Source organism: Ovis canadensis, chromosome 21, assembly GCF_042477335.2.
Source record: "Ovis canadensis isolate MfBH-ARS-UI-01 breed Bighorn chromosome 21, ARS-UI_OviCan_v2, whole genome shotgun sequence".
NCBI lineage: Eukaryota > Metazoa > Chordata > Mammalia > Artiodactyla > Bovidae > Ovis > Ovis canadensis.
In genome coordinates, this window is record NC_091265.1 from 42,288,502 (window position 1) to 42,393,479 (window position 104,978).

Here is a 104,978-nt window from a genome sequence, read left to right on the forward strand (position 1 = left end):
ATTAACTTTACAGTTTATCTTACATTTACATATTTAACATTCTGAAGTCAACTTATGTATATGTATTAGGTAAGGGTCTAATTTTCCAGGCAAGAATACTGGAGTGGGTTGCCATTCCCTTCTCCTGGGGATCTTCCCAACCCAGGGATCAAACCTGGGTTTCCTGCATTGCAGGCAGATTCTTTACTGTCTGAGCCATCAGGGAAGCCCTATTAGGTAAGGGCCCAGCTTTATTTTTCTCTTTCCAAAACTATCAAGCCATCCTATCTTCAATGATTTGTGGCGTCTTCTTGAACATTTATTATACATGTGACCCTAGCTCTCACTCTGTTCTGTCCCATTGGTCCATGTGTCTTTAGTTGAGCAAATACTATTTTTATTACCGTATTTTGCTGTTTATCTTAACGCCTGGTATGGTAAGTTCCTCTTCTTAATACCTTCCTTTTTAGAGGCTGACTTTTTAATGCATCGACTTTTATTTCTGTACGTGAATTTTGGAGTAATCATCTTCTGTTCCAGAAAAATCCAAATGAAATTTTCAGTATTACATGTGTGGATTAATCTGGGGTCGAATTAACATCCTTAATGTTAAGTTATCCCATCAGTGAGCTGGAAACTTCTCTCCATGTTTGAATCATCTTTTAAGGTGTTAGCGGTTTGGCACCTTCTTCATTGCAGTTCTGTGAATTACTGGTGAAAGTAATTGCTAGGAGTTTTATAGTTTTGCTGTTACTATGAATAGTTTATTGTTTTGGTCATGTTTTCTATTTGGGTAGTTCTACTATGGAAAAACCTGTTGGTTTTTGGATCAAGTGTGGGCCATCTTATTAAATTTACCTATTAATTGGAGTAATTTGTTGATTTTGAGGTTCAGGTGTTGATGATTCTAGTGATGGAAATGATGACAGTTTTTAATCTCTGCCTTTCCAATCCTTATATCTCTTCTTTCTTTTTATTTTCTATGCCTTGGCCAGGGCTTCCAGAACTGTGTTAGACAATAGTGGTGATAGTGGGCATTCTTTGCTCATTCCTAATTCTTCAAATGATGGGCTAAAAGTTTTTCCATTATAGAATCTGTTAATTTTATGAAATTAATTTAACTCTATTTCATCTTAATTTTATAAAATTAAGATTTCCTTTAAAATGTAATTTTCTAAAGGATTTTTCACTCTCTTTTTAAAAATCTTTCTTATTGTTGATTTATTATGTTATGTTAGTTTCTGTATACAGCAAAGTATATCAATTAGATATATATCCACTATTTTTTACATTCTTTCCCCATATAGGTCATTGCAGCAGTATTACCTCTGCTATACGGTAGGTCCTTATTTATCTATTTTATATATAGTATTATGTGCTTGTCAATCTCAGTCTCCTAATTTATTCCTCCTCACCCCCTGCTTTATCCCCTGGATACTACAAGGTTTTTTCTCTACATCTGTGATTCTATCTTAAAGGATTTTTAAAAAGAAACATAACTTCAGCTTTATCAAACCCTCCTTTTTTGATCAATCAAGATAATATTTTTCTCCTTTAGCTAATAATGTGATGAATTACATTAATCGTAGTCATAATGTTGATCAATTCTTGCATTCCAAGAGGAAACCTCACTCGCTTATGAGGGATGTTTAATGCTCATATTTGGTTTGGTAACACTATGCTCTGTTTGAATTGTTTGCACCTTTAGAGGTGAAATGGGACTGTTGTTTTCTTGTATTGCCCATGTCTTACTTTGGAATCAATTACTCTGCTTCTTTAAAATGAGCTGTACATCTCTATCTTGATTAGTTCTCTACACCAACCTGTGTAACATACTATTAACTGTCCCCTGAGATTTCAGCAGACTCTCCTGGAAAACCACTGGCCTTAGTAGGGGATACTGGGAAGAAGAGAGCTGTGATAGCCACTTTTGCTTATTTAATACTTAACTAAATTCCTAAAGACATCTATGTCTCTTTGCAACAACAACAACAACAAAAAGGTGCTTACTTACAAAGTTTGAGGCTGTTCCTTCATCTAAATTAGCAAATGATGTGCCACCGTGAGCTGATTAAATGGAGATCTGAGGCTCCATGTTAAGTTTAACTTTGAACCAGGAAAGAGGAATTCAGATTAATCTCACTCACTTGGGTCTGTGTGGAGAGTCTACCTCTGTGAACTGGGTCTAACCAGCTCAGAATAGCGCTGCTGAAGACCTTTTATGCTGAGAGACGCTAGTCATTGCAGAGGGTTTCATGTTGTGCTGTGTTGCAGCTGTTGTTGGCGTCGACTGTTGTGGCTTCTACCAGAAGTCACTGGGTGTACACGCATGACTGTGGGTGTTGTCTCACCTGTGAGTTGCCAGCAGTTTGCTGAGAGGAGAAAAGCGGTGGATCTGGTCTCTTAGATGGTTGTTTCCAGGTTTGGAGTGACTGGTGTCAGATTTGTGTGCGATTCTAGGAAGTCGGTCTTTCCTTATGACACCAGCAGTCAGTGGAGGCTGTTTTCCTACACTCTTGGACCAGGGGCAGAGTGAGGAGCCCCCTTGAGCAGAGATGACCCCCTCCTAGCAGGTCACCTCAGAATCAGGGGGCTGCTGCCGTCTACCAGATAAACAGAGATCCTCAGGAAGCTCAGAGCAGCTGTGCAGTATGTTTCCTTTTCTGATGTGTCAATTCCAACCCTCATGTGTCTTTTCTTTTTTTGAGAAAAAAAGATGCAGCCACATATTCAACAATGTACAGGGCATTAATAATTTCTTCAGTGCTATTTTCTTTTAATCTTCCTCATGTACTGTAGGATGAAGAGGAGGGAAGCCAGCCTTTCTGGTGCTAAAGCTGTGATTCTTTTCCTTTGGTAAACTGTGATCTTCACAGGTGTCTCTCTCTCTCTCTCTGGATGCTATCTAGGAGAATTCCAGGGTTTGGCTTTAGAGAAGCCACACGTCCTCCCAACTGCCAGTGTGAGGAGAGACTATCCTCTCTTCTCCTGCAGCTGCAACAAATACAGGTGTTTTTTCTATATCATAAACTTTGGGACCTAGGCCACAAGTGTTATTCATGATCAGGGTATCCTGTGGGGTTTTGTTTTTTGTTGCAAAGCTTTGGTGTCCTTCTCTTCTCTTAATTATAACAGAAAATGAAGGTCTCTTAAACCCCTCAGTAGTCTTATCACATATGGCTATTAGGGGAGGGGTACCTTCTAATTTATTATATAAACCAGGTCTCTTTCAAAAATAAAACAATTTGCTAATTGTCACTCACTATTAACTATTAATCAGAGACAACAGACACTAACAGAGACCATCTTGCAAACCAGGACACAGCTTCACATGGAGACTCCTGGGAAATCCCTTTAAGGCCTGAAGATCCTGAAATTGCCATGACAGGATGGTTTTCTTTTGCAGGACAAACAAGTAAAAAGAGCTGACCACTACTGTCTTCTATTGTTCCAAGCACGGCCCTGCAAAACTGGGTGTTCCTTCCAGTAAGACAGAGCGCCGTAAGCAACAAGGAAGAGAACTTGCAATGCTTGACTTGCTGTCTAGAATTGTTTGCTTTGTCTCTAATGATTCTATCAAACAAAAAATGACTGGAATGATGCAAGAAAGTGGGAAGTGGAATTCCAGTATCGAATGGCTCCAAACAGTCAAAAAGTTGCAAAAGAATGTGATCACTGGCCCCTGATTTCTGCCCCAAGGAAGGCAGAAGAAGAGATGTGGACATCACAGCCCTCCTCTGAGGAGCTGCCCCAGGGCATGTTCAGGGCCGATGACTAGATGGTGACAACATCCCCTCTCCCCACCATGTCTACTCCTGGGACCAAGTCAGCTAAGCCAGCTCAGGGACCTGGACTACCCCAACCTCAGGGAACCCCAACTTTCCCAAGGAGTTGAGAATGTTGAGAATATTTAAATATTGCTTAGCTTTGCCTTGGATAAAAAGCAAACAGAGCAATCCTTTAGACAGTTATCCGCCCTACGTGTTCATCTCATTACACCTACAGGAAATAAAATATGTCCCAGACCCAGAAAGAGGCATCATCCTATTTCTGAGAGGTTCTACTCTAAGGCAGGGCTTCTCAGGTGGCTCCGTGGTACAGAATCCGCCTGCAGTGCAGGAGACGTGGGTTCTATCCCTGGGTCAGGAAGATCCCCTGGAGAAGGAAATGTCCACACACTCCAGTACTGTTCCCTGGAGAGTCCCACAGAGGAGCCTGAGAGCCTACAGCCCATGGAGTCACTGAAGAGTCGGACACGAACTTGGTGACTAAACAACAACAAATCCAAGACTGCGGTTCCCAGACCACAGCATCATCCTCAGCCGGCGTGCTTCCTCCCGGGACAGTGCTCTTCTTTCTAACGTCCTGCTCACATTTCTCCGAGTCTTGTAACAAACTGGAAATGCTTCGCCCTCCTTCTTCTCGGGATTACTACTTGAGCACAAGTCCCACATCCTTCCAGACTCTAATTTGCCATCTCCCCTTGTCTCAGTTCACAAGTCTCCATGATTTGCTTGCATCTGTCTTGGAGATGGAGTCCCTGTGTCTCCAATGCACGGCTCACGTTCCTTCTCTCCTGTGAATACTCCAGGCAAGAATCCTGAGGTGGTGCTCCTGGGCTGGGCCTTACTTGCCCTCCTGCTGTCCTCAGGCTTCCAGCCCAGGGACCCACTGTCAGGAAGAGCAGTTCCATGTCCTCTGGGTCCCCACCATCTCTGACATATTACGCATGCATCTTCCCTCCTCCTCTGGGAAATCCAGTGACCTTTGAAATTTCCCTTTAGGATGAAGAGGCAGAGATGGGGCATGGAGTTCATCAGAGACGCCATCCCCGAGAGAGCACCTGCATGAAATTTCCTCCCAAGATTATCTTCCTGAACTCACAGAATAAAGCCCAGTCCTGCTTTTCTGATTGATACACCTTTTCTTTGACATCATCCACGCCAGCATTCTTGTGATAAATCAGCTTTCTCTGTATCCTTCCTGAACCTTTTATCCTGATAATTTAACAGACATATGGACTTTTCCTGTTCATTTTTATGGTGTCATTTCTACACCATATCATAGCAAATTTCCTCACTGTAGTTCAACCTTCCTGGAATTGCAATGACCTCTCAATATGACCTACTGTTATGACCATCAACAGCATCTGACCATGAATACACTTGAAGCTGGAAGACTGCCTTTTCCAGGGCTGAATCCACCCTGTGTGGGCACTAGAAGTTTGATTTCCCTGAGTTTCTATCTCCTTCCTTTCCTGCTGCTGTAGCCTGAGGTCCCAGCTTCATCCTGAGCTGTTCCTTGTAATGGACCTGTTCTGCTGTTCCATTTGCCCTGTATGCTCACATTCTTTACTCAACTCTCTTTATTTAATGTTAATCTTTGAAATTTCCAGGTGACTCAGATGGTAAAGAATCTACTTGCAGTACAACATACACAGGTTGGTTCGATCCCTGGGACAGGAAGCTCCTCTGGAGAAGGCAATGGCTTCCCATTCCAATATTCTTGCCTGGAGAGTCCCATGGAGAGAGGAGCCTGGTGGGTTACAGTCCATGGGGTCCCAAAGAGTGGGATACAACTGACTACCTAAGCACACACACCCTTCACAGCAAATGTCAATACACTACTGTGGGGGGATTAAAACACGTTTGCCACTGGAGTGAGACTTGAAATGGAAAGAAAAGGTCCAACACGCTACATTCTGAAAGTTGCCAGATTGCACAATCTAGGAAAATTAGATGTGAGTGAAGAATAACACTGCTGTTTTGAATGCTGGGTTCTGGTCAGGAGGGATTTCCCAAACTTTCTTTCCTTCTCTCTCTCTCTTTTTTTTTTTTTGCTTCCACCTCATTTCTCATTTGCTCCACTGGCCAAGTGTCAGTATATAAAGCACCGGCCCCATCTCCCAGGCAGGCAGCACAGGCAGCTCAGCTTCACCAGGAGCCTCAGCAGCAGGTCACAGCCAAAGGTGAGGAGCTAGAACTCTCCAACACTTCTCCTCTTCAGAGACTTTCTCTTCAGCAGCATTCTTGTGCTGCAGCCCAGCTCTCTGCTTCCTTCTTGAATCTACTGTCCTGACCATTAGTATCCAGCAGATTGAGCACTTCAGGGAGTAGGGCTCTCCTTGTCTGCGTCTCCTGTGCAGGCAGTGATGGGGTGGGCACGTGGGCCACAGACACCTGTGCCTCGTTCACCTCGTCTCGTATCACAGAGAGGCGGCACAAACAGACTCCTCTTGCCTTTGGGAAACTTGCAGTGCAGCTGGGTTTCTGGCTGATAGAGGATGACTGGACTGGAAAGTGGTTTATGCTAAAATCACGTTGCAATCCTTCATGCAGGAAATAACTAGGATTCCCAAGATTTAATGGAAATGAGAGCTGGATCCTCCGTGTTACAACCTATCCTCTATCTATCTATCGAAATAAAATTCAGAGGGGTTTATGTTTGGAATGTAAGAGTGTATCCACATTACAACTCAGCCCCAAGCCCTGTCATTCTTGGTTGAGTCCACTCATCTCTCTGTTGCAGGATGAACCTTTCCACGGGCATCATTTTCTGCTTCCTGATCCTGGGCGTCAGCAGCCAGGGACTGGGGACATTCCTCAGGGAAGCTGGTCAAGGTAAGGACGAAAGGATGGGCCAGGGGAGGCTGTGTCTGCTTCCTCAGGATTCACCTGAAAAGAGGACACATCCCCACAGGGCAAAGGCTACAGGTGGGCAGAAAAGGAGTTTAGTTTTCATGGTAGCACTTCCCAGAGCTTTTCTGGCCAGCTTTGCACTCTTTCTGGGCATCCCCAAGCCCGAGGTCATATAAAGTTTGAGTCTGTACCTTCAGCTGGAGTGAGGAAGATATCTGGAGGGCAGGGTACATGTTCCCAAAATGCCAGTAAGGCTCTGCTGCCCCCTCGTGGGCAACTAGAGATGGTTCATTTCCAAGTCTGGAGCAAAGAAGTGGATGCAACCACTGATACTTTCAACTAAAATACCTGATTTTTTAGTAGCTGCTCAGGACTGTCTAAGAGCTATATGTGCAGGAATCGACTCGTTTTCTCCCTCAGGGTTTAATCATTGAGTCCTGCAGTGTAGGGACCATTACCCTTTATCAGAGAACCTGCTGCCCCAAGACATTAAGATAGGTTCCAACGTCCTCCAGCAGAGCAGGATTGAACCCAGTATCCTGAGACCTTGCTGTTAACTTCGGCCCTTCTACTGCCTCCCAGACAAGAGTACACGTGGAGGGTGAGGGGTCTGTGAACACGCGTCCTGCTCTTTATCTGAGCAGATGGCAGAGAGTGGGGGTTGCTGCCTTTGGAAGGAAACCCTACAGAGTTCCCCTCCCCAGAATAAATGGCAGCATGAGTTTCCACGATGACAGTTCTGCTGAGGCGGAGACCTGGTGAGAATCCTACAGCAAGAGACATAGACCTCAATAGCCAGAGCAAAATGGCCATAATTTATTTCCCAAAACTATTTGTTATTATTTTTCTGTGATAATTACTGAATAATTGTTTTAAGAGTTTGTTCTTAATTCCATCTAAATTCACACAGACCCAGATAAAAGTATCTTCCATCTCTTAGTTCAGTGTTGTTCAAGGATGACTTGCATGAGAATCACCCATGGTCTGGGGGGCTTTGTGGAATGCAGGTGCCTGGATCCACACATGGTCCCTTCCCTGAACCACAGTCCCTGGGGCTCTCTGCAAATCTGTCCATTATTGAGCACCCCACTTGATTTTGTGCACAGGAAATACTAAGAACACTACCTGGTTTTACACCCAAGGGACAAATATGTTGTGCATTTGGAAGCTCTTATTAAGCAACTCTAGACTCCAGGGAACTATTTAAATCTGCAACTCAGGGTGAATAGCTATAGTAAGAATATCATAGCCCTCAGCAAAACTACAAACTTCCCTGGTGGCTCAGACGGTAAAGCGTCTGCCTACAATCCGGGAGACCCAGGTTCGATCCCTGGGTTGGGAAGATCCCCTGGAGAAGGAAATGGCAACCCACTCCAGTACTTTTACCTGGAAAATCCCATGAATGGAGGAGCCTGGTGGGCTACAGTCCATGGGGTCACAAAGAATTGGACACGACTGAGCGACTTCATTTTCTTTCAACAAAACTATTTTCATGAACACCTGAAATAGCTAATACCTAAAATAAAGATAAGTTATCTCACAGAGATATTACATAAACTATGATTATAATCCATATTATATTTTCCCCTTTTCCCTAATAAGCTAATCTTTTAAACCTTTGCCATTTTATTCTATCTAGGTTGGATTTTCTGCCCATCCTCCCTGATCTTCATCCTACTTTAGTTCCTTCATTTATTTATTTATTTTTGCCCTACTCTTCCGAGGACCAGAGAGGTGATAGTATAGTGAGCACCTACAATGTTCTATAAACTCAACCTGTATTTCCTCAGTTCTTCTGCATAACCACCCTGAGGGAGGCATTACTCCTCCATTTTACTGGAGGGACACTGAACTTTAGAGCTGGTGGTTCAGTGGCCCTTTTTCTGCATCTGATTACCCTGTTTCTTCAAAGCCCTCTTAGGGAGCTCACCTTTATCACCTGCTGATTTAATTCTGACAGTTGCCCATGTGCAAATATGCCCTGAGTATTCAGATGTACTCAGGCCTGAGTTGGTCTCCAGGACTGGATTTCTCCCCTTCACCAGGCTGGGAGTATCCTATATCCACAGCCTTTCTCAGTATCGTCCTTCTCAAGCTCTGGTCAGAGCCTTTCCTGCTTCTTTCCAGGTGGAGGTTCATTGTATAAGCAAATATCCTTTAAAGAAAGAGCATTGACCTCTTCTTCACACACATCACACACCTCCAGAAACAAAGTTCCATCAGACTTAGAATGAAATTAAACAGAATAAACCTTGCGCCAAGTGTGATACTCACAACTTCAGATCAGGGAAGGAAGTGAGAAGTAAAGAAGTATTCATTTCAAGCCAATATAATAATCTCCAAGGGCTTAGTCGAAGGCTGAAACCTAGAATCAGTGGGAGGAAATGATTTATTTCTCTCTTTCACCAAAACATGATCACATTCATCTCATCATTTTCTTTTCCTCCCAGGGGCTAAAGACATGTGGAGAGCCTACAGAGACATGAAAGAAGCCAACTACAAGGGTGCAGACAAATACTTCCACGCCCGTGGAAACTATGACGCTGCCCAAAGGGGACCAGGGGGTGTCTGGGCTGCTAAAGTGATCAGGTACCAGGGCCCCTGGGGATGCAGGGATGGGTGAGCAGAGCTTGGCTGTCTAGGACAACCTGGAGGGGCCAAGCCCTGGAGAAGTTTCTTATAGGCTGTGGGCCCTCCTACGATTAAGCACCCTCCTGCTCTGTGCCCAGTGTGAGGTCTGAGTGGCTGAAGAGCAGAGCAACTTGGTGGGACAGGCGACTCTCCACCCTCCCCCTATGGGTGCTATTCACCCAGCACAGGGCTGAGGTGGGCAGAGCCCAGGGAGCCTCAGGGTTGTAGCCCCTCTTTCCTTGGCTCCTCTCAGAGGCTTGATCTCTTGGAAAGAGGAAAGTTGGGGAGGGTGGGGCTGTGGCTCATAGTCCTGGATTAATCCCCTCCCTGCCCTCCTTTCCAGTAACGCCAGAGAGACTATTCAGGGAATCACAGACCCTCTGCTCAAGGGTATGACCAGGGAAGAGGTACGGAAGGATTCGAAGGCCGACCAGTTTGCCAACGAATGGGGCCGGAGCGGCAAAGACCCCAACCACTTCAGACCTGCTGGCCTGCCTGACAAGTACTGAGCTGCCTCTCTCTCTGCTCAGGAGACGGGGCTGTGAGTCCCCAGGGGCAGGGACACTGGCCTAGAGAGTTCTGTGTCCTCAGAAGGCAGCAGATCTAATAAATGCTTACGAGATGGAATCCTGAGACTGTGTGTCATTCTTGGTATAAGGACAGCCTGTTAGTTCCAGGACTGATGGCAGGACCCCGACGTGAAGGCTGAGCCTGTGCCTGTGTGTTTGGTTCTGGACACAATCTCAGCATTATTCAGGACAGACCCCTCTCTAGCCTCCCCTAATCAGACCCGCTCCCTCTCCAGGCCCCTCTGGGGACCCTGGGGCCCTTTCCAGGCCCTTCGCTGTCAGGCCTTCTCACTCCCTGCAGTCGTGTCCTGTCCCCTCGCTGTCGCGGGGTCTAGTCCCCTAGCCTGTCCTCGGAGCTCTCTGTGCGGGGCGTGGACATGGCCCAGGAGGACTGGAGGGTGGAATCCTGCTCCAGAGACTGCCACCTTGATCCCTGTTCATTTCTCAGCAGCACCTACAAGTCCAGCCACGAGCCACTCTCTGTCGGTGCCTCCGGAACCGCCTCCAGTGCTGCTCCCTTCCCTCTGTTTCCTTGCCTTCTACACGTTCCCAGCAACAAACGTGTCAAGAAGTGGAGGAATAGTGACAACATCAAAATTCAGAGCCAGGCAGCTTTGTTTGCGTTGAATATGATTCATGTCCTTGAGAGGAAGTCATTTTCCCCTCCTGGTCCTTTCTCAACCCAGGGAAGCCAGCAGCAGTTACCTCTTACTGAGGAAAACATTGTCTCTAATGGAAGGGAGTTGGGTCTGTTAGAGCACAGGAATTATGAGTGACTCTGTGAATCATAACAATGCTAAATATGTAAACACATACATACACATAAATAATGCACATGAGTTATAGAGATTATGATGAAATAAAATTGGTAAATGCATCAGAATCACAAGCAGAATTTCATAATGGAGAATAAAAGGGTGTATTATGAATACAGTCACAATGGATGTCAGTAATCTTTGTGTTCCATATTCCATCTGTCGTTGCGTTGTTCAGTCACTCAGTCTTGTCGACTCTTAGGGACCCCATAGGCTGCAGCACGCCAAGTTTCCCTGTCCTTCACGATCACCTGGAGTTTGCTCAAACTCGTGTCCATTGAGTCTGTGATGCCATTCAACCATCTCATCCTCTGTGGCCCCCTTGTCCTCCTGCCCTCAGTCTTTCCCAGTGTCAGGGTCTTTTCCAGTGAGTCAGCTGTTCGCAGCAGGGGGCTAATGTATGGAGCTTCAGCATCAGTCTTTCCAATGAATATTCAGGGTTGATTTCCTTTAGGATTGAATGGTTTGATCTCCTTTGATCAAAGTACTGATTAAAGGAGTTTGATCTGCTGTCCTAAGGACATTCCATTTTCCGTCTGTAAGTGTTCCATATTCCATCGGTTAATAATCCTATTCTGACCTTTTCTGTTCCATATGATTTCTTTTTCTCTCAGGACTGCACCTCTTTCAGGGTTGAACAGTGTGTTTCTAGCACTTAGCCTTGAAGACTATAGGCCCTACTAATCTCTGGAGAAAGAAGTTTCCTCAAGATAAGAAATAGAAATATCCCATCTCTCCTGCAGCTGCAAGAATAGCAGATAGAACAAAAACTGTATCTACAAAAGTTATTTCTAAGTAGGGAGGTTTCTTTTTTTATAACAACACCAACAAAAGAGATAGCAGAGATTGTCACTATGTCCTGTGAGAGCAACCCTGCAATAAAATATTTAATTTTTTAAGACGTTAATCTGTGTACTTGAAGCAAAATTATTTTTTGATGAAAGTTATTAGACTGGAAAAGGCTTCCTAAGTAACTCAGTGGTAAAGAACCTGCCTGCCAATGCAGGAGACATGGGTTTGATCCCTGGGTCAGGAAGATCCCCTTGAGAAGGAAATGGTAACCCGCTCTAGGATTCTTACCTGGGAAATCTGGTGGTCAGAGGAGCCTGGCGAGCTACATACAGTCCATGGGATTGTGAAAGAGTCAGGCATGACTGAGTGACTAAATGGCAACAACAGCAAGGACTGAGACTGGAAAAACAGAGAGCGGGGTCGTGCCAAGGCAAGGGCACAGAAGTGGGCCGGGCGGCGCTCCTGGACAGTAGAGTGATGCTTCACTGGGAAACTCAGAGAGGCTACACCAGCACTGTCCCTCCTTTATACACACGGCATGATGCAGGCGTCATTTTTTTCTGGTTGAATGCATACAACGTAACTGCTTATTTGCATTTTTCTGGTTGCTAATGATTTGTGCATCTCTTTGTACGCTTGTTACTTAGTGTGTGTTGTCTGTAAACTTTTTTTTTTTTATCCTTCCACCCATTTTTCTATTGCGGTTATTGTCTTTTCCTCAATGACTCATATACTCCTTGTATATTTGAGATATTAATTCCTTACCATATTTTAGACATTGTCTTTTCCTGTTCTCTATCTGAAAATAAATTCCTAATTTTCACAAAATTCACCATTTTCTGCTTTATGTTTTGTGCTTTTGAAGTTTTATTTAAGAATTTTCCCCCATATCTGGATCACAAATATATACGTGGATACTCTTTTCTACGAACTTTATAGTTTTACCCTCATATTTACATATTTAACACTTCTATAATAGAGTTGATATTCATATGTAAATTAGGTAAAGATCCAGTTTTTCTCTTTCCAAAGCTAATAAGCAAACCATCCTGTCTTCAGTGGTTTGTGATGTCTCCTTAATCCCACACTAGCATCCTGCACATGTGGCCCTAACTCCGTGCTCTCTGTTAAGTTCCATTGGTCAGAATGGGACTATCCTTTCCCTTTGCAGCATTAGATTAAAGTCTGACAGCACATTGTATCAGTGTTCACAGTCCCAGCAAATCCTCACCAGGCTGTTCCACTTGGGCTGGTGCAAACTGACTCCAGCCTTCTGCTGGATTTTGTGCCGAGAGACCTTGGTTCTCCTGTCACTCAGATTTGTATCATCTCCTTTGCCTCGAGAGAAGGCAATGGCACCCCACTCCAGTACTCTTGCCTGGAGAATCCCATGGATGGAGGAGCCTGGTGGGCTTCCGTCTATGGGGTCGCATAGAGTCGGACATGACTGAGTGACTTCCCTTTCCCTTTGCCTCATACCGTGTTAATCAGCACTAGTACTGAAGGCTGGAGAAGGCAATGGCACCTCACTCCAGTACTCTTGCCTGGAAAATCCCATGGATGGAGGAGCCTGGTGGGCTGCAGTCCATGGGGTCGCTGAGAGTTGGATACGACTGAGCAGCTTCCCTTTCACTTTTCACTTTCATGCATTGGAGAAGGCAATGGCAACCCTCTTCAGTGTTCCTGCCTGGAGAATCCCAGGGACGGCGGAGCCTGGTGGGCTGCCGTCTATGGGGTCGCACAGAGTCGGACACGACTGAAGCGGCTTAGCAGCAGCAGTACTGAAGGTATTATACATTTCCTCCCTTGTAAAATCTTACCGACATTAATATAAATTGAGTGAATCTATCGTGGTTCTTTTACAAGTTTGAGGAGTTGGTAGAACATCGTGGTTACCTAACATCTTACAGTGATAAATAGTAAATATTCCATCTATTGCCACCTTTTTCATGCCATTTACAAAGTTTATTTATTTTTGACTGTGCGGAGTCTCCAAGGCTGCTCTCAGGCTTTCTCTAGTTGCAGAAGGTGGGGGCTCCTCTTCTTTGCCACGCTTGGGCTTCTCATTGCAGTGGCTTCTCTTGCTGCAGGGCACAGGCTTTAGGCTCTCAGACTTCAGTAGTTGTGGTGCAAGGGCTTAGTTGCCCCAAGGCATGTGGAGTCTTTCTGGACAAGGGATCAACCTGGGTTGCCTGCTTTGGCAGGCGGACTTTCAACCACTGTACCTCCAGGGTAGTACATGTTAAATTAACCAAGACCTAGACAGTCTTCTCTTGATGGATGTCTAATTTCAGCCTTTCATTTGTGAGGCTAACTTCTTCCCAACGGTGATACTTTTGCAGGCTGTATTATTGGAAATATTATTGGAAATAATGCAGTCCTAGATTACTGTAAAAAATTTGAACTATGTATCAACACAATAACTGTCACATATTTTCTGCAATGCAAGAAAGGGGAAATGGCCACTAAAGAATATTCCATTTAGGTTTTTTCAGAACACCTTCCTCAAGTTCTGTTTTCTCATTCATAATTTCAAGAATAAAAACATGCAATTCCTTGAACATTTAATCACATTAATAATTTAAAAATAACTGGGCTCTTAAGATGCAGAAATCTTCAAGGATTTGTAATCTGTCATTATGAAGGGGTCTCAATAATAATTTTTTTTTTCAGAATTTTTTCTCTTGAATTGTAAATAAAAGGTATTAAATGTAACTCCTGTTCCAGGGAATACCTGAATTTGATTGTCCTTCTAATATATATTTTATGTTGTGTGAAAATTATGTTTATTATTTTTTCCATACTATAAATTAACACAAGATTCCAAAATTTTAAAAGCTCCAAAAATTTAAAAGCTCTAAAAATAAGAAAATTACTGTATTAGACAATGTTCTTCAGAGTAGCAGAACCAATGGGGTGTGCACGTGTGTGTGTATGTATATATTTATTATATGATGATTTGTTTTATATATAGAGAGATTTGTTATACACACACACATATATTTGTTATGAAGAATCTGCTCATATGATTATGGAGGTTAAGTTTCAATTCTGCCATTTGCAAGCTGGAGACCCAGGAAAGATGGTGCTATAATTCTAGACCAAGTCTGAAGACCTGAGGGTCTGAGAGCCAATAGCATAAATCCCATTCCAAGGGTACGAGAAGACTGATGGAGAAGACTGTGTTACTCTTGACAAACCCCACATAAATTATTTGGCACATTTTGCTATAGTCCTTGAGAAACCTTGTGATCTTATGGGACAGATGATCATGTTTTTTACAACTGAGTTAGGAGGAAGGAATATGTGAGAATTAGCTGGTAAGTGGAAGGATCAATGGATTAATTACATAACACAGTGGTTCTCTGGTCGAATGCTCTTCATCCATAGTTGGAGGGATAAAATTTATCTAGCAAGTGAATACTGTTTAAAATCTCTACAGGTCAGGTTATTTTGGTATATTTTTCCCTTCCATCTCTGATACTGAAAAACAATAGTTTGAAACATCTATTTATAAGCGAGTATAAGAAGAGTAAAGAATTTTCTAGCTATCCCCAAATTTGTGACAAGTAGTTCCCATTTTCCAAGTAACTTAACTAATTAGAATCAATGTATCATCACACTGATTAAACAGATTTCATAACTGCAATTATAACAATGTTGGTAATGATCATAATCAACATAAAAGTGCAACAGTATATTTACAGTATTTTTAAGAGTTTATGAAGTCTTTGTACTTTCAGTTTCAAGGCTGGTCCAACTCGGGCCAGCCCCACTGAATTAGGTTTAAATTACCTTATTTGTTGAAGACTTTCTTTGCTATGTTAATGAGCTCAGTATGGGACTTTTGAGTAACATGGGAATTCATTAAAAAGTTAAAACAGCGAGAAGTGCCAACTATATTTATTGTCACTTAACAATGATTTTTTTTTGTTGCAAAATCATTACATTTTAATAACTGTTCAGGTTAAATAATGGCAATGGATTTACTAGTGAATTAGGATATAAGCAGAGTTACAAGAATTGGTCTCCAAACCTTTATTCAGCTATCTTTTACCTGCATTTACCTTTGGTTTTTCTGATTTAACACTTCAGTTAAAATAGCATTATATAGAATTAATTTTCATTTTGCATATAAATTAATTTTTTCAAAAGCATAAATATAGGCCATTGGAAATGATGAATCAATTAGAGGGTGATCAAAAATTTAAAGTTTCTCTCAAATATTAATAAATATGAATTTATAAAATTTTACCTAACCATGATTAAAGTAGAAACAACATAACCATTACAATAAGAATTTTCCAGATATTTTGCTGCTTTTCACTAATCTTTCATATCCTGGGGCTTGTAAATTCTTCTGGTTTCAAGTGATGAAAGACAGAGAGTTTAGAAGTCAGTATTGGCTTTAAAAAAGCATCCTATTCTTTTCTTTTACGTCCTTGCATTATTAGCACTAGCAATTTAACATTGGTGGAGAGGGTGGCCATTCCCTTCTCCAGGGAATCTTCCTGATCAAGGGACTGAATCGGTGTCTACTGCATTGCAGGCAGATTCTTTACCATATGAGCCACCAGGGAAGCCCTGGTAAGTAGAATATTGGCACTTAGAGGTAATCCTTGTTCAATCTCCAGAATCTATGAATACACTTTTCCCTTGGTATTCAAAGGGGGTCGGGTCCAGGACCCTCGTATAAAATAGCAAAGTTGTTTTTATTGTCTTCTGACTCTTTTGTGACCCCCATTGACTGTAGCCCACCAGGCTCTCTGTTCATGGGGTTTCTCAGTCAAGAATACTGGAGTGGGTTGCCATTTTCCTCTCCAGGGGATCTTCCCCACCCAGGAATCGAATCTGTGTCTCTTTTGTCTCCTGCATTGGCAGGCAGATTCTCTACTGCTGAGCCTACAGGGAAGCCACCATATAGAAAATGGCTTAGTATTTGCCTAAAAAAACCTGTGTACATCCTCCTGAAGCTTTCCATCATCTCTAGATTACCTATAAAATCTAATAATGTAAATGGTATTCGAATAGTTGCCAGGACGTGGTAAGTTTAAATTTCGCTCTTTGGTAATTTCTGGAATTTAATTTTCTTTAGAATACTTTTGATTGATGGTGGGTTGAATCAGTAGATGTGGAACCCATGGATGTGGAGGGTCACCTGTATGCTACTTTAGTTGCAAAAGGGACTTTACAGAAGTAACTCAGCATGTGGAGTTTGTGTTGGTGACATTATTGTGGATCATTTGCCTGGCTCAGTCCAGTCAAATGAGTCCTTAAAAAGGAAGAACCTTTTCCAGCTGAGTCAGAGAGGAGATGGAAGAGGAAGGAGCAGAGACCTGACCCATCAGAGAGAGGCTTGCCCCCCTGTTGTTAGCTTTGAAGCTGGAGGAAGAGGGGACCATGAGTCAAGGACTGCAGTACCTTCTAGAAACTGGGACTGGTCCTTGGCTGATAGCTGGCAGCAGCAGCATCCTAGGACCTTGGTCCCAAACTTCAAGACCAACCCAAACTAAGAAGGAAACGGATTTTCCTCTAGGGTCCCTAGATAGGAATGCAGTCTGCAGATGTTAGTTTGGTGAGACCTGTATTGGACTTCTGAACTGTAGAACTCTGAGATAGTCAATTTGTACTTTTTTAGCTGCTAATTTTGTTATGGCATCAATAGGACACAAATGTAGTATCTTTCAAAACCCCATCTTAATTAATGTCTGAGTATGAATACAGAGCAGAAAATTATGTGAATGCTTCATTCCTGATGATTCTGTTCTACTTTTGCAGGACTGAACCCAGACTCTTGGCAGTGAAAGTACAGAGTCCTAACCACTGGACCACCAGGAAATGTCCCCTTCTATCTTCTTGTGATCTGTAAACATTTGTCCACAGCTCTACCTTTTGACAGACAATATTCTTTCTTTTTGGATATTGTTCTTTTATCATATTCTGAATCCATTTTGAAGACAGTAATTTCTCTTCCTGCTCTCCCATGACAGATTCTCTGCCAATTCTTAAGGTCTTCATCTTTGTCTGTGTAGCTGGAATATTCACGACCACACTGGTAATGACTTAATTTTGATCTCTGAGATGCCTCTTGTCTTCTCCCTCTTCCTAAACTCTCTCTTTAAAATTTTTTTTCTTTTTTTGGGCTTCAGGGGGTCTTTATTAAGTGATGCTTTAGTCTCAAGTCTCTGCCAGGGACTGGAAGTGGGAGTGACCCCAATCTTTTTAAACTTATTTTTTATCTTTTTGGCCATCCCATGCAGGATGCAGGATCTTAGTTCCCTGACCAGGGATTGAACCCTTGTCCCCTGCTTTGGGAGCACTGAGTTTTAACCACTGGACTGCTCAGAAAGTCCCTTAGGCTCTCTTTTTAGATGCTTGTCCCCACTGTACCTGTATATATACATATAATTATATATATATTTTAAAAACTAGTGATGTAGTTTGGGAAAGACACTTAATCTCAGTGAACCTCAGTTTTCTCCTCTGTAAAATGGAGATAAAAACATCAGCTTCTTAGGAATTCCCTGGCAGTCCAGTAGTTAGGACTCCATGCTTTCACTGTCAAGAGTTCAATCCCTGGTTGTGGAACCAAGAGCCCTCAAGCTGAGGTGGTGTGTGGCCGAAAAAAAAAATCTGCTTCGCAAGGTTGTTAAGAGGGTTAAATGTACATACTTAATTACATGTATGAACATGAGTTTATGTTACTCCTTCCTCTTCCCTGTTTTTGTGTTATATTATTTACAGTATTTGGCTGTTAGGGATGATTCCTATCATCCTGTAAATTCTTAAAACACTCAGAAGATTCACTTTTAGTTACATGTAGTTGCATGACTTAGATTATCTCTGTTAATCCTACTTCAACTAAAAAAAAAAAAAAAAGAGGAAAAGCACAAAGGATATTCCCCATTCCACAAATGAGAAACTAAGATGAGAGAGGTTACTTGTTACCTGATAAAAAAGTGATAGAGTCAGGCTTAAAATTCAGGTTTTCTGACTCCAGTTCAGTATTTTTCTTTAATTCATTCAGTTCTGCGTATGAGATGGTCCAATTAAGGTTCCTGTTATTTTCTTGATGTCTGACTTGTCTGCTCTGGACCTTGACTATAATACTTGGCATCAGATTAGGCACAAAACTTTTTCATTTCTTCTTACATATTTTGATTTTATGGTCTTCAAGCATGCCTTACTCCATATTGTGTCCAAGAGTTGGAAAAACCATTCTTAGCAAGCAACCTTTCAAGGTTTCCTGTGCAATAAGGACACAATTTTGTTGATTGCATCTCTCAAAACTTCCTTTACCTTTTCATTCCTTAGACTATAAATGAAGGGGTTCAGGAGAGGGGTCCCCATTATGGTGAGGACAGCAGTCACTTTATCAAATTCCAGGGAATGACTCTGGCTGGGTCTCACATACATGTTGCTCCCGTAGGCAATGGAAACGACAGTGATGTGAGAAGCGCAGGTGGAAAAGGCTTTCTGACGCCCTTGGGCCGAGGGGATGCGCAGGATGGTCGAGATGATGTAGGAGTAGGACACAGTGGTGATCACCAGCGAGGTGAGGAGGATGAGAGAAGACAAGAGAAAGCTTATCATCTCAAGGAAATGAGTGTCTATGCAGGCCACCTGCAGCAGAGGGGCGATGTCACAGAAGAAGTGATGAATCTCCTTATGGCAGAAGGGCAGCCTGGACAGCAGAATGACCGGGCAGAGCACCGACAGGAAGGCCCCCACCCAGCAGCCCAGAACCAGCAGGAGACACAGCCTGCTGTTCATGATGATGGTGTAGCGCAGGGGGTTACAGATGGCCACATAGCGGTCAAAGGACATCACCACGAGCAGGATGAACTCCACGGTCCCCAGGAAGAAGAAGAAGTATGTTTGGCTGATGCAGCCTGCAAGAGATATGGTCTTCCTGTCCTTGAGGAGAAAGGATAACAGTTTTGGGGTAACTGAGCTAGTGAATAAAATGTCCAAAAACGACAAATTACTGAGGAAGAAGTACATTGGGGTTTGGAGGCGACTATCAGCCCATATTAGGGAAATGATGACACCATTTCCGGTTAGAGTGAGCATGTACGTAAACAGCAGGACCACGAAGAGGAAGATCTGGAGCTTCTGGAGAGCAGGGAAGGCAGTCAGGATGAACTCGGTCACCGTGGTCTGATTCTGCACATCCATTGAGTGCAGAGCAAGGCGGGCAGCATGTCTCTAAAAACAAACAAACAAAAAAACTGAAAATAAAGATGAAAGTCAGAATAAATAGGCTTTAAACTTCCAGTAGCATCGAGAAGATATAGTAGAAAGAGCTCTGAATGGAGAGTCAAGAGTGAATGTTTCCATCCTGTCTCTGACCCTAATAAATGGAGGATGTTGGATAAATGACACCCGTTCTCCAGTCTTCCCATATTTAAAATTTTTGGTTGATGGAAACTATCGTCATAGTTCCATAAAGCTTGGTGACTTTTTAAATTTTTTTTTTAATAGAATGCCTCTTTTCTACTTCCCTCTTCCTGACTTCTGTTTTCCAAGCTAAGTTCTGAGCATAAGAGGAGATTAATTTGGAAATCAATTTGGAAAACAGAGAAAATGGAAAGCTAATAAAGCTGAGTTAGTTTCCTTGAGGTTTCTTTTTCATGTTTTCAAGTATTGCTTAAATCAAAGAGCAGAGAAATGAAAATTGTACAGTCAAATGAGAGGGAACGTGTATTTGTTTCTATTGATACTTACATTTGTTATTGGTATTATGTGTTGAGTTAATATAATATCAGGTTGGACATATATTATTTTAATTTAGTAGTAATTGAATTCTCCATAAAGTCCCGTGGTATTTATTTATTTAATTTTTGGGGGGCCTTGCTTCGAGCGTTGCAATATCTTAGTTCCCCAACCAGGGACTGAACCTTGGCAGTGAGAGTGCCGGGTCCTAACCACTGGACTGCTGGGGAATTCCCCATGGTTTTTATTTTTAAAAAGTTTGCTATAATCATATATGTTTTAAAATTTCTACACTGTTATGGAACTAATAATATATGTATCATATGTATGTATGTATAATATATAAGGCAATAATATATGTATCATAATTTGTGAAACCAATTTTATATATTTTGAAAAACATCTTTGGGCAAATGGTCCATGTTCTTCTCTTTTGCTCTTTGCAATGTTATGTCTATGGCTACAAAATAGACTACCCTCCCATTCTCCAAATGACTCTTAACAGGTTTCGGCAAATAAGACTTCTATACCATATACTCTTTTCAGCCACTGGATGATCACATTACTAATAGTAGTTCAAAAATGGGCAGAGAGAGCCTTCCCTGATGGTCTAGTGGTCTGGGAACTAAGATCCCACATGGCTTCACATTGCAGCCAGAAAATAAAAAATAAGTAAAAAGGATGCAAATAGTGTCTGAAGCATTCAGCTTAATCTCTGGGCACTGCTCAAGTGTGCTGGATACATTCAGCTTAATCTCTGGACACTGCTCAAGTGTGCTGGGTACATTCAGCTTAATCTCTGGACACTGCTCAAGTGTGCTGGGTACATTCAGCTTAATCTCTGGACACTGCTCAAGTGTGCTGGATACATTCAGCTTAATCTCTGGACACTGCTCAAGTGTGCTGGGTACATTCAGCTTAATCTCTGGACACTGCTCAAGTGTGCTGGATACATTCAGCTAAATCTCTGGACACTGCTCAAGTGTGCTGGATACATTCAGCTTAATCTCTGGATGCTGCTCAAGTGTACTGAATATCTACTGCATGCCTATAGAATGCAGTTGACCCACTGTCCTTTGTTGTAATATTTTGTGAGTAATCTTTTAGTTTCAAGTTAAAAGAAGAAAATTATGAACCCTGAGCTGGGTTCTTTCTAAGCTTAGAGCCCACCTGGTTCCTCTTTAAAGAAAAGCATTTTCCTCAGGCTCTAGTTGGGATATGTAACTCCTAGCTGCTGTCTTTGCTTTAAAGACACGCTCTTTTGAGCAAATTTCCATCTGAAAATTTGGCTTTTTGACTTTTTCTGCTCCTTCATTTGCTTCTTCATTTCTGTTCAATACTTATTTATTGTACAAATCAAACAATCTGTATTCTTTTAATAGTAAGAGTTCAGTACTCACCTTCCCTGTTTTAAATTAAGAAATATTGGTTTTGTAGAATTATTTGACATTTCTAAGTAAATTCCTTTACAAAATGCATAATAGCTTCCATCCATTTAAGAGTAAAAAAAATAAATAAAATTACTACACATTTAAAAAAAAGAAATAAAGTGCACAATAAATGTAAAAAAAAGAATAAATTTTGAACATAATTGGATCTGAACAACTTGACTTGCTGGTGAATTTGTAGGAGAGCTCTTTTTACGTTCTTTTTAATCCTTGTCCCTACATCTATAAATGAGTATTGATCACCTACATATTTCTTTCCAGTCTAAACATATCTTTTACTTCCAGTGAAAGTAGCAGTAATTGAATTTAGACTCAAGCGACTATTTCTTTGGGCAAAAACAGCACTCATATTTTATTAAATAAATAGATCAGAATTGATGCACTCCCCCCAGGCAAAAAGTTGCAGCTGCTCAGCAAATGTAAACTCAGGAGCCTGCATTTTCATGTATCAAATACAGATTGTATTATAACTGTACCGTCCTGGTGAGTATCATCTTTTCTTTTGCCGTTAATGTGGCATCCATCTAGTTCTATTAATAAGTAACTGATTGCTAAAATGTTAAAGCTAGGCATGAGAAAGGAACCCAAACACCAAGGTGCCTAATAGATCTGGTCTTTCAGGGTTTAGAGATAGGGTCTCAGGAAGGAGAAACTCTAGGATGAAAGAGAATAGTTTACAATTGCAAGAGGCATTATTCCGTTTCTCTCATAATCTTCCAAATTGTTTTAAGGCAATTTGTTTCATTTTCATGTTATCAAAGTTCTCTGAAGAGTCTTACCTACTGAAATAAGGTCTTGATACCAGTAGGAACTCTTTCCACCATAAATATTCTAATATTCACTCCTCCCCTACTGCTCCTGCACCCAGATAATAGACCTCTCAGCTGTTTACTACTGCAAGAAAGTCATAATCGTATCGGTGAAAAAATATTAATGTTATTGAGGTGTGTGTGTGTGTGTGTGTGTGTGTGTGTTAGTCACTCAGTTGAGTCTGACTCTTTGTGACTCCATGGACTGTAGCCCGCCAGGCTTTTCTGTCCACGGGATTCTCCAGGCAAGATTACTGGAGTGGATTGCCGTTCCCTTCTCCAGAGGATCTTCCTGACCCAGGGATCAAACCCTTCATTGCAGGTAGATTCTTTACCATTTGAGCTATAGGGAAGTCGTTTGTATTGAGATTTAGTCTAATAATAACATAGAGCACACTTTATAGAGAAGTAGAAACATTTTAACCTTCCCTTTCTTTAGCCCTCCACACCTTCATCACTGAACTGGAGACTGACAGGTATCTTAACAGAACTCTGTAGATATTCATGAATCTACATCTCATCTATTCTATTTATTCTTCTATTTATCTAGTAAACCGTCCCACCTCCTCTATAATATCCTCTATTCTTCTTCTAGCCTATATAGTGTTTGATGGCCCTGATAGGAACCTAATTTCCCTCTGATATTGTAAAATTTGAATAATTTGATATCTTCAAAGCATTATGCCATATTTTTTTTCATTATGCCATTTTTTAACAGTAAAAACATGGGCTGTTTGAACTCAGAGTTGCTCTTTGCCATGGTCACACGATCATATACCATTGGGAAAAAATGGCATTGGGAACTTTCTATGTTGCTTTATTTAGGTAAAATACACTTCTTTGAGAAAAATTAAAAATGCTCTCCTCTGTAGAGTCTCTCAAATTCGTGATAGTGAAAAAAAAAAACAAAACCCAAGTTTGTGTTAGCCTTTTCTATTACAAATGGTCTGTATTAGATCTCAGGATCCCATCATGTCCAGGAGGAAAGGTTCTGGACCATGAGAACCTGTGTATCACAATTTAATTATAACCTTGACAAACATAGGCTTTCTTTTTCTGGTCATTTTCCTCACTACCATTTTTTTCTGTGGATCCTGAAAATTTGCGTAAAATTGCACATTTCAAGAATTTGGCCGTAGGAAAAAGATGGTGCGTATAGCAGGTCTTGGAATCAGAGAACCTGAGTTGTATTTCTTGTTTGGCCATTTAGAAGTTCAGGATCTTTAATAAGACTCTAAAGCAGCCTGGGTCTTGTCTTCCTCATCTCTAAAATGAGGATGGCTGTCATGTCAGATTGATAGTCCTAACCTTGATGTTCAATATGTCTTTAAGAACATAGGGCTGAGGAAGGATGAAGAGAGAAGGACTAAGATGTGGAGATGGGTAGATCTGAGATGCTATCAGGAAAATGTGAAAAAGGCCAACTGTAATTGAGGTACATCAAACACATGAATTTACATAGTTATAGTAAAGGTATTACATTTGACTTTGCCCTCACTAATTTTTTTGTCAGGGCAGTAACTGGACTTTAACTTACAAAATACACATGCAAACCCATGTATGAAGACTCAGACTGTGTAAAATATAAATACGGATACATGCAAACTAAAATGTACTTACATTATTCTGATTGTAGAACAGCTGAGATTTTCTTCATTCAAATATGTAAGAACCTCAAAATTGTGGTATTTTCTTCTCAAGCCTTCCATCCATTATTCTTTACATTCTTTTATTGCTTCAACTTTGAATTCCATATAGATTTCTCTCAGTCTTACTTTGAGACTCTTCCCCATATAATATACATCTCTTTCTTCAAAATCCCACCCAATGGTTATTCAGTTTTTGCTGAAGTACTTCATCTACCTCCATTGAATGAAAATCTGTCCTTCTATAACCTCTGATGGTTTTTCTTAGTTTTTTCTTATTCCCAGGAAAAAAGTCTAAGTTTTGACTAATACTAAATTCCAAGTGTTATTTTATCATTTAATCATCTATTTTACACATTCGGTGAATCTTAATCCAGAATATTTTCCTGAGTTTCAAGCAGTATGTTGTCTGGATCACATTTTTGCCAACAAAGCAGAATGGTGAGTTTAGTCATAAAGTCAGACCCAGTGCATTGAGAGTAGGTTCCCTGACTTCCAGTTTCTATCTCTGGCAAAAAGACTGAAAGGCTTTCTGACTGAAATCTCCCTAAATCTTAGATTTCTTTTTTCTCACTTGTAGGGGTGTAATTTCCTGTCTACTCAGTTAATTTTATATCTTCTGTGGCTCCATCCAGAAACTTGGAACTCTTCAAAACTACAGACTCTAAGGTTAGAAGGGAACTAAAGGGCATATGAGATAGTCTGGTGCTAAAATATTCTGTACTGTCTCTGGTGTCTAGTGATGTGAAACTATTTTTAAAAGCACATCATTTCACTTGTCAAAAAGCTCATATTTGCATTTGAAATGTCTAAAAACTTCCTTCGTTTTGTTTAGTCACTCCTGTTCATTCATCAGGCATATTATGACTCGATTTTAGACATATCTACTTTATTTTCTTTCCCCTGGAAATAATATTAGTTTCTGGATATTGAAGTGATTCCAGTATTAAAGATTTTACAGTCATATTTAGAGATTTGGTCTAGAATGGCTCTTGGGATTCTGGGATTAAAAAAAGGTAATTATTATTATTGTAATCCTGGGATGTTAGAACTGAAGTTACTAATCACAGTTAGAAAGTTAAGGTCTCCTGAGTGACTCTCTTGGGTGTTTATTTAAAGTAAAACTTAGAGATATGCTTAAAGCCTTAATGAACTAAAAACTTGGAACACTTACATAAGAAACGTTCACAATGTATTGAAAACATATTAAGATGCTTTTCAAACTGAGATTTTTTATATGCTATATGTCTATATACATATTTTTAGAAAGTATTTTATTGAGATGTGATCTATACACAACAGGCACATTTAAGGATATAATTTGTGGATTTTTGACAAGTTTATAGTCACATAGCCACTGCCACCATTACAGGAATGGTTTAAAATATCTGTTTTACCTCAAATATTTCATGTGGCCTTTTGCAGGTCAATGCGGTCATGTCCCTACCTCAGCACCTGACAACCACGGATGTGTTTGCTGTACGTGTAATTTTGATTCTTCCAGCTCTTTGAACATAAATCCAACCTGCAGAATATAGTTTTCATTTAATCTGGGGCTTCGGGATTAATCTGAGCGTTTCAGGCGTCAGTAGCTTCTTCATCACACAGTTTTCTTATTTGTTCACCAGAACATGGGCACCTGAGTTATTTTCAATTTTTGTTTATCATGAATTTAGCTTCTGTGAGCATTTGAGTTCTTGCTTCTATATGAATATTTGTTTTCCTTTCTTTTGGACTCACTCCTAGGAGTTTAATTACCGAGTCACATGGTAAGTATGTTTAACACTGTAAGAAACTGTCAAGGTGTTTTCCAGAGTCGTTCTGTTATTTTTCTTTGTATCAGCCACCGTGTGAGTCCCATAGTTCCACACCATTGCAAATACTTGGTCTTTTCAGTTAGTTCTTTTTTAAGTGCATAGACTGTGGGATCACCTATTTATCTTCATTTTTCATCTTTGTTGAGGTATATTTGGCAGTAAATTGTACATGTTTACAGTGTACAATGTGATGATTTAGCATACACATTTTCTGTGAAATGAATATCACAGTCTGATTATTGAACAGATCCTTCCCCTCACATAGTTATGACTGTTTTGTGTGTGAGATCTTACAGTCTACCATCTTTCCATGTATCAAGCACACAATACAGTATTATTAACTACTGTCACTATGATCTATGAATGCCCGGAGGTTCTTCATCTTATAATGGAAAGTTTATGCCTTTTGACCAGCATCTTCTTATCTCCCCATCTCCCAGGCACTAGTAACCACTATTCTTCTCTCTTGTTTTTATGAACTTGATTTATTTTTATTTCATGTAGGAAGTGAGATTATACAGTTTTTCTCTTTCTTTTTCTGGCTAATTTCACTTAGCAGAATATCTTCTAGTTTCATCCCTCTTTCTGGCTAATTTCATTTAGCATAAGGTCCTCTAGTTTCATCCCTGCATGGCAAAAGTCAGGATTTTCTTCTTTGAAATTTTGAATAAATAATAAATAATATTATCTATCTACATATCATTGATTTCATCTTCTTTATCCATTCATCCATAAGTGGACTCTTATGTTGTTTACATATCTTGGCCAGTGAATATGAAATTACAGCTATCTCTTTGAAATACTGATTTTGTCCTCTGAATATATACTCAGGAATTGAATTACTGGATCTTATGATTATTCTATTAAAAAATTTGAGGACCCTCCATTTTATTTTCTATAGTTCAGTTCAGTTCAGTTCATTTCAGTCACTCAGTCATGTCTGACTGTTTGCGATCCCATGACTCACAGCACGCCAGGCCTCCGTGTCCATCCCCAACTCCCGGAGTTCACTCAAACTCATGTCCATCAAGTTGGTGATGCCTTCCAGCCATCTCATCCTCTGTCGTCCCCTTCTCCTCCTGCCCCCAATCCCTCCCAGCATCAGGGTCTTTTCCAATGAGTCAACTCTTTGCATGAGGAGGCCAAAGTACTGGAGTTTCAGCTTCAGCATCAGTCCTTCCAATGAACACCCAGGACTGATCTCCTTTAGAATGGACTGGTTAGATCTCCTTGCAGTCCAAGGGACTCTCAAGAGTCTTCTCCAACACCACAGTTCAAAAGCACCAATTTTTCGGCGCTCAGCTTTCTTCACAGTCCAACTCTCACAACCATTCATGACCACTGGAGAAAACCATAGCCTTGACTAGACGGACCTCTGTTGGCAAAGTAATGTCTCTGTTTTTGAATATGCTATCTAGGTTGGTCATAATTTTTCTTCCAAGGAATAAGTGTCTTTTAATTTCATGGCTGTAATCACCATCTGCAGCAATTTTGGAGCCCCCAAAAATAAAGTCTCACACTGTTTCCACTGTTTCCCCATCTATTTCCCATGAAGTGTTAGGACCAGATGCCATGATCTTAGTTTTCTGAATGTTGAGCTTTAAGCCAACTCTTTCAGTCTCCTCTTTCACTTTCATCAAGAGGCTTTTTTCTTTCTCTTCACTTTCTGCCGTAAGGGTGGTGTCATCTGCATATATGAGGTTATTGATATTTTTCCCGGCAATCTTGATTCCAGCTGGTGCTTCTTCCAGCCCAGCATTTCTCATGATGTACTCTAAACATAAGTTAAATAAGCAGGGTGACAATATACAGCCTTGACGTACTCCAATTTACATTCCCACCAACAATAAACAAGGGTTCCCTTTTTTCCTCATGCTTGTCAGTATTTGTTATCTGTTGTCTTTTTTGATAATAGCCATCCGAAGAGGTGTTAGGTGTTATTTCATTGTGGCTTTGACTTGCTTTCCCTGTTGGTTAGTGATGTCAAGCACCTTCTCACGTACTTGTTGATTATTTGTATGCCTTCCTTGGCTATTTAAGTAAAGCAAGAAGTGTCACTTTTCATCCAGTTCTACAAGGATTAAGTCACTAGCCACCTTCTACTATAATATATGCTGGATTGTATGTAACCAAAATCATGTACATACTGGACTCTACCCCTACCTCTTTGGAGCAGTTTCAATTCTTTGCCATTATCACTTTAAAGTATTGCACTTACCTTTTTTTTTTTTCCCTTCCATCACCTCTCTTTATGAATTTCTAATTACATGTCTGCCAGTTATCTATTTATATTTCTCAGCTATTTTCTTGGGCTCCAGAATCACTGCAGATGGTGACTGCAGCCATGAAATTAAAAGACACTTGCTCCTTGGAAGAAAAGCTATGACCAACCTAGACAGCATATTAAAAAGCAGAGACATTACTTTGCCAACAGAGGTCTGTCTAGTCAAAGCTATGGTTTTTCCAGTGGTCATGTATGGATGTGAGAGTTGGACTATAAAGGAAGCTGAGTGCCAAAGAATTGATGCTTTTGAACTGTGATGTTGGAGAAAACTCTTGAGAGTCCCTTGGACTGCAAAGAGATCCAACCAGTCACTCCTAAAGGAAATCAATCCTGAATATTCATTGGAACTCCAATACTTTGGCCATCTGATGCAAAGAACTGACTTAATGGAGAAGACCTTGATGTTGGAAAGATTGAAGATGGAAGGAGAAGGGGATGACAGAGGATAAGGTGGTTGGATGGCATCACCAACTCGATGGACATGAGTTTGAGTAAGCTCTGGGAGTTGGTGATGGACAGGGAAGCCTGGCGTGCTGTAGTCCATGGGGTCACAAAGAGTTGGACATGACTGAGTGGCTGAACTGAACTGGGCTTCATCTCTACCTGTTATCATCTGATCTGTGATAGTGGATCAGGATCGTAAAGAATTTTTCCTTTATGGCAATTTGATGTGGAAACATCTGGTGAATCTAGATGAAACTGACAATCTTGAACCCCTAGGTCACTCTCAGCCTTCCTTATAAGAGTGAATAGCTTTCACTGTGACGTTTGAGGAAACCTCATGCACTCCATGTTCACAGTTCATAGTAGCATTATTTACAGTTGCCAAGATATGGAATCACCCTAAGTGTCCATCAACAGGTGGGAGATGTGATATGCACACGTGCACACACACACACACACACACACACACACACACACTGGAATACTACTCAGCCTTAAAAAAGAAAGAAAATTTTACCATTTGCAACACCATGGAAGAACCTGGAGGACATTATGCTAAGTGAGATAAGTCAGACAGAGACAAACATTGTATGATTTCACTTATGTGTGAAATCTAAAAAATATAACAAAGTGAATTTAAGAAAAAAGCAATATACTCATAGATACAGAAATCAATCTAGTGGTTATCAGTGGGGAGAGGGATTGGGAGAGAAGGAATATTGGGGTAGAGAATTCAGAAGTACAAATTATTATCTGCAAAATGAATAAGCTATGAGAATGTATTGTACAACACAAGAAATATAGCCAATATTTTATAAAAATATAAGTTAACTATAAGCTGTAAAAATTGTGAATCACTATGTTGTATATGTGGGACTCATATTGTACATCAAGTGTACTTCAATAAAATTTTAAAAAGTCAAAGAATACTTTATTTAGTTATGAATTTGAAAATGGAACCTGAGAGAGGTGTTCAGAGAAAAACTAAATTAAGTATATTGTATATATAATCAGTAGATTTAATGTATTAAACACACACACAAAAAATCAAAGCCCACCAGAAAATATACATTGAGTTCCTTCCAGAGTGAAAGTGAAAAGTGAAAGCCGCTCAGTTGTGTCTGACTCTCTGAGATCCCATGGACTGTAGCCTGTCAGGCTCCTCTGTCCATGGGGATTCTCCAGACAAGAATACTGAAGTGGGTAGCCATTCCTTTCCCCAGGGGATCTTCCCAATCCAGGGATTGAATCCAGGTCGCCCGCATTGCAGGCAGGTTCTTTACTGTCTTCCAGAGTACCAGGCACTTACAGGCCATTTCTGTTCTCAACTTGGGAACTCATGTTGACCGTGCACAGCTTGCAGTGGGTCTGTTCCCAGGTTCCAGCTGCTTCTACCTCCAAGGACTCACTCCAAACCACCAGGATTCATGGTGGTGGGATAAAAGGATTCAGCCATGTGACCCAAAGGGCTTCCCTGGGGCTCAAACAGTAAAGCATCTGCCTGCAATGCAGGAGTCCTGGATTCAATCCCTGGGTTGGGAGAATCCCCTGGGGAAGGAAATGGCAACCCACACCAGTACTCTTGCCTGGAAAATTCCATGGACAGAGGAGCCTGGTAGGCTACAGTCTATGGGGTTGCAAAGAGTCAGACACGACTGAGTGACTTCACTTTCTATGTGATAAAACAGCCTGAATTGTGCTCTGAAGGCCAAGTTTTGGGGATCTGTTCTATTTCATCAACTCAGGTCAGACCAAAGCATGGAGCAGTTAATGCCACAGCTTCAGTTAACTTTTTTTTTTTTTGCCATATTGCATGGCATGTAGGATCTTAATGCCTAGAGCAGGGATAGAATTCATATGTCCTGCAGTAGCCGAAGAATTGATGCTTTTGAACTGTGGTGTTGGAGAAGACTCTTGAGAGTCCCTTGGACTGCAAGGAGATCCAACCAGTCCATTTTGAAGGAGATCAGCCCTGGGATTTCTTTGGAAGGAATGATGCTGAAGCTGAAACTCCAGTACTTTGGCCACCTCATGCAAAGAGTTGACTCACTGGAAAAGACTCTGATGCTGGGAGGGATTGGGCAGGAGGAGAAGGGGATGACAGAGGAAGAGATGGCTGGAAGGCATCACTGACTCGATGGACGTGAGTCTGAATGAACTCCGGGAGTTGGCGATGGACAGGGAAGCCTGGTGTGCTGCAATTCATGGGGTCGCAAAGAGTCAGACACAACTGAGCAACTGAACTGAACTGAGAAGCATAGAGTGTTAACCATTGGACCACCAGGGAAGTCCTGCAGGCAGTCTTGTTAAATTACTCTAATTTAGGAAGACAACACTAAACAGATATTACAGTCCTTTGCAGCAACTGGCCTTCCCCCCTGCCAAAGAAAAGTTAGAAATTGCCTTGTAAGTTAACCCACCACCACCCCAGCGTCCAAGGCACAGATGAACTTGGGCCAGGTGATCATAGGTGGTGCCTGACAAGAGTGGTGACAGTGTCCAAGAAGGGTGTCCAGAAGCGGGGTCCTGGGAAAGCAGCCTGGTAGGTCTGTTACTGAGTCCAAGCTCACTCTGTCAGCTGGTGGCACAACAGGCCAGTAAGTCAGGAGATGAGGTGTTGAGGAAAGGAATGCGACTTTGTTTGGAAAGCCAGCTGACCAAGAAGATAGTTGACTAGTGTCTCAAATTAGCCACCTTACTGGGGTCTGGATGCCAGTTTCTTTTATCGAACACAGAGCAGGAGGAGGTGAGGAAGTAAAGTAAAAGAACTATTAATCTTGCAAATATCTCCTGGAATGGTCGGCTTTGAGGCTAGGGTAGGGGGTGAGTGGTTAATTTCTTCTCTCTTGCAGCCACCTGCAGGTGGACAGGGTCCTGAACAAAGGTACTTTGGTTTAACCTTCAGGCAGAGAGATAGGGTTTCTCCGGGCAGGCCATTACGTATGGACAGTATCCTTTTGATAAACAAAACCAACGGGGAGCAAATGTTATAGTAAAACAACAACAAAAAATCCTACCTGCAGTCAGATTTTCTTCTTGGCTATAACAGGTCTTGTGAGGTCCAATGATTCTGAGAGCCCTTTCCAGAGGTGGTGGATTAGCTCAAGTGGCTGCAGTCTGTGATGGAGTGCAGGGGACCTGAATGAGAATCCCAGGAAGGTGACTTAAATCACCTACATACGACAGTCCTTCTGGGTCTTCGTTTACATTTGACCAATTATCTTGTTTCTTTCGTCACACCTGACTGATCAGTGAACCCTCCTCAATATATGTGAACAACTTTTCTCTAAGATGGATCCCACTGCAGAGGCCTGTGGGTTCCTGTCCACACTTATTATGGGGTGGGGCCCCTTCCCTTTTTAATGCACCAGAAGGCTTCCTGCGCATGTGCAGACAGGGAAGTCTTCCTTAACCTCTGGGGGCAGACATCTTATCTCTTTACCTTAACTGAGCTCAGCTTTTGCCACTAGCTTGTCCTTGGACTGTCTGGGTGAGAACAAAGTTTGAATTTTACTCCACTTGACAAACACCAAGTGTCTGGCCCAGAGGCCCGTCTGTCTCCTACCTCATTCCCATTGTTGGAGCTGAGATTCTATCTTCTTCACGTCCTCTTTGACAACACAAAGTTTGCCTTCCAGTCAGTTTATCTTAAGGGTACAAATGAAGACCTGGGAGCCCACTGGTGGTGGGGCCTCCAGGCACCGTGGACAGGACACCTGAACCCAGGTGCTTCAGTTTGCAGCTTTCTGCAGAAAAGTGGCTTCCAAGCATGGATGTCTCTTGCCTGTGCCCTTGTTGTGGATGAGGTCGCCAGCCTGGTGCAGGAAGGACGGAATTGCTCTTGGGAAGGCTGAGCATTTGTAACTGAAGCTCTTCTGCCCAGTAAACATGGCTCTGAAGTTCTCTATCTCTGGGAGGATGGCTGCCTTCAGCTTCAGCATCATGCGGCCTGGTGACTGCTCATCCAGGTACAGGAGCAGGTCTCTGAGGAAGAGGATGGGTGGCCGGCAGGGAGGAGCCCGGTTTCTCCAGGGAGGCAGGCGGAGTAGGTGGGACTCCCTGCGCAGCGCATCTTCTGGGGCACGGGTCTGCAGGGCAGGTCTGTAGAAGTCAGAGTCACACGTGCCCAGAGGGCCTGCTGCTTAGCTAAACTTTGGACACACCCCAAATAAGTGCCTTGGTATAGTTCACTGACTCCTTTGAGAAATTTTGTGATTTGATTGGGATGTATGTTCACAGTTCTTCTTACTGAGAAATCTGTCACAGCTGAGTCTGGAGGAAAGAATGCGTAAGAATTAGCTGATAAATGGATAGATGAGTTCCTTACATAACACAGTGGTTCTCTGGTTAAGATGGCCTTTATCCATAGTTGCCTGTGTTTGCACACTCGGTCCTGTCGGACACTTTGAGACCCCATGGACTAGCCTTCCAGGCTCCTCTGACGTTTGGTCCGTGGAATTCTCCAGGCAAGAATACTGGAGTGGGTTGTCAATTCCTTCTCCAGGGGATCTTCCCGATCCAGGGATGGAACTAGCCTCTCTTGCATCTCCTGTGTTGGCAGGCGGGTTCTTTACCACTAATGCCACCTGGGAAGCCCCTCTCCATAGTTAAAGGCATATACATTTTCTAGCAGGTGGATACTGTCTAAAATGTCTACAAGTTAGTTTGGTATATTTTCTGCCTCCATTTCCCATATTGAAAAACAATAGTTTGAAGCATTTAGCTACAGGTGAGTATAGAAAGAGGGAAGAATTTTCTAGTTGTCTTAAAATTTGGGACAAGCAGTTTCATTTTCCAAGTTAATCTAATTAGAATCACTGTAGAAATAAATATCATTATCTGGTATTGTAAGTATTGATCTTAAGAATAATATCAAACAACATAAAAAACAGTTTATTTATATGATTTCTCAGAGCTTATGAAGTCTTCTTGTGCTTTGAGTTTCAAGACTGGTCCAACCGGAGACTCACTCTATTTGGGTACCTACATCATATTTAAATGACCTCATTTGGTCAGGATTTTCTTTTTTTGTTTAAATGATACCAGAATGGGTTTTTGGAATTAATGGAATGAATGAAAAGTTAAAATAGCACAGTCAACTATAGTTATCTTTACTTGACAACAATTTAAATAAAAGCAAACACTTCATTAAAATAGGAACTTCCCAATAATTTTGCTGCTTTTCAGTCTTTCTTCATCCTCTGGGGCTTGTAAATTCTTCTGGTTGCAAGTGATGAAAGACAGTTTAAGGTTCAGTATTTGCTTTAAAAAAAAAACAACATACTGTGTCCTCTGTTTTCTCTTACATCCTGCATCATTACTACTAGCAACTTAACACTGGTAAGCAGAATAATGGCACCTAAAGTTATCCTTGTCCTGTGAATATAATATACCCATGAACTGTGAATACACTCAGCCCTTTGGTATCCGAAAGGGATTAGGTCCAGGATCCCCATACTAAAATTTCTTGATGTTCTAGACCCTCATATAAAATGGCATAGTAAGGGCTTCCCTGATAGCTCAGTTGGTAAACAATCTGCCTGCAATGCAGGAGGCCCTGGTTTGATTCCTGGGTTGGGAATATCTGCTGGAGAAGGGATAGGCTACCCACTCTAGTATTCTTGGGCTTCCCTTGTGGCTCAGCTGGTAAAGAAATCCCCCTGCAAAGCAGAAGACCTGGGTTTGATACCTGGGTTGGAAAGATCCCCTAAAGAAGGAAACAGCTACCCACTCCAGTATCCTGGCCTGGAAAATTCACAGAGTGGGACATGGCTGAGCAGCTTTCAGTTTTGTTTTTTGTTTTAAAATTTGCTTCTAAACCTGTGCACAATACTCTTGAAACTTTGCATCATTTCTAAATTACCTATAAAACCTAATAATGTAAATGTTATGCAAATAGTTGTCAGTGTGAGGCAAATTTAAATTTTGCTTTCTGGGAATTTCTGGAATTTAATTTTTCCAATGCTTTTGATTGACAGTTGATTGAATCAGTTCCTATGGAACTCAAGGATATGGAGGGTCAGCTCTATACTACTTTAGTTGCAAAAGGAACTCTACAGAAGTAACTCAGAATGTAGACCTTGAGTTGGTGATGTTATTGTGGATTATTTGTGTGGGCTCAGTCCAATCAAATGAATCCTTAAAAAGGAAGAACTTTTTCCAGCTGAGTTAGAGAGGAGATGGGAGATGGAAGAAGAAGGAGCAGAGATCTGACACACCAGAGAGAGCCTTGCCACTGTGAAGGCGGAGGAAGGTGGGGGAATGAGCCAAGGACGGCAGCACTTTCTAGAAACTGGGACTGGTCCTTGGCTGATAGCCAGCAACATAATAGGGCCTTGCTCCTAAACTTCAAGAAAATGAATTCTGTCAACAACCAAAATGAGAAGAAAATGGATTTTCCCCTAAAGCCCCTAGAAAGGAATACAGCCTGTGGATATTAGCTGCGTGAGATCTGTGTTAGACTCTTGACCTGCAGAATATAAGATAATGAATCTGTATTGTTTTAAGCTACTAATTTTGTTATGGTAGCTTAGGACATTAAGATAGTATTGTTCAAAATTCCATCTTAATTAGTGTTTGATTATGAGTATGGATCAGAAAATTATCTGAATGCTTCATTCCTGGTGATCCTTTTTACCTTCTCTTGATTTTTACACATTTGTCCACTGCTCCACATTTTGATGGACAATGTTCTTTTATAATATTCTGAATCCGTTCTGAAGACAGCATTTTCTCTACCTGCTCTCCCATGACGGATTTCCTGCTAATTCTTAAGGTCGTTAACTTTGTCTATGAAGCTAGATGACCCAGGACCACACTGGTAGTGACCTATTTTGTCTTCTGATGCCTCTCGCTTTCTCCCTGTTCCTAAGCTCTCTTTTGGATGCTTGTACCCATTGCACCTGCTCAGTGACTGTGTGGACAGAGGACAGTTTACCTCTTGCCAACCCCTTCCTCTTACAAATAAGTGAATAAGGCGAGGACATCATGAACCTCAATTAGACCAATCTGATCCTCTTTTCAGAACTTTCGATTTAGAACTCAGATAATTTAAAGTAAATGTTGATATAAATAATGTATGGGGCTTCCCAGGTGGCTCAGTGGTAAAGAATCTGCCTGCCAATGGAGGAGATGCAGGTTTGATCCCTGGGTGGGGAAAATCCCCTTGAGAAGGAAATGGCAACCCACTCCAGTATTCTGGCCTGGAAAATCCCTTGGACAGAGGAGCCTGTGGGCTAAAGCCTATGAGGTTGCACAGAGTCTGACACGACTTAGTGAGTAAAAAACAACAGCAACAACAAATAAATAATGTGTATCTCAAATGTTTGAATGTACCCTATATATATATATGTATAATATATATATATAGTTATATATTTGTTGAATATATTTATGATCGAAATATATATATATTTGTGAATGATTGAAGCAGCCATTACTTTCTATGTGCAGCGAGAAATGGAAGTAAATAGTCTGCAGAGAAGGAAACACGAATCAGGTATGTACTAGTTTGTTGTGATGCCATAACAAATTACCACAGACTTGGTGGCTTAAAACAGCACTAATGTGTTCTGTTACAGTTCTGGAGGACAGAAATCCAAAGTCAGTTTCACTGGACCCAAACCTGGTTGTCAGTTATGCCATACCAGAGGCTTTAGGGGAGAAAGAACTCATTTCCTGGCTTTTTTCCAGCTTTTGAAGGTGCATTCTTTGACTTATGGCTCCTTCCTCCATCTTCAAAGCCATCAGCACAGCATCTTCAAATCTCTGCTTCCATGATCACATGACCTTCTTTTGTGTGGTAAAATCTCCTCTCTGCTCTCTCATATAATGATGCTTGTGATTCCAGTTAGTACCCATCTGGGCAATCTGGCATTCTCTCCCTATTTCAAGTTCTTATTCACTTTTACAAAGTGCAAAATCCCTTTTACTTATGTGCTCTGTGTGTTACATTTGCAGGTATCAGGTATTAAGGGTTCTTTGGGGTTCATCATTCATTCAGCCTACCACAAGATATTTGGAAAAAAATCCGATAATACAGAGATCAATTAAGCCCCCCCTCCCTGCCCTCAAGCTGGAGAGATATTTAAACGGAAGAGAGTATCTGCCTTGTGTTTTTTTAAAGGATTTCTAGATCCTGATTCTAGCTGCTTTGCAGACCTTGCTATTTTTTACCTCCTAGGGTTTTATTAGGTATTCTTATTATAATAAATACCCATTTTACTTAAGCTCACTTGGTCACTTTTCCCCATTTGTTTTCCCCCAACCAGATGAATTCTAGGATGTTAATTCTTCTGTAGATGATGACCACATTGGACAGTTGCCACAGACGATCAGTCTAGAGTGTCAGTTACTGCCCCTGAATAATTGGTTTTCCTTTCAGTCTGTTGCTTCTCAAAATCTGTTCTCACTCATCCTGATACTTCTTGGTCTGCAGGTTTTCTAGATAATAAGGACTGGCAGGGAATGCTCTTATTTCAGAAAAAGTGGATAACCTCCATGTTAACTTGTTTTCTGTCTTAACTGTCTTCCCATTTAATATTTCATGATGTAAGGAAGTGCTGAAGTAGGCTGGCATTCACAAATATCTGCACACACATAGTCAAAACCTGTGATGTAGTTTGGGGCAAGATGCTCAGTGAACTTCAGTTTTCTCATCCATAAAATGGAGATAAGAATATCTGATTTTCAAGGTTAAGAGGATTAAATTATATATATATACACACACACACACACACACACTTAAGTACACTGTACAACACTGAGATATGTTATTCTTCTTTCTTGTTTTGTTGTTTTTCACAATTATCTGCAGTATTTGGCTGAGAGGGATGAAGCCAGTAGTCTTGCAAATGATGAAATGCCCAGTTATAAGAGTTCACTTTTAATTACATGTGGTTTCATGTCTTAGACTATTTCAGTTAAGCTTATTTTAACAAAAAGGAAAAGCACACGCTGTATTCCCCACTTTACAGAAGGAAATGAAGCTCAGAGAAGCTGTGTCACCTGCTTAAAAAAACATGTTAGGATCAGGCTTAAAATTCAGGTTTTCTGACCCTGGCTAGTATTTTTCTTTAATCAATGATATTCTGTGTGTGAGACAGTCCAGTAATAGAGCTCAGAGCATGTTTATTTTTCTCTGTGGCTGAATTACCTCCTTTAGACCTTGACTTTGCATCCCATGTGGCTGGACGTTTTTCATTTCTTCTTACACATCTTTGATTTTACGGTCTTCAAGAATACTTTACTCCACATTGTGTCCAAGATTTTAAAGTGTCATTTTGCTTTTTTTTTAAAAAAATATTTATTTATTTATTAGGCATTAGGCATGTAGGATCTTTAGTTACAGCATGTGGGATCTAGTTTTCTGACCACATTGGGAGCCTGCATTGGGAGCACAGAGTCTTAGCCACTGGACCACCAGGCGAGTCCTGAAAGTGTCATTTTTAGGAAACAAACTTTCAAGGTTTCCTGTGCAATGAGGATATAATTTTGTTGACTGCATCTCTGAAAACATCTTTTACAGTTTCATTCCTTAGACTATAAATGAAGGGGTTCAGAAGAGGGGTCACCATTATAGTGAAGACAGCAGTCACTTTATCAAATTCCAGGGAATGACTCTGGCTGGGTCTCACATACATGAAGATGTTGCTCCCGGAGGCAATAGAAACGACAGTGATGTGAGAAGCGCAGGTGGAAAAGGCTTTCTGACGCCCTTGGGCTGAGGGGATGCGCAGGATGGTCGAGATGATGTAGGTGTAGGACACGGTGGTGATCACCAGCGAGGTGAGGAGGATGAGAGAAGACAAGAGGAAGCTTATCATCTCAAGGAAATGAGTGTCTATGCAGGCCACCTGCAGCAGAGGGGCGATGTCACAGAAGAAGTGATGAATCTCCTTATGGCAGAAGGGCAGCCTGGAGAGCAGAATGACCGGGCAGAGCACCGACAGGAAGGCCCCCACCCAGCAGCCCAGAACCAGCAGGAGACACAGCCTGCTGTTCATGATGATGGTGTAGCGCAAGGGGTTACAGATGGCCACATAGCGGTTAAAGGACATCACCACGAGCAGGATGAACTCCACGGTCCCCAGGAAGAAGAAGAAGTATGTTTGGCTGATGCAGCCTGCAAGAGATATGGTCTTCCTGTCCTTGAGGAGAAAGGATAACAGTTTTGGGGTAACTGAGCTAGTGTATGAAATGTCCAGCAGTGACAAATTACTGAGGAAGAAGTACATTGGGGTTTGGAGGCGATAATCAGCCCATATTAGGGAAATGATGACACCATTTCCAGTTAGAGTGAGCAAGTAAGTAAACAAGAGGGCCACAAAGAGGAAGATCTGAAGCTTCTGGAGAGCAGGGAAGGCAGTCAGGATGAACTCGGTCACCGTGGTCTGATTCTGCACATCCATTGAGTGCGGTGCAAGGTGGGCAGCATGTCTCTGAAAAAATAATAAAATATAAAGATGAAATTCAACTTAAACTTTCAACTGTCAATATCATTGCTGAGATGCAGTAGAAGAAGATCTAAACGAAGAGTTGAGGGTGATTTGTTTTCCTTCTCTTTGTAACCCCATTAAAGGGAGGACCTTGGATCAATGGCTTGAGTTCCCTAAACTCAGTATTCTCATAGTAAAAATTTTTGAATAGAATTTTCTTTGTGATTCCATAAACATTTAGTCTTCATGACTTTATTCTTGTTTTATACAAATCTTCCATTTTTCATTTTCATTTTTCCTAATGCTATTTTCCCAGCTAAATTCTGTGCCTCCTTAACTGAGAATCCAATGAATCACCTTGAAAAATGGAAAAAAGAAGTGTTAATAAAACTGAGTTGCTTTTTTCAAAGTTATTTCAATGTTTCAGGCATTGTTTAAATCAAAGAGCAGAGACAGTGAAAACGAGACAGTCAAATGAAAGGGGACTTGTTTCTGTCTCTCCTTTTTTTCAGTATCAATATTTTGTTGGCTATCAAGTTGTACACAAGTTACTTTGCTGTGATAGTAGTTGATCTCTCCATCAGGCTGCATAGGTTTTCTTCATTTTTATTTTCTATAATGATATAAATTTTTATGTTTACGCTGTTATACAACAAGTAGGTCAATGGTCTGTGTTTCATAATTTGTAAGTGATTTCATATATTTTGAAAAATTGTTTTTGGGAAAATGGTCAATGTGGTTCTTTTTTGTTCCCTGCAATGTTATATCCATGACAACATCCAGAAGAATAACAAAATTTCCCCTTCCATTTCCCAACTGATTCATATTTTTAAATTAAAATTTATTTATTCTTTCTTTGGCTGTGCGGGGTCCTCGTTGCTGTGTGGGTTTTTTCCCTACTTGCAGCGAGTGGGGGCTGCTCTCTAGTGTGGTGTGTGGTGACTTCTCTTGTTGTGGAGCACAGGCCCTAGGGTGTGTGGGCTTCAGCAATTGTGCTGCTGGGGCTCATTGCTCTGCAGCGAGCTCTGTGTTGATCTGCAGTTCAATCCCAGGGATTGAACCCACGTGTCCTGCATTGGCAGGTGGATTCTTTACCACTGAGCCACCAGGGAAGCCCCCTTGCCTCCAATTGATTCTTTTTTTTTTTTTTTTTTACAAGGTTTCTTAATATAACTTTTTTTTTGAGATTTAAAATTTTTTCTTCTGTTTTATGTTATAGGTTCTGTCACTCATCTCTTATATTCTTTTCAGCCATTTGAAGATCATGTTTGTTATTAATAGTAGTTCAAGTACGAATACAGATGGTATTTGAATCACTCACTTTTATCTCTGGAGACTGCTCAACTTTGTTGAATATCTACTGTACAGAATGCAGTTACCTACTGTCATTTGTTGTATTATTTTGTGAGTATTCCTTAAGTATCAAGTTAAAACAAGATACTCATGAACCCTGGGCTGGATTCTTTCTGGGTTTGGAACCCACCTGGTTCCTCTTTAAAGGAGGTCACTTTCCTCGGACTCTATCTGGGGTAAGTAACTTTTAGTAACTGCCTTTTGACTTAAAGACAGGTTTGTTTGTTTGTTTGTTTTTTTGTTCACAAATTTCCATTTGAAAAGTTGGCTGTGACTTTGTGGTCCTGTAGGAAACTATTCTATTCAACTCTCCTTTATCCCTCACTTCTATGCATCCTTCTTATTTTAATAGCAAGTGTTTTGTCTTCACCGTCTCTGTTCTAGCCAGGAAACATTGGTTTCTTAGAATTTTTAACTTTTCTAGGTTGGTGAATAAACTCCTTTACAAATGCATACTTGTTTCTGTTAATCTCAGATTAATTTTTGAACATAATAGGATTTGAACAACTTGACTTGCTGTTGAACTAATAGGAGAGCTCATTTACTTTCTCTTAATCCTGGGCTCCAATTTCCACATCTATAAAAAAGAATATTGATCATCTACATTTTCCTTCCAGTCTAAATAACAACTTTTGTTTTCCATAAAGGCAGTCACAGTCTCTATTTAAGCCCCCGTTCTTTGGGTACAAGCCCCATTCATTTATTTATTAAATAAATAAAACAGCGTGGTGGAGCTCCCTGCTTAAGCACGAGAGCGCAGCTGTTTGAGATTAAACTCAGGAGTCTGCATTTTCATGTACCAAATACAGATTTTACCATAACCTATACCTTTCTGACGGAGAAGGCAATGGCACCCCACTCCAGTACTCTTGCCTGGAAAATCCCATGGATGGAGGAGCCTGAAGGCTGCAGTCCATGGGGTTGATAAGGGTCGGACACGACTGAGCAACTTCACTTTCATGTCTCACTTTCATGCATTGGAGAAGGAAATGGCAGCCCACTCCAGTGTTCTTGCCTGGAGAATCCCGGGGACGGCGGAGCCTGGTGGGCTGCCATCTATGGGGTCGCACAGAGTCGGACACGACTGAGGTGACTTAGCAGCAGTGGCATACCTTCCTGATGTGTATCACCTTTTCTCTAGTTGTAAGTGTAGGATCCTTGTAGTTCTAGAAAACTGATTGCTGCCACATTAATGCTGGATATGGGGAAGGGACCCAAAATCAGTGAGTCTGATAGATCTAATCTTTCAGGGTTTAGAGGCAGGGAGCAACGTGAGAAGGTAATAGCCTAGGATAAAAGAGAGCAGTTTACAATTGCAAAGTCCATTATTCCATTTCTTCGAATAACCTTCCAAATTGTTATAAGGCAGTTTGTTTCACCTTCTTTTAGGTTATCAGAAGTCTTCAAAGGGTCTCACCCATTGACACAGGGTCTTGGTACCAGAAGGAACTCTTTCTACCGCAAAATATTCTAATATTCACTCCTCCCCTACTGCTCCTGCATCCAGATGATAAGTTTCCGAACTATTTACTAAAGTGAGAAATAGTTTCTGTGTGAACCAGTGTCCCATCACTTCATGGGAAATAGATGGGGAAACAGTGGAAACAGTGTCAGACTTTATTTTTTTGGCCTCCAAAATCACTGCAGATGGTTATTGCAGCCATGAAATTAAAAGACACTTATCCCTTGGAAGGAAAGTTATGACCAACCTAGATGGCATATTGAAAAGCAGAGACATTACTTTGCCAACAAAGGTCCGTCTAGTCAAGGCTATGGTTTTTCCAGTGGTCATGTATGGATGTGAGAGTTGGATTGTGAAGAAGCTGAGCGCTGAAGAATTGATGCTTTTGAACTGTGGTGTTGGAGAAGACTCTTGAGAGTCCCTTGGACTGCAAGGAGATCCAACCAGTCCATCCTAAAGGAGATCAGTCCTGGGTGTTCATTGGAGGGACTGATGCTGAAGCTGAAACTCCAGTACTTTGGCCACCTCATGTGAAGAATTGACTCATTGGAAAAGACCCTGATGCTGGGAGGGATGGAGGGCAGGAGGAGAAGGGGACAACAGAGGATGAGATGGCTGGATGGCATCACTGAATCAATGGACGTGAGTTTGAGTGAACTCCGGGAGTTGGTGATGGACAGGGAGGCCTGGTGTGCTGTGATTCATGGGGTCACAAAGAGTCGGACACGACTGAGCGACTGAACTGAACTGAACTGAACTGAACTGAACTGAATCAGTGTTAATGTTATTGAGGTTTAGTACACTAGTAGAATTGAGCACACTTTGTAGAGAAGTAGACATGCTTTGATAGTACCTTTCATTTCTAGGTCACCATCTTCATCACCAACAACACTGGGTATTGATAAGCATCATAGCAGAATACTGTGGGTTCTCCTGAAGTTGCCTGTCATCTGTTCTACTGTTTCTTCCATTTGGCTATTTCACCACTGCCATAATGTTTTCCAATTGCCTGTATAGTTTTTGATGACCCTGATATGGGCTTGAATTCCCTTTTATTGTAAAATGTGAATAACTTGGTATCTTTAAAGCATTATGCCATTCTTCAACAATAAAAATATGAGATGTTCAAATAGAGAGTTGATATTTGCCATGATTGCCATAGGATTACATAACTATGGAAAAACAGAGCTTTATATTCTGTTGTATTTTGGTCAAATAAACTTCCATGAGAAAAACTAAAGATATAGCATTGCTCTCATTTTTGGAATCTCTCAAGTTCATGATAGTGAAGAAAACCCTGGTTTGTGTTAGCTCTGTCTTGATGATCTCTCTGCCCTTAGGATCCCATCATGTCCAGGAGGAAAGATTCTGGACCATGACAACCTGTGTATAACAATTTAGTTACAACCTTGCCAAATGAAGATTTTCTTTTGGGGACCATTTTTGTCATTACCATTTCTGTGGATTGTTGCAAAACTGCATAGAATTGCACATTTCAAGAATCCAATTCAGTCAGAAACTTGTGGAATGACGGAAAGAGCCTAGTAGGTATCAAAATTGGAAAACCTGTGTTATATTTTTTATTTGGCCACGGAGAGCTTAGAGATCTTTCATAAGACTCTTTCATAAGCAACCCGAGTCTTATTTTCCTCCTCTCTAGAATGAGTTATAGTCCTAATGGCAGATTGATAGTCCTAACACAGGATATATCGCAGCGATTTATACATACATTGTGTTCAACAGATATTTAAGAAGACAGTGTTGGGGAAGGATGAACAGAAAAGGACTAAGATGTGGGGGGGGGGGGGTGGATGGGGAGATCTGTGCCGCTCAGGAAAACATGAAAAAGTTTATTTGTAGCTGAGGGATATTAAACTCATGAGTTTACATAATCATGGGAAAGCTATCACCTTTGACTTCTGTCATAAGTAATTTTTTTGGCAAAGTAGTAATTGGAATTTAACTCATAAAACATATATATATAAACAAATTTACTAAGACCTAGATGCTTAAAATACAAATATGGATAAATATATAATAAAATATACTTACATCTTCTTGAATGTAGAACTTGTGGCATTTTCTTCATTCAATTATCAAAAATTTTGTCTTTCTTCTTATGCCTTCCATCCATTATTCTTTAAATTTTTTTATTGCTTTGATTTTGAATTCCATATAAATCTCTCTGTCTTACTTGGAAATGTTTCCCCATATAATACACATCCCTTTTCTCAAAAACACACCAAATGGTTATTCAGTTTTTGCTAAACTACATCATCTGCTTCATTTGAATGAAAACGTGTTTTTTTATAAGCTCTGATTACTTTCTTCAGTTTTTTTTTTATTCTTACAGAAAAGTCTAAGTTTTGACTTGTACTAAGTCCAAGCATTATCTTATCACTAAATCTCTTTTTAATTCACATATTCGGTATCACATTTTTGCCAAAATGGCGAAATGATGACTTTGATAATGACTCAGAAAGTTAGACCCAATGAATTAAGAGCAGGTCTTCTGACTTCTGGTTTATACTTATGACAAAAAGATTGAAAGACTTTCTTCCCAAATCTCCCAAATTTCAGATCTTATTTTTCAATATAGAAAGGTAATAACCTGACAATTTGGTTAATTTTTGTATCTTCTGTGGATCTATTCAGAAACTTGGACTTATTCAAAACCACAGACTGTCAGGTTAGAAGAGAACTAAAGGGCATATGAGATAGTCTGGGGCTAAAACATCCGGCCCTGCCTCTGTCGTCTAGTGATGTGAAGCTCTCTATTTCCGGAGGCATCTCATTCTGCTTTACTGGTTTTGGTTGTTAGAAAAAACTTATATTTGCATTCACTGAACTATCTTTCTAAATTTTCATCACTTTGTTTAGTCACTCCTGTTCATTCAGCTGGCATATTGAGACTTGATTTTAGACATATCCACCTTATTTGCTTTCTTTAGGAAATGATGTCTTGTGATTTGAAGTGATTACAACTAGAAGAACTGTGATATTTAAAGATTTTTTAAAAATTTACCATTAGAAGTTTGGCTTAGAATGGCTCTTGGGATTCTGGCATTAAAAAGTTAATTATTATTATTGCAATCTTGGGATATTATAACTGAAGTTACTAATCACAGAAAGTTAAAGTCTCTTGAGAGACTCTCTTGGGTGCTTATTTTATTGATCTAAAGAAAAACTTAGACATCTGATTTAAAGTTTCAGTGAACTAGATACTTGGAAAACTTAAAAAAAATATTTATAATGTGTTTAATAAGTTTTAAGATGCTTGTCAAAATGAGATTACTTATATAGATGAAGGTATATGTACATATTTAAACAATTTGTTGAGATAAGATTTATAGACAGTAAACATGTTTAAGTATATAATTTGTTGAACTTTGACAAATGTACACAGTTATATAGCCACTATTACCAGTACAACATTGGTTTAACATTACCTTAAACATTTTTCGTGACCTTTTGCAAGTAAATGCTTTACCTCCATACCTCAGGACATGACAACCACTGATGTTTTCTGTCAGCATAATTTGAATTTTCTAGAATATTATATAAATGCAATCTTATATTATTTATGAACCATATATCTTGATAAGATGTTAATACCCCAACACATGAGGAACTTATATATTGCAACAGCAAATATATATATTTGCTAAATAAATATTATTTATATATATGTATTATTTGCTAAATAAATAATATATTATTTATATATATTATTTGCTAAATGAATAACTATATATATATTTGCTATAAGTTCCTCATGAGTTCTGGATGTTAACATCTTATTAAGATACATGGTTCATAAGTATTTCTCCTGTTGCAGAGATTGCCTTTCATTTTATTGATTGTTGGTCCTCCCATGAGCTTTTCCGGTTGTTGTCTTAGCAATTGTTAACTGTCATTGTGTTGGTGGGAGTGTTATTTAGCATGCTAATGAATTATAATGACCATATGATGAGGCTCAAGATCAAAATTTCCACCAGCTTGGGCCTAGTTAGTTCTAACTATTGTTTTTCTCTTTGTAGCTTTCTCCTGAAATTTAGATAAGAATAGTTGGTTTCCACTTGAGGGAAGGATCAGGTGTATAATTCTGGAATGATAGCCATGGTAATGACTTGTGTTGGGCTTCTGACTTCAGAACTATAAGAAAATAAATTTGTATTCTTTTGAACTGCTAATTTTGTTATGGAAGTATTTGGACACTAAGTAACTTTCAAAATTCTTCTTAATGAATGTCTGATTATGAATACAGAGCAGAAAATTATATGGATGCTTCATTCCTGGTGATATTATTTTACTTTCTTTTGATCTTTAAACATTTGTCTACTGCTTTATTTTTTGATGGCCTTTTTATTTTATAATATATTATAGTATTTGAATCCATTCTGAAGATAGCACTTTCTCTGCTTGCTCTCCCATGAGGGTTTCCTGCCAGTTCTTAAGGTCTTCATCTTTGTCTATGAAGCTAGATGACCCAAACTGGTAGTGACCTATTTTGATCTTTGAGATGCTTCTTGTTTTCTCCCTGTTCCCAAGCTCCCTTTTTAGATGCTTGTCCCCATTGTACCTGCTTAGTGGCTGTGTGGACAGAAGGCAATTTACCTCTTGCCATACCCTTCCTCTTACAAAAAGAGAATTGAGGAAGACATCATCTCACTTCAATGAGACCAATCAGACCATTCACTTCAATGAACCTTTCAAGGAATTTGGATTTAGAATACAGGTAATTTAAAATACATATCCTAAAATAAAATAGAGAAATCCTTGGCTGTCCAGTTGTTAAGATTTGGCACTTTCATTGTTGTAGGCCCAGGTTCAATCCCCGATCCAGAAACTAAGATCCTGCAGATTGTGCAGCACAGTCAAAAACATCCATGTAAATTGTATATATATCTCAATATATTTAAATGTATTCAGTATACATGCATATATATTGAATATACCTATGATGGATTTTTTTTTTTTTTTTTGGCCCTGCCATACAGCATGTGGGATCTTAGTTCCCTGACCAGGGATCAAACCCGTGCCCACTGCAGTGGAAGTATGGAGTCCTCACCACTGGACTACAAGGGAGTTCTCTGAAATATATATTTGCAAATGACTGAAGCAGCTATTATCTTCCATATGCACAGAGAAATGGAAATAAATAGTCTGCAGAGAGAGAAACATGAAACTGGTATGTACTGGTTTGCTGTGATGCTTCAGCCAGTTACTACATGGTGGCTTCAAAAACGCTAATGTGTTCTGTTACAGCTCTGGAGACAGAAACCCGAAGTCAGTTTCACTGGGCCTAAACCTGGGTGTTGGCTGGGCCATGCCAAGGACTCTATGGGAGAAAGAATCCTTTGTTCTGCTTTTTCAGCTTTGAGATGTACATTCCTTGGCCTGTGGCTCCTTCCTCCATCTTCAAAGCTAGTAGCACAGCAACTTCAAATCTCTGCTTCTATGATCACATTACCTCTTTTTGTGTGATAAAATCTCCCCTCTCCCCTCTCATATAATGACACTTGTGATGACAGTTAGTACCCACCTGTGTAATTCAAGATCGTTGCCCTATCTCAAGATCTTTAATTTGAATCCATCCTGCAGAATCCCTTTGCCATATAAATTTTATATGTTACTTAGATTCACAGGATCAGCGATTAGGTCTGGATATCTTTCAGGGCCATCATTCAGCCTGCTACAAGATATTTGGAAAAAAACAGTAACATAGAGACCAAATGACTCCTGAGAAAGCTAGAGAGAGATCAGAGATTCTGAGGGAAGTGGGTGTCTGCCTTGGATTTTTAAGGAGCTCTAGCTACTAATATTTGTCCTTAGCAGGTCTTGCGGTTTCTCACCTTCTGAGGTTTTATGTGGTATTCTTGATTATTATTATGATAAATACCAATGTTACTTAAGCTAGCTTGATTACTTTTCTGCTTTTATTTTCCCCAACCAAATGCATCCTAGGACATTTATTCTTCTGTAGATGATGATCACTTTGGCCAGTTGCCACAGACGATCAGTCTGGACTCATTGTCAGTTACTGCCTCTGAATAACTGGTTTTCCTTTCGACACATTGCCTCTCATAGTCTGTTCTCACTCATCTGATATGCCTTGGTCTGTAGGTTTTCTGGATAATTAGAACTGGTGGGCAATGCTCTTATCTCAGAAAACATGGATAACTTTTCATGTTAACTCTGTTTCCCTAAGTTTCTGCTCATTCCACACTTCATGATACAGTGACGTGCTTGAGTAGGCGCTAGAGTTCACATGTATCTGCATATATATATATTCAAAACTAGTGATGCAAGATGCTTAATCTCAATGAATCTGAGTTTTCTCATCTGTAAAATGGGAAAAATATCACATTCTCAAGGTTAAGAGGACTAAATGATATATATATATATGTACATATTAGAATATACTATACAAACACTGGGATATTATTATTATCTACAGTATCTGGCTGTCAGGAATGGAGCTAATCATCTTGAATAGTTTGCAAAGACCCATAAAAAGTACTTATTTTTAATTACATGTGGTTTCATTTCTTAGACCATCATGGTTGAGCCTACATTAACAGAAAGAAAAAGAAGAACCACAGACTATATTCCCCACTTTACAGATAATATGTTAGGTTCAGATAGGCTAAGTGTCACCCGATAAAAAAGTGATAGAGAGGGCTTAAAATCTCTGACTTCAGTGTTTTTCATTAATCCATGAAATTCTGTGTGTGGGAAGGTCCAGTAATAGCGTTCAGAGCATGTTATTTTCTCTGTCTCCTCTGGACTCTGGCCATAATACTTTGCAGCTGGTGTGGCACATAGTTCTTCCATCTCTTTGCACACACCTTTGATTTTATGGTCTTCAAGCATGCTTTACTCTACATTGTGTCTAAGACGTGAAAATGCCATTCTTAGCAAACAAACTTTCAAGGATTCCTGTGGGATTATGTTTCAAGCTTTCCTGGGCAATAAGGATATAATTTTGTTGACTGCATCTCTCAAAACTTCCTTTACCTTTTCATTCCTTAGACTATAAATGAAGGGGTTCAGAAGAGGGATCATAATTGTGGTGAGGACAGCAGTCACTTTGTCAAATTCCAGGGAATGACTCTGGCTGGGTCTCACATACATGAAGATGTTGCTCCCGTAGGCAATAGAAACGACAGTGATGTGAGAAGCGCAGGTGGAAAAGGCTTTCTGATGCCCTTGGGCCGAGGGGATGCGCAGGATGGTAGAAATGATGTAGGTGTAGGACACGGTGGTGATCACCAGCGAGGTGAGGAGGCTGAGAGAAGACAAGAGGAAGCTTATCATCTCAAGGAAATGGGTGTCTATGCAGGCCACCTGCAGCAGAGGGGCGATGTCACAGAAGAAGTGATTAATCTCCTTATGGCAGAAGGGCAGCCTGGACACCACAATAGTTGGGCAGAGCACTGACAGGAAGGCCCCCACCCAGCAGCCCAGAACCAGCAGGAGACACAGCCTGCTGTTCATGATGATGGTGTAGCGCAAGGGGTTACAGATGGCCACATAGCGGTCAAAGGACATCACCACCAGCAGGATGAACTCCACGGTCCCCAGGAAGAAGAAGAAGTATGTTTGGCTGATGCAGCCTGCAAAAGATATGATTTTCCTGTTTTCTAGGAGACAGGCTAACAGTTTTGGGGTAACCGATGTAGTATATAAAATGTCCAAAAAGGCTAAGTTACTGAGGAAGAAGTATATTGGGGTTTGGAGGCGACTATCAGCCCATATTAGGGAAATGATGACACCATTTCCAGTTAAAGTGAGCAAGTAAGTAAACAAGAGGATCATGAAGAGGAAAATCTGAAGTTTCTGGAGAGCAGGAAAGGCAGTCAGGATAAATTCAGTCACTGCGGTCTGATTCTGCACATCCATTGAGTGCGGTGCAAGGTGGGCAGCATGCTCTGAGAAAATAATAAAATATAAAGATCAAATTCAACTTAAACTTTCAACTGCCAATATCATTGATAAGACTTCCCTGGTGGCCCAGTGGTGTAAGAGCCACAGAAGACGTGGTTTGATCCCTGGGTCGGGAAGATCCTCTGGAGAAGGGCGTGGCAACACACTGGTATTCTTGCCTGGAGAATCCCGTGAACAGAGGAGCCTGGCGGGCTACAGTCCATGGGGTCACAAAGAGTCAGACACAACTGAAGTGACTTAGCACGCATGAAATACCATTCATAAAATGCAGCAGAAAAACATCTGAATAGAATTGAGTGATTTATTTTCATTCTGCCTCTTACCCTTGTAAGTGTAGCATCTTAGATAAATTACATGACTTCTTCTAAGCTCAGTATTCTTGCATTTAAATTTTTTCTTTGTATTAAGTTGTCTTCATGGTTCCATAAAACTCTAGTCTTAATGATTTTGTTGTTTTTTATACAACAGTCCTTCCCTTTTCTATTTCACTCCTCCTAAACTTCTATTTTCTTAGCTAAGTTCTGTGCCTTTAAAGAGAAATCTACCTCACTGAGATTTCGGTCACTTTGGAAAATGGAGAGAATGTTAATAAAAGTTGAGTTATTTTTCTCAAAGTTATTTCAAATTTTCAGGTGTTATCTAAATCAAAGAGCAGAAAAATCAAAACTAACCAGGACAGTCAAATGAAAGGAAATCGGCAACGTCTGTTTTCACTTTTGTTATTGATATTGAGTATCCGATGGTACCCAAGTTTTTTTTGATATAATAGTAACTGAGTTCTCCATCAAGGTGTATAATTTTTCTTTGTTTATTTCTATAATGATAGAAAGTTTTATGTCTACACTCTTATAGAACAAGGAGGTCAGTTATACATATTCCATTATTTGCAAAACATTTTATATATTTTGAAGCACGTTTTCTTGAACATGATCAATGTGTGTCTTTTTATCTTTGCAATTCTACATCTATGGCAGCATCCAGTAGAGTAACTTCCACCTCCCATTTCCCAACTAATTCTTGTAGGTTCTCTCAGAAAGGACTCTGATACCATATATTCTTCTCAGCCATTTGAAGATCAGGTTATTAATAGTAGTGGAAAAAGTGGATGCAGATAGATGGTGTTTGAAGCCCTCAACTTAATCTTTGGATACTGTTCAGCTTTGCTGAGCATTTGTAGCATGTCTATAAAATACAGTTGACTCACTCCTTTGGTGTATAATTTAGTGGCTAATCCTTTAGTTTTAAGTTAAAGCATAGCAAATATAAACCAGTCCTGGGTACTTTATAGTGGCTCAGTGGTAAAAGAATCCGCCTGCCAATGAAGGAAACACGAGAGACATGGATTTGATCTCTGGGTCGGGAAGATCCTCTGGAGGAGGAAATGGCCACCCACTCCAGTATTCTTGCCTGGGAAATCTATGGACAGATGAGCCTGATGGGCTACAGTCCAGGAGGCTGCAATAAGTCAGACCCGACTGAAGTTACCGACCATGCACTCACGCATAGATGACTGTGCAATAGATATACTTACATCATATTGATTGTAGAACAGTTGGTATTTTCTTCACTCAGATACATTAAGAACCATGAACTTTGGCTATTCCTACTGCTTTCTGTCCATTTTCTTTAAATTCTCTTACTGCTTCTATTTGAATTCCATGTAACTCTTAGTTTTAGTCTGAGACTCTTTCCTGTATGATAACACATCCCCTTTTAAGAAACTATATCAAATGGTTTTTCAGTTTTTGCTGAAGTACTTCATCTTCTTCACTTGAATGAAAAATAGAAACGAACCAAGAAAACATAACCTGTCCTTTTATAAACTCTGATTACTTTTCCCAATTCTTTTTCTTATTCCTGCAGAAAAAAATCTGTCTCAACTTACACTAAGATTAATTCCAAGTGTTATATTATCATTTAATCTTATATTTTATACATTCAGTAATCTTAATCTTAGAATTTTTCCCTAGGTTTTAAGTAGTATGTATTTTGGATCACATTTTCCAAAAAAAAAAAAAAAAAGTCAGAATGGTGAGTTTGGTGATGACTCAAGAAATCAAACCCAATGAATTAAGAGCAGGTCCTCCAACTTCTAGTTTAGATCTCTGGCAAGAAGACTGAAAGACTTTCTGACTGAAATCTTTCCAAGTTTCAGGTCCTTTTGTTTCACTTATAGACATGTAAGTTTATGTTTGTTCTGATAATTTCTATGTCTTCTGTGCATCCATTCAGAAACTTGGAGCTATTCAGAATCATAGACTATCAGATTAGATGAGAACTAAAGGGCATATGAGATAGTCTGGTGCTAAAATAATCTGTAATGTCTCTGTTGTCTAATTAAGTGAAACTTACTGTTTCTTAAAGGATCTCATTCTACTTTACTGGTCCTGATTGTTAGAAAATTTCATAATTGTATTGACTTAACTATCTCTCTGAACTTTCATCTTTTATTTTTGTCCCTCCTGTTCATTCTTTACCTGTATTGTAACTTGACTTCAGATATATCTACTTAATTTACTTTCTCCTTGTGCATATTAATGTTGTTATGACTGGATGAATGTGATATTTAATGATTCTTTAATTCACTTTTGAAAGTTTGCTTTAGAATGGCTCTAGGGATTCTAGCATAAAAAAGTTTAATTATAAGTAGTGCAGTCCCAGGATGTTAGAAGTGAAGTAACTAGTCACAGAAAGTTAAGGTCCCCTGGGAGACTCTCCTGGGTGTTTATTTTATTTAAAGAAAAACTTATAGCTCTGCTTAAAGCCTCTGGAAACTAAAAATTTGGATAAATTAAATTAAAAAAAGTTCATCACATATTAAACTGTTTTTCAAACTGAAACTATTTACATACTATTTACATATTTACTGTTTACATATATTTATTTACATAAATATATGTCTATGTACATATTTTAAAAAACCTGTAGATTGACTATACTTCAATAAAAAACAATATCCATTGGGGAAAATATTTTATTGAGCTATTATTTATAGACAATGGATAAACTTAAACATATAACTTTTTGAGTTTTGACAAATGTATGCATTCATGTAGCCACCACCACCAGTGGATCAATGGTGTGAGGTATTTGCCATTACCTTAAACGTTTATGTCTTTTTGAAGTAAACTGCTGTCTTCTCCCCTTCTTATCCCGTGACAACTATGGATTTGCTTTTTGTCAGTGTAAAGTTTGACTTTCTAGGCTAATATATAAATTCTATATTACAACATATAGCTTTGATTTGTTCCACTTAATCTGATACTTTGAAATTAATTTGAGTGTTTCAGGCACGAGTAGTTTCTTCCTTTGTTGTATTTGAAGATTTATCTACTCTACAGATTGTGTAGCTATATGAGCTTATATATTCACCATGTGATAGACACCTGAATTGTCTTCAATTATTTGTTATTGTGAATTAAGCTTCTCTGAACATTTGAGTTTATGCTTTTGGTGAATATTTGTTTTCATTTCTCTTGGACATGTTCCTAGGAGTAGAATTACGCTATTGTTTGGTAAGCATATGTTTAACTATACCAGAAGCTGACAAAGTGTTTTCCAGAGTTGATGTACTGTTTTCCTTTCTACTAGCCATGTGTGTGAGTACCATAGTTCCACATCCTTGCTAATACTTGGTGTTGTAAAACTTTATTTTTAGCCATTAGATCATATATAGTGGAATCATCCAATTAATTTTTGCTTTAGCTTTATTGAAGAATACTTGACAAAATTGTATGTAAAGTGTGCTATGTGATGGTATGACATATGTGTATTTGTGAAAAGACCATCAAAGAGGTTAAGTATTAACACATCCTTCACCTTGAGTGTGTGTGTTATTGCTTCACTCATGTCTGACTCCGTGTGACCCCAAGGACCATAGCCCACCAGGCTCCTCTGCCCATGGGATTCTCCAGGCAAGAATACTGGAGTGGGTTGCCATGCCCTCCTTCAGGGGATCTTCTTACCCAGGGATCGAATCCATGTCTCTTAAGTCTCCTGAGTTGGCAGGCGGGTTCTTTACCACTAGTGCCACCTGGGAAGATACCTCCTTCGCCTTACATAGTTACAGTTATTACTGTTATTATTTTTCTGGCGAGAGTGCTTAACATCTCCCTTAGTAAATTTCAAGCATGCAATACAGTGTTATTAACTATAGTCACCATGCTGTGCATTAGATAACTGGAGCTTATTTGTCTTGTAACTGAAGGTTTCTAGCCTTTGACCAGTGTCTCTCCATCTACCTGTTTCCCTCAGGTACTGTTCACCACCATTCTACTGTTCGTTTACATGAGCTAGATTTTTAAAATTCTGTATAAAACTGAGATCATGCAGTTTAAAAATTTTTCTCTTTCTGGCAAATTTCACTTAGTACTTAGCATGTCCTCTAGTTTCATCTATGTTGTAGCAAATGTCAGGATTTTCTTTTTAAAGGGTGAATAAATAATATACCATTGCATACACATATGTTTAATCTTCTTTCTCTGTTCACTCATCATTGGACTCTTAGCTGTTTCCATATCTTTACTATTTTTTTAAATAGTTTTTTATTTTTTAAATTTTAAAATCTTTAATTCTTACATGAGTTCCCAAACATGAACTCCCCTCCCACCTCCCTCCCCATAACATCTCTCTGGGTCATCCCCATGCACCAGCCCCAAGCATGCTGTATCCTGCGTCAGACATAGACTGGCGATTCAATTCTTACATGATAGTATACATGTTAGAGTGCCATTCTCCCAAATCATCCCACCCTCTCCCTCTGAGTCCAAAAGTCCGTTATACACATCTGTGTCTTTTTCCTGTCTTGCTTACAGCGTCATCATTGCCATCTTCCTAAATTCCATATATATGTGTTAGTATACTGTATTGGTGTTTTTCTTTCTGGCTTACTTCACTCTGTATAATCGGCTCCAGTTTCATCCATCTCAGCAGAACTGATTCAAATGAATTCTTTTTAACGGCTGAGTAATACTCCATTGTGTATATGTACCACAGCTTTCTTATCCATTCATCTGCGGATGGACATCTAGGTTGTTTCCATGTCCTGGCTATTATAAACAGTGCTGCGATGAACATTGGGGTACATGTGTCTCTTTCCATTCTGGTTTCCTCGGTGTGTATGCCCAGCAGTGGGATTGCTGGGTCATACGGTAGTTCTATTTGCAATTTTTTAAGGAATCTCCACACTGTTCTCCATAGTGGCTGTACTAGTTTGCATTCCCACCAACAGTGTAGGAGGGTTCCCTTTTCTCCACACCCTCTCCAGCATTTATTGCTTGCAGATTTTTGGATCGCAGCCATTCTGACTGGTGTGAAGTGGTACCTCATTGTGGTTTTGATTTGCATTTCTCTAATAATGAGTGATGTTGAGCATCTTTTCATGTGTTTGTTAGCCATCTGTATGTCTTCTTTGGAGAAGTGTCTATTTAGTAAAAGTTGCAGGATATAAAATCAACACACAGAAATCCCTTGCATTCCTATACACGAATAATGAGAAAATAGAAAAAGAAATTAAGGAAACAATTCCATTCACCATTGCAAGGAAAAGAATAAAATACTTAGGAATATATCTACCTAAAGAAACTAAAGACCTATATATAGAAAACTATAAAACACTGATGAAAGAAATCAAAGAGGACACTAATAGATGGAGAAATATACCATGTTCATGGATCGGAAGAATCAATATAGTGAAAATGAGTGTACTAACCAAAGCAATTTACAAATTCAATGCAATCCCTATCAAGCTACCAGCCACATTTTTCACAGAACTACAACAAGTAATTTCAAGATTTGTATGGAAATACAAAAAACCTCGAATAGCCAAAGCAATCTTGAGAAAGAAGAATGGAACTGGAGGAATCAACTTGCCTGACTTCAGGCTCTACTACAAAGCCACAGTCATCAAGACAGTATGGTACTGGCACAAAGACAGACATATAGGTCAATGGAACAAAATAGAAAGCACAGAGATAAATCCACACACATATGGACACCTTATCTTTGACAAAGGAGGCAAGAATATACAATGGAGTAAAGACAATCTCTTTAACAAGTGGTGCTGGGAAAACTGGTCAACCACTTGTAAAAGAATGAAACTAGATCACTTTCTAACACCGCACACAAAAATAAACTCAAAATGGATTAAAGATCTAAATGTAAGATCAGAAATTATAAAACTCCTAGAGGAGAACGTAGGCAAAACACTCTCAGACATAAATCACAGCAGGATCCTCTATGATCCACCTCCCAGAATTCTGGAAATAAAACCAAAAATAAACAAATGGGATCTAATTAAAATTAAAAGCTTCTGCACAACAAAGGAAACTATAAGCAAGGTGAAAAGACAGCCTTCTGAATGGGAGAAAATAATAGCAAATGAAGCAACTGACAAACAACTAATCTCAAAAATATACAAGCAACTTATGCAGCTCAATTCCAGAAAAATAAACGACCCAATCAAAAAATGGGCCAAAGAACTAAATAGACATATCTTTACTATTATGAATATTGATACCATGGATATGGGAGTCCAGATATCTCTTCGAGATGCTGATTTATTTCCATAGTGTATATACCCAGGAGTGGAATTGCTGATCTTATGATTGTTCTATTTTTAATTTTTTTCAGGAAACTTCACATTGTTTTCTATAGTACGTGTATCCGTTTACATTCCCACCACCAATGCACAAATCTTCCCTTTTTTCCACATCCTTGTCAAGGCACTGTATGCTCTGATTCTCAAATGATAATAGTGACTTCAGCAGGGCACACTTAGGCAGACTAAATCTTTATAAAGTCCTGTGACATCACATAGAGATAATTTGGACCATGAAATCACCGGAGGCTATCTTCAGGTATATTCTTTCATTTATTTTTATTTTTGGCTGTGCCGGGTCTTTGCTGCTGTGCTTGGGTTTTCTCAGTTGCAGCAAGCAGGGGCTACTTTCCAGTTGCTGTGTGCCAGACGTCTGGTTGCAGTGGCTTCTCTTGTTGCAGAGCACGTGCTCTAGGGTGCACGGGCTCAGTAGATGTGGCGCATGGGCTTAGTTACTCCATCTTCCCAGACAAGGGATTGAACTCATGTCTCCTGCATTGGCAGGTGGATTCTTAACCACTGAACCACCAAGGAAGTCCCTTTAGATTCTCTCTTGGTGTGCTGCTTTGCACATTGAACTCCAGTATATCAGACTGTGCTTCATAAATAATCACAAAAAATACCATACTTTCAAAAGTTTACAGAATTGCCGCTTGAGGTAGAACTCTGCATATCATGATAATCATTCTTTGTTGATGGCTTTTATATTAATTTCAATTCTACTTTGTAGCTACAATTTATTAATATTAGATATGAGGTCTAGAGTACTGGATTAATTACTGTATTCGTTAGTAGCTCAGCTGGTAAAGAATCTACCTGCAATGCAGGAGGCTCTGGTTTGATTCCTGGGTCAGGAAGATCCCCTGGAGAAGGGAACAGCTATCCACTCCAGTATTCTGGCCTGGAGAATTCCATGGACTGTATAATCCATGGGGTCCCAAAGGATTGGACACAACTGAGCAAGCTTCATTTTTAGTTACTATGGTCGTTTCAGAACTTCATTGCTAACTTCAGTTGGAGATAGTCTGAAAATAGTGAATGTTGCAATGAGTTTGGTTTGTCTTAATACATTTCCCTCAGGATTCATTTTCATACTTAAGGGGGAAAAAAGGAATTCCTTAGAGTGTTTAACTAAAATAATAAGACAGAAAATAATTGGGATTTTAAGAGAAAGTTTTAGGTATTTTTGTTCCTTCTTCTAAAATGGACATCAATTTTAAGAATATGACCTGAGTTTAACAGATTGAATAAAATAATTTCCTATTTATATACCAAATACCAAATATGGGATTCACTTCTTAGGTTCCAGTGCATTAGTATAGGGATAACTTGAGTCTCTTCAGAAAAATTCCCATTCCAATATTTAAAAATTAAAACATATGCATTCCAGGCATAGAAAATGCAGAACAGTAGAGTGTTAAAAAATGTCACCAAAAGCATCACTCAAATTAATCAGCATTGATTGTTTGGAATATTTTCTTTCAGTCTTTAAGAAATTTTCATGTGTGAGATAACTATGAATGAATAAAAGAGTTTTGAAACTTCCTATTCTATTTAGTTTCATATTTACTCATAAGCTTTCTCTAGTGAAAGTGTAAGCAGCTTCCTCTTTCCATTTGAACATAGCCCCTCCTCCAGGCTTCCACTGTATAAACTAAATGGGGTGTAAGTCTTCTTAAAGTAAGGAAGACCATCCTGGACATTTTTAAATGCATGAGTGAAACTAGATACTGCTACATGAATCCAATTATTACCAGGATGTCAAAACCGTAAATAGGAAAAAAAACCTGTCACCATAAATAAAGAGCCTCTTGATGAGGGTGAAAGAGGAGAGTGAAAAAGCTGGCTTAAAACTCAACATTCAAAAAGCAAAGATCATGACATCTGGTCCTATCACTTTATGACAAATAGACGGGGAAGAAGTGGAAGCAGTGGCAGTATTTTATTTTCTTGGGCTCCAAAATCATTGTGGATGGTGTCTCCAACCACCAAACGAAAAGATGTTAGCTCCTTGGAAGAAAAGGTATGACAGACCTAGACAGTGTATTACAAAGCAGAGACAGTGTTTTGCTGACAAAATCCATGTAGTCAAAGCTATTGTTTTTTTCAGTAGTCATATATGGATGTGAGAGTCGGACCATAAAGAAGGCTGAGAGCCAAAAAATTGATGCTTTTGAACTGTGGTGCTTGGGAAGACTCTTGAGAGTCCCTTGGTCTGCAAGGAGATTAAACTAGTCAATCCTAAAGGAAATCTACCCTGCATATTCATTGGAAGGACTGATGCTGAAGCTGAAGCTCCAATATTTTGGCAACCTGATGTGAAGAGCTGACTCATTGGAAAAGACCCTGATGCTGGGAAAGATTGAGGGCAGGAGGAGAAGGGGATGACAGAGGATGAGATGGTTGGATGTTGTCACTGACTCAATGGACATGAGTTTGAGCAAACTCTGGGAGATAGTGAAGGACAGGGAAGCCTGGTGTGCTGCAGTCCATGGGGACGTAAAGAGTTGGACATGACATAGCGACTGAACAACAACAACAACAACAACTAAATAATTTCAACTCAGACTTTTAGTGTACAGGATAGAAGCTCGTGTTTCGAGAAGTGATCTCTAAGAGATTTGGGCTAATTGTCTAATAGCTCTCTTAGAACAATGATGAAATGTTGAAAATATAGAGGGAAACATAGAAAGAAAGGATATTTAAAAATGATTGCTTTTATAACTGGCAAGGCCTTAGATAACTTTATGTTTCCAATTATCACAAAATTGCATGAGAAAATCTAGTAAATAGGAGCTGTTTAGTAAATTCGTAATGAATTCCACCAGATCTCTTTGGGTGTAGAGTACAAGCAAAATATAATAGGATTTAAAAAGTGGGCAGCTCCAAAGCAGAAATAAAAATCTAAATAGGATTTGAGGAAGAAGTAATAAAAATAAAAATAGGGCTTTTCTGATGATAGAGTATTCAGTATTCAGTATATTGCACAAATTTATCTGCAGTCCCTATTAGATCTATTATCTTTTCATACCAGACAGGTTAAAAGTGTTCTGGTAACTGGTGCTCTCACAGACCTTTGACATCAAACTCATAAGCAGATAATGACTCTGCTCACTTCTGTTTACATGCTCTGCATGAACAGTACCTAAATGGATTCTTTAAGCTAGGGATTTAATAACATAGGTATTATTGATAACAGAGAATAAAACTGATTTTATGTGTAAACAAAACCCAGTTTTATATTCCTTTTATTGAGGTATACAAAAACATAATTAATACAATCTGCATATTATGATGCCTTAAAAGGCCTACAGCCAATAGTCTGTGATGGCCTATACGGAGAAAGAATCTAAAAAAGAGTGGATATGTATATATGTGACTTCCCTTATGGCTCAGTGGTAAAGAATCCCCCTGCCAATGCAGGAGAGGAGGGTTTGATTCCTGGGTCTGGTAGATTCCCTGGAGGACGGCATGGCAACCCACTCTAGTATTCTTGCCTGGAAAATCCCATGGACAAGGGATCCTGGCAGGCTACAGTCTGTGGAGCTGTAGAGAGTTGGATACGACTGAGCGACTAAACAATAGCAATATGTATACATATAACGAAGTCATTTTGCTGTACACCTGAAACTAACACGTTGTAAATCAGCTCTACTCCAATAAAAACGAAAAAAAGACTGCCAGGCACCATCGATAGTTGAAAAATTTGGGTTTATTATTCACTGTATGAGAAAGAACACACACTTCGGAGAATGTGGAATGTCTCAGTGAAACCAGGAACCTAAGGAAGTGGGGGCTTGTTTTGGATTGGGTGTTATCAGAAAGATGTGGCAATTCTAGGATTGGGTAGCTCAGTAAATCTTTTCTGCAATGAAGGTAGACAGAGTGAGATGTAATTGGTATGTAATTGGTATGTAAAAGATGTAATTGGTAAAGAGGTAGCAGTCGTTTCATTTGGCAACAAAGGAGGATGTTTAGCATTTTGTATTGCACAGTGACCTTGTGCGAAATACATGTTTTGTCAACTTTTGTCCAACAAATGAAAAGCATGATGATACGTAAGCATTGTATAAGTTTGCAGTAACACTGAGACCTATTTGTGAACGTCAGATGAGTTCTGGGTCAAGGATTGATTTTTTTTCTTAAATGTTATTATTCATATAATCCTCCTTACAGTGGCAGTGTGAGGTTCCCTTCTCTAGGACAAATCTGACTTCAATTCATAAGATTACATTTATTTGTTCAGCCCCTTGGGCTTCTTATCTTCTAAGATATTCAGCAATAGGGTCAGAACTTCTAGCATCTCAGGGCTGATGAAAGCTTCCTTTTCTATATCAACAATCTCTCCATGTGTAAGCAATTTTACTTTTAGGGAAATCATCTCATTTTGTAGCCACAAGTGCCCGGTAAGATAAACAGAGCAGAAGTTCTTGCCTCCATTTTACAGATGAGCAACTGGCAGCTTAAAGAAGTAACTTACTGAAGTCCATTGAAATTAGTGCCTGAACAAATGTTAGACATCAGCTCTTAGAACTCAGAGTCTGGAATGTTTCTGCCTTTCTACATTAATTTATGCAAAATACTCCAAGGACTAAGGAGCCAAAGAGTCCTTATTTATTCCCGATTTTCCATAGCAAGATCATAACGCTTGACTCTTGGTGATGTGCGATGCTTTCTTATCCTGCCTATAGATTGAGACTTCGGTCATGATTCGGTGTCATTGTTCACGCAGAGCAAAGTGACATATAGAGGAAGCATGTCTTAGATGTCCTGAGACTGCTGGGTGTCATGTTCCTTTGGAATGTGGTTGAACTATCCTGCTAATTGACTCTCTCAAGACTTCCTTTACCTTTTCATTCCTCAAGCTGTAAATGAAGGGGTTCAGAAGAGGAGTCACTATGGTAATGAGGACAGTGGCTATCTTGTCAAACTCCAGGGAGTGGTTCTGATTAGGTCTCACATACACAAAGATGTTGCTCCCGTAGGCAATGGAGACGACAGTGATGTGAGAAGCACAGGAGGAGAAAGCTTTCTGACGTCCTTGGGCGGAGGGGATGTGCAGGATGGTAGAAATGATGTAGGTATAGGACACAGTGGTGAGCACCAGCGAGGTGAGGAGGATGAGAGAAGACAAGAGGAAGCTTACCTTTTCATTGAAATGAGTGTCTGTGCAGGCCACCTGCAGCAAAGGGGCGATGTCACAGAAGAAATGACTAATTTCTGCAGTGCAGTATGGCAGCCTGGACACCACAATAGTTGGGCAGAGCATCGACAGGAAGGCCCCCACCCAGCAGCCCAGAATCAGCAGGAGACACAGCCTGCTGTTCATGACGATGGTGTAGCGCAGGGGGTTACAGATGGCCACATAGCGGTCAAAGGACATCACCACCAGCAGGATGAACTCCACGATCCCCAGGAAGAAGTAGAAATATGTTTGGCTGATGCAGCCTGCAAGAGATATGGTTTTCTCCTCCTCTAAGAGGCAAGCTAGCAACTTTGGGGTAATAGTAGTTGTGAATAAAATGTCCAAAAATGACAGATTGCTGAGGAAGAAGTACATTGGTGTTTGTAGACGATTATCAGTCCATATTAAGGAAATGATGACAATGTTTCCTGTTATGGTGAGCGTATAAACTAGCAGGAGAATGACAAAAAGCAATGTCTGAAGCCCCTGGATAGCAGGGAAAGAGACAAGCATAAATTCAGTGATGGTGGTCTGGTTTCTTGTGGCCATTTCTGTGTGGAAGGAGAAGAAACACAGGAGGTTAGAACAGTTTAAGATGTCTTTCAAATGTTTTATGATTTTGCTAGATGTAAAAGAGAATGTTCAAGAGGGAGGGGGTTCTAGTCCTGTCTGTGACTCTATCATGTGGCTCTGGGGAAATCCCTTGGCCTCAGTTTTCCTCTATGTAATTGATGGGCTAGGGAAAAAGCCCCCCAAAACAGCAACTCTGTGAATCTTTAACTCTTTGATTTTTATTTGATATATTTTCTCCTTATTTCCTTCCTTAAACCCAAATTTATTCAAACTAGCTGAAATATATAATTAACTGAAAATCACTCAACTTATTTTGATCATACAATTCCAGAATAAAAAAATAGGGACTTCCCTGGTGGTCCAGTGGCTGAGACTCCCTTGCTCCCACTGGAAGGGGTCCAGGTTCATCTCTGTTCAGAGAACTAGATCCCACATGTCACAACTAAAACCTGGCACAATATATTGTTGCTGTTTAGTTGCTAAGTCATGTCCAACTCTTTTGTGACCCCCATGAACTGTAGCCTGGCAGGCTCCTCTGTTCATGTTCATGGAATTTCCCAGACAAGAATACTGGAGTGGATTGCCATTTCCTTCTCCAGGAGATCTTCCTGACCCGGGGTGGAACCCACGTCTCCTACATTGACAGACGTTTTTGTTTTTGTTTTTTTTACTGACTGAGCCACCAGGGAAGCCCTTCCATGAGTAATAAAAATGGGAAAATATTGATATGAAGCGGAGATGTGAAAACTCAGATTTGTACTGCATCTGCCTGACTTCTGTCTATAATAAAATTTTTGATAGTGTAAAGACCCTAAAGCTGTTTAACCTTGCGAGTCAGGTTTCTTCCAGCATATGCTTCTACCACATAATAAAATGGAAGATAAACACACACATTCATATACCCTGTGGGCAATTCAAAACTGACACCATAATTCTCAGTATGTGTTTTGTATATTTAGACATAGGAAGAACCTTAACTTTTCAGAATTGTATTTGTTTGATTTCTTCTCAATGCACTATTTTCTTGCTCTGAGTTTCTTGGAAAGCTTCACAGTCCAGGGGCTACTTGTCCAAACCTGCCATATCTTCCTCTCCAAAAAGTCAAACTATCTATGCTTAGAATCCTTCATTTGTGGAAAACACGCAAGTTGCTTATTCATGTACCTTGTTTCATATTTGATCATCTCTAACTCTTAGAAATTCTTTATTAACTTGAGGTAAAACCTTTTTCCCCAGGAACTTTCACCAGTTGGTCTCAGTGCTGTATAATCAGTGTTAAGAGATGAAGTCACTCTTCTCAAAAGGCCTTCATTTCTATTTTTAAATTTTAGGTAATAGCTGTGATTTTTGTTGTTGTTTAGTCCCTAGGTTGTGTCTGACTCTTTACGATCCCATGGACTGTAGCCCACCAGACTCCTCTGTCCAAGGGAGTTCTCAGGCAAGAATACTGGAGTGGGTTGCAATTTCCTTCTCCAGGGGATCTTCCTGATCCAGGGATCAAACCCTCATCTCCTGTAGTGCAGGTGGATTCTTTGCCACTGAGCCATGAGGGGTAGCTGTGATATTACTTAACATACACTGAGTTCCTGGTCATTATATGCTAAGTGCTTTAAAAATTTAGATACTATTAAAAAAGAATGTGAGAAGGGAGTGGCAGGGGATGAGATGGTTAGATAGCATCACTTGACTCAATAGACAGGAACTTGAGCAAACTCTGGGAGACAGTGGAGGACAGAGGAGCCTGTGTGCTGCAATCCTTGAGTCTGCAAGGAATTGGACCTGACTGAACAACCACAACAGCAACAAAACAAAAAGTGTATCACCTACTTAGATACAATATTTTCTTGCTGATTTTTAGGTTTGCAGTGTTTGTTTCCACATCATCTTTTGTTTTGATCTATTAATTTCTGATAGGTGACTATTAAATCATCCCTATAAATGATGTTGAATGTGTCATATTTTTCTTGCATTTTGTCAGTAGCTGTTTTAATCTGTTTCAAGGTTTTGCTATTTTACACATGTAGGTTTGGGAATCTGTTGAAGTAGGGAGTAGATACTGTGATTCACATTTTGCACATGAAAAACTTAAAATTTACAAAATTTAAATAATTTTCCTGTCACATAGCCACTGTGTGACAAAGCCAGACTCAGTTCCAATTCTGTCTGATCCAAAGATGCATTCTTTAGTAAAAGTCACAATCTGGATTCTTATTCCCACTTTTGTAGAGAGGGAAAAGAAGTCAGAGAAGCCCTAGTTATGGTCTAAATGATATGTTACATAAGCCTGGATCAAGACTCACTTCCCTAGTTTAGTTAATGCAAAAATGTTACTCTCATTACTACGTTCCATATTTGGGAATGTTGTTCTTACTGTTGTAGCCATGCATTCCGGGAAACAAACTCACTCAGATGGACAATGCAGTGCAGGTTATTACACCAGTGGGTCCAAGGAAGAGTCTCCTCTTAGCCAAGGACCCCAACCAGTTTTTGTGAAAATCTTATATACCCTAAGTGTACGTGGCCAAAGCCACCTCCCCAAATTCCCTGAAACCAGTCTGAACAAAGGAAAAGAAAGATACAATCAAAGCTAACCCATGATTCATATGCCTTAAGCCTAGGTAGTTAACAGCGGACAATTATCAATAGGCCTGTGGTCATACCCCCAATAAGCATTATAGAATGGTGATTCTATTCTGTTACACAGATAATCAGGGTATTCTTTTAGGCAATGGAGAGTCTAGGTATGAGCCGTGGGGCTCTTCCTTCCTGGGGCCTGGTTTTCCAGTTGGTATGTCATTTCCATAGATACTGGGCCTATAGCTCAAAGTCCACAGTCTAGCCCAAGATGGAGTCTTGCTTTCAGGATGGAGCCTGTTTTGTCTGTTTCCTCTTTCTTTACTACTTTGAATAATTGAGTAACTGGAACATTTTAGATTCAGGAAAGTCTTAGCATTGGAAGGGATATTTAGGATGAGATAGTTCTACCAAAGCAACCTCTGGTGGCTCAGATGATAAAGAATCTGCCTGCAGTGCAGGGGACCTGGGTTCGATCCCTGGATCAAGAAGATGCCTTGGAGAAGGGAATGGCTACCCACTTCAGTTCTTGCCTGGAGAATTCCATGGACAGGGGAGCCTGGTGGGCTGTAGTCCATGGAGTTACAAAAAGTTGGACATGACTGAGCACACACACACAGTTCTACCAAGGGCTAAATATAAACATTCTTTTCAACTATTTTTCTAGCCTGAGACCTACTGTGGATTGCCTATTATAGCTTTGTTAAGCTCTGTCACAAAATCCATCATTACTTTGACTTTAAATCTGCTTGCCAGCTGTTTTCATGTGTTTATTCTGAAACTCTGAATCCTTTATAAGATAAATGGAACTCTGAACATTTTTTTCTTGCATCTAAGATGTGATGTGTCCTTTTCTCTATGAAAATAGGCCATGAATAAGCTGTGATATTTGGAAACTCTTGCTTGCTCTTAAGAATTTAATTGAGAATGACTCTTGGGAATATGAGGTAAAAGAGGTTAATTATTATTAGGATAATCGAAGACTTTTAACCCTGAAAATTAATCACAATTACAAATGTAGTTGGAGATGCCAAATACACATGTTGAGGACTCTAGGGGAATTACACCATGTTTTTGCTTTATTCAGTTAATAAAAGTTTGGTGGCCTGCTTTAGAGTTTCAGAGAAACTGAAACCCAGAAAACTTTTGAGGGAGTCCCCTAGTGGCTTAGTGGTGAGGATTCCAAATTTTCACTGCCATGGCCTGGATTCAGTCCCTTGTCAGGGAACTGAGACCCCATAAGCCGCATAGAGATGTTAAAAAAAAATTTTTTTTTTTAAACTTTCCATTTTGTATTGGGGTAATCCCAATTAACAATGTTTTGATAGTTTTAAGTGAACAGGGAAAGGCCTCAGCCATACATGTACATGTATCCATTCTCCCCCAAACTCCCCTCCCATCCAGGTTGCCACATAACTGCTGAGCAGAGTTCTTTGTGCTATACAGGAGGTCCTTGCTGGTAGTCCACTTTAAATATAGCAGTGTGTACATGTCCATCCCAAACTCCCTAAGTGTTCCTTCCCCTCCCCTTGGCAACCATAAGTTCGCTCTCAAAGTCTGTGAGTCTCTTTCTGTTTGGTAAGTTCATTTGTGTCCTTTCTTTTTAGATTCTACTTAAAAGGGATGACGTACGGTATTTCTCCATCTCTGTCTGGCTTATTTCACTCAGTATGACAATCTCTGGGTCCATCCATGTTGCTGCAAATGGCATTATTTCATTCTCTTTAAAGGCTGAGTAATTTATGATGTTTTCAAATACTTGACAAAATTATGCCAGATTTTCCTTTTCCAGGAATGGGGCAATAATGGTACTTCCAATGCTCTGAAAATGAAAATGATAAGTGTGCCCTTCTTTCTCTGTTAAAATGGAAGAAAACTTTTTCGTTCTTGCCAAGACCTGTAAAGGGTGACTTTGTCTTCATTTAATATTTTCGACTATGCATACATATTCAGTCATGTTTAATTCTTTGTGACCTCATGAACTGTAGCCCTACAGGTTTTCCTGTTCATGGAATACTCTAGGAAAGGATGCTTGAGTGTGTTATCATTTCCTACTCCAGGGGATCTTCCCAACCCAGGGATTGAACATGTGTCTCTTGCATCTCTTGCATTAGCAGGCTGATTCTTTACCACTGAGCCACCTGTGAAGCATCTTTGTGTATAACTCATCCTTAAATTAGCCTAAAAATCCTTAGGTTGTGATTTGGAGTAAGTTTAGGTGCCTTTAAGTGAGCACAGGCATTTTCTAGATTGATCAAATGTAATCTCTAAAAGTGGGTAGAAACCCTCCAAAGAGGCCAGACTTGGAATAGAGAGGTGTCCATGTGGCATTACTCTCAGCCAGTGGACTCTTGCATGTGTTTTTATTTTTTGTATTGTATCTCTTGTCTACTCCATTTAGCTCACATCAAAAACTTAGTTTCTGGGACTCATCCCTCTGTCAAAGCCTAGACACTTTGACATTTCTACCTATTAAAAGTCAGAAATTGTTGGATTAGTTAAAAAAAATCCAACTACATTTTAATTACTGGAGACACATCTAAAATAGAAATTGTGATTGAAAAATAAAGGGAAAGAAAAGGGATACACAAGGCAACACAAACCAGCTTTGGTAATTGCATTATTGTTCTCAATCACTTTGCACCCCTTTTCTTTATAGAATGATTGCATGTCTCCACTTACACATCCCATTCTCACGCTGGCCTTGTGACATGCTTTAGAAAATGGCAGATGAATGGACCTGCAGTGCTCAAGGCTTGAGCTAAAGTTTGAGCTATTGCTCTGTTCCCTCTGTCACAGATTGGCATGTCCCAGGAAGGGGCTGCTGCTTTCTCCTGAATCCAGAATAAGGGCATATGTGGGGCAGAGACAAAGCACATAGGGAGACAGTAACATGCAGTGCGGTCGAGAAACACATCTTCTTTCTTTCTTTGTCTGTCTTTTGGCTGCACTGTGTGGCATGTGGGATCTTACTCCTCAGTTAAAAATGGAACCCATGCCCCCAAAATTGGAAGCTTGGAGCCTTAACCACTGGACGAGGGAAGTCTCTAAATCTTATTTTTTGTTAGCCAATGAAATCTGGGGGGTTGTTTATTAATGTATCATAACATAATCAAACTGACTCCTATGCTATTGAAAAGCAACTGCCAACTTAGAGGCCAAGCCCCCCCAAAAAATTCATCAAAAAAATGAAATAGAGATATTAATATTTTCAAATAAAAAAAATGACCCAGAAAGATGTTATGGGGAGGGAGGTGGGAGGGGGGTTCAAGTTTGGGAATGCATGTAAGAATTAAAGATTTTAAAATTTAAAAAATAAAAAACTAAAAAAAAAAATAAATTAAAAGGATCTCTATTAACAGCTTAAAAAAAAAAAAAGTAACCTGAACATGTTTATTGTCAGCACATCTGCATAAAAAACTAAAGATTATTATTAACATTGAACAATAGAAGTTTAGATATGCAGAAAGAAATTAAGAACAACATAGAAATTAAATATATGAGCAACGTGAATTAATTTAGAATTTACAAAATAATTATAATGTTTTCATAAAGTTTTAAATATATAATAAGAACTCATCATAATAATAATGTGAAATGGAATTAAGGACATACATATGTCAATATGTGATGATATTACATGTAAATATGTTTGATTTTCTAATTAAAAATTTAAATTTTCAGATTGAATACAAATCCCAACTATACACAGCTATAAGAGACCTTAAATATGAGGCAAAGGCTTGTTGAAAGTGAAAGAACTGAAAAAGATATATAATGCAAACTCTAAGAAAAAAAGCAAGTGTAGCTATGTTAATGTTAAACTAGACTTTATGACAAGAGCTATACTGGAATATTCTGAAATATAAGAATTCTAAATCTGTACCTACCAAAGCTATGACATCAGAATATACAAAGCAAATGCTGACAGTGCTTGTAGGAGAAATAGACAAATTCATATTTGTAGAGGGAAGTTTAATAATACTTAAGAGATAAGATGGCTTCTTAAGCAATAAAAAGCAGACCAAGCAAATAGTAACAATAAATAAGATTTGAATAATACAGTTAATAGTTTGATTCAACTAATATACAGGATATTTCAACCCAGAGTGACAAGATAAAGAGGAGATTTGCATAATGATAAAGGGGTCAAACCTAAAGAATACATAACAATTGTTATTGTGTATGCGCCTATCTACAACAGCAGAGTGTTAAAATATGTGAGGCAGAAACCAATAGGACTGCAAGGAGATATAGATGAGTCCACTATTTTAGTTGAAGAATTAAAAAACCCTCTATGAGAAATGAAGAAATCCAACAAGCCAGAAAAAGTATATAGTTGAACTCAATAGCACCACTAATCAGCCAGGTATAATTTACATCTACAGACTATTTCAACCCCAACAGAAAAATACACATTCTTCTGAGGCTCACATAGAACTTTCTTCAAGATAGACTACATTCTGGACCATAAAACACACCTTAACAAGTTTAAAGATCAGAAATTCTACACGTTTTCCCCCATACAGTGCATTATCTTGGTTTACTGTGTGAGTTTATTAGTAAAAACCATAAACTTTTTCATTATGTTTAATTCAAATATTTTCTAAGGAAGAAATTAAAGGCATCTGGTTTATAGCCTAGAAAGAAAAAAACAACTCAAATAAAGTTGTAAAATATTGCATATGTACTGGTCACACAGGAAAAAGCAGGATGTTTAGGTAAGTCTGTAAAAGGTATAATCTCCTAATCTAGATTCTAAGTTTTATCCTTTGATCACCAGAGACCAAATACTGGGACTGTATTAGTTTTGCCTTTTGCTCAGTCTTCTTCATTAAATTGCATTTTGATTTAATACTGGCCTTTTATAAACCAGTTATTAAAGTTCTTCCTCATTTATTACAAAGTTTTTGTAATGATTTTTACCATACTGTTCAATGTTTCCTGTGCAGATTTCTATTAAAAAAATCTCTTTTGAATAAAATAAATAAGAGGAAAGAGTTTGTCATACTACAAGAATTGAGTGTGTTTTTGTTCCTGATAAAACTACAATATTTCAAGATTTTTTTCTTTCATCTTAGATTCAAGGAACTGAATTTCTAAAGGATAGGAATTGAGTTTAAATCACAGGAATGATATTAAACTTTAAGTTGAAAATATTTGCTACTTCTTACTCTTATACTGATTTTACCTTTTATTAGTCTTGTGTGTAAATATATTTAGTAATCTGAATGTATATAATACCATATATATACATACAATCTTTGTTGTTCAGTCACTAAGCTGTGACCGACTCTTTTCAACCCCATGAACTGCAGCACCCCAGGCTTCCCTGTCCTTCACAATCTCCCAAAGGTTGCTCAGTCTCATGTCAATTGAATTGGTGATGCTATCCAACCATCTCATTCTCTGTCATCCCCTTGTCCTCCTGCCTTCAATCTTTCCCAGTATCAGGGTCTTTTCCAATGAGTTGGCTCTTTGCATCAGATGGCCAAAGGATTGGAGCTTCATCTTCACCATCAGTCCTTCCAATGAATATTCAGGACTGATTTTCTTTAGGATTGATCTCCTTGTTGTTCAAGGGACCCTTCTCAAAAGTCTTCTCCAACACTACAGTTCAAAAGCATCAATTCTTTGGAGTTCAGCCTTCTTTACGATCCGGGACAGTATCCTGTGGGGTCACTGCTCTTTTCTCCTGGGTCCTGGTGCACAAGGTTCTCTTGTGCCCTCCAAGAGTCTATTTCCCAGTTCTATGTAAATTCTAGCAGCTCTATAGTGGGATTAATGGTGACCTCCTCCAAAAGAGCTTATGTCATACCCAAGTTTGCTGCACCCAGAGCCACTGTCCCTGCAGCAGACCACTACCGACCTGTATCTCCATAGGAGATGCTCAAATACAGTCTGTCTCAGTCTCTGTGGGGTCCCTGGGTCCTGGTGCACACAAGGTTTGTTTGAGCCCTCTGAGCATCTCTGGCGGGAATAGGGCTTGATTCTAAACTCGAATTCACCCCTCCTACCATCTTGCTGGGGCTTCTCCTTTGCCCTTGGACGTGGGGTATCTCCTCACAGCTGCTCCAGTGCCTACCATCTTACTGGGGTTTCTTTGACCTTGGATGTGGGTATCTCCTCTCGGCCCCTCCAGCTGCTGAAGAATTGGTGCTTTTGAACTGTGGTGTTAGAGAAGACTCTTGAGAGTCCCTTGGACTGCAAGGAGATCCAACCAGATCATCCTAAAGGAAATCAGTCCTGAATATTCATTGGAAGGACTGATGTTGAAGCTGAAACTCTGATATTCTGGCCACCTGATGTGAAGAACTGACTCATTTGAAAAGACCCTGATGCTGGGAAAGATTGAAGGTGGGAGGAGAAGGGGATGACAGAGGATGAGATGGTTGAATGGCATCACTAACTCAATGGACCTGAGTTTGAGTAAACTCTGGGAGTTGGTGAGGGACAGGGAGGCCTGGTGTGCTGCAGTTCATGGGTTGCAAAGAGTCTGACATGACTGAGCGACTGAACTGAACTGAACTGAACTTCTTTATGGTCCAACTCTCATATCTATACATGACTACTGGAAAAACCACTTTACTTCCTTTCAAATTATTTTTAAAGACTCAGGACATAAATACAAGCAAGCACATATGATTATGAATACATAAATAAATCTTAATATGGGTGGGATGAGGGGTGAGAGGGAGATCCAAGAGGGAGGGGATATATGTAAAAATACAGCTGATTCACTTTGTACAGCCAAAATCAATACAATATGGTAAAACAACTATACCCCAATAAAATTTTTAAAAATATTTTCACTATGAAGATATTTTTCTTCTTAAGAGTTTCATCAATGAGTTTTTTACTTCCTTGTTCCTCAGACTATATATCAGGGGATTCAACATGGGAATCACATTGGTATAAAATACTGAGGACACTTTCTCCTGGGTGAGTGAACTGCTGGAAGCTGGTTTGAGATACAGGGACATGAGAGATCCATAAAATACAAGAACAGCTGTCAAGTGGGAGCTGCAGGTGCTGAAGGCTTTGGACCGACCTTCTTTAGAACGGATGTGGAAGATGCTGGAGAGGATAAAAGCATATGACGTGATGATGGTCATGCTGGTGGCTACCATGTTAAATCCTCCAATGACAAAAATCAAAAGCTCATCAATATAAGTGCTGGAACAGGAGAGTTTAATGAGAGGAACAATGTCACAGAAATAATGTTTAATGATGTTTGATTCACAGAAAGTCAACCTTAACATAAAGCCACCATGAATCATAGCATCAGTAAAACCTACTGAGAAGACAGCAGCCACCAGCAGAGAACAGACCCTGGGGGACATGATGACATTGTAGAACAGGGGGCTGCAGATGGCGACATAGCGGTCATAGGCCATTGCTGCCAGCATGTAGCACTCAGAAATGATGAAAATACAGAAGAAAAACAGCTGGGTCATACATCCAGAATAGGATATAGCTTTATCTCTGCGTAAAAACCCTGCCAGCATTTTGGGGGTAATGACAGAAGAATAGCAGAAATCTATAAAAGACAAACTACTAAGGAAATAGTACATGGGCTTGTGGAGTTGAGAACTCAACCTGATTATCGAGATCATGCCGAGGTTTCCCATTGCTGTGACTACATAAATCCCTAAAAAGAGGCAGAAGAGAGGCAGCTGAAGCTCTGGTTGGTCAGTTAATCCTGCAAAAAGAAACTCAGTCACTGTGGATTGATTTCTTACACCCATTCTGCCCTGAGAACTCTGTGGAGATAAGGAGAAGAGTCAAATTAGAGAGGCGGTAAGAGTCAAATTAGACAGGCAGTCCCAGTCCCTCTCCAGTTCTTCACAATCCAGATATTCTCTCTGTGAAAACACTGAACCTCGGTTTTGTTACCCTTTGGCACTAAGCCTGTGCTTCCACTGATGGGTAGAGACCCATCAAAAGTCAGGTCTCAGATAAAACAGAGTAAGTATCCTCTCCCTGTAGATTTTGTGTGCTCAGGAGCTTCAGTTGTGTCTGACTCTCTGCGACCCCATGGACCGTAGCCTCCCATGCTCCTCTGTCCATATGATTTTGCCAATAAGAATACTGGAGTGGGTTGCCATGCTCTCCTCCAGGGGATGTTCCTGACCCAAGGATCAAAACTGCGTCTTCTGCATTGCAGGCGGGTTCTATACCTGCTGAATCACTGCGGAAGCCCCCATGGATTTTAGGAACCATACATAAATTTTCACATCCTCCTTACTGTCTCAAATTCTTTTAGCAAAGTATAGAACCCTTAACTTGAGCATTAAAAATAAGTCTAATGCTAAAGAACTTTGGAGAGTTTTTCTAAAGCAAATCAGTTGAGAAGGCACATAAAGAAGAACTATGTGCTTAGAAAATACTTCTGCTAATAACATAGTTGCCTAGGGCTGAAACTCCCTCCAGGATTCCTTATAGAGAAGGTACTTATTGTTAAAATTAATTATAATGTCCACATCAAGGTTTTCAAGGATGCTTAAGAGTATTAATTCCAGGATGTACATGAAATAAGTATGTTAGGATCATACTGGTTTCAGACATGCAGAATTACATAAAGTTAAACACGTTTTGCAACTAAGACTATTTCAGATTCTCCTGGATAGCTCTACAACAAACAATTTTTTCCAAACTAAATTGATGATAGAACCCCTTTCCACTTTATTTTTTCCCCTTTCCACTTTAAAACAATCATATTGTAGCTCCAGTGTGGATCAGAACATGTTTCAGGAAACTGTATTTTCATTTCTGCTATTCTATGGTAATCTAATCACAAGCTGATTTCCAGGTAGAAAGCATATTCTTCTAATACTTCAGTAAAGCTCGATGATGGTGGAATGGCGGCACTCCCACAAATGTTTCTGCCTTGTGAACCTCTGTCAATCCTCTGAGCTAAGCCTACCTGTATCACCAAGGTTACTGAACAAGACAACACACCACTGCTAGTGCTGCCATTTGGGGATTTCAGTTTGCTTCCTGTCTTTCACTCACACTTCCCCCAGAAGGAGGCAAAGAGGGCACTCGAATTGGAGATGCCTGTCCTGGGGTCAACAAAGTCCTTATCTCTGAAAAATCAGGCCAGTTTCCTTTTGGTGTTGGGCTGCTCACAGTCTGCAGTCTTCTATCCACCTAGAGGTTATACCCGGCAATGCTCAGACATCTGGTCTATCATCTTCTCAACCTGCCAGGCACAGATCTACTTTTCTCCCTGGCTGTTAAAGAAACTCTTGTGTCCCTTACCTCCATCCATTCCTGCTGTATTAGGACAGAGCACACTTCCTTTGGTCACATGCATCCCCAAATCTGTTTAAAACAAAGGAGCTTCCTAACACTGAACAGCTGTCCTTTGAGCAAGGTGGCCAGATTTTATAGAACACGTGACTTTTGCATCTGCTCTTCTTTTCCTGTCCTGAGGGATGGAGACAGGTGAACCGTGTGCAGAAGAGAGATTGTCCAGTTGCCCTGAGTCTGTTGCTAAAACAGACCTGTGAGTCCTCCTTTCCCTTCAATTCTTGCCAACTAACACACAGGTGTAGTTTAACAGAAATAGAAAAGGAATGTTCAAGAAGACCCAGTGCTCAGCTTTTTGCCTATAAGGTCTTTTCAAGCATGCCTTCAGAATGCCCTGAGTGTCACAAACTCACTAACCTCTCTCCTCATGTGTCTAATTCTCCCACATGCCCTCTGATTTTTACTGGGCTCTTGATCACAGTGAAATGCCTGCCATTCTGCCCATGTTCCTTGCTCTGTTCCAGGGCTCTGCACCTGTCTTCCCTCTACTCAAGCCAGTTCACTTCTCTGTCCTGTCTTTGCTCTTTCCAAACATTTCTGTGCCGTGGGTTCTTATTACTCAACATGGAACATCACTAATACCACTGGGGATCTGTTGCATGGTCTCAGGTCCTAAGCCATACCAACTGACTCAGGATCTGCATTTTAGCAAGATCCCCATGTGATGTGTGAGCACATTAAAATTGGAGAGGTGCTGTTCTAGGTTCCTGTCTCCTAGAGCTGGAACCATTTCGCTTTGTTCATATTTCTCCTCTGAACCTCTCTCTGCTTCTTTTCTGTGCCAGAAAGCATTATAGGATCATTTAAAGTACATTCTTGAAAACATCCTCTCAAGAAGGGCCTTTTGGATGGAGGATAGAGCTGCACCATTTTACATTTCAGTGTTTTTTCACCTTTACATGGTCTCAGAGATTCCATGGCAGTGTAATAAGCATTCCAATGGCTTATTGCAACACATAGAATTGGGGTGTTTTGTTTGTAGGAAGAATTTTTATACAGATTACATCTTAATCTACATAAAAATGAATAATGCTAACCAGCATTGACTTTATTTGACCATTACTACTCATGTGAAGAGTTGACTTATTGGAAAAGACTCTGATGCTGGGAGGGATTGGGGAGAGGAGGAGAAGGGGACGACCAAGGATGAGATGGCTGGATGGCATCACTGACTTGATGGACGTGAGTCTGAGTGAACTCCGGGAGTTGGTGATGGACAGGGAGGCCTGGCGTGCTGCGATTCATGGGGTCGCAAAGAGTTGGACACGACTGAGCGGCTGAACTGAACTGAAGCAGTAAATTCTACTAGGCCTGGGTTAAAGTTTTTTATGTTGTATGTTTGACCCCCCTTGAAATGATCTACACGACTCAGCTGATTCAGGTCTTATGTAAATTTTGGATTCAAAGCAATTTAGCAATTTTTTTTTTCAGTTTAGCAAATCAAAAGGTAAGTTTATAAACATTTCCATGTACCATACTGTGCTATTAAAACTATGGCAATTGATAGTATTTTTTCAAAGGTAAAGTCTAGATCAGCATTACTCGATAGAAAGATAATGCAGTCACAAGGATTACTTCTTAATATAATGTCCTAGAAGCCCCCCACTTTTTTTACAAAGCAAAAGCAAATAGCTAAAGTCAATTTACTACTATATTTAATATATACAAAAAATTACATTTAATGCAATGATATAAAAATTCTTATGAGGTATTTAATATTTTTTGTATAAATCTTTGAAATTTATAATGTGGCCCAGCTGCTAAGGAATCTACCTACAATGCAGCAGACCTGGGTTTGATTTCTAAGTTGGCAAGATCCCTTGGAGATGGGAATGGCAACTTACTCCAGCGTTCTTGCCTAGACAGAGGAGCCTGGTAGGCTCTAGTCCATGGGGTCAAAAGGTCCATGAGTGACTAACACTGATTGACTTAACAATACACCTCAAATTGCACTACATTTCAAATGCTCAGTGGCCACATGCAGCTAGTGGCCATAGCATTGAACAGCTCAGGTCTAGAATATAATTTAAAAAAATTGGATTTGATTTTAAAAAATTGCCTCCCTTTAAAGAAGGAAACCATTAACACAGAGTGGCAGAAAGAACACTGAATCATGAGTCAAATATATTTTGTTTCAATACTACCTCTAACACCGTGTAACGTTAGACTCAGCAGAGAATCTCTGAGTTTCATGTTTTAATCTATAAAAAATAATAAATACTTCTAAAGATGGCCATGCAAATTAAATAAGACATTTTTTGCATTGTCCATTGTGTGTAAAAATATTTCTAGTATTGTAAATCCTATTTTAGAGGCTGATGACTTCAGAGGTTAATTCACACTAGACCCTAGGCTAGTCAGATAAGGAGTCTGAGTCTGAGATAGGTGTCCACAGGCTGTTCTCTTCCTTCCTGTGTCTTGGTGGCCTGAACCTTCAGCTTGTGGGAAAACCAGGAGTTAATTTAAAACCTGTTTATTTTAATACCTATACAACATGAGCACTATAATTGTGAAACTCACCTTCCTCCTTGTTCTCATCACTTTAAGAATAAAAATGAATCAGTTGTATCTTTTCATCTTGGCATGAAGAAGAAGCAGGTTTAAGTGAATGTGACTTCTGTTCTCAGTTCAATTATTTTATGCCTAGAGATATAAAAAGCAAGCATCTCCCAAGGGATTCTTGTCTCTGGGGTTTAGTGGCTGGTATATTTGTAAGAATATATACTATCATATTCTTTTTACATAAGGAAACCTAGCCGTGTAATATCACATTTCCAGTTCATTGTAATTAGTGTAGCCCCAAATCAGAAATATATTTAGGGCACATAATGAAGAAATAGAATGTATGAGGAAAAGAATGTAATACTCTCATAAGAAGTATTTTAAACTGTAGTGATAGATTTCCAGTCATATTTTTTAAAGACATGGATAAAATTTTAATTTCTTTTTTTAAAAATTATTTTTAAAATTTATTTTAATTGGAGGCTAATTATACAATATTGTATTGTTGCCATACAGCAACATGAAACCGCCACAGGTATACACGTGTTCCCCATCCTGAACACCCCTCCCTCCTCCCTCCCCGTACCATCCCTCTGGGTCGTCCCAGTGCACCAGCCCTGAGCATCCTGTATCATGCGTTGAACCTGGACTGGTGATACATTTCACATATGATAATATACATGTTTCAGTGCCATTCTCCCAAATTTAAAAGGTATAAGAATAATTCAAATATTACATAAATTTATCCCTACTCCAAGATATTTGAAGCTAATTTTTTTTTCTTAAAATTCTTTCAGGGGGGCGGTCCTAAGATGGCAGAGGAATAGGATGGGGAGACCACTTTCTCCCTCACAAATTCATCAAAAGAACATTTCAACGCTGAGTAAATTCCACAAAACAACTTCTGAATGCTGGCAGAGGACATCAGGCACCCAGAAAAGCAGATCATTGTCTTCAAAAACAGGTAGGAAAAAATATAAAAGACAAAAAAAGAGACAAAGGAGGTAGGGAGGGAGCTCCGCCTCAGGAAGGGAGTCTTAAGAAGAGAGAAGTTTCCAAACACCAGGAAACACTCTCGCTGCCGAGTCTGTGGTGAGCCTTGGAAGCACAGAGGGCAACATAACAGGGAGGAAAAATAAATAAATAATTAAAACCAACAGATTACGAGCCCAACAGTAACTCCCCCAGCGGAGAAGCAGTGCAGACACCTGCATCCTCCACTAGCAAGTGGGGGCTGGGCAGGGAGGCACGGGCTGCAGTGCCTTTTAAGAATTGGGCTGGAACGCCCTGAGCATAACCAGAGTGAACTAACTTGGGTTAGCAAACCAGACTGTGGGATAGCTACCATGTGAAAAGCTCTAACATAAGGCACCACCAGGACTGTGCACAGAACAAAGGATAGAACAGAAATAGCCGGCTGCAGACCATTCCCCACTGGTGACAGGCAGCCAGAGCTGTAAGGGCTGGATGGGGGCAATTGCAGCCCAAGAGAGACATTACCTACCAAACTGCAAGCAGGCTTCTTTGCTAACTAAGACTTCTTGGGGTTCTGGACAGTCATCATCTGCCTGAGAAGGGATGCCAATGGTACACCCAGAAAACTGAGCAGCAGGGATGGAAAAGGTGATAAGTCGCAGTGACCGCACTTGCCAAACACCTGAGCTACTCAGACCTGGGAAGGGCACAAAACGCAGGCCCAACCGAATGCCTCTGAGGGCTACCTGAGAGCCAAGCCTGAGCGGCTTAGACCGGGGAGGTGCATGCAGCCTAGGGCGGTCTCAGACAGTTCCCGGCAGAGCAACGTAGAGCCTGAGTGGTGTGCTCCATGAGCAGGGGCAAGCCCAGTGTGGCTGAGACACTGCAAGCACACGCCAGTGTTATTTGTTTGCAGCATTCCTCCCTCCCCACAGTGTGACTGAACAAGTGAGCCTAAAAAAAAAATGTGTCCACCACCGCCCCCCTGTGTCAGGGCAGAAATCAGACACTGAAGAGACCAGCAAACAGAAGAAGCTAAACAGAGGGTATCACCTTGGAAGTGACCCCACACTGCCCACAACACCAGAGAAAGTCCCAGATATATCTTTACTATTTTTACGATCATTCTTTTTTTTTTGTTGTTGATGTTGTTGTGTGATTGCTTTTTCTTCTTTTCTTTTTTTTAACTTAAAATTTTTTTTTAATTTTAGTTTTTTATTTTTTAAATTTTAAAATCTTTAATTCTTACATTCATTCCCAAACATGAACCCCCCTCCCACCTCCCTCCCCATAACATCTTTCTGGGTCATCCCCATGCACCAGCCCCAAGCACGCTGCATCCTGCATCAGACATAGACTGGCGATTCAATTCACATGATAGTATACATGTTAGAATGTCATTCTCCCAAATCATCCCACCCTCTCCCTCTCCCTCTGAGTCCAAAAGTCCGTTATACACATCTGTGTCTCTTTCCCTGTCTTGCATACAGGGTCGTCATTGCCATCTTCCTAAATTCCATATATATGTGTTAGTATACTGTATTGGTGTTTTTCTTTCTGGCTTACTTCACTCTGTATAATCGGCTCCAGTTTCATCCATCTCATCAGAACTGATTCAAATGAATTCTTTTTAATGGCTGAGTAATACTCCATTGTGTATATGTACCACAGCTTTCTTATCCATTCATCTGCTGATGGACATCTAGGTTGTTTCCATGTCCTGGCTATTATAAACAGTGCTGCGATGAACATTGGGGTACATGCGTCTCTTTCAATTCTGGTTTCCTCGGTGTGTATGCCCAGAAGTGGGGTTGCTGGGTCATAAGGTAGTTCTATTTGCAATTTTTTAAGGAATCTCCACACTGTTCTCCATAGTGGCTGTACTAGTTTGCATTCCCACCAACAGTGTAGTTTTTTTAAAGTCCTCTATTTCTCCTTTAATTTTTATTTTTATAACCTACTATTACTTTTCAAAAAAAAAGACCCTATTTTTAAAGCAAACGCTGTATATATATTTTTGTGGTTGTTTTTTTTTAAATAATTCTTGTGGTTTTTTTTCTTCTTCTTTCCTTTAACATTGTATTTTTTGAAAATCCAACCTCTACTCTAGATTTTTAATCTTTGCTTTTTGGTAGTTGTCAATTTTGTACATTTAAAAACCCAATCTTCAGTACCCAATTTTACCTGAGAGCGAGATTACTGGCTTGACCACTCTCTCCTCCTTTGGACTCTCCTTTTTCTCCACCAGGTGGCCTCTGTCTCTTCCCTCCCCCTTCTCTTCTCTACCTAACTCTGTTAATCTCTGTGTGTTCCAGATGGTGGAGAACACTTAGGGAACTGGTTACTGGCTGGATCTGTCTCTCTGCTTTTCATTTCCCTCTTTTATCCTCCTGGCCACCTCTGTCTACTTCCTCCCTCTCCTCTTCCCTGTATAACTCCGTGAACATCTCTGAGCGGTCTAGACTGTGGAGCACACATAAGGCAGTGACTACTAGCTAGCTTGCTCTCTCCTCTTTTGATCCCACCTCATCTCATTCCAGTCACCTCTAACTACCCCCTCCCTCTTCTCTTCTCCATGTAACTCAGTGAACCGCTTTGGGTGTCCCTCAATGTGGAGAAACTTTTCATCTTTAACCTAGATGTTTTATCATCAGTGCTGTATAGATGGAGAAGTCTTGAGGCTACTGTAAAAATAAAACTGAAAACCAGAAGCAGGAGGCTTAAGTCCAAATCCTGAGAACATCAGAGAACTCCTGAATCCAGGAAACATTAATCGATAGGAGCTCATCAAACACCTCCATACCTACACTGAAACCAAGCACCACCCAAGGGCCAACAAGTTCCAGAGCAAGACATACCACGCAAATTCTCCAGCAACACAGGAACACACCCCTGAGCTTCAATATACAGGCAGCTCAAAGTTACTCCAAAACCATTGACATCTCATAACTCATTACTGGACACTTCATTGCACTCCAGAGAGAAGAAATCCAGCTCTACCCACCAGAACACTGACACAAGCTTCGTTAACCAAGAAACCTTGACAAGCCACTGATACAACCCTACCCACAGTGAGGAAACTCCATAATAAAGAGAACTCCACAAATTCCCAGAATACAGAAAGGCCACCCCAAACGCAGCAATATACCAAGATGAAGAGACAGAGGAATACCCAGAAGGTAAAGGAACAGGAGAAATGCCCACCAAACCAAACAAAAGAGGAAGAGATAGGGAATCTACCTGAGAAGGAATTCCAAATATTGATAGTGAAAATGATCCAAAATCTTGAAATCAAAATGGAATCACAGATAAATAGCCTAGAGACAATGATTGAGAAGATGCAAGAAATGTTTAACAAGGACCCAGAAGAAATAAAAAGGGTCAATATATAATGAATAATGCAATAAATGAGATAAAAAACACTCTGGAGGCAACAAATAGTAGAATAACGGAGGCAGAAGATAGGCTTAGTGAAATAGAAGATAGAATGGTAGAAATAAATGAATCAGAGAGGAAAAAAGAAAAACGAATTAAAAGAAATGAGGACAATCTCAGACTTCCAGGACAATATGAAATGCTCCAACATTCAAATTATAGGAGTCCCAGAAGAAGAAGACAAAAAGAAAGACCATGAGAAAATCCTTGAGGAGATAATAGTTGAAAACTTCCCTAAAATGGGGAAGGAAATAATCACCCAAGTCCAAGAGACCCAGAGAGCTCCAAATAGGATAAACCCAAAGCGAAACACCCCAAGACACATATTAATCAAATTAACAAAGATCAAACACAAAGAATAAATATTAAAAGCAGCAAGGGAAAAACAACAAGTAACACACGAGGGGATTCCCCTAAGGATAACAGCTGATCTTTCAATAGAAACTCTTCAGACCAGGAGGGAATGGCAAGACATACTTAAAGTGATGAAAGACAATAACCTACAGCCCAGATTACTGTACCCAGCAAGGATCTCATTCAAATATGCAGGAGAAATCAAAAGCTTTACAGACAAGCAAAAGCTGAGAGAATTCAGCACCACCAAACCAGCTCTCCAACAAATGCTAAAGGGTACTCTCTAGACAGGAAACAGAAAAAGGGTGTATAAACCCGAACCCAAAACAATAAAGTAACTGGCAATGGGATCATACTTATCAATAATTACCTTAAATGTAAATGGCTTGAATGCCCCAACTAAAAGGCAAAGACGGCTGAATGGATACAAAAACAAGATCTCTATATATGCTGCCTACAAGAGACCCACCTCAAAACAAGGGGCACATACAGACTGAAAGTGAAGGGCTGGAAAAAGGTATTCCACGCAAATAGAGACCAAAAGAAAGCAGGAGTGGCAATACTCATATCCGATAAAATAGACTTTAAAACAAAGGCTGTGAAAAGAGACAAAGAAGGCCACTACATAATGATCAAAGGATCAATCCAAGAAGAAGATATAACAATTATAAATATATATGCACCCAACATAGGAGCACCGCAATATGTAAGACAAATGCTAACAAGTATGAAAGGGGAAATTAACAATAACAATAATAGTGGGAGACTTTAATACCCCACTCACACCTATGGACAGATCAACTAAACAGAAAATTAACAAAGAAATGCAAGCTATAAATGATACAATAGACCAGTTAGACCTAATTTGATATCTATAGGACATTTCACCCCAAAACAATGAATTTCACCTTTTTCTCAAGTGCTCACAGAACCTTCTCCAGAATAGATCACATCCTGGGCCATAAATCTAACCTTGATAAATTCAAAAAAATGGAAATCTTTCCAAGCATCTTTTCTGACCATAATGCATTAAGATTAGATCTCAATTACAGGAGAAAAACTATTAAAAATTCCAACATATGGAGGCTGAAAAACACACTTCTGAATAACCAACAAATCACAGAAGACATCAAAAAAGAAATGAAAATATGCATAGAAATGAATGAAAATGAAAACACAACAACCCAAAACCTGTGGGACACTATAAAAGCAGTGCTAAGAGGAAAGTTCATAGCACTACAGGCATACCTCAAGAAACAAGAAAAAAGTCAAATAAATAACCTAACTCTACACCTAAAGCAACTAGAAAAGGAAGAAATGGAGAACCCCAGAGTTAGCAGAATGAAATAAATCTTAAAAATTAGGGCAGAAATAAATGCAAAAGAAACAACAGAGACCATAGCAAAAATCAACAAAGCCAAAAGCTGGTTCTTTGAAAGGATAAATAAAATTGACAAACCGTTAGCCAGACTCATCAAGAAGCAAAGAGAAAAATCAAATCAATAAAATTAGAAATGAAAATGGAGAGATCACAACAGACAACACAGAAATACAAAGGATCATAAGAGACTACTATCAGCAGTTGTTTGCCAATAAAATGGACAACGTGGAAGAAATGCACAAATTCTTAGAAAAGTACAACTTTCCAAAACTGAACCAGGAAGAAATAGAAAATCTTAACAGACCCATCACAAGCACGGAAATTGAAACTGTAATCAGAAATCTTCCAGCAAACAAAAATCCAGGCCCAGACGGCTTCACAGCTGAATTCTACCTAAAATTCTGAGAAGACCTAACACCTATCCTACTGAAACTCTTCCAGAAAATTGCAGAGGAAGGCAAACTTCCAAACTCATTCTATGAGGCCACCATCACCCTAATACCAAAACCTGACAAAGATGCCACAAAAAAAGAAAACTACAGGCCAATATCACTGATGAACATAGATGCAAAACTCCTCAACAAAATTCTAGCAATCAGAATCCAACAACACATTAAAAAGATCATACACCATGACCAAGTGGGCTTTATCCCAGGGATGCAAGGATTCTTCAATATCTGCAAATCAATCAATGTAATTCACCACATTAACAAATTGAAAAATAAAAGCCATATGATTATCTCAATAGATGCAGAGAAGGCCTTTGACAAAATTCAACATCCATTTATGATAAAAACTCTCCAGAAAGCAGGAATAGAAGGAACATACCTCAACATAATAAAAGCTATATATGACAAACCCACAGCAAACGTTATCCTCAATGGTGAAAAATTGAAAGCATTTCCCCTAAAGTCAGGAACAAGACAAGGGTGCCCACTTTCACTGCTGCTATTCAACATAGTTTTGGAAGTTTTGGCCACAGCAATCAGAGCAGAAAAAGAAATAAAAGGAATCCAAATTGGAAAAGAAGAAGTAAAACTCTCACTGTTTGCAGATGACATGATCCTCTACATAGAAAACCCTAAAGACTCCACCAGAAAATTACTAGAGCTAATCAATGAATATAGTAAAGTTGCAGGATATAAAATTAACATACAGAAATCCCTTGCATTCCTATACACGAATAATGATAAAGTAGAAAAAGAAATTAAGGAAACAATTCTATTCACCATTGCAACGAAAAGAATAAAATACTTAAGAATATATCTACCTAAAGAAACTAAAGACCTATATGTAGAAAACTATAAAACACTGATGAAAGAAATCAAAGAGGACACTAATAGATGGAGAAATATACCATGTTCATGGATCAGAAGAATCAATATAGTGAAAATGAGCATACTACCCAAAGCAATCTACAGATTCAGTGCAATCCCTATCAAGCTACCAGCGGTATTTTTCACAGAGGTAGAACAAATAATTTCACAATTTGTATGGAAATACAAAAAGCCTCGAATAGCCAAAGCAATCTTGAGAAAGAAGAATGGAACTGGAGGAATCAACCTGCCTGACTTCAGGCTCTACTACAAAGCCACAGTCATCAATACAGTATGGAACTGGCCCAAAGACAGAAATATAGATCAATGGAACAAAATAGAAAGCCCAGAGATAAATCCACGCACCTATGGACACCTCATCTTTGACAAAGGAGGCAAGAATATACAACGGAGTAAAGACAATCTCTTTAACATGTGGTGCTGGGAAAACTGGTCAACCACTTGTAAAAGAATGAAATTAGATCACTTTCTAACACCACACACAAAAATAAACTCAAAATGGATTAAAGATCTAAATGTAAGACCAGAAACTATAAAACTCCTAGAGGAAAACATAGGCAAAACACTCTCCGACATAAATCCCAGCAGGATCCTCTATGATCCACCTTCCAGAATACTGGAAATAAAAGCAAAAATAAACTAATGGGATCTAATTAAAATTAAAAGCTTCTGCACAACAAAGGAAAATATAAGCAAGGTGAAAAGACAGCCTTCTGAATGGGAGAAAATAATAGCAAATGAAGCAACTGACAAACAACTAATCTCAAAAATATACAAGCAACTTATGCAGCTCAATTCCAAAAAAATAACCCAATCAAAAAATGGGCTAAAGAACTAAACAGACATTTCTCCAAAGAAGACATGCGGATGGCTAACAAACACATGAAAAGATGCTCAATGTCACTCATTATCAGAGAAATGCAAATCAAAACCACAATGAGGTACCATTTCACACCAATCAGAATGGCTGCAGTCCAAAAGTTGCAAGCAATAAATGCTGGAGAGGGTGTGGAGAAAAGGGAACCCTCTTGCACTGTTGGTGGGAATGCAAACTAGTACAGCTATTATGGAGAACAGTGTGGAGATTCCTTAAAAAGTTGCAAATAGAACTGCCTTATGACCCAGCAATCCCACTTCTGGGCATACACACCAAGGAAACCAGAATGAAAGAGACACTTGTATCCCAATGTTCATCGCAGCACTGTTTATAATAGCCAGGACATGGAAACAACCTAGATGTCCATCAGCAGATGAATGATAAAGGAAGCTGTGATACATATACACAATGGAGTATTACTCAACCATTAAAAAGGATCCATTTGAATCAGTTCTAATGAGGTGGATGAAACTGGAGCCGATTATACAGAGTGAAGTAAGCCAGAAAGAAAAACACCAATACAGTATACTAACACATATATATGGAATTTAGAAAGATGGTAATGATAACCCTGTATGAGAGACAGCAAAAGAGACAGAGATGTATAGAACGGACTTTTGGACTCAGAGGGAGAGGGAGAGGGTGGGATGATTTGGGAGAATGGCATTGAAACATGTAGACTATCATGTAAGAAATGAATCGCCTGTCTATGTTTAATACTGGATACAGGATGCTTGGGGCTGGTGCATGCGAATGACCCAGAGAGATGATATGGGGTGGGTGGTGGGAGGGGGGAACAGGATTGGGAACTCATGTAACCAGTACAGTATTGTAAAGTAAAATAAAGTAAAAATAAAAATTAAAAAAATAAATAAAAAATAAAAAATAAGATAAAAAATAAAACTCTTTCATTGAAATATAATGTATTTACAGTGTTGTATTAGGTTCAAGTGTACTGTAGTATTTAGTTATTATATGTGTATACAAATATATTCTTTTTCAGATTCTTTTCAATTATAAGTTATTTCATAATATTGAATATAGTTCCCTGTGCTATATAGTAGTTCCTTGTTGTTTATATGTCGTAGGCTGTGAAGTGAAGTCGCTCAGTCATGTCCGACTCTTTGCTACCCCGTTGACTGTAGCCTATCACGCTCCTCCATCCATGGGATATCCCAGGCAAAAATACTGGAGTGGGTTGCCATTTCCTTCTCCAGAGGATCTTCCCAACCCAGGGATCAAATCTGGGTCTCCTGCATTGTGGGCAGACGCTTTACAATCTGAGCCGCCAGGGAAGTCATATGTAGTAGTAGGTATCTGTTAATCTCAAACTTTTAATTTTTCCCTCCCTCTCCTTTGGTAACCATAAGCTGTTTTCTATGTCTATTTTGTAAATAAGTTCACATGTATCATATTTTTTAGATTCAAGATATGTCATATTATATGATACTTATCTTTCTGTATCTGACTTATTTCACTTTGAATTATAATCTCTGGGTCCATTCATGTTGCTGCAAATGGCATTATTTCATTTTTTATGGCTGAGTAATATTCCGTCATATTTGTGTACCACTACTTCTTTCTCCATTCATCTGTCAATGGACATTTAGGTTACTTCCATGTCTTGGATACTGCAAATAGTGCCACTATAAATATTGAGTTGCATGTATCTTTTTGAAGTATGATCTCTGAATATATGTCCAGGAGTGGGACTGCTGGGTCATATTGTAACTCTATTTTTAGTGATTTTAGGGAACCTTCATACTGTTCTCCATAATTTACATTCCCACCAACAGTGTAAAAGGTAGAATTTCTATTCTTAATAAATAGTTCACAAATAAGAAACAAAACTGCAAAAATGATAGTGCATGGAACATCTGGGAAAAGAATAAAGAAACACCACTATCAATATGAATGTCATGGAAGAATTTTTAAGGCAAAAAATAATTACCTTCAATAATTTTAAAAGTGCATGTTAAAATCAGACTTCTAGAATACTCAATTTCATTTCAAAATGAAAATGATGTAAAGATTGATAATTATTGTTGGCAAAGATATGGTGAGATTGAACATCTCACATACATCAATTGGAATAAATTTTCTTAAAATAAATAAATAAATATAAATGATAAATATATAATATATATATAACAAACATTCAGCAAAATTTTCATATCTGAGAGTATGCATACATATATCAATTGGAATAAATTTTTTGAAAATAAACATATAACAAGCTTTCAGTAAAATTTTCATATCTGAGAGTTCTAAAACATCTACAAATTTGAGGATTTTATGCACTATATATTTTGGCTTATTGATATGCATAAAATATTGTCCAATACACAGATGACCTTAAAAATCTTTAACAAGGACAATGATACAAAAGCAATTGGTTGGGAACAATAAAGTCAGATTGAGGAGCAGCAGGTTTGTGGTAGTTGGCTGAACTCTTACTTTCTCAGTGAACACTCACATTGATTTATTTTATGCATTTAAATCTTTGACCTGTATGGTAATTGAGAAACATTATAAAATAGGATAGGAGAAAGATAGGAAAACAGATAACTGGAGACAAATAATTGCAAATTTAATTTTTGAATTATGGTGCCATGATATGGTGATGCGGAAAAATCTTTAAAGCCAGAGGGAAAGCAGTTCATTTATCCTACAGGGATGGTTTACTCAAGCCATTGCCCTTCCATGCTCTGGTTCTTGGTGTGGTCTCCAGTGACATTTGACTTTGGAGAGCACTGGGCAGGTTTGCCTGCGCCATACCTGAAATTTGCCTCCTGTTCTGCCAATAATCCCTCTGCACTAAAATTAGCCAAGTTCCATTCCCCAAAGGCCTCTCAAGGGCTCAGCAGAATCTTTACACTCAAACATTTTGACCCATATTTATAAATCTATATTTGCTATTGGCATATCTTAAATGGGAAGCTGTAGGTAAGTGAACCACTGCTATTTCATGTGTTCTTTCGCTTTTTCTCATCCATTTGGAGATGTAGATCCTGAAATTTCCATTGAAAGGATATGATGTAGAGCATGGTCTAGTCTGTGCTACTAACTAACCTTGAGAATTTAGCAAGTCATTTTTCTTCTCTGAGCCTCAACTCTGCTGGAGTGACTTTGCATTAAAGTCTAAGACCATTTTTCATTCTGCGGTCTCTCTACTTTTAGGATGAGAAATAAGATTTAAAATTAGACTATTTCCTTTTTTTTGTAGGTTTTATTATTTTTTAGTTGGAATATAATTGCTTTACAATGTTGTATTAGTTTCTACTGTACAACAAAGTGAATCAGCTATATGAATATATATATATATATATATATATATATATATATATATATATCAGCTATATATTCCCTCCTTCTTGGAGGTTCACTTAAATGGAGTGAGTAGACAAAAGGTTTAAGTATCTATAATTCCACTGACCAAGGAGAGTTCACAGATTTTAAATGTTTACTTAAATAGGGTGTTCAAATGGCATAGCTAAGCAGTACTAATGCCTTTTTGATTTCCTTACTCCCCTGCTTGTAAACTCTATCTAAAACAGGAACTTCTTAACCTGACATTTACCTAAAGCTGAAGTTATGAGCTGAGTCCTCTGTCTACTTTTCCTATGTTATCTCTCGCTGCTATTTCTATTTCAAGAAAGACATTCTGACTCTATCCAGACATTCCCTCTACTGTCACATCTCTGTGACATTCTTTTTCTTTTTTTGTGGTTTTCCATTTACCGTCTTTATATTTGACAACATATAAATCTTTAGACTAGATTTTTGTTTTAAAAATATTTATCTATTTTGGCTGCACCGGGTCTTAGTTGCAGCATGGGAACCCTTAGTTGTGGCAAGCGGGATCTACTTCCCTGATCAGGGGTCCCCTGCATTGGATGCAAGGAGTCTCAGCTGCTGGACCACAGGGGAAGTCCTAGAGTAGATTTTCCAAAATTATTTCTCTAATTAGCTTCTTACAAAAATATAAAAAAGCTAAACAAAAACAGTTACACAGTCATTATACAAAATGTATTCTATAAGAATATGGAATGCTTCACGAATTTGCATGTCATCCTTGCACAGGGGCTATGCAAATCTTCTCTGTATCATTGCAATTTTAATATATGTGCTGCCAAAGCAAGCACTCTGTATTTTCTTAATGTTTCTTCCCACAGAAATGCATCATTTCTCTCCCTCCCTGTTTCTGAGCTAAGAATACTTTCTAAATTTCCAGATACAGCTACTATTTATTTACATTCAATATATTGTTATCTAGTGTTCTAGGCATTAGGCTTAAAGCTTTCTATACACTGTCTAATTTAATGCTTAAATCAACCCTACAGGGGAAGCGTTGCTGTCCTTTTTTGCAGTATTGAAAACTGCGATGTAGGCACCATTGCCCACACCATACAGACTAGGTTCAGAATAATTCAGATTCTTTAACCAGGAGATCACAGTTTATGAGTCCAAAATCCAAGGTCTACTGGTGATGTGGGGAACATGCTTTCCTCTCTTTCCAAGCTGGTTTTTATAGTGTTGGCGAAAGTTATGGCTATTGAGCATCATAGGTATCTGGAAGTAGAGATCCTAAAATGAATGAAATAGCCTTCTCTCCTTGAGGTCTCACAGTTGCTCATTCCTTCAAGGAGAACGTATTTTTTCTCCTCCCAATAGCACTGTATCTATAACATTTTAGAGATATGTATCATATTTTAAGCTTATTTAAAATTTTTATTTTGTTCTTAATTTACGAAATGATTTTATCTTTCCATCTAAAATAAGATACAAGAAAGTAGAGATATTACATATTACTTCTTCACTATTTTTGTAGTTGCTAGTACTCTTTGCTTACATAAAATATTCTGAGAACAAATGATCACTGATTGGAATGAATGGAAAATTCACAAATGTATGCCTAGTGATGGTTTGGTGGTTTAGTCGCTTGGTTGTGTCTGACTCTTGTGACCCCATAGACTGTAGCCTGCCACTCTCCTCTGTCCAGGGGATTTCCCAGGCAAGAAGACTGGAACAGGTGGCCATTTCCTTCTACAGGGGATCTTCCTGACCCAGGAATGGAACCCAGTTTCCCTGCATTGCATGTTTGCCTAGAATTATACCTAAAAATACCTAAAAATGTATGCTGAAGAACAATCCACTATGTCAGTTAAAAATCTAAAATTTACATTTACAGTGCTAGATATAAGATATATTACAGTGAATTTCCCATTTAGAAATGTTTCAGGTATGACAAATGAGAGTAAACTCTTTCCTATCTTAGGCCCATCAGCAACAGAATCTGCTTAAAACCATACAAAGGCTGGGGAAAAAATCATACCTGTATATTAATTTACATATTAGGCTTAAAATATCTCAGTGAGGCAAACTGGGTATATTGTCATCATTTTCATTTTACTGGCAGGAAAATTAAAGTTGAGAAAGGTTAAGTAACTTTCCCAAGATCACATGTACTAGTGCAAAACTAGTTAAGTTAAACTTGAATTGATAAGTGACCATTCTGTTATGGGATGTGAAGAGATGCATTCCAGGTGTCTTGTAAATAGCTAGCTTTCTTAGTATCTTTTAAAATGCTTAAATATATGAAACATCTCTTTTATTTCCAAGGTTTTCACATGTTGAGGCAGCTTTGTATTTTGATAGTGATTTTAAAACTTAAATCAGTATTTGTGATCTTCTCTTGAAACTTTTCATGTGTATAAGAAATTACACTTTAGATAAGTACCCTGAGATTAATATTGATAATCACACTCTGTTCTAGTCACCCTTCTTTTCCTTTCCCCAGGGGACTATCATTTCTCTGGGTTTCCCAGAGACACATGATAGAAAGCTTTTCTTCCATGTGTTTTCTAATCAGATGTGAGAAAAGCAGTAGGTCATTATCTTTATAATGTGCAGGAACAGTATTTTTTTTTAACTTTTAATTTTGTATATACAGTATGTCAATTAACAATGTTGTGATAGTTTCAAGTGAAAAGCAAAGGAGTTCAGCTGGACATATGCATGTATCCAGTCTCCCCCAAACTGCCCTCCCATCCAGGTTGCCACATAACACTGAGCAGAGCTCTGTGTGCTGTACAGTAGGACACTATTGTGTGTACATTTAAACATAGCAGTGTGTACATGTCCATTACAAGCTCCTTAACTCTCCCTTTCCCCATCCTTCCCCTCTAGTACGCTTAAGTTCGTTCTCTTAAGTCTGTGAGTCTGAGGAACAGTGTTTTCTATTTTGTCCCTTGCCCATGATTTAACATCTTTCTAGGATGAAACTCCTAAAGCAGGAAATATATATCCAAGTTAGAGCTAACTCAAAAGGAAACTGAATATTTTTCCAGGAATGTGATGGGAACTTGCACTTTTTTTTTTTTTTTTTTGTCTGGGGATATAAATGAGCAATCTGTCACACCATGGAAACTCTAAATACCTGCCATGGGAATTTATCAGGTGTCTTACATAAATGCCACATATAATTATAAACTATAGAATATTTTGCAGACATTATGGGTACTTTATATCATAGATGTGGGAAGTGAGGTTTAGAGAATTTCTGAAGATTGTTATTGTTTACACAGTTAGTTACTGAAAGAATAAAAACTCACTCCCAGTTTGGCAATATTGCCTCCAGTACCAGTTTTTAATTTTTGAGGACTGATGATTTGTGATCCTCGTGAACTATAAATACCATCAGTGCTATGCTGTGTTTTATGGTCTTGGTGTTTGATTGTACCAGTACATGCTGTTCAAATGCTGGGTGTCCCGTAGAACCACTTACAACCTTCTTCTTGTACTAAGTGACAGGTGAAAACTATTCCCCAGGGAAGCCAGAAGATATTGTCCCAGAGAAACTTGTGGAGCCCACAGTGAATATGCCCGTTTTCCTCCGCAGGCTCACTTGCCAGGCCACACCAAGCAGATGACCGCAGCGAACCATTCCCAGGTGACAGGTTTTGTCCTCCTGGGGCTCTCTCAGGTATGGGAGCTCCGGCTTTTCTTCTTTATCATCTTCTCAGTTGTGTATCTTATGACTGTGACTGGAAATCTCCTGATTGTGGCCGTAGTGACCTCTGACCCACGCCTGCACACAACCATGTACTTTCTCTTAGGCAATCTTTCTTTCCTGGACTTTTGCTACTCATCCATCACAGCACCAAGGATGCTGGCTGACTTGCTCTCGCAGAAGCCTGTCATTTCCTTTGGTGGCTGCCTGACTCAGCTCTTCTTCTTCCACTTCATTGGAGGCATCAAGATCTTCCTGCTGACGGTCATGGCGTATGACCGCTATGTTGCCATTTCCCAGCCCCTGCGCTATATGCTTATCATGAATCGGACAGTGTGTGGGCTCCTCGTGGCGGCCTCCTGGGTGGGGGGCTTCATCCACTCCATTGCACAGGTTGGACTGACTGTCCAGCTGCCATTCTGTGGGCCTGACAACCTGGACAACTTTTACTGTGATGTGCCTCAGCTGATCAAGTTGGCCTGCACAGACACCTTTGTCTTAGAGCTTCTGATGGTGTCTAACAATGGTCTGGTAACCCTGATGTGTTTTCTGGTGCTCCTGGGATCCTACACAGCGCTGCTAGTCATGCTCCGAAGCCGCTCACGGGAGGGCCGTGGCAAAGCCCTGTCCACCTGTGCCTCCCATATTGTCGTGGTCACCTTAATCTTTGTGCCTTGTGTCTATATCTATGCACGGCCATTTCGGACATTCCCCATGGACAAGGTGGTCTCTGTGCTGTACACAATGGTCACTCCCATGCTGAATCCTGCCATCTATACCCTGAGAAACAAAGAAGTGGTCATGGCCACGAAGAAGCTGTGGAGGAGGCAAAAGGACCTTCTGGGTCCCCTGGAGCACTGACCTCCAGATGAGCAGAAGCAGGGAGCTGAGAATCTGAGCTATGCTTCAGTGTAGCAACCTGCCTCAGAAGACCCACAAAGTAGCCAGAGCTACAGGTACGTCTGCTGCTTCTTTACTGCTTTAACTTCAGCTAAGTTCTGCTGATCTGAACTTTTAACAAAGCTAGAAAATGGAATCGAGGACTTCCTTGGTGGTAAAGAATCTGCCTGCCAATGCAGGAGACATGGGTTAGATCCCTGATCTGTGAAGATCGTGCATGCTACGGAGCAACCAAGCCCATGTACCACAATTCCTGAGCCTGTGCTCCAGAGCCTCGGAGCTACAACTACTCAGCACGCATGCCACAACTATGGAAGCCCGAGTGTCGACAAGAGAAGCCACTGCAAACAGAAGCCCATTCTCCGCAACGAGAGAATAACCCCCACTCTCCACAGCTAGTGAAAAGCCTGTGTGGCAACGAAGACCCAGCACAGCCAGAAACAAACAAACAAACAAATAAATAAAAATTAAAAAAAAGAAAGTGGAATTGAGAACTTCTCCCAAGTTTCCCCTAGAGAAAAAGCCTCCAGAGTTATTCAGAAATGATGGTTAGCTCTGATGACACTTTCCCTTACGATGTTGGCCCTGCTGAGAACATTCAAACTGCAGTATGCATGGAGGTGGTGCATCTGTATTTTCTTTTCTGATTTTGCTTCTTGGACACAAAATACATTTGAGGAGCTCAAAATGATTCTAAAATTCCAGCAGACTGGAGGGATCTGTAGGTTAAAATAAATGTCAGAAGTCAAATCATGATTTCAGGAGGCTGATTGAATTTAATGTTGATGAAGAGAAAAGGAATCATCTTGGGCAAAGTTCTTTCTTCCTCACAGTTTCTTAAAGTCATCGTCTTCTCCATCATTAAGTAGTATTTGTTAAGAGCTTACTGCGTGCCAGGCATTACACCAAGTGATTTAGTTTTATTGTTTACTTTCATTCACTCAACATTCTTATGAAGTTGGTACCCTCTGCATTTCCAAAGTGAATCAGTTGCAGGTTAAAGACATAAAATAATTTACTTAAAGCCTCAGAGCTTGTTTCTGAAAATTTTCCATTTAGTTAACTTTTGAGCCCAAGTTCTTGATAATATCTAAGACTCTCAGATATGAGAGCATATGAATGGCAACCACTCTAGTATTCTTGCCTGGAGAATTCCATGGACAGAGGAACCTGGTGGGCTACAGTCCATGGGGTCGCAGAGTTGGACACGACTGAGCAAAAACATCTGAAACCCAGGAAAGAACGCCAAATTAGGATATAAATTGGGAAGAGAGATCATCCTCTGGTTGCTAAGTAAAGAGTGGTATAAAATAATACATAAGCACCCCTACTAGCTCTACTTCAAATTAAGAAGGTGTGGAGAAATTATTATGGCCTTCTTCTTCATCACCTCTGTTTTCCCCCAGTACCCTATCTCCTTGATCCAGGTTCCTGCATTTCTTGTCACCAAGGTAATCAGTTAGCTTCTCATCTATGTCAGAGACCTGTGCATTTTTAAACTCACATCCATATATAAGGATCAATTCAAAAACAAAGCAAAGCAATGCTTGTTTAACTTCTTGAATGTATTTAATCCATCAGTGATACCCTCCATGGAGGTGGGATGAGATGAGGATGACATGTGTCTGTGATCTTAGCAGTAAGTCATTATCCATTGCTTAGTAAGTAAATTAATTAAATTAACTGACAGATTAACTTACTAAGTAAGTTGATTAAATTGTTAGTAAGTAAATTACTCTAAGTATAGTTCCCCTCCACAATAATAGGCAAACAGGGCCTAGATCATGGGTCAGACTTGAAAGGGGAAAGGCAAAGGATTAGAAAAGAGGAAGTTGGGATATTGTAAGAGAAGACGTGACAACTATGTTGTCAAACAAACTATGTTGAGCAAACAAACTGTTTATAGAGCGTGTATTTTAACGAAAAGAGAATTTCAGAATCAGATGTTAAGCCAGAGTCCTCTTTCAATGCTTGTTAACTTAGTAGCAAAATCTAATTATCTTTTTATTATATTCTGAACTTGTAGCAAACTTTAATTATACAAGTTATATGTGCAAATAGATTGTAGCTTCTCAACAATCAATGTAATTTTCCTAAAAGTGTCCTCTAGCCAATAGTAGGGAAAAATAGCTAAAATTTAGGCCAGTTTAGTACACTTAGTTTTATGTATAAAGTCAAATAGTTCTGTAAAAGAAGTGGTCTTATTTTTTTTTTCCAGAAAATAACTCAGTCCTTTAGAATTGTGGCCTCTCCTTCTTTCCAATTTTGTCCCTTTAAAAGAAAATTATTCATGGCTGTGCTTGTTCTTCACTGCTGCTTGGTCTTTTCTCTGCTTGTGGCGGCTGGGGGCTATTCTCTAGTTGCGGTGAGCAGGCTTCCCGTGGCAGTGGCTTCTCTTACTGCAGAGCACGGGCTGCAGGGCATGCAGGCTTTAGCAGCTGCAGTGCTCAGGCTCCAGAGCACAAGCTCAGTAGCTGTGGTGCATGGGTTTAGTTACTCCACCACTGTGGGAGTTTCCCAGGCCAGGGATCCATCCCGTGTCTCTTGCATTGGCAGGTGGATTCTTTACCACTTAGCCACCGGGAAGCCCTTTTGTTTTGTAAAGTGATATCAAAGTGCACAAAGGAGGAGTGCAGTTTACCTGATCCCATGGTGATGAAGTGAGACAGGCCTTGCGTGCACACAGTGTCCTCTGCTACAGAGTGGCTGAACCTGGACTGCTTTCTGGTTTTATGACTGGACACCAGAGTAACTCCACGTCTGAATGTTCTGCTGACCCCGATGCTGAAGTCTGTGACTAACAGGCTGACATTTGGTTTCTCTGTTTGGTCAGGCTGGGTGATGAGTCTCACCTAATCTCTGGTTTGGGTCATAGATCCCATTGAGTCTGTTGCTCTTTTTCCACCCATTCCTAGGCCAAGTTTTTCACCCCACAGAGCTTAATAGTGTGACCCCTGGCCACTGTGAACCCAGGACACATTCACTTGCTGTCAGCTCAGACCCCAACTGAATCCTTCCTCAGCAGAATATGGGCTCTTGGGGTCCATCCATTATCACAAGGAAATTGAGGGTGCTTTAAAAGCTATATTGCCAGCCCATCCTTTGCCTTACTACCCTGGTTCTCTCAGATGACTTTAATGTGACCACATACCAGGTTGGTTTGTGGACAGCCTGTGGGACCAACTCATTCAATGCCCTATACGTGAGCAGGAAGAGGGCTTCTGCCCTCAGCATTCCCTTTAGTCTGTTCTCAGAGGCAATGCAGTGATGGAATACGGAGACACCCCTCCAACCCTCTGCCCCCTCTACCTATGTATTCTTTTGTTTCCTGTCAGTATTTTGCTCTTTCTCTTTCTGACCAAGACCTTCATAGGTGAAACTCTATGTTCTGGTAAGTAATCAGGCCTGGATCCCAGTGTATCAAAGAGACATTAAAGAAGAACAGAAAATCCTTTTCACTCTGCCAAACTCAAGTTTCATGACTATTATCTTGATAAAAAATCAAAAGAATCAAACCTAATAGGTGTCTTCTTTGTTTCTGTGTTTTCTCTGTGTATCTATCTATGAGTCTTGTTGGGAAGCCTTTGGATTAGAAAGATTAATGAAACCATGATTTAAGGAGGGAATCTAAATGCTTCAGCTTATTGTTCATAGACTATTTTCCCTTTGTACTACTGACGGGTTCTTCTTTTTGTAAGTAGAATGGCAGAAGTTCTGGAAGAGTACAGAGATAATATGGGAAGCAAATGACTTACTCAGTGTTAGCATGTTTATCGGCATATGCTAAGAGTTCAGGTAGAATTTACTTGCATTGGCTTCCCTGGTAGTGCCAGTGGTAAGGAACCCGCCTACAAATACAGGAGACATAAATGACCTGGGTTTGATCCCTGGGTTAGGCAGATCCCCTGTAGGAGGGCATGGCACTCCACTCTAATATTCTTCCCTGGCCAGAGGAGATTGGCGGGCTACAGTCCATAGGGATGCAAAGAGTCAAACATGACTGAAGTGATTTAGCACACAATGACTTGCACTTAAATTTAGGAGGCTGAGAAAACTAAAGAGATTTTAATAATAAAAATAGTGTTTTGAAGATACTTGACAGATGTGGTATGTCTATCATTTCTTTCTTTTAGGAGGGGAGTGTTGGGGGATGTATTTTCTAGGGTTAGCTGAAATAATTAGTATAGCACAACTGGTAAAGCAATAAGCAACATGTTGACACCCTCCTCTTACTGTTCCTACAAAAATCCTTAATAACCCTTGCTCCCATAATAGATTGTTATGGCTGAAGTTGCCCAAAGGGTAGTGATAGTATTTGGAACTTAGAACAGTGAGTTGTTCTTGAAACAGACTAAATGTCTATGCCATTCAGCATAGGCAACTTAAGCACCTGCCATGTCTAGAGTGCCTGCTGGTTTTTCAGATGAGTTGCCTGAGACAAGGATAATATTTCTGGTCTTTCCTGTAATATGCAGGAGTCTTCCCACAATGTCTACTTACACATATTTATACATAGTGTCAGGTACTGCATCAATTTGTCTCTCATCTATTTCTATTTATCTATCATGTATTTTTATCTATCAATATTATCACCAAAATATGATGCTAACAATGATACTTGTAATCATAATGTGTTAGTAAAAGTGTGTTTTGAATAGACCTAGATGTAATTGAGGTTCTTTCAGAGTCATACAGAGTCATAGATTGCTAGAGCTGAAAAGATATTAAAAATTATCTAATTTATGGTTCCAGAGATGGGCTTAAGTGCTCCATAAACAATCTAAAACTATATACTAGGTTTTATGTCTGTATAAATTATTTGGAGTGAAGAGGGCATATAGATTTATTTATTTATTTTTTTTTAAATTTTATTTTTACTTTATTTTACTTTACAATACTGTATTGGTTTTGCCATACATTGACATGAATCCACCATGGCTGTACATGCGTTCCCAAACATGAACCCCCCCCCCCACCTCCCTCCCCATAATATCTCTCTGGATCATCCCTGTGTACCAGCCCCAAGAATCCTGTACCCTGCATTGGACATAGAGTGGCGATTCGTTTCTTACATGGTAGTATGCGTGTTTCAATGCCATTCTCCCAAACCATCCCACCCTCTCCCTCTCCCTCAGAGTCCAAATGTCCACTCTACACATCTGTGTCTCTTTTGCTGTCTCACCTACAGGGTCATCATTGCCATCTTTCTAAATTGCATATATATGTGTTAGTATACTGTATTGGTGTTTTTCTTTCTAGCTTACTTCACTCTGTATAATCGGCTCCAGTTTCATCCACCTCATTAGAACTGATTCAAATGGATTCTTTTTCATGGCTGAGTAATACTCCACTGTGTATATGTACCATAGCTTTCTTATCTATTCATCTGCTGATGGACATCTAGGTTGTTTGCATGTCCTGGCTATTATAAACAGTGCTGTGATGAATATTGGGGTACATGTATCTCTTTCAATTCTGGTTTCCTTGGTGTGTATACCCAGCAGTGGGATTGCTGGGTCATAAGGCAGTTATATTTGCAATTTTTAAAGGGATCTCCACACTGTTCTCCATAGTGGCTGTACTAATTTGCATTCCCACCAACAGTGTAGGAGGGTTCCCTTTTCTCCACACCCTCTCCAGCATTTATTGCTTGCAGACTTTTGGATCGCAGACATTCTGACTGGTGTGGAGTGGTACATCATTGTGGTTTTGATTTGCATTTCTCTGATAATGAGTGATGTTGAGCATCTTTTCATGTGTTTGTTAGCCATCCGTATGTCTTCTTCGGAGAAATGTCTATTTAGTTCTTTGGCCCATTTTTTGATTGGGTCATTTATTTTTTTGGAATTGAGCTGCATAAGTTGCTAGTATATTTTTGAGATTAGTTGTTTGTCAGTTGCTTCATTTGCTATTATTTTCTCCCATTCAGAAGGCTGTCTTTTCACCTTGCTTATATTTTCCTTTGTTGTGCAGAAGCTTTTAATTTTAATTAGATCCCATTAGTTTATTTTTGCTTTTATTTCCAGAATTCTGGAAGGTGGATAATAGAGGATCCTGCTGTGATTTATGTTGGAGAGTGTTTCGCCTATGTTCTCCTCTAGGAGTTTTATAGTTTCTGGTCTTACATTTAGATCTTTAATTCATTTTGAGTTTATTTTTGTGTGCGGTGTTAGAAAGTGATCTAGTTTCATTCTTTTACAAGTGGTTGACCAGTTTTCCCAGCACCACTTGTTAAAGAGATTGTCTTTACTCCGTCGTATACTCTTGCCTCCTTTGTCAAATATATATAGATTTATTTTATTTTATTTTTTTTGTTAATAAAAACATTTATTTTGCATTTTATACAGAACAACCTGAAGTCTGCATCGTGACAGTTACCCAAGGGTTTACAGACAGTATTATCCATCTCAACAGCATGGTTCTGGGGATTAGGGATCCACACAAACACAGGCAGGAATTGCAAGGGAGGAAGGGGGCACAGCAGGAGTGTATTTTTAATCCTTTCTTAAAAAGGCAGTAGAACCTTCTGAGTCACTTGAAACCTGTGCATATGGGGCTTCTAAAACAAACAGTGTACTGTGAGCTCTTGGAGAAGGGACAGGATAAGAACCTTGATAAATAAAGGGATATTGGCTTGTGGCAGGGGATGAGGAGGGAGGTTTACTATTTTTAATGTCCTCAGCCCCAGCACCTGATAGTCAAAGGAGGCCATGTCCAATCTTAAAAATCATTTCCCTGTTCAGAAAGAGGTACTAGTACTCCTGGGATCAGGCCATGAAGATATCATGCTGGTCTTTCCTAAGTCCCTGTTCTATAGCCCATAGCATATTAAAGGGGAAAAAAAAAGGTCAGAGGGTAGTGGTTTGTGTTCCAAGGAAGTAAAAACTTAGTTCACATTAAGCACTGATAAAGCCAAATAACTAGGAAAGACCACATATTAGACAGTGCTGTATATACCTGCTGAAAAGAGGTCTCTAGGAAGGACCAAGACGGGAAGGTCCACAGCAACCTTGGCTTGAGGTGCAGCAGGTATAGAAAATCTGGAAAGAGGTGAGTATTCAAGTAATGGGGAATAGAACACTCCTAGATCTTAATTTTAATAGGATAATTTTAAAAAAGAAAAATAAAAACCAAATATTGGTTGCCAGTCACAAGATATACCATGGCCTTTATGATCATCTGGTAGCTTAACAACAACAACAAAAAGGCCACAGCATCACCAATAGATCTTGCTAGGAAGTGTCTGTGTGCATGGGAGAGGTTAATGGGGCTTAGCACAGCTGACAATCCAACATGATTCCTATGGAAACAGAAGGGGCAGAGTCCTGGTTTGCTGGCCTGTTAAAGGGTGGACAGAGTAAAACCAAAAGCTCTGAAGTGACGGCAAATTCTCTGCACCCAGCTTTGACCTAGGGGAAGAGGAGCCAGGCTCTCACTCTGAAGATGGGGGTGAGGGCAAACCTAGCCCACGCTACATGCGTTAGTCCCGGTCATCCTACAGCTGACGGCAACTCACACCAGGCAGGGGAAGGGGCTGGTCAGGGGAGAAGGGGTTGCTTTTCTTCTTTTAAAAATCTTAATTTATATTTTAACCTCAAACTTATGATCAGTGCCTCAGATACAATTTAATCTTAAGTCTTTAAAAGCCCCGAAACAAAAGTATACTTTTTTTTTAAGGATCCCTCACTCTCTGGTGGATAGTTTCCTCCCCGTCTTCGTTTCACCCTGACTTAGAGTCCACAAACTTCATCAGACCGTCTGTGCTCATGGACTTGGGTCTCTCTAGGGGGAAGCCTAGGGCTCGGCTCCAAATGAGCTGTGCTAATACACCTAGTGCCCGTGATACCCCAAACAGGACTGTGTAGTAATTCATCTCTGTCATGCCGTAGTACTGGAGCAGCACCCCGCTGTGAGCATCTACATTGGGCCACGGATTCTTTGCCTTGCCCTGCTCTAGGAGGATATTGGGCACAATCTTGTACAGCTGAGCAACCAGCTTAAACATGGGGTCCTGAGGCAGGTGTTTCAGAGCAAACTCTCGTTGACAGGTGTATCGCGGATCAGTCTTCCTTAGTACTGCATGGCCATAGCCCGGGACGACCCGTCCTGAGTTGAGTGTGTTCCAGATGTAGTCTCGTAACTTCTCATCTGACACATCCTTGCCAACTTCCTTCTGAAGTTGTGTCAGCCAAACAAGCACTTCCTGATTCGCCAGTCCATGCAGGGGCCCTGCCAGCCCATTCATGGCTGCTGCAAAGGACAAATAGGGGTCTGAAGGGGCACTGCCCACCAAGTGGCTGGTGTGGGCACTTACGTTGCCACCTTCATGGTCACTGTGGATGGTGAGGTACAAGCGCATGAGCTCCGTGAACTGAGCATCAGTATAGCCTAACATGTTGGTGAAATTGTGGGACCAGTCCAGCTTAGGGTCAATGGCCCCAATACTGCTGCCCTCTCGGTACAGATTCCGGTAGATCTTTGCTGCAACACAAGGAAGCTTTGCGATCAGATCCATACAGTCTTCATAAATCAACTCCCAGTACTTGGTTCGGTTGACACCCTCTGAATATGCTCGGGCAAAGGTACTTTCACTGTTGAGAGCTGTAACAGCTGCACTGAGCTGAGACATGGGGTGTAGATTAGTGGGAAAGTTGTCCAGCATGGTGACCACATGGGAAGGCAGAGCTGCCCTCTTTGCCCACTCCTGTGAGAGCCAAGATACCTGTTCCTCTGCTGGGATTTGTCCAGTTACCAGCAGCCAAAATAAGCCCTCTGGCAAGGGTTCTTCACCCCCCTTAGCCTTTGGCAGCAGTTTCTGGCATTCAGGGATGCTATAGCCTCTAAAACGGATGCCCTCATCAGGATCAAGAACTGATGTTTCATATACCAATCCCTTCATGCCTCGCATGCCACCATACATCATGTCCACAGTGATCTGGCCCACCACCGTCTTGCCATGTTGCTGCCTGAAGGCCTTCACTCTGGTCTGCTCCTTAGGTATCAGATCAGCCAATATGTCTTTCAAATTCGTGGAAGAAGCACTGGCATGCCGGGCAGCAAGAACAAGACAGGATGCATTCTTAGTTCCGAATAGCCGGGCGGCCGCAGTGAGTAAAGCCATGGCGGGCGAACTCGGGGATCTGCCAGGGAGGGAAGAAGGGAAGAGAGCTGCGGCAGGAACTAGAGGCGCCGCCGCTGCACCAGAGGCCGCGCGGACAAGGGGAACCAATATATATAGATTTAAAAAGAGATTCTCAAACAGATGCATGATTCCTCCAAATTGTAAAAACCATCTGATTCAGTTATTTTATTTTACACATGAGGAAAATAAGGAAAATGAGAAAATCATTTGTCAAGTGCACTGGGCAAGTAAGTTGGAACAACAGGAATACTGATCTGCTTTCTGGTTCTATACTTTCCCCCCTTCCCCCTCCAAATGGCACTTCTTAAAAATAGTAAGAACAGAGCTGCATTGATTGGCTCCTACTTATCTTTCCATTCTCAGGTCTTCCTTCTCTTTGCCCCAGGTCTATCATGTTGTATATTTTTCATTTTCCTGAATATGCTTGGAGCACCTCTGGGACTCTGTACCTGCAGAAGTGTTATAGGGACCACCCAACACCCCTCTTAACCTGGCATACTTCTCTGTGATCTAAGGTGAGATAACACCTCAGGAAGTGTTCACTGTCCCTTTCCCTCTGCGTTAAGTGCCGTTCTCTTCTTTTTCCCATAGAACCCTTGGCTTTCACATTGTAATGCTTATAACCACTGTGGTTTCTTTTTACTACCCTGGTTCTACTATGCACTGCAAGATCTGTGCGCAGGAAGTGTATTTATCAATTCTCTTCTAAATTACATGTGTACTGTTAATTTCTCTCAACCTCCATTGTCAAGTCTAAAGTCTTAACTAGCCCATCTGTTGTTGTTACCTAGTTAATTCTTGAAAATCCACATATGCCTCCCTCTAATCAATGGTTCCCACAATGCAGATTGATCTTTTAAAAAATGCTGGAGAGGGTGTGGAGAAAAGGGAACCCTCTTACACTGTTGGTGGGAATGCAAACTAGTACAGCCACTATGGAGAACAGTGTGGAGATTCCTTAACAAACTAGAAATAGAACTGCCTTATGACCCAGCAATCCCACAGCTGGGCATACACACCAAGGAAACCAGAATTGAAAGAGATATGTGTACCCCAATGTTCATCGTAGCACTGTTTATAATAGCCAGGACATGGAAGCAACCTAGATGTCCATCAGCAGATGAATGGATAAGGAAGCTATGGTACATATACACAGTGGAGTATTACTCAGCCATGAAAAAGAATCCATTTGAATCAGTTCTAATGAGGTGGATGAAACTGGAGCCGATTATACAGAGTGAAGTAAGCCAGAAAGAAAAACACCAATACAGTATACTAACACATATATATGCAATTTAGAAAGATGGTAATGATAACCCTGTATGCTGCTACTGCTGCTAAGTCACTACAGTCATGCGCGACTGTGCGACCCCATAGACGGCAGCCCACCAGGCTCGTCTGTCCCTGGGATTCTCCAGGCAAGAACACTGGAGTGGGTTGCCATTTCCTTCTCCAATGCAGGAAAGTGAAAAGTGAAAGTGAAGTCGATGCGAGACAGCAAAAGAGACACAGATGTATAGAATAGTCTTTTGGACTCTGTGGGAGAGGGCGAGGGTGGGATGATTTGGGAGAATGGCATTGAAACATGTATAATATCATGTATGAAACGAATCGCCAGTCCAAGTTCAATGCATTATACTGGATGCTTGGGGCTGGTGCACTGAGATGACCCAGAGGGATGGTATGGGGAGGGAGGAGGGAGAGGGGTTCAGGATGGGGAACATGTGTATACCTGTGGTGGATTCATGTTGATGTGTGGCAAAACCAATACAATATTATAAAGTAATTAACCTCCAATTAAAATAAATAAATTTATATTAAAAAATGATGTGAGCAGTCCCTTGTTTAAAACTCTTCACCTTGCTTATATTTTCCTTTGTTGTGCAGAAGCTTTTAATTTTAATTAGATCCCATTTGTTTATTTTTGCTTTTATTTCCAGAATTCTGGGAGGTGGATCATAGAGGATCCTGCTGTGATTTATTTCTGAGAGTGTTTTGCCTATATTCTCCTCTAGGAGTTTTATAGTTTCTGATCTTACATTTAGATCTTTAATCCATTTTGAGTTTATTTTTGTGTACGGTGTTAGAAAGTGATCTAGTTTCATTCTTTTACAAGTGGTTGACCAGTTTTCCCAGCACCACTTGTTAAAGAGATTGTCTTTACTCCATTGTATATTCTTGCCTCCTTTGTCAAAGATAAGGTGTCCATATGTGTGTGGATTTATCTCTGGGCTTTCTATTTTGTTCCATTGATCTATATGTCTGTCTTTGTGCCAGTACCATACTGTCTTGATGACTGTGGCTTTGTAGTAGAGCCTGAAGTCAGGCAAGTTGATTCCTCCCGTTCCATTCTTCTTTCTCAAGATTGCTTTGGCTATTCGAGGCTTTTTGTATTTCCATACAATCTTGAAATTATTTGTTCTAGTTCTGTGAAAAATGTGGCTGGTAGCTTGACAGGGATTGCATTGAATTTGTAAATTGCTTTGGGTAGTATACTCATTTTCACTATATTGATTCTTCCGATCCATGAACATGGTATATTTCTCCATCTATTAGTGTCCTCTTTGATTTCTTTCATCAGTGTTTTATAGTTTTCTATATATAGGTCTTTAGTTTCTTTAGGTAGATATATTCCTAAGTATTTTATTCTTTTCATTGCAATGGTAAATGGAATTGTTTTCTTAATTTCTTTTTCTACTTTCTCATTATTCGTGTATAGGAATGCAAGGGATTTCTGTGTGTTGATTTTATATCCTGCAACTTTACTATATTCATTGATGAGCTCTAGTAATTTTCTGGTGGAGTCTTTAGGGTTTTCTATGTAGAGGATCATGTCATCTGCAAACAGTGATAGTTTTACTTCTTCTTTTCCAATCATCGCAGCACTGTTTATAATAGCCAGGACATGGAAACAACCTAGATGTCCATCAGCAGATGAATGGATAAGAAAGCTGTGGTACATATACACAATGGAGTATTACTCAGCCGTTAAAAAGAATTCATTTGAATCAGTTCTGATAGATGGATGAA

General features: G+C 39.8%; 7 protein-coding genes, 1 non-coding gene and 1 pseudogene across 9 annotated transcripts; 2 read left to right on the top strand and 7 right to left on the bottom strand.

Moving 5' to 3' along the window:
* Positions 1-5,740: 5,740 nt before the first annotated feature.
* Positions 5,741-9,875, top strand: LOC138426495 (serum amyloid A-3 protein). Its single transcript, XM_069565085.1, has 4 exons — positions 5,741-5,947; positions 6,508-6,599; positions 9,068-9,206; positions 9,592-9,875. Exons 2-4 carry the CDS (start codon positions 6,509-6,511, stop codon positions 9,755-9,757), a joined length of 396 nt encoding a protein of 131 aa, XP_069421186.1. The 5' UTR covers positions 5,741-5,947; position 6,508; the 3' UTR covers positions 9,758-9,875.
* Positions 9,876-18,660: 8,785 nt separating this feature from the next.
* Positions 18,661-19,602, bottom strand: LOC138427163 (olfactory receptor 6M1-like). The gene has a single exon (XM_069566494.1). It carries the CDS (start codon positions 19,600-19,602, stop codon positions 18,661-18,663), a length of 942 nt encoding a protein of 313 aa, XP_069422595.1.
* Positions 19,603-38,048: 18,446 nt separating this feature from the next.
* On the bottom strand, positions 38,049-38,996 carry LOC138427164 (olfactory receptor 6M1-like). Its single transcript, XM_069566495.1, has one exon. It carries the CDS (start codon positions 38,994-38,996, stop codon positions 38,049-38,051), a length of 948 nt encoding a protein of 315 aa, XP_069422596.1.
* A 9,799-nt stretch (positions 38,997-48,795) lies between these two features.
* LOC138427155 (olfactory receptor 6M1-like) lies at positions 48,796-49,743 on the bottom strand. Its single transcript, XM_069566482.1, has one exon. The coding sequence runs from the start codon at positions 49,741-49,743 to the stop codon at positions 48,796-48,798; it is 948 nt and encodes a 315-aa protein (XP_069422583.1).
* Positions 49,744-61,172: 11,429 nt separating this feature from the next.
* LOC138427283 (olfactory receptor 6M1-like) lies at positions 61,173-62,120 on the bottom strand. The gene has a single exon (XM_069566628.1). The coding sequence runs from the start codon at positions 62,118-62,120 to the stop codon at positions 61,173-61,175; it is 948 nt and encodes a 315-aa protein (XP_069422729.1).
* Positions 62,121-71,530: 9,410 nt separating this feature from the next.
* On the bottom strand, positions 71,531-79,009 carry OR8D4 (olfactory receptor family 8 subfamily D member 4). Of its 2 annotated transcripts, XM_069565355.1 has the most exons (2): positions 78,999-79,009; positions 71,531-72,455 (listed from the first exon to the last, which is right to left on the bottom strand). In XM_069565355.1, the coding sequence occupies exons 1-2, from the start codon at positions 79,007-79,009 to the stop codon at positions 71,531-71,533; spliced, it is 936 nt and encodes a 311-aa protein (XP_069421456.1). The 2 variants fall into 2 exon arrangements, with proteins under 2 accessions (XP_069421456.1, XP_069421455.1); XM_069565354.1 differs by lacking the exon at positions 78,999-79,009 and having other exon boundaries at positions 71,531-72,466.
* A 9,923-nt stretch (positions 79,010-88,932) lies between these two features.
* Positions 88,933-89,039, bottom strand: LOC138427348 (U6 spliceosomal RNA). Its single transcript, XR_011251956.1, has one exon. It is a non-coding gene; the product is annotated as a U6 spliceosomal RNA (small nuclear RNA).
* A 2,783-nt stretch (positions 89,040-91,822) lies between these two features.
* On the top strand, positions 91,823-92,767 carry LOC138426783 (olfactory receptor 4D5). The gene has a single exon (XM_069565633.1). The coding sequence runs from the start codon at positions 91,823-91,825 to the stop codon at positions 92,765-92,767; it is 945 nt and encodes a 314-aa protein (XP_069421734.1).
* Positions 92,768-99,097: 6,330 nt separating this feature from the next.
* Positions 99,098-102,026, bottom strand: LOC138427178 (citrate synthase, mitochondrial pseudogene; annotated as a pseudogene).
* Positions 102,027-104,978: the final 2,952 nt, after the last annotated feature.

Coding starts and splice junctions, on each gene's coding strand:
- LOC138427155 (XM_069566482.1), bottom strand. CDS start 49,743: ATGGATGTGCAGAATCAGACCGCAGTGACTGAATTTATCCTGACTGCC.
- LOC138426495 (XM_069565085.1), top strand. CDS start 6,509: ATGAACCTTTCCACGGGCATCATTTTCTGCTTCCTGATCCTGGGCGTC. Junction 6,600..9,067: donor CCTCAGGGAAGCTGGTCAAG/GTAAGGACGAAA, acceptor TTTTCCTCCCAG/GGGCTAAAGACATGTGGAGA. Junction 9,207..9,591: donor TGGGCTGCTAAAGTGATCAG/GTACCAGGGCCC, acceptor CCTCCTTTCCAG/TAACGCCAGAGAGACTATTC.
- LOC138427163 (XM_069566494.1), bottom strand. CDS start 19,602: ATGGATGTGCAGAATCAGACCACGGTGACCGAGTTCATCCTGACTGCC.
- LOC138427164 (XM_069566495.1), bottom strand. CDS start 38,996: ATGGATGTGCAGAATCAGACCACGGTGACCGAGTTCATCCTGACTGCC.
- LOC138427283 (XM_069566628.1), bottom strand. CDS start 62,120: ATGGCCACAAGAAACCAGACCACCATCACTGAATTTATGCTTGTCTCT.
- LOC138426783 (XM_069565633.1), top strand. CDS start 91,823: ATGACCGCAGCGAACCATTCCCAGGTGACAGGTTTTGTCCTCCTGGGG.